Below are 144,179 nucleotides of genomic sequence, written 5' to 3' on the forward strand. Positions count from 1 at the left end.
GGAGTACAGTATATGACACACCACATTTTATACAATAAGTCTCTGCCGAGTAGATTAGTCGGAGCCGATGCAGCCAACAGGAAAGAATGTTTGGTTTGCAAGGGCCCTATCGTAATCTCTGCAGGTCTACTCAAAGGGTATTGTTGCGCCGTTCCTGTTACTCCCATTGCCGAAATCGTTTTACCCGTGGTTTTTACACCTGATGTGGAATTCAACACTGATCTGGCCGCCCCTGTATCTACAAGAAAAGGTAGTGGTACACCAGCTACATCAACCATAACCTCAGGTTCACTACCAAGGCTAGCAATCAATTTCACTGGCTGCAGACTACAGGTGTGGCCCTACCCCTATTGTGTAGTGGGACCCTCCCGCAGCGCATTGGCAGCTACAATAACTGAGGGGGTAGCTGTGATTTTTCAGAGGCCTGCCAGTCCCTCCTTGGTGGGTACCTCCTTGTTTCCCCTCTATGTGGCTCGTAATCTTTTCTATATGGTCCCTGATCCCAATTATGTGAATTGTAGTGTGGCTCGTATTCAGGTCTAGGGGGTCTGTATACGTTATGTGTACCTTTACTCCTACAATCCTGGGCAAAATGTCCTTTCTGTCTACAAATGTAACATAGTCTTGTTTGTGATGTACCATCAGGGGTCTGGGGTTTGGGCTGATGGGACTTTCCTGTCAGAGCCTGTATACTTACTGTCATCAGCTTATCTCCCTGCGACTTCCTGTACTTACTGATGTTACGATCATGCTCGATAGTGGACTTTCTCAATGCAGCCACCGAGATAACTCTCCAGTTAGGTAGAGAGGTTTGCACCCTTGTCCTTAGTGATTCCTTTAAACCGTCCATCAACACAGAAACAGCTACCTCCCTGCGGTGTGCATTCTTCTTAATATCCTCGATCCCAGTATATCTAGCTATTTCCTGCAGTGCTCGATGGAAATACTCGGATGCCATTTCACCTTCCTTTTGTCCTATGGAGAAGATTTTATTCCATTTAACAACAGTAGGGAAATACACTCCTAATTGCAGGTTGATTTGCCGTACATTCTCCTGATTGTATTCATCAGTGAGAGGTACCTCTGCATCTAACTTACAATACGTTATGAATTTCGTGATGTCAATATTTGAGGGTAAACACACCCGTAGCACTGTTCGCCAATCTATATTTGTGGGCTCGTGGGCATTACCTAACTCTTTAATGAACCTCTGGCATCCGACTAGATCTTTTCTGGGATCAGGGAATTCTGACATAATTGACCTTAACTCTGCTCGGGACCAAGGGCAATGCATGGCAATGTTCCTGATGGGAGTCACTCCCCGACTGTCAGTCTTCCCATTGGGGACTGCAATCACCCTGACAGGATTTAGTTCAACTATATCATTTTGACTTGATTCTATGATGCGGGGAGCTATTGTCTCTGCATAGTGTGTGGTACCGTACTTACCAGTGGACACAACCTCACTCACCCCTCCGCTGGGGGCATCGCTGCTACTCTTGGTGGTTGGGCTGTGCCGACCTGGGTGTCCTGTATGGCGGCTGCTAGAGAGAGTGCCGATATCGTGCTGGGCTCATCTTCCTGCTCACAATCCTGGGGAAAATTTAAGATGGGATACAACTGGCAAGGGTTAGGGTTAACACATTTATCTATGACTTTCCTATCTTTTACCGATGCACCATTGCTTGTAGCCAATTTTTCCCCATCAATATATGGTGGTGGTGGTGCACTCGCAATCACTTTCCTGCTAGATTTGGAACTTGCTGTGCGAGCCAGTTCCTTCTGCACCTTCCCCTCTTGCTGCCACAGGTTTAAACAATTTGTATGTCTGACCCTTTGTTTTCTGGATTTAATCAGACATATTTTAATCCTTATGTTCTGTAACACCTCTGATTCAAAGCTACCCACCTTTGGGAATGGGGCCCTATCTTCCGCAGTCATACGTACCCACTCATTGCAAAAAGCCTCCGTGTGTGAACTATATTTCTCACACATAATAAACCTTGCTGACCCTCTAGGCTACAATTATCCAGCCTGAACCCTGCATACCGAACGTCTCTCACTTCAGCAACTGGCTCCTATACTTGTGGGTCTTGCCTTCTCGGCCGTTCCCACAAACACCAAAATACTCAATGCAAGCAGACGGTGAAAGTTACTTGAGCGTCTTTCACTCGCTCTCGCCCATGCCGGCCAGTACAACGATACACTGTTGATAGTGGATCACAATGTACCCAACTTAGGGCTCCTATAAGACCTTTCAGCACCATAATTTCTTTTGGTGGAGGTTCTGTTGGAATATTTTCCTGAGAGAGGCAGCGAAAAATTCCTTTTTGGTATCTTTCCACTGGAATTTTTGTAGGGAGAAAAACAGAGAAATTAGATAACTATTGTTCACCCTTTCCAGTGGAAGCCCACCAGGGAGATTTCCCAACGTTATCAAAGAAAAACCCCTTGTTTACACAATCACGCCTGCGTATGCTTTCCACAGCGCATATGACACAATAGTATCACGTTATGCTGTGTAAAACACACAGGCGTGCGGTTCAATCACACAGCGTATAGATACTAGTTATCTATCCGCCCTACGATCGCTGTCACCTGGAACACTTAGTTCACCTGGAACACTTAGTTCACTTTGGGACACACAGTTTACTTTGAACACTTAGTTTACTTTGAACACCTAGTACACTTTCACGTAAGGTTGCGAACCCTACGCCACTGGGCCTCTACTAACCCAGTGTTCACCGACGGGATCCCAAATTTCGGGGTTCAACTCCACTCACTCCACTTTCACTCACTCAAATACACCTTGTTTTTCTTTTCTGTACAGAACATTTTTACTCCCTTAGGTCAGCCGCTTTACCCCAGAGGTACTTACAGTTTTTAAACTAATTTTTTTTTAAGTTAACCTGTTTTTGAAATAGGATAGTTATGTGCTATTGTATTAAATGTATACTATCCCGCCTTTAATTGAACAAATATCATGTGCTTTGTACTTAGCATCTGTATTCCTACGCAACCTTGCGTAAACACGTGACCGGCGTGCCTTTTACGCCAAGAGCGCTCTCCTGTACTTTGTCCGGACCACGTGTACAAATGTGTGTCCGCAATAAAAGAAATCACACAGTCTCTATAAATGTGAGCAATACAAACTATAATCGCCCACAAACACAACCCACACTTGTTCTGTACAACCCTTTACGACTGGGCCAGAACTGCGTTTTGTGTTTTTATAATTACTCCCTTAAATACATTTATTTCAAATTTATCTATATAGCAAACAAATGTAACCAATTTCACACAGGTTTAGAAATGACTAATAACCTATGGCAACACTATGTGGGGGGAGTATGCAAAATATTGGTACGCTTTGTTACGCTTTTGGCACCAAAAAAAGTTACACAGATTTATTAAATAGCTTTTTTCCTGTTTACCTACGGGTTCTATCAGCACCTCAGCAGACCAGACAGAGCAGACGCAATCTAACAGCACACAAATAGGGTTTTAAAATATCCAGCAACCAGAAAAAGGTTTAACATAAAGATATTTTTCCACCCTTTGCTGATAGATTAAAGTATGCTATGATCTGCTAGCCTTTGAGTGTGTGAAAAACCGGATTGAGCCCCCAATTGTAAATGTTGATTTACTTACAGGACTGAAAGCAATACTTTAAAACACACTTAATACACTTTAAAATCGAGCCGCTGTGGCCGCTCTATGCAATTCTTAACCTACGTACTTATTACTCAGTTAGCGTACAAAGTCCTGTACCGTGTACACACTTTGCGTACTAACGCCGCGACAGACGTACAAAGTACACGCAGTGCATACACACACAACGACATGCCGTGAGCACTATGCAGCTTCACGGGTGTCTGAAATACACTTTACAAATCTAGCAGAGAAAGAGCCACGACACCAATTGTATTTAAGAAGTTGGGATCTGACCCACCAACATATAATTGATAAAAGGGGTTTACAACAACGATACAATTATAATAACAGAAAAGAGGCTACAGTCAATGGTACATACGTTTGTTTGCCTGCGCTTCCCGGTCCGGTCCTCAGTCATCAAGGTAAATGATCTTCAGAGATTTTGAGAGTGACCGGGCCTGCAGCTGGCTTTTTATACATTTGTCCAAAACCTAGCACAATGGGAACTGTAATCTCTTTGTCTATTGGTCACTGGGATGGTCATTTACAGTACAGGAGAGGTCATAGGTCGTTTTGAATAGGTGGGCGATGTCTGGTCCAGGTGCACTTGCTGATGTTCTCCACTGGGTTCCCGTCGGATATCAGGAGTACAGTAAATACAGTTAATATTGATATTCTGCTCCTGCGCATAACTATTCGCAGGAGCATGCGATCTTCTGCAAACCAACACCGGAATATTGCTCTTAAAATACCCTACAGCTGGATACCAAACACCACCTTATAACCTAGTTCTGTCCCCTCCTATCCTGTAAAGGTGAATCCCTTTGTTGCTGTACCATTAAACAAGTATAAATTGCTGGTGCGATGCATGTGGGCTATGTGTACATTGTGCACTATGTGGATTAAATATGTAATGTGTTTTTATGGCTTTTCCATGCGATCACGAATACTACCGTAATTACTCATACCACACGCTAATATGCAGGACCGCGGGAGCGATCGTACGCCAATTGCGAATATGTGCACGCACGGCAGAATAAGTACGCACACGGAGGCCATCTGTGTGTAGTTTGTACGTGATGTGTGTACTGAAATATTTTCGCCTTCGACAATATGGAGTACTACTGTGTGGCATAATGTGTATAAAGGGCTCTTCTGTAGTGTAATGTAACGTCTTTAAATTGAAATTGTTTAATGAAATTAAAAAGTGAGATAATCCATTTAACTGCTTTGTATCCAATGGAAGATCAATTAACACTTTAAATGCTGTGGAGGAAAACGTTTTTGGCTTGTAAATAAAAACTATATAGCATATATAAACATCTTTCTGTGATGTGTCATATATCTTTACCATTGTCAGCTTTCATTGTATAATCCAAACCACTTCTTCCAGAACTCACCATCTGATTACTGAAGAGTTACAAACCCTAAACTCTGAATTGACGCAAATAACTCATTGTGCTGTACACTGGCTGGAAGGCGCACGTTTAGGAGTTGTGTGTATACATACACTCTATACATGCACAGTACAAACAGGTCTCTGTGTATTTAGCTAAACGCTTTTGTCTTTTTTTGCCATTTAAAAGACAATGCGGAAAACTCCATTCATATGAAAGTCCATTGTTGCAGCAGAGTGAACTTTGTATCGACCAAATTGAAGTAGAAGCAGGAAAAAGTCGCCTTTGGGAAACGGCTGGAGAATATGAACTTTGTGATGACAATAGGCCATGATCTCTCAGCACATCGTATTGAAAACCCTTTATGAAGGCAGCTTTCGCTGGCACATGATTATCATTAAGGAAGGACATTTTAATGAGCCTGTTGTTGTTTTCTGAAAGAATTTGGGCTGGGCCAAATGTGGATTAACCTGCCCATGAGAAATGACAAGAGCAGGGCAATACACAGAGCTCGGGGCAAAGAGTGACAATATAGAGGCTACTCCGCTGCTGGTAGCAGAAACATGATGCGGAGATGGTTCACTTGTACTTAAGGATTGTTTTATTCCACAGTTCAATCCCTGATTATTTCCTTGTCAAGACTGAACACTTTACACATGAAATGGCATCAATTGCTTAAAGAAGACCCAGTTCCTAGTTTACATTTTTGATGCAGTCTTTCCCTCCTCAGTATATGGATAGATAGATAGATAGATAGATAGATAGATAGATAGATAGATAGATAGATAGATAGATAGATAGATAGATAGATAGATAGATAGATGTTGCATACATACGTAATACTTTTTGTGGCATTAGTTAGAGCTGCAGTCAGCTCTGCATAGTAAAACTTTAATTAAAGCCAGGTTGTACCATGGTTATAATAAAAGAATATACACGGTATAGTCACATGAATATACTTCTGGTGAAGAGAATATTATGACACTAAAACATGCAATAAAGTGCCCAAAACATTAAACAATGTGCAGATTAATAAGATACTGTACACAATTTCAGAACACTTGTTTCACTACTGTACTTTCAGTTATGAGAGTAACTGTATTTTATGTTAAAAGTGATAGGGATGATTGTTTTCCATTCACAGTAAATACAAACAATGTGAAAGTATACGTTTTCTTGTGCTCTCATGCGCTTATATTTACTATATTAATATAACATACTGTATTCCTTACTAAAACCTGCAATCTCCACTTACCACTAGATTCTAAAGGTCATTTTTTTTATCATTTTTTCAAGCAATTTTTAGTTGATCCAAACTGATCTAAATCAATGTTGTGCCTCAGGGGCTAAAACACACATTTACAAAAATTAAAAAATCAACATCATAAATCGTCTTTTAAGGGGGGTACACACGGAGCGATAATCTAAGCAATCTGACTAGATTGCTTAGATTTTCAGCAAGATCTCTCCGTGTGTACCCCTAACAGCGATAGCGATGCGCAGCCCCGCGCATCGCTATCGCTGGTGCTAGATTGGCCAATCTAGCACGTCGCTCATTTCACCCGCTGGGTGAAATGAGCGCCCCCCCGTCTCCCCCCGCATGCTCTGCACAGATTGCACTGTGCTGAGCGCCGGGAGAGATGTGTGCTGAGCGGTTCGCTCAGAATACATCTCTCCCGCATCGGTCACCCGCATCGGCCCGTCTATATGGGCCTTTAGTAAATGTGTGTTTAGCCCCTGAACCACTGCATCGATTTAGATCAAGTTGGATCAAATTAAAATAGATAAAATCAATATAAATGCTAAAAATGGAGCTTTAGTAAATATTCCCCATAGCTTCTGGGAGCAGGTTACTTGACGTCTTTGCATTTGTTTCTTTTTATGTATTCCTTACTGAGACCTGTTTGCATCAGGTATGAATCGATTACCAATCATTTTTCCAGTGCTACAGCACCTGTACATAGTCTGCGACCAGGTCTTGTGTCGCTGTTTCACTAGCAGCAAGAAGGTTAATGTGACTGATTTGTGTAATATTCCATGGGTTTTTAGTACGAGGCTGTATGATGATTGTATATTCAGTAAGATCATTCAGCAGCCCTTTGTCTTAGCACAATACAATGACAGCTTAGAGCTGCACCCTCAATTTGCTCTGAGTGCATTACAAACACATTGCAGGATCATAAAGGACGTATTGTCAAATCTCAGGGCTTTCTGCAGAGCTTTGTCCACGTTCTATAGCCACATTATAAAATAAATATCGCTTCTTGAAATGATTGTCAAAACATGTTTAGCTTGTCATTCCCGTGAAAAGGGGGAATGTTTAGTATAAATACCTAGAGGAACCTATTGATCATTTATCCGCTATTTATTGTAAATAAAAATATCTATGACTTATAGATGTTTCATTTATCTTTGTCCTTGTACATTTTCATTTGTTCCCTTTATGCAAATTTTGGAAAATTAATTAATGGGAATAATATAGGCAGATCTGTTAACAGTAGGCATTCACAGAGTGTTGAATTGAAATATTCGTAAGTTTTGGACCCAGCTAAAATATCCAGTGGTCTACACAATAGCATAGAGCCTGGTGATCGCTGAGAGGTTCAGACTATTCTAACCTATTCTTATCTATGTGTTTTTGACAAAGTTGGCTATTTAGTATTCATTTTAGTAGGCTTATACAATTGGGCCACTGAGGTGAAGTCAAAGTTGATCTTCTCTGTGACATAAAACTTCTGTTATATCTTTGAGGAGTCTATTCATGAAGCAGTGAAAAGAGTGGAGAAGTGAGCCTTTGGAGAAGTTGCACAGGGCAACCAATCAGCTGCTTCGTACAATTGTATAGTATGCAAATTATAAATGTTACTTCAATGTTGTTTGGTTGCGATGGGCAACTTCTCCACTGGCTCAGTTATCCACAATATTCACTGCTACATGAATAGACCCCTAAAATTCTACCCATATATTTCCTGTATCCAAACCTGAAAAGATGTCTATGTTTCTGCAGTTTGTGGCTGATGCTACAGGGCCAGCAATCTCATACAGTACATGTGCATATTGGATTAGTCATACCACACAGCTATCTCGATTTCAGGAGGATAGCTCTAATTTAAGGGAACTGTCGTGGTATCCCACAGCCTTAGGTGTGTGGAAAGAACGTCCATATTGCATGCAGTACAGATTTCTCTGGAAGGGGTGAAACTAGGCTTTCTGGGGTTGATGTATTAAGCAGTGAAAAGAGTGGAGAAGTAGATCAATGGAGAAGCTGCCCATAGCAACCAATCAGTCCTGTTACATTAAGGTGCCTTCTTCATTTATCGTGTTAATCTGTAATTGATTCTGGCTTCTGGGGAGTCTTATTAATGGAGCATGCAGACTTCCCAGTTTCAAGATTGAAAGAGAAATATCGCTGCCTGTACTGCCCTGACTCACCCATTATAGCAGTGACTGCCATACAATACACAGAGTATATGAGTGACTGCTGTATAATGCAGAAAACATCACAGTGACTGCCATATAATACAGAGAACATCACAGTGACCTCTGTACAATGCAGAGAATAATAAAAACACAATAGTTACTTCAGACCAATTCCTGACATATATAATTGTGTTGTATAGCTGGATGCACTGTAAGACAGCATATCCAAGTAAATATGCTTTTGTATGCATGTGTATATTCCTTAATACATTTTGAGTGCAAAAGTATCCAATTTTACAAGAACCAAAATCTGTTCTATAATTTTACATGATTCACATCTATTTATGCACCTTTGTGCAAAAGATAACACAGAAAATACAAAACTACTGTAAAAGTAAAATAAAGCGCATTATTGGATAATTATATATACAGGTTGAGTATCCCATATCCAAATATTCCGAAATACAGAATATTCCGAAATACGGACTTTTTTGAGTGAGAGTGAAATAGTGAAACCTTTGTTTTTTGATGGCTCAATGTACACAAACTTTGTTTAATACACAAAGTTATTAAAAATATTGTATTAAATGACCTTCAGGCTATGTGTATAAGGTGTATATGAAACATAAATGAATTGTGCAAATGTAGATACACTTTGTTCAATGCACAAAGTCACAAAAATATTGGTTAAAATGACATTCAGGTTGTGTGTATAAGGTGTATATGTAATATAAATGCATTCTGTGCTTAGACTTGGGTCTTATCGCCATGAAATCTCATTATGGTATGCAATTATTCCAAAATACGGAAAAATCCGATATCCAAAATACCTCTGGTCCCAAGCATTTTGGATAAGGGATACTCAACCTGTATTTTTCTTCTTTTAATCTAATTAAGTAGCCAGGTTAACAGTTTGAGATCCGCGAGGCAGTTTATCCACAAAGATTTTATATAATATTCTCAAAAGAGACTCTATAGGGAGTGCACATGAAATAGGAACAATAAGGTCCAGATGAGAACTCTTCCCACAATAACATGATAATTGGGAAGTAGATGTATCCTGAATTATACTATGTTAAGAGTCTAATACTGAGTGCCATGAAAAAGGGGACTGAGTGACACTAATTGGAAAATGCTCTTAATTTATAGTTCCTTGTGAAGCTCTACAATAAATGATCTGTAGGTCTTTCATTCACTCAATAATTTTTTGGGGATTTGATGGCGGTTACCTGTGAGCTGCAAAATTATTAATTGTAAGCCATGTCATCTTCTGATCCCTATTATCTAGTAGTACAATAGGCAGCTGTGTCTCCCATCTAACATAAAGGTTGTGAAAAGGTCGGCATGAAACAGGAGCCAGCTCCTTAGGAAAAATCAAAGACACGTGAGGAGAAGACAAAGCGAGCATGAATTTATATCAAGCCACTTGCCATAAAAATGGGAATAGTGACTTTTATGGAGCCAGTAGTAGGTTTACCGGATCCATGAGCTATGATAACTAATGGAGGTAATTTTGTAGTGTTACATTTTTACTTTTGATTTAAGGAACACATATGGTCTTTCCAAATAGGCTTAACACCAAGACAATCAACCAGTAGATTTCCAAAATTAGGGTTGAATTTTAACCCAGCCCCTAATTTTATTAAATCCTTACCAGGAACCCCTGGGCTTGTATAGAAAATATCTTACAGCTCAGGACCAAAGACCCAAATGACCATATTATAATTTGGCACTGCAGAATCTGTACTAGGGCACCAGTACCACATCCCCACCAAAGTTGGCTATTGACAGTCACTCACTTGCTATCATTAAGTAATGATTAAGCCAAGCGCCAAATCTAGAAAACAAGCTGGAAGCCCTCTTATAATTACATAGTCAACTCCAGTGGACAGTTATACTGTGCCACATGCAATCGAATTTTCAAGACCAAGTTTGGCTTCCCTAGTCACATAAGAGCTCACACCAGAAGATAATTTCAGGGAGTCGCCATCAATGGACATGTCATGCAGGACATCATCATCATTAACTAATTAGTTGCATTGATCCATACAGGTCATATTCACCTAGTCTGTGCCTTACTACTACTATTGTTAACTTGTAATGAAAATGGAGGTTGGTTAGGCAGTGTCGGGCCATCCACCTAGTTTTGGTATGTGATACAGCCATTAGTTTTGTCCCTGTTCCTGGGTAATATTTCGAGAAAGCTTTTGTGGAACAAACATCTGCTGTGTGATGATTTTTTTTCTGACTGGATTTACAGTAGACAGAATTTGTTTCTATAGAGAACGACCGGATTAGAATAGATTTTAGTTGTCAGAATGTCTACATACAAACCATTTGAAAAGCTTGGCAGCTGATTTACACACTGCGGCTACAGTAAAGGTGCCCATACATCAGCAATTATAATTTACAGATTTTGCAGATTCTGAGGTTTTATCCCATTTCTAAAGATTCCCCAATCCATCTAACTTTGCCCATACATTACAGATTTCAGTGATCTGCAGATTTTTTCCAGCCAAAGATTGCATCTTCAAATCTTTAAAGTGCCCATACATCACTTCAATTGAATGTAATTTTCCTAAACACATGGAGAAGATTTAAATAATGGGTGGTTCTACTACTACTATTCGCCCCCTTTCTACTCTTGAACTACCACCACAACGAACCCTTCTGTTAATAGATATAAATAAGAAAAAAAAGAAAGTGTGGGGTTCAAACCCCCATTGAATAACCAGCACCGGGCTCTTTGGGCCGCCCTTGGTACAAATAAAACAGGAAATAAAATGTGAGGGGTTCCCCATATTTAATGAACCAGAATCGTGGTATTGGAGCTGGCACTGGCTCTAAAAATACAGGGGGGAAAATAAGTAGGGGTCACCCTGTATTTTTAGAACCAGCACTTGGCTCCACTAGCAGGGGTATAATGCCACAGCCAAGGGACACACTTCACAGGGTTCTCTGGCTTAAACATCCCCCCAACAAGTCAGGTCAGTCCAATAAAGGGGTCCTCCCTCTCCAGGGTTGACATTAATAATCCACTGGGACCTGTAATCCCCCTGTAATGGAAATAAAAAACTAAAGATCAAAAAACACCAAAGGTTTTAAAAGTTGTATTATACAGCATTCTTCACAGCAGCCTTTGAGCTCTTTTACATGACTGCCACCCTCCCATAGGACTTTTTTTGTCTTTATGTGGCATCATCACTCAGCGGCCGGCAGCCATGTGAGACGCGATTGGCCCACCAGGGCCATCTTGAAATTAAAAAATGCACCGGGTATGAGCTAATTACGGCTCTCACTGACATTTTTTAAATGGGCAGCACAGCCAGTCAGCAGCGTTCCTCTCCTGAATCCCGGGACAGTACCACCGTTGCCATCCATGCGATGGTGTCCTACTACCGCCGCTGCTATATGGTAAGTATAGGTGCTCGCTCAAACCCGAACCCCCATCCCACCCACCCCTCCGTAATCTGCAAGACCTGCCCACGGTGTTAGCGATACAGTCACCCTATTGGTCGATCCTCGCTATACACTTGAAAACAAAACCCCAATACTGTACATCTAGATTTTTAAACATGGTTAAAAATCTGATGTGACGATTCAGTCACTTTTTAATCGTAATCGCCAATCTAAGAAGCCCCTACATCAGAGATGATTTGGGAAAATCATCACAAAATCATCAAATTGCCCCAATCCATTCCTGGTGTATGGGGGACTTTAGTCATTTATAAATATTACAGACATTTTGTAGTCTCATGCCTCAGTGCCCAGTGAACTGATTCAACTGGCCAAATGAGTAGAAGTGTTTGAAAATATCAAATCAGCTTGAAACATGCTTGGTTCAATGGTATTATCACCAACTGACCCCTATTAAAATTTGTGTTTCAAGTTTGCAGCTCTCAATCGCTGTTCAGTGTTTGATCTTGTCTTTGGAAGTTCACAATTGCCAATCATGTTTGAGATTCAGCTTTTATTTATTTATTTATTTATTTTATTAACAGCTATTTACATAGTATTCACAAATTGCACATCATTTACAGAAAATGTTTAGCCATTCCACACGCTGGGCCTGGATCAGATTTGCACATAATTACAAATACAGATAGATCTTGCAATTTTTAGCAAACTGCACATACATTGTGACCTGTATACACAACTCAGAGCAATTCTGAGCTATTCAGAGTCAGGTGCATCCCAGATACTTACTGGGTAACAACAGGGCAGTTGCATGTAGAAGAAGAGCCCTGTGGGCATGTAGGTTTACATACTATTCAGAGGTGAGCATATGTAGAGATCCATTCAATAAGAGACAGATCTTTGGTGCAAATAATAATACTGACTGCTGCTTTCAAAAGCGGAGGGCTAGGGAAAGTGTGGTGGGATAGATGCACCCAGGGGGTAAGTTCATGCCAGGTACCCGGACATGAAATAGAAGGTGGTGCTCCCCACCCCCGTGGCTCCGGCTTGCACATGTGTCTACGTTCCAGTGACTTGCCAATGGTACATCTGGGAGAATAAAGATTTCTTATTGCAGCTAATTGTGGCGATAAGGAATCATTTGCTGGCTGCAAATGATAATAAATAGAGCACTGAGGAGGGGTTTAATCAAGCTTGGAGAGAGATAAAATTGTGAGATATAAAAGTACCAGCCAATCAGCTTCTGCCTTTTAAAGGCTGTGTTTGAAAAATGGCAGGAACGGATTGGTTGGTACTTAGAGGGTCATTCAGATCTGATCGCTGCTGTGCATTTTCGCACAGTGTGCGATCAAGTACTAAATGCGCATGTGTATTCACTGCAATGCTCACGCGTGTTGGACAATAACAACGAGCGTCACCGGCCAGCGACAGGATGGTGCGAAAATTCTATTCGCATGGACGTTCACAAGGCGGAAGCTGTTTGTGGGTGGCAGCTGACCGTTTACTGGGAGTGTTTGGAAAAACGCTGGCGTGTCAAAGCGTTTTCAGGGATGGTGTCTGATGTCAGCTCCGGCCCCGATCAGCCTGATGTGATCGTACTGGAAGAGTCCTGGGCTGCACAGAGACTGCACAAAGTGGATTTTAGCAGCTCGGCGTACACATAGCATCGCACACTTACACGGCGAATCAGAGGCGGAACTACCGGCAGTGCAGGCAGTGCACTGCACTGGGGCCCGCCTCTGTCCAGGGGCCCAAGCATGTAATGAGTCAAACTGACTCATTACATGCCGCTGTGCGCTGCGGGCAACCGCTGCCCGCAGCGCACAGCCGCCCGGCGAAGAGAGGAGAGGAGAGGAGCAGCGGTACTACAGACGGGGGAAGGAGGAGGAGGGAGGCTGAGAAGGGAGCCGCAGCAGCGCTTTGTTACTGGTGGAGGCGCTGCTGCTGCTGCCCCTCTGCTTCCCTATAGGCTGTCTTCCGAGAACAGCCTATAGGGAAGCAGAGGGGCAGCAGCAGCAGCGCCTCCACCAGTAACACAGCGCTGCTGCGGCTCCCTTCTCAGCCTCCCTCCTCCTCCTTCTCTCCAGCCCGGGAATCGTCTCTGACGCTTCACCGAGGAGCCTGAGCCAGCGGAGAGGGTAAGTATAATTCTTCTTTCTTTCTTTCTTTCTTTCTTTCTTTCTTTCTTTCTTTCTTTCTTTCTTTCTTTCTTTCTTTCTTTCCTTCTTTCCTTCTTTCTTTCCTTCTTTCCTTCTTTCTTGTGCCTGCCTGCCGCAATGTGTAAAAATGGGGGACTACCTGCCGCACTGTGTAAAAAAGGGGGACTACCTGCTGCACTGTGTAAAAAGGGGGGACTACCTGCCGCAATGTGTAAAAAGGGGGGCATACCTGCCGCAATGTGTAAAAAGGGGGGACTGCCTGCAGCAATGTGTAAAAAGGGGGGACTGCCTGCAGCAATGTGTAAAAAGGGGGGATTGCCTGCCGCAATGTGTAAAAAGGGGGGACTGCCTGCCGCAATGTGTAAAAAGGGGGAATCAGCCTGCCGCAATGTGTAAAAATGGGGGACTGCCTGCCGCTATGTGTAAAAAGGGGTAATCTGCCCGACGCAATGTGTAAAAAGGGGAATCTGCCTGCCGTAATGTGTAAAAAAGGGGGACTGCCTGACGCTATGTGTAAAACAGGGGGACTGCCTGACGCTATGTGTAAAAATGGGGAATCTGCCTGCTGCTATGTGTAAAAATGGGGAATCTGCCTGCCGTAATGTGTAAAAATGGGGACGCTGTCTGCCGTAATGTGTAACAAGGGCACGCTGTCTGCCGTAATGTGTAACAAGGGCACGCGGTCTGCCGTAATGTGTAACAAGATCACGCTGTCTGCCGTAATGTGTAAAAAGGGCACGCTGTCTGCCGCTATGTGTAACAAGGGCACGCTGTCTGCTGTAATGTGTAAAAAGGGCACGCTGTCTGCCGTAATGTGTAACAAGGGCACGCGGTCTGCCGTTATGTGTAAAAAGGGCACGCTGTCTGCTGTAATGTGTAAAAAGAGGAATCTGTTCGCTGTAAGGTGTAAAAGTGTCTCTACCTGGTGTAGTGGTGCTACTGTGCGGCGTAATTTGAATAATGGAGACTACTGTGTTGGTATTATTTTGTGGCCACACCCCTTCCCCACGAAGCCACGCCACTATGTATTTTTGCGCGCGCCTACGGCGCGCACTGCCCCTGGGGTGGACTTGGATGGGGGGGGGGGGGGCCAAAGCATTTTGTCGCACCTGGGCCCACCGCTTGCTTGTTCCGCCACTGCGGCGAATATACACTCCCCCTGGAGGTGGTGACTATCTGAACGCAAGACAGCAAAATTTGCAGCCCAGCGATCAGATCTGAATGACCCCCTTTATATTTCACAATTTATCTCTCTTCAAGCTTTGATAAATACCCCCCCTTAAAAGTTTTATTATAATAACTAGTGCATTTTCTTAAAACCAACTTCTGATTTCCTTTCTTTCCTCATATAAAACACAACAGCAGAGCTGTAGCTTATTCTACACACTTTAATCTGTTATCAGACACATTCCAGACTCTTCAGCTCAAGGGGTCTTCAAGGTGGGTTTCTAAACTTGGACAGCAGTCAACAGTGACTGCCCCAAATCCCTGTGAAATGAATGGAGATAAATATTTTCTAGTTCAGCATCCCCGTCGGTCTTTCTTTCTTGGCGTTCCTCTGACAGCTGGAGCCCACCGGCAATTGCCTCTATTGTCTCTGGGAGTTATGCCACTGGATACGACAGAATCAAAATAAAGGCAGATGTTTGTATGGATTTCCGATTGCTGTAAGCGGATGGAATTGCAACCACTCTACATGACATTCAGAGTCAGGTCTACTATGGTATATTTTTGGGAGAACTAAAAAGTCAGAAGTTATGTTAGCTGTTCACAATTTGGGTTCACCATTTATGTTAAAATTATTGTTTTCAAATATTTTATTAAACAATGAAATAATATATTTCAAAAAGAAAAAGTATTTTAAGTTTTTTTTTCATTTGATCTGTGAACTCTACTGTGAATTTGTCAGCACAATAAAAACTTATAGATACTTTTACTAGAGAAGGCCCATGTTTTGCCTTTGGTTTTGGTTCTAAATCATCATCATGTTTTGTTTTTTGCTTTGTCAAAATTACCCTCAAGTATTATGGTTTGGGTTTGGTTTTTGGTACGGTGAAAAGTTGATAATCATATCAATAAAAACAGATAAAATCTCAATAAAAATAGTTAAATCATGCAATTTTTTGCAATCCAAAGCTCAAAATTTAGTTTTAAAATCTAAATTCTGAACCATGGAAAGATCCAAACCGGGACTCGGTGTGGATCGAATCTCGTCCCAGACATCCGGACTGGGTTTTGGCTTGGTTCAGATCCACAAAATTTAGGTGGATAAGGATTTCTGGAGAACCAAACTGCACATCTGTAACATGAACGTATTTGAGTCTGTTCGCACATATGCAAACAGGTTTGACCATGGTCTCAAAGAAGGTTGAACCTGTTCCAGAGCTTGATTTATTTTAAATCGTTCAGAATTCAAGGGTTTCCGTATATTTGTTAAATCTTTGTATCAATTTGACAAACCTTTTACAGAACTATTGGCCTAATTCAGTGATTGAACACATATCCAGAGGCGGATTGGACATAGGGTTTACAGGGAAGATTCGCACCCGTGGGGCCTCTTTTGTTTGAGGACATGTGGTCCTTTTTATAGACATAATGAATAAGATGCAAAATAATTTGCATATATGAAAATTACTTTGCCTGAGATTGCAGATGATCTAGTGTATGTTCTGTCTGCCTGCTTAGCCGACATAAAGATTGAGTGAATAGTGATTGGGATACGGTTGGTGTAATAAGTAGAGATGTGCACCGGAAATTTTTCGGGTTTGTGTTTTGGTTTTGGATTCGGTTCCGCGGCCATGTTTTGGATTCGGACGCGTTTTTCTGATTACAGAAATGCTCAGATATTCCTGCGAATCCACAATCCCTTCCCAGAGGAAAAAGAAATTGAGAAACCGTTGTTTGAGAATGTTTGTTCTCTTTCCCTTACAAAGGAACAAACCACTTTCCAAGAAGACTGATGTTTTGGGGATTATGGAGACATAATGTTTTTGAATATAAATCCTAAAGCAGGTGGTGTATTAGAGCAATTGAGTGCAAGAGACCAGCCATGCAGTTTCTGAAATATTATGACAAAATGTTACTGTATTTCATAAGCACTCATTCCTAACTCTGCTAAGTACTGTTTGATATACTGTATCTGGCTTCCACGAGGTAGTTGTCCATTATTTCAGCTTCCATTGACCTTTTTGAAAGCGGTAGAAGTAATTGATTCTTTTTTTTATTATTTTATTTTCCCCTATTTTTAATTTTCTCCTGCATAGCCCAGTAAAATGTTGCAATGTTAAGTATTGACTTGTGCCTTCTGGGGGTCCACTTCTTCACCAAACCGAGCCAAATGTCATCCTAACCCTCTGTTCCACGTTCTCTATGTACACAATCTGTGTCACCCATGTCTGTCTACCCCTCCCCTTTAGATTGTAAGCTCTAACGAGCAGGGCCCTCTTCCCACATGTGCTTATCCTTTGTCTTACTTTAATAATCTTCAACTGTACCACATCCAGCAGTCTTCTACCACCTGATACTTATTCCAGTGTCATCTGCTGTTGTAACTATGTGTATTTACCCTGTGCAGCAGATATTGAGCACTGATCAGGATACTAGAAGTGACACAGAGCTGCAAGATACAGCAATGGCCTACTGTACTGTACTGTACTATATATGTATACTGCTGGTCACCAAAATGCTGCACTGTCCTACTATATACTGCTCACAATAATGCAGCACAGATATGGAATGGATACTTGCAGTGACACAGAGCTGCAAGGTACAGCAATGGCCTACTGTACACAACTATATACTGTTGGGTCACCAAAATGCTGCACTGTAATACTATATATACTGCTCACAAAAATGCAGCACAGATATGGAATGGATACTTGCAGTGACACAGAGCTGCAAGGTACAGCAATGGCCTACTGTACACAACTATATACTGCTGGGTCACCAAAATGCTGCACTGTAATACTATATATACTGCTAACAAAAATGCAGCACAGATATGGAATGGATACTTGCAGTGACACAGAGCTGCAAGATACAGCAATGGCCTACTGTACTGTACTACTATAAGTATAATTATATACTGGTGGTCCCCAGTCCCCACAATAAAGCACACTGAGCACAGATATTTGCAGCACACTGAGCACAGATATGGAGCGTTTTCAGGCAGAGAACATAGATATTTGCAGCACACTGAGCACAGATATTTGCAGCACACTAAGCACAGATTACGGAGCTTTTCAGGGACAGAACGCAGCCACGTCCTCTCCGTTCAATCTCCAAAGCACGAGTGAATATGGCGGCGACGCGCGGCTCTTTATATAGAATACGAATCTCGCGAGAATCCGACAGCGGGATATGACGTTCGGCCGCGTTCGGGTTAACCGAGCAAGGTGGGAAGATCCGAGGCTGCCTCGGAACCGTGTAAAATGGGTGAAGTTCGGGGGGGTTCGGATCTCGGAGAACCGAACCCGCTCATCTCTAGTAATAAGTAAGAAAATATATCTTTCTAAAGAATGATAGTTTCCTAAATTCTGAAGGCGTATCATATAATGTGCTCATAATATTTAATTTTATTTATTTTTAACTTCCCCCTTGATGCTGGACATGACCACTATCTGGAAAGTCTTGGGGGGAGGGTGCTACTGCCATGGCCCATGGCCCAGACCTTACACCTCTGGTGCTGCCCATGCGGGGCCACTAGTACAGATTTTACCAGGGCCACTTTTTGTTTCCAATCCGCCCCTGCACATATCTGCTGTGTCTTTGGATGCAAAGGGAAGGGGGCCCTAATTTGCACACCTTAATTAGGTAATGAGGTGCTACTCTTACCTCAGTGTGCTCATTCTACATATGCAGGCAAAGTGCAAGACTATTTAAAATCAGTGAGGGTAGGTGGGGCAGGGTGCTAAATTAGGATGAAGGTGTCTCCTACCTTCAGAAATATGTATAAATACATCAGTTACAAAGGGAAGGGGGCCCTAATTTGCACACCATAATTAGGTAATGAGGTGCTACTCTGCTTGAGACTTAATACAATGTACAGAGGGAAAAAGTAGCAGGTGCACTGTCTCACACTTGCTCCACCTGTAATAACCAGAGGCACTTAGCATATTCCTGGCCAGGGCTATGAGCTTACCCACCGCATCAAGGTAGCCTCTCATTGGGTAAGTCCCTAACACTAACTATAGGGGTTCAGGTCCGGGGGGCAGGACACCCCAGAGCCACCCAGCCAGACAACCCCAGGGCATCGCAGGAGTGATACAAATAAAGAGTTAATGAGGTAGGAGCAGCTGCTGCTGCATGTGTGAGTAATGTGAGGAGTAAAAGAAAATAATGTGAAAGTGTTACATATATATAAGACAAACTAAGTGCCATAGTGTAATGAAAGTGTTAAATTGCGATGCCCCAGGGACGTCCAGCCACGGCAGGCACAGGGAACCCCCGCACCCCGAGAATCCCCCCAATATTGACTGCCATAGTAAACCAAAATGTAGGAGTCTTACCTCAGTGTGCTCATTCTACATATGCAGGCAAAGTGCTAGACTATTTAAAATCAGTGCAGGGGTTCCCTGTGCCTGCCGTGGCTGGACGTCCCTGGGGCATCGCAATTTAACACTTTCATTACACTATGGCACTTAGTTTGTCTTATATGTAACACTTTCACATTATTTTCTTTTACTCCTCACGTTACTCACACATGCAGCAGCAGCTGCTCCTACCTCTTTAACTCTTTATTTGTATCACTCCTGCGATGCCCTGGGGTTGTCTGGCTGGGTGGCTCTGGGGTGTCCTGCCCCCCGGACCTGAACCCCTATATTTAGTGTTAGGGACTTACCCAATGAGAGGCTACCTTGATGCGGTGGGTTAGCTCATAGCCCTGGCCAGGAATATGCTAAGTGCCTCTGGTTATTACAGGTTGAGCTAGTGTGAGACAGTGCACCTGCTACTTTTTCCCTTTGTACATTGTATTAAGTCTCAAGCAGAGTAGCACCTTATTACCTAATTAAGGTGTGCAAATTAGGGCCCCCTTCCCTTTGTAACTGATATATTTATACATATTTCTGAAGGTAGGAGACACCTTCATGCTAATTTAGCACCCTGCCCCACCTACCCTCACTGATTTTAAATAGTCTAGCACTTTGCCTGCATATGTAGAATGAGCACACTGAAGTAAGACTCCTACATTTTGGTTTACTATGGCAGTCAATATTGGGGGGATTCTCTGGGGTGCGGGGCTCCCTGTGCCTGCCGTGGCTGGACGTCCCTGGGGCATCGCAATTTAACACTTTCATTACACTATGGCACTTAGTTTGTCTTATATATATGTAACACTTTCACATTATTTTCTTTTACTCCTCACATTACTCACACATGCAGCAGCAGCTGCTCCTACCTCTTTAACTCTTTATTTGTATCACTCCTGCGATGCCCTGGGGTTGTCTGGCTGGGTTGCTCTGGGGTGTCCTGCCCCCCGGACCTGAACCCCTATAGTTAGTGTTAGGGACTTACCCAATGAGAGGCTACCTTGATGCGGTGGGTAAGCTCATAGCCCTGGCCAGGAATATGCTAAGTGCCTCTGGTTATTACAGGTTGAGCTAGCGTGAGACAGTGCACCTGCTACTTTTTCCCTCTGTACAGTGTCTTTGGATGCAACAGTGATGTGTAAAAGTACTAATGATGCAGGAGGTATCTATAAAAGACACCCTCTGCCAGCATCTGTGATTTGAGTGCTGTATCCGATGGCAGGCCCTTGCTTCAGCACTCCTACAAAAATGCAGGTGACAGACTTTTTTCGGGAATGATGGCCAGCTCAGCCCACCCCTGACCCCATACATCGGTAGCATCTCAATAAGGCTGTGGCTTAGGGGGCACTGCATGTGATCACTAAGGACCCGTTCTGCCCATGCACAGTCCACCCACCATCGGAGGTTTATGCAGTATATCTGAATCAGGCCCTATATGCATCTGGTTTTTAGGGTATTATGATTTTCACAGTTTTTCATTTTTTATATTTATGTTTTTATTAACAAAACCCACAATAGCGGAGCAAGGCATTATATGCTATACTAGTGAAACATGCAAAATGTTGTTGCCAAATACACAATGGAGGCTATTCTGCTACACAGTAATAATAATTATAATAATAATAATAAGTAGCGATGTGAGGTGGACTTTCACAGAAATATGCAGCATGCACTGTGCAACTAATCATTATTTTCTGACTGCCTTGAAAGCATATTTGAACCAAGTATAGACTGTGAACATTAGAAAACTGTGGGGCTAATTTTGAGTCGAACGCAGGCAAAGTCGAGGCTTCATCTTTTGCAGGAGATTTGTTTGCATCTTTATGCTAATGCTGCTACAAAACCATATTCTGTGTACATCCATGTGACCAAATGCTAAAGACTGAGATGCCCACTATCAGCATCTATACACACTGAAATACTTCTTGGTGCATCTTTACATGCACCATCAGTCGCACCATCAAAACTTGCACCTGCCCTGCAAGCAGCTTGTGCAGCAAAAGGATCTATTGAGATCAGTAAATCAGCCCCGGAACACCACTGCAACTGGGCAGACCCAGTACTCAGTGCCAGTGGCAGGGGACATATGCAGCAGAAGACACAAGAGAAAACACTGCTCCACAAAGAGTATATATAATTTTCTGAAAAGCTGTCTCTGCAAAAGAAGCAGCTATTCAGAAGTGATAATTTTATGAGGGAGGAATGATAAATATTGAAAAAAAATATTAAATGTAAGTATGATTATCGAAAACTAAAGTTTCTTATTTCACAATTTTTCATGATGAATATCCCCCAAAATCTGTATATACAAAATCAGAAGTATGCACAGTGCAACTCAGAAGCATGTGCATGAAAAAAAAAAAACGTTGCAAGACAAACGTATAGCTGCCAGTGGCACAGGTGTTGTACAGTTACATGTTGCAGTAGCAGCGACAGCACAGTGTGCCTACAGCTTTGTCCCAGGAGCAGCATGTTAATGCTGACACTTGACACTGAAGATACAGCCACACAAACTGAATTATTAAATACTCATACACAAGGCTTTTTCCCACATTACCTCTTGAGTTGTGTTTGTCTAAAATATTTCCAGGACTGAAACACTGTATCTCTGAGAGACTCTTGTCATGAGAAAAGAGGCAAATGTACAGTTTCTTCCTGTGTGAAACAAAAACCTGGAAGTACTAATGGCAAATAAAATGTTGCTGAAACAAGCTGGGAAAAGATCAGCATAATGTAAGTCATATCCCACAGTGACCCACCTGGGAGTGAACAGCTCAGATCACAATAAACTTTTTCTATTAAAGGGACATTATACCCACATTTTTTTACAAATAGTGTGTAGAACTATTCATACCCATTAAAGTATGGATTTTTAACCACTTGCCCGGCATGGTCGCATCAGATGCGGCCATGCATGCAAGTGCTTTATCTGACCTGGTCGCACAGGATGCGACCCGTAAGATAAACTGTTAGCAGCGGCAGGGAAGGGAAACTTCCCTCCGATGCTGCTGTCAGGTCCCTCTGCCTCCCTGCACCCTCCCGCTGCATCTGCCGTGTTGTTTATCATTGCTGATCGGTCAGCATGGCATGATGCCCCACCCCCAGTTGCTGCAGACAATAGTAGCGCTTGGGAGTGTAAATTAACCTCCCCAAGCCACCCCCAGACACCCCCCTGTATACCTTGAGGCTGTCCGGGATTTAAAAAGTAAAGTTGCGATGCTCGTGATGTTACCGATGTTCCGATGGTCGTGATGTTCCTGATCAATGTTTTGATGTTTGGGGGGATTAAAAAAAAATGTAACAAAAGTTTTTGTTTTTTTTAACTAAAATCATTTTGGATAGGGTTAAATTCATGTTCTTTATCTAAATTTTTTTTTTAAAAAAACAATAATTTCGGAGCGGTTTTTGGGGAAAAAAATTGTCAGTTAAATGGCTTTTAAACAGAATGTGTGTTAACCCAACTGTGTAGAGTGACATTGTGGCCACATGGCCCCCGTGCTATAATAATATGCCGCCTTGGTTGGATGTAATATGGCTCATTCTGGCTAGTGTGACAGTTGGAGGTCACATGCAGCTACAGAGAGAGGCTGGCTCATGATGGCTAGTGTGACAGTTGGCGGCAGTTGAAGCAGCCATCTTAGGTTAGAGGATGAAGAGGGGAGTGGTGATGCAGCTCCTCCCCTGGAAAGACAAGCAGTAAGCAGCCTACGAGGAAGCAGGCTCTCCCTCTGCAATTAACATAGACCTGGCAACCTCCACAGTGGAAGGGGACAGTGAGGCATTGGTGATTGCAGGAGCAAACATCCCAGCTAAGCAAGCCCCTGTGAGAGGTCTGTAAAAACGAAATCACCCAGTGCAGCCTGCATCATAGTGACACACTACAGCCGCAGCCCCAATTAACTCCTCACTGCTAGAGCTTAGTAGACACTGAAGCTACTATATATAAAGAGGTACAGAGACGCTGGCTAAGATTTGTACATATAGTAAGGGACTTTTGCATTGCCCTTAGACTGGATGTTGCAGCCAGGAGCAGCTTAAACAAATAGCCAGGAGCAGGTTAAACAAATATGAAATAATCACAGCCGGATGAAGTTGCTTGAAATCAACACGTCACCCAGGGATATGCAGCTTATTCCTATTAACTGACCGCTGCAGCTCATTAGCTAGTGATGAAGGTGTAGCCAGATGAAGCAGCCTAAGTGCAAAGAGTTATTCATTATGAAAGTGATTGGATGTTGTTAGACAGCTTTACCAAATGGATAGAGCCCTAAATCCAACAGTGTAACCCGCAACTGACAGCTATTAGCAGACACCCTACGTTCTGAAGCTTGACAGGGTTCCGCTGGAAGGATACAAAGATGTAGGGGCGTAGCTACACCTTTAAGGGGCCCCATAGCACAATTTCCACGGGGCACCCAGCGCCCCCCTTCCCCCCTTCTTGCACTGAACAGCAGAAGTGGCTGGCACTTACCCGCCAGCAACACTGCACACCCAGAAAAGTGGCAAGTGCACGCTTGCGGGCCCCGCGATGCGAGGGGAGATTGGGACTCGTGGAACGGTCAGCTGCTGCCTGCTCTTCTGGGACGTCACATCTTTGCATCCTCCCACAGACGTCTCTCAACAGAACAGCAGCACCGCATCAAGCAGTGACCAGTGTCTCTTCCGCGACCTGGCTGCTTTGTGCTGTAGCATGACAGGGTGCAGGGGAGCTACGGGCCCTGCAGGCTTCTCGGGCCCCGTGGCAGCCGCATCCCCTGCACCTGTGGTAGCTACGCCAGTGCAAAGACGTCAAAGGTATCCAGTAGGAAAGACTAACCTGGAAGGTTATTGCCCACATGTTAAATCTGCCTCCCCTGCAGTGCAAATGGTTTTGCCCAACTGCTAACAAAATTCCTGCTGCGATCAACTTGGAATTACCCCCATGGTCTCCAGAACTGGACACACTATTCCAGATGAGGCAGTACCAATGACCTATACAGTGGCATTATTACTTATTTTTTTTCTGCTACTGATTCCTCTCCCTATGCAACCAAGCATCTGACTTGCCTTTCTCTTTGCTTTGTTGCATTGATATCATGCCTTTAACCCATGTGTACAAATGGAGGGAGTCATTCCGAGTTGATCGCACGGTAGCAGTTTTTTGCAGCCATGCGATCAGATAGTCGCCGCCTATGGGGGAGTGTATTTTAGCATAGCAAGTGTGCAATAGCTTGTGCAGGGGAGCTGTGCAAAAAGTTTTTGTGCAGTTTTTGAGTAGCTCTGAACTTACTCAGCCACTGTGACCACATCAGCCTGTCAGGTCCTGGAATTGACGTCAGACACCCGCCCTGCAAACGCCTGGACACGCCTGTGTTTTCCACGGCACTCCCAGAAAATGGTCAGTTGCCACCCAGAAACGCCTTCTTGCTGCCAATCACCTTGTGATTGCCGCTGCAATCGCCTTCTTCGTAAGGTCCCATGCTGCCCGGCGTATCCTGTCGCCGGGCAGTGACGCACCTGCGCAATGCGGTCGCGGCGCATGCGCAGTTCAGACCCAATCTCACTGCTGCAAAACAACTGCAGCGTGCGATCGGGTCGGAATGACCCCCAAATTCCGTTGCGCTGTTAATAGATATTCTTTACACTCCATGAGACACGGATAAGAAAAGGGGTGGGGCTAAGTGGGCAAAGGAAAAAGAGAAATGCTTGCCCTCCAACAAAAGGTGAGTAGCAATTGTGAACTTGAACAGTTGTGAACAGCCAGGTCTCCTGCAGTGTCACTAGTACTGTTGATGTGTTAGGATGCACTAATTTCCCCTCCCCTTAAAATACCTTCAAATTGATGTGCACACAAGAGCTACAGTAAGTGCAGAGAGCACTCACCATGGTGAGCAGGAACATACTTCACTATTTCACAGCAGTCAGGACAGTGCAGACTGTCAGGATGGTGAGATAATCCTCTGAAATTGGGACTGGAAGTTTCTTCTTTAATTTTAGTTGCTCAAATAAGTAGCTCAGCAGCTCACATGTTACTAGGCAGAAACTAGGGAACCAAAATATTCATAGTAAAATGAAATTAAAAGACGACTGTAGTGTACTAAATGACTTTCAGCTGGGTTACCAGAAATATACAATTCAGGATATGTGTATGACTTGCAAATAAATGACTTATGGCCCTCATTCCGAGTCGTTCGCTCGGTATTTTTCATCGCATCGCAGTGAAATTCCGCTTAGTACGCATGCGCAATATTCGCACTGCGACTGCGCCAAGTAATTTTACAATGGAGATAGTATTTTTACTCACGGCTTTTTCATCGCTCCGGCGATCGTAATGTGATTGACAGGAAATGGGTGTTACTGGGCGGAAACAGGCCGTTTTATGGGCGTGCGGGAAAAAACGCTACCGTTTCCGGAAAAAACGCAGGAGTGGCCGGGGAAACGGGGGAGTGTCTGGGCGAACGCTGGGTGTGTTTGTGACGTCAAACCAGGAACGACAAGCACTGAACTGATCGCAGATGCCGAGTAAGTCTGAAGCTACTCTGAAACTGCTAAGTAGTTTGTAATCGCAATATTGCGAATACATCGGTCGCAATTTTAAGAAGCTAAGATACACTCCCAGTAGGCGTAGGCTTAGCGTGAGCAACTCTGCTAAAATCGCCTTGCGACCGATCAACTCGGAATGAGGGCCCATGTTGTTGAAATAACTGCCCATAAATCGCTGTATATAGTATAAGATCAAAATAGACCACCAGATTTGGACTGGTGGAAAAAGGTTTTCAGATGTCACCACTATACACCCCCAACTGTCCCAGTTTTCATGGGACAGTCCCATTTTTTGGGACTGTCTCACATGCGGGTCACAGTGTCCCACGGTGGTGGCGGTGTGGAAGGGGGGCGGCTCCTGTCACTCTGGTCTGCCTAGCAGAGCAGTGAGGAAATATGTGGGAGGCGTGCCTTGCGGGAGCATCATCCGCGCTAAGACATGTCCCTTTTCTCGAGGCCATGCCCCCTTTTCAGACACGGGCACGGCTTCACCGCTCTGGAGTCACACTTACACCTTCCTCAATGTTGGGAGGTATGCATCACACATCTGCCAAGGTGCCAATAGGGGTGGAGCAGGTACTAATTACCAAAGCCTGGGCTTGAAGGAGGGGGCCATAACTAGGAGGGAGCACAAGGGGGGCACATATACCCAGGGTGCTGAGGGGGCGTCAAGACCATGGCCGCCATCCTAGTGTTTCTTTTGATAAAGTCTTTTGGCTCCTGGAATATTAGTTCCATCTGAAAGTCTTTTAAGAGATGAAGCGTGTTGGGGCCTCAGGGCTGCTACTGGCAGGTCTGTAATCTTGCAGTGCTACGTGATAGCAGACAGCTAAGGTGGACTTTGTCAATTATCAGTAGTGGAACTTCTGTGCATTCCCCTGTTGTCCCCACTAGAGATGAGCGGGTTCGGTTCCTCGGAATCCGAACCCGCCCGAACTTCAGGTTTTTTTTACACGGGGCCGAGCGACTCGGATCTTCCCGCCTTGCTCGGTTAACCCGAGCGCGCCCGAACGTCATCATCACGCTGTCGGATTCTCGTGAGGCTCGGATTCTATCGCGAGACTCGGATTCTATATAAGGAGCCGCGCGTTGCCGCCATTTTCACACGTGCATTGAGATTGATAGGGAGAGGACGTGGCTGGCGTCCTCTCCGTTTAGAAATAGATAGGAGAGTGAGAGTGAGACACTTCATTTACTGGAGCTTAGGAGGAGTACTCAGAGAGTGCAGAATTTTGCTGATAGTAGTTAGTTAGTTATACTAGTGACTGACCAGTGAGACCACCAGTGCAGTTTTATTATTATTTAATATAATCCGTTCTCTGCCTGAAAAAAACGATACACAGTGACTCAGTCACATACCATATCTGTGCTCAGCCCAGTGTGCTGCATCATCTATGTATAATATCTGACTGTGCTCACACAGCTTAATTGTGGGGGAGACTGGGGAGCAGTTATAGGTTATAGCAGGAGCCAGGAGTACATATTAAACAGTGCACACTTTTGCTGCCAGAGTGCCACTGCCAGTGTGACTGACCAGTGACCTGACCACACTGACCACCAGTATATTGTGATTGTCTGCCTGAAAAAGTTAAACACTCGTCGTGTGACTTGTGTGGTGTTTTTTTATTCTATAAAAAACTCATTCTGCTGACAGACAGTGTCCAGCAGGTCCGTCATTATATAATATATACCTGTCCGGCTGCAGTAGTGATATATATATATATATATTTTATATCATTATTTATCATCCAGTCTATACTAGCAGCAGACACAGTACGGTAGTTCACGGCTGTAGCTACCTCTGTGTCGGCACTCGGCAGTCCATCCATAATTGTATACCACCTACCCGTGGTTTTTTTTTTCTTTCTTCTTTATACATACTACATCTCATTATCATCCAGTCTATATTAGCAGCAGACACAGTACAGTACGGTAGTCCACGGCTGTAGCTATCTCTGTGTCGGCACTCGACAGTCCATCCATAATTGTATACCACCTACCCGTGGTTTTTTTTTTCTTTCTTCTTTATACATACTACATCTCATTATCAACCAGTCTATATTAGCAGCAGACACAGTACGGTAGTCCACGGCTGTAGCTACCTCTGTGTCGGCACTCGGCAGTCCATCCATAATTGTATACCACCTACCCGTGGTTTTTTTTTCTTTCTTCTTTAAACATACAACATCTCATTATCAACCAGTCTATATTAGCAGCAGACACAGTACGGTAGTCCACGGCTGTAGCTACCTCTGTGTCGGCACTCGGCAGTCCATCCATAATTGTATACCACCTACCCGTGGTTTTTTTTTTTCTTTCTTCTTTATACATACTACATCTCATTATCAACCAGTCTATATTAGCAGCAGACACAGTACGGTAGTTCACGACTGTAGCTACCTCTGTGTCGGCACTCGGCAGTCCATCCAAAATTGTATACCACCTACCCGTGGTTTTTTTTTTCTTTCTTCTTTATACATACTACATCTCATTATCAACCAGTCTATATTAGCAGCAGACACAGTACAGTACGGTAGTCCACGGCTGTAGCTACCTCTGTGTCGGCACTCGGCAGTCCATCCATAATTGTATACCACCTACCCGTGTTTTTTTTTTCCTTTCTTCTTTATACATACTACATCTCATTATCAACCAGTCTATATTAGCAGCAGACACAGTACAGTACGGTAGTCCACGGCTGTAGCTACCTCTGTGTCGGCACTCGGCACTCCATCCATAATTGTATACCACCTACCCGTGGTTTTTTTTTTCTTTCTTCTTTATACATACTACATCTCATTATCATCCAGTCTATATTAGCAGCAGACACAGTACAGTACGGTAGTCCACGGCTGTAGCTATCTCTGTGTCGGCACTCGGCAGTCCATCCATAATTGTATACCACCTACCCGTGTTTTTTTTTTCTTTCTTCTTTATACATACTACATCTCATTATCAACCAGTCTATATTAGCAGCAGACACAGTACAGTACGGTAGTCCACGGCTGTAGCTACCTCTGTGTCGGCACTCGGCAGTCCATCCATAATTGTATACCACCTACCCGTGGTTTTTTTTTTCTTTCTTCTTTATACATACTACATCTCATTATCAACCAGTCTATATTAGCAGCAGACACAGTACGGTAGTTCACGGCTGTAGCTACCTCTGTGTCGGCACTCGGCAGTCCATCCATAATTGTATACCACCTACCCGTGGTTTTTTTTTCTTTCTTCTTTATACATACTACATCTCATTATCAACCAGTCTATATTAGCAGCAGACACAGTACAGTACGGTAGTCCACGGCTGTAGCTACCTCTGTGTCGGCACTCGGCAGTCCATCCATAATTGTATACCACCTACCCGTGGTTTTTTTTTTCTTTCTTCTTTATACATACTACATCTCATTATCAACCAGTCTATATTAGCAGCAGACACAGTACAGTATAGTAGTCCACGGCTGTAGCTACCTCTGTGTCGGCACTCGGCAGTCCATCCATAATTGTATACCACCTACCCGTGGTTTTTTTTTCTTTCTTCTTTATACATACTACATCTCATTATCAACCTGTCTATATTAGCAGCAGACACAGTACAGTACGGTAGTCCACGGCTGTAGCTACCTCTGTGTCGGCAGTCCATCCATAATTGTATACCACCTACCCGTGGTTTTTTTTTTTCTTTCTTCTTTATACATACTACATCTCATTATCAACCAGTCTATATTAGCAGCAGACACAGTACAGTACGGTAGTCCACGGCTGTAGCTACCTCTGTGTCGGCACTCGGCAGTCCATCCATAATTGTATACCACCTACCCGTGGTTTTTTTTTTCTTTCTTCTTTATACATACTACATCTCATTATCAACCAGTCTATATTAGCAGCAGACACAGTACAGTACGGTAGTCCACGGCTGTAGCTACCTCTGTGTCGGCACTCGGCAGTCCATCCATAATTGTATACCACCTACCCGTGGTTTTTTTTCTTTCTTCTTTATACATACTACATCTCATTATCATCCAGTCTATATTAGCAGCAGACACAGTACAGTACGGTAGTCCACGGCTGTAGCTATCTCTGTGTCGGCACTCGGCAGTCCATCCATAATTGTATACCACCTACCCGTGGGTTTTTTTTTCTTTCTTCTTTATACATACTACATCTCATTATCAACCAGTCTATATTAGCAGCAGACACAGTACAGTACGGTAGTCCACGGCTGTAGCTACCTCTGTGTCGGCACTCGGCAGTCCATCCATAATTGTATACCACCTACCCGTGGTTTTTTTTTCTTTCTTCTTTATACATACTACATCTCATTATCAACCAGTCTATATTAGCAGCAGACACAGTACGGTAGTTCACGGCTGTAGCTACCTCTGTGTCGGCACTCGGCAGTCCATCCATAATTGTATACCACCTACCCGTGGTTTTTTTTTCTTTCTTCTTTATACATACTACATCTCATTATCAACCAGTCTATATTAGCAGCAGACACAGTACGGTAGTTCACGGCTGTAGCTACCTCTGTGTCGGCACTCGGCAGTCCATCCATAATTGTATACTAGTATCCATCCATCTCCATTGTTTACCTGAGGTGCCTTTTAGTTGTGCCTATTAAAATATGGAGAACAAAAATGTTGAGGTTCCAAAATTAGGGAAAGATCAAGATCCACTTCCACCTCGTGCTGAAGCTGCTGCTACTAGTCATGGCCGAGACGATGAAATGCCAGCAACGTCATCTGCCAAGGCCGATGCCCAATGTCATAGTACAGAGCATGTCAAATCCAAAACACCAAATATCAGTAAAAAAAAAGGACTCCAAAACCTAAAATAAAATTGTCGGAGGAGAAGCGTAAACTTGCCAATATGCCATTTACCACACGGAGTGGCAAGGAACGGCTGAGGCCCTGGCCTATGTTCATGGCTAGTGGTTCAGCTTCACATGAGGATGGAAGCACTCAGCCTCTCGCTAGAAAACTGAAAAGACTCAAGCTGGCAAAAGCACCGCAAAGAACTGTGCGTTCTTCGAAATCCCAAATCCACAAGGAGAGTCCAATTGTGTCGGTTGCGATGCCTGACCTTCCCAACACTGGACGTGAAGAGCATGCGCCTTCCACCATTTGCACGCCCCCTGCAAGTGCTGGAAGGAGCACCCGCAGTCCAGTTCCTGATAGTCAGATTGAAGATGTCAGTGTTGAAGTACACCAGGATGAGGAGGATATGGGTGTTGCTGGCGCTGGGGAGGAAATTGACCAGGAGGATTCTGATGGTGAGGTGGTTTGTTTAAGTCAGGCACCCGGGGAGACACCTGTTGTCCGTGGGAGGAATATGGCCACTAACATGCCTGGTGAAAATACCAAAAAAATCAGCTCTTCGGTGTGGAAGTATTTCAACAGAAATGCGGACAACAGGTGTCAAGCCGTGTGTTGCCTTTGTCAAGCTGTAATAAGTAGGGGTAAGGACGTTAACCACCTCGGAACATCCTCCCTTATACGTCACCTGCAGCGCATTCATAATAAGTCAGTGACAAGTTCAAAAACTTTGGGCGACAGCGGAAGCAGTCCACTGACCAGTAAATCCCTTCCTCTTGTAACCAAGCTCACGCAAACCACCCCACCAACTCCCTCAGTGTCAATTTCCTCCTTCCCCAGGAATGCCAATAGTCCTGCAGGCCATGTCACTGGCAATTCTGACGAGTCCTCTCCTGCCTGGGATTCCTCCGATGCATCCTTGCGTGTAACGCCTACTGCTGCTGGCGCTGCTGTTGTTGCTGCTGGGAGTCGATGGTCATCCCAGAGGGGAAGTCGTAAGCCCACTTGTACTACTTCCAGTAAGCAATTGACTGTTCAACAGTCCTTTGCGAGGAAGATGAAATATCACAGCAGTCATCCTACTGCAAAGCGGATAACTGAGGCCTTGGCATCCTGGGTGGTGAGAAACGTGGTTCCGGTATCCATCATTACTGCAGAGCCAACTAGAGACTTGTTGGAGGTACTGTGTCCCCGGTACCAAATACCATCTAGGTTCCATTTCTCTAGGCAGGCGATACCGAAAATGTACACAGACCTCAGAAAAAGAGTCACCAGTGTCCTAAAAAATGCAGCTGTACCCAATGTCCACTTAACCACGGACATGTGGACAAGTGGAGCAGGGCAGGGTCAGGACTATATGACTGTGACAGCCCACTGGGTAGATGTATGGACTCCCGCCGCAAGAACAGCAGCGGCGGCACCAGTAGCAGCATCTCGCAAACGCCAACTCTTTCCTAGGCAGGCTACGCTTTGTATCACCGGTTTCCAGAATACGCACACAGCTGAAAACCTCTTATGGCAACTGAGGAAGATCATCGCGGAATGGCTTACCCCAATTGGACTCTCCTGTGGATTTGTGGCATCGGACAACGCCAGCAATATTGTGTGTGCATTAAATATGGGCAAATTCCAGCACGTCCCATGTTTTGCACATACCTTGAATTTGGTGGTGCAGAATTTTTTAAAAAACGACAGGGGCGTGCAAGAGATGCTGTCGGTGGCCAGAAGAATTGCGGGACACTTTCGGCGTACAGGCACCACGTACAGAAGACTGGAGCACCACCAAAAACTACTGAACCTGCCCTGCCATCATCTGAAGCAAGAAGTGGTAACGAGGTGGAATTCAACCCTCTATATGCTTCAGAGGTTGGAGGAGCAGCAAAAGGCCATTCAAGCCTATACAATTGAGCACGATATAGGAGGTGGAATGCACCTGTCTCAAGCGCAGTGGAGAATGATTTCAACGTTGTGCAAGGTTCTGATGCCCTTTGAACTTGCCACACGTGAAGTCAGTTCAGACACTGCCAGCCTGAGTCAGGTCATTCCCCTCATCAGGCTTTTGCAGAAGAAGCTGGAGACATTGAAGGAGGAGCTAACACGGAGCGATTCCGCTAGGCATGTGGGACTTGTGGATGGAGCCCTTAATTCGCTTAACAAGGATTCTCGGGTGGTCAATCTGTTGAAATCAGAGCACTACATTTTGGCCACCGTGCTCGATCCTAGATTTAAAGCCTACCTTGGATCTCTCTTTCCGGCAGACACAAGTCTGCTGGGGTTGAAAGACCTGCTGGTGAGAAAATTGTCAAGTCAAGCGGAACGCGACCTGTCAACATCTCCTCCTTCACATTCTCCCGCAACTGGGGGTGCGAGGAAAAGGCTCAGAATTCCGAGCCCACCCGCTGGCGGTGATGCAGGGCAGTCTGGAGCGACTGCTGATGCTGACATCTGGTCCGGACTGAAGGACCTGACAACGATTACGGACATGTCGTCTACTGTCACTGCATATGATTCTCTCAACATTGAAAGAATGGTGGAGGATTATATGAGTGACCGCATCCAAGTAGGCACGTCACACAGTCCGTACTTATACTGGCAGGAAAAAGAGGCAATTTGGAGGCCCTTGCACAAACTGGCTTTATTCTACCTAAGTTGCCCTCCCACAAGTGTGTACTCCGAAAGAGTGTTTAGTGCCGCCGCTCACCTTGTCAGCAATCGGCGTACGAGGTTACATCCAGAAAATGTGGAGAAGATGATGTTCATTAAAATGAATTATAATCAATTCCTCCGCGGAGACATTGACCAGCAGCAATTGCCTCCACAAAGTACACAGGGAGCTGAGATGGTGGATTCCAGTGGGGACGAATTGATAATCTGTGAGGAGGGGGATGTACACGGTGATATATCGGAGGATGATGATGAGGTGGACATCTTGCCTCTGTAGAGCCAGTTTGTGCAAGGAGAGATTAATTGCTTCTTTTTTGGTGGGGGTCCAAACCAACCCGTCATATCAGTCACAGTCGTGTGGCAGACCCTGTCACTGAAATGATGGGTTGGTTAAAGTGTGCATGTCCTGTTTATACAACATAAGGGTGGGTGGGAGGGCCCAAGGACAATTCCATCTTGCACCTCTTTTTTCTTTAATTTTTCTTTGCGTCATGTGCTGTTTGGGGAGTGTTTTTTGGAAGGGCCATCCTGCGTGACACTGCAGTGCCACTCCTAGATGGGCCCGGTGTTTGTGTCGGCCACTAGGGTCGATTATCTTACTCACACAGCTACCTCATTGCACCTCTTTTTTTCTTTGCGTCATGTGCTGTTTGGGGAGTGTTTTTTGGAAGGGCCATCCTGCGTGACACTGCAGTGCCACTCCTAGATGGGCCCGGTGTTTGTGTCGGCCACTAGGGTCGCTTATCTTACTCACACAGCTACCTCATTGCGCCTCTTTTTTTCTTTGCGTCATGTGCTGTTTGGGGAGGGTTTTTTGGAAGGGACATCCTGCGTGACACTGCAGTGCCACTCCTAGATGGGCCCGGTGTTTGTGTCGGCCACTAGGGTCGCTTATCTTACTCACACAGCTACCTCATTGCGCCTCTTTTTTTCTTTGCGTCATGTGCTGTTTGGGGAGGGTTTTTTGGAAGGGCCATCCTGCGTGACACTGCAGTGCCACTCCTAGATGGGCCCGGTGTTTGGGTCGGCCACTAGGGTCGCTTATCTTACTCACACAGCTACCTCATTGCGCCTCTTTTTTTCTTTGCGTCATGTGCTGTTTGGGGAGTGTTTTTTGGAAGGGCCATCCTGCGTGACACTGCAGTGCCACTCCTAGATTGGCCCGGTGTTTGTGTCGGCCACTAGGGTCGCTTATCTTACTCACACAGCTACCTCATTGCGCCTCTTTTTTTCTTTGCGTCATGTGCTGTTTGGGGAGGATTTTTTGGAAGGGACATCCTGCGTGACACTGCAGTGCCACTCCTAGATGGGCCCGGTGTTTGTGTCGGCCACTAGGGTCGCTTATCTTACTCACACAGCTACCTCATTGCGCCTCTTTTTTCTTTGCGTCATGTGCTGTTTGGGGAGGGTTTTTTGGAAGGGACATCCTGCGTGACACTGCAGTGCCACTCCTAGATGGGCCCGGTGTTTGTGTCGGCCACTAGGGTCGCTTATCTTACTCACACAGCTACCTCATTGCGCCTCTTTTTTTCTTTGCGTCATGTGCTGTTTGGGGAGGGTTTTTTGGAAGGGACATCCTGCGTGACACTGCAGTGACACTCCTAGATGGGCCCGGTGTTTGTGTCGGCCACTAGGGTCGCTTATCTTACTCACACAGCTACCTCATTGCGCCTCTTTTTTTCTTTGCGTCATGTGCTGTTTGGGGAGGGTTTTTTGGAAGGGACATCCTGCGTGACACTGCAGTGACACTCCTAGATGGGCCCGGTGTTTGTGTCGGCCACTAGGGTCGCTTATCTTACTCACACAGCTACCTCATTGCGCCTCTTTTTTTCTTTGCGTCATGTGCTGTTTGGGGAGGGTTTTTTGGAAGGGACATCCTGCGTGACACTGCAGTGCCACTCCTAGATGGGCCCGGTGTTTGTGTCGGCCACTAGGGTCGCTTATCTTACTCACACAGCTACCTCATTGCGCCTCTTTTTTTCTTTGCGTCATGTGCTGTTTGGGGAGGGTTTTTTGGAAGGGACATCCTGCGTGACACTGCAGTGACACTCCTAGATGGGCCCGGTGTTTGTGTCGGCCACTAGGGTCGCTTATCTTACTCACACAGCTACCTCATTGCGCCTCTTTTTTTCTTTGCGTCATGTGCTGTTTGGGGAGGGTTTTTTGGAAGGGACATCCTGCGTGACACTGCAGTGACACTCCTAGATGGGCCCGGTGTTTGTGTCGGCCACTAGGGTCGCTTATCTTACTCACACAGCTACCTCATTGCGCCTCTTTTTTTCTTTGCGTCATGTGCTGTTTGGGGAGGGTTTTTTGGAAGGGACATCCTGCGTGACACTGCAGTGCCACTCCTAGATGGGCCCGGTGTTTGTGTCGGCCATTAGGGTCGCTTATCTTACTCACACAGCTACCTCATTGCGCCTCTTTTTTTCTTTGCGTCATGTGCTGTTTGGGGAGGGTTTTTTGGAAGGGACATCCTGCGTGACACTGCAGTGACACTCCTAGATGGGCCCGGTGTTTGTGTCGGCCACTAGGGTCGCTTATCTTACTCACACAGCTACCTCATTGCGCCTCTTTTTTTCTTTGCGTCATGTGCTGTTTGGGGAGGGTTTTTTGGATGGGACATCCTGCGTGACACTGCAGTGACACTCCTAGATGGGCCCGGTGTTTGTGTCGGCCACTAGGGTCGCTTATCTTACTCACACAGCTACCTCATTGCGCCTCTTTTTTTCTTTGCGTCATGTGCTGTTTGGGGAGGGTTTTTTGGAAGGGACATCCTGCGTGACACTGCAGTGCCACTCCTAGATGGGCCAGGTGTTTGTGTCGGCCACTAGGGTCGCTTAGCTTAGTCATCCAGCGACCTCGGTGCAAATTTTAGGACTAAAAATAATATTGTGAGGTGTGAGGTATTCAGAATAGACTGAAAATTAGTGGAAATGATGGTTTTTGAGGTTAATAATACTTTGGGATCAAAATGACCCCCAAATTCTATGATTTAAGCTGTTTTTTAGGTTTTTTGGAAAAAAACACCCAAATCCAAAACACACCCGAATCCGACAAAAAAAATTCGGTTAGGTTTTGCCAAAACGCGGTCGAACCCAAAACACGGCCGCGGAACCGAACCCAAAACCAAAACACAAAACCCGAAAAATTTCCGGCGCTCATCTCTAGTCCCCACTGTCAAGACCTCAGAGTGGGCCTGATTCAGAGATAGACGCTAATGGTCCACAGCGGATGTGCAAAAATATGCAAATGTCACAGCCACTGGGATTTGTACTGAGACACCCACATTCGGAGTCTTAGATTTGCTGCTTGTATACACAGTTACACAATCTGAGAAACTCTAGGGGTGGTGAGACTTTCAGATGGAACTAATATTCCAGGAGCCATTTTTACTGGCTGTGACACCCCTCATGAAACAGTCGCAATACGCCTTGGATTTTATATCCACCTTCCATTAGCTCCCACAAATTGTCACTTTCTGTCAATCAATTTGTCAATCACTCTGTGTCCTAATTCAAAGTACAGTGTTATCGCAAGATCATCAAGGCACATGTGCAGTACGACTTAGATGCATGTGCAGTAGTCAAAGCATCGTCCACTGTGAATACATTGGCATTGCGTCCACCTCTGTATCAGACCTATTTTGGTTACAATATATAGGCAAAGGCCTAGTCAGGGCATCCTCAGCCACAAAATTATTATTTCTCTGACATCCTAGTGGATGCTGGGAACTCCGTAAGGACCATGGGGGATAGCGGGCTCCGCAGGAGACTGGGCACTCTAAAAGAAAGATTAGGTACTATCTGGTGTGCACTGGCTCCTCCCTCTATGCCCCTCCTCCAGACCTCAGTTAGAATCTGTGCCCGGCTCGAGCTGGTTGCACACTAGGGGCTCTTCTGAGCTCCTAGTAAAGAAAGTATTTGTTAGGTTTTTTATTTTTAGTGAGATCTGCTGGCAACAGACTCACTGCTACGAGGGACTAAGGGGAGAAGAAGCGAACCTACCTGCTTGCAGCTAGCTTGGGCTTCTTAGGCTACTAGACACCATTAGCTCCAGAGGGAACGAACACAGGCCCAGCCTCGGTCGTCTGGTCCCGGAGCCGCGCCGCCGCCCCCCTTACAGAGCCAGAAGCAAGAAGAACGTCCTGGAAATCGGCGGCTGAAGACTTCGGTCTTCATTAAGGTAGCGCACAGCACTGCAGCTGTGCGCCATTGCTCCCTATGCACACCACATACTCCGGTCACTGATGGGTGCAGGGCGCTGGGGGGGGGGGGGGGGGGCGCCCTGGGCTGCAATTAGAGTACCTTAACTTTGGCAAACAACACATAATATAGCCTAATAAGCTATATATGTGTAAAAAATCCCCTGCCATAATACAATTATAGAAGTGGGAGAAGTCCGCCGAAAAAGGGGCGGGGCTATCTCCCTCAGCACACTGGCGCCATTTTCTCTTCACAGTGCAGCTGGAAGACAGCTCCCCAGGCTCTCCCCTGCAGTTTCCAGGCTCAAAGGGTTAAAAAGAGAGGGGGGGTCACTAAATTTATGCGCAAACTGTATATAAAAAGCAGCTATAGGGATAAATCACTTTCTATTAGTGTAAATCCCTGATTAAATAGCGCTGTGGTGTGTGCTGGTATACTCTCTCTCTGTCTCCCCAAAGGACTTTGTGGGGTCCTGTCCTCAGTCAGAGCATTCCCTGTGTGTGTGCGGTGTGTCGGTACGGCTGTGTCGACTTGTTTGATGAGGGGGCTTATGTGGAGGCGGAGCAGGTGCCGATAAATGTGATGTCACCCCCTGCGGGGCCAACACCAGAGTGGGTGGATATGTGGAAGGTATTAACCGACAGTGTCAACTCCTTACATAAAAGGCTGGATGACGTAACAGCCATGGGACAGCCGGCTTCTCAGCCCGCGCCTGCCCAGGCGTCTCAAAGGCCATCAGGGGCTCAAAAACGGCTGCTACCTCAGATGGCAGACACAGATGTCGACACGGAGTCTGACTCCAGTGTCGACGAGGTTGAGACATATACACAATCCACTAGGGGCATCTGTTGCATGATTTCGGCAATGAGAAATGTGTTACACATTTCTGACATTAACTCAAGTACCACTAAAAAGGGGTTTTATGTTTGGGGAGAAAAAGCAGCCAGTGTTTTGTTCCCCCATCAGATGAATTGAATGAAGTGTGTGAAAGGAGCCTGCTGATAGAAAGCAGGAGGAAATCCTGAAGTCTGTATATACACACTCAGGTACTATACTGAGACCTGCAATTGCCTCAGCATGGAGGTGTAGTGCTGCTGCAGCATGGTCTGATACCCTGTCAGATAATAGTGTTACCCTCGACAGGGATACTATTTTGCTAACCATAGAGCATATTAAAGACGTCGTCTTATATATGAGGGATGCACAGAGGGATATTTGCTGGCTGGCATCCAGAATTAATGCAATGTCCATTTCTGCCAGGAGGGTATTATGGACCCGGCAGTGGACAGGTGATGCTGATTCTAAAAGGCACATGGAGATTCTGCCTTATAAGGGTGAGGAATTATTTGGGGATAGTCTCTTGGACCTCGTATCCACAGCAACAGCTGGGAAGTCAAATTTTTTACCTCAGGTTCCCTCACAGCCTAAGAAAGCACCGTATTATCAGGTACAGTCCTTTCGGCCTCAGAAAAGCAAGCGGGTCAAAGGCGCTTCCTTTCTGCCAGAGGCAAGGGAAGAAGGAAAAAGGCTGCACCAGACAGCCAGTTCCCAGGATCAAAAATCTTCCCCCGCTTCCTCTAAGTCCACCGCATGACGCTGGGGCTCCACAGGCTGAGCCAGGTGCGGTGGGGGCGCGTCTCCGGAACTTCAGCGACCAGTGGGCTCGCTCACAGATGGATCCCTGGGTTCTGCAAGTAGTATCACAGGGATACAAGCTGGAGTTCGAGGCGACTCCCCCTCGCCGTTACCTCAAATCAGCCTTGCCTGCTGCCCTCAGAGAAAGGGAGGTAGTACTGGCGGCAATTCACAAGCTGTATCTTCAGCAGGTGATAATCAAGGTACCCCTCCTTCAACAGGGACGGGGTTACTATTCCACAATGTTGTGGTACCGAAACCAGACGGTTCGGTGAGACCCATTCTAAATTTAAAATCCTTGAACATTTATATAAAAAAGTTCAAGTTCAAAGTACCTCAAGGGTGTGGTACAGGACTGTCATTACCAATTCCAGACATTGCCGTCTGGCCTGTCCACGGCACCGTGGGTATTTACCAAGGTAATGGCCGAAATGATGATGCTCCTCCGAAAGAAGGGAGTCATGATTATTCCGTACTTGGACGATCTCCTTATAAAGGCGAGGTCCAAAGAGCAGTTGCTAGTCGGCGTGGCACTATCTCAGGAAGTGCTGCATCAGCACGGCTGGATTCTGAATATCCCAAAGTCGCAGCTGATTCCTGCGACGCGTCTGCTGTTCTTGGGCATGATTCTGGACACAGAACAGAAGAAGATATTTCTCCCGGAGGAGAAGGCCCAGGAATTATCATCTCTGGTCAGGGTCCTCCTGAAACCAAAGCAGGTGTTGGTGCATCACTGCACGCGAGTCCTGGGAAAGATGGTAGCTTCTTACGAAGCAAGTCCCTTCGGCAGATTCCATGCAAGGATCTTCCAGTGGGATCTGTTGGACAAGTGGTCCAGATCGTATCTCCAGATGCATCGGTTAATCACCCTGTCCCAGAAGGCCAGGGTGTCTCTGCTGTGGTGGCTGCAGAGTGCTCATCTGCTCGAAGGCCGCAGATTCGGCATACAGGACTGGGTCCTGGTGACCACGGATGCAAGTCTCCGAGGTTGGGGGGCAGTCACCCAGGGAAGAAACTTCCAAGGACAATGGTCAAGTCAGGAAACTTCCCTACACATAAATATTCTGGAACTAAGGGACATTTACAACGCCCTGAGTCAAGCAGAACCCCTGCTTCAAAACCAACCGGTTCTGATTCAGTCAGACAACATCACAGCGGTCGCCCATGTAAACCGCCAGGGCGGCACAAGAAGCAGGGTGGCAATGGCAGAAGCCACAAGGATTCTTTGATGGTGGAGAATCACGTGATAGCACTGTCAGCAGTGTTCATTCCGGGAGTGGACAACTGGGAAGCAGACTTCCTCAGCAGGCACGACCTCCACCCGGGAGAGTGGGGACTTCATCCAGAGGTCGTCCAGCTGATTGTGAACCGTTGGGAACAGCCACAGGTGGACATGATGGAGTCCCGCCTCAACAAAAAGCTAAAAAGATATTGCGCCAGGTCAAGGGACCCTCAGGCGATAGCTGTGGACGCTCTAGTGACACCGTGGGTGTACCAGTCGGTTTATGTGTTCCCTCCTCTTCCTCTCATACCCAAGGTACTGAGAATAATAAGAAGGAGAGGAGTAAGAACTATACTCATTGTTCCGGATTGGCCAAGAAGAGCTTGGTACCCAGAACTTCAAGAAATGATCTCAGAGGACCCTTGGCCTCTGCCGCTCAGACAGGACCTGCTACTGCAGGGGCCCTGTCTGTTCCAAGACTTACCGCGGCTGCGGTTGACGGCATGGCGGTTGAACACCGGATCCTAAAGGAAAAGGGCATTCCGGAGGAAGTCATTCCTACGCTGATTAAAGCTAGGAAGGATGTGACCGCAAAACATTATCACCGCATATGGCGGAAATATGTTGCTTGGTGTGAGGCCTGGAAGGCCCCAACGGAGGAATTTCAGCTGGGTCGATTTCTGCACTTCCTACAGTCAGGGGTGACTATGGGCCTCAACTTGGGTTCCATTAAGGTCCAGATTTTGGCTCTGTCGATTTTCTTCCAAAACGAACTGGCTTCACTGCCTGAAGTTCAGACTTTTGTTAAAGGAGTGCTGCATATTTAGCCCCCTTTTGTGCCTCCAGTGGCACCTTGGGATCTCAACGTGGTGTTGGATTTCCTAAAGTCGCATTGGTTGAGTCACTTAAAACCGTGGAGCAAAAATATCTCACGCGGAAAGTGGTCATGCTGTTGGCCTTGGCTTCGGCCAGGCATGTATCAGAATTGGCGGCTTTGTCATGTAAAAGCCCTTATCTGATTTTTCATATGGATAGGGCGGAATTGAGGACTCGTTCCCAATTTCTTCCTAAGGTGGTATCAGCGTTTCATTTGAACCACCCTATTGTGGTGCCTGCGGCTACTCGGGACTTGGAGGATTCCAAGTTGCTGGACGTAGTCAGGGCCCTGAAAATCTATGTTTCCAGGATGGCTAGAGTCAGGAAAACTGACTCGCTATTTATCCTGTATGCACCCAACAAGCTGGGTGCTCCTGCTTCAAAGCAGACTATTGCTCGCTGAATCTATAGCACGATTCAACTTGCACTTTCTGCGGCTGGACTGCCGCATCCTAAATCAGTAAAAGCCCATTCCACGAGGAAGGTGGGCTCTTCTTGGGCGGCTGCCCGAGGGGTCTCGGCTTTACAGCTTTGCCGAGCTGCTACTTGGTCGGGTTCAAACACATTTGCAAAATTCTACAAGTTTGATACCCTGGCTGAGGAGGACCTTGAGTTTGCTCATTCGGTGCTGCAGAGTCATCCGCACTCTCCCTACCGTTTGGGAGCTTTGGTATAATCCCCATGGTCCTTACGGAGTTCCCAGCATCCACTAGGATGTCAGAGAAAATAAGAATTTACTCACCGGTAATTCTATTTCTCGTAGTCCGTAGTGGATGATGGGCGCCCATCCCAAGTGCGGATTGTCTGCAATACTTGTATATAGTTATTGCCTAACTAAAGGGTTATTGTTATGAGCCATCTTTTCGTGAGGCTCAGTTGTTATTCATACTGTTAACTGGGTATAGTATCACGAGTTGTACGGTGTGATTGGTGTGGCTGGTATGAGTCTTACCCGGGATTCCAAATCCTTTCCTTATTGTGTCAGCTCTTCCGGGCACAGTTTCCCTAACTGAGGTCTGGAGGAGGGGCATAGAGGGAGGAGCCAGTGCACACCAGATAGTACCTAATCTTTCTTTTAGAGTGCCCAGTCTCCTGCGGAGCCCGCTATTCCCCATGGTCCTTACGGAGTTCCCAGCATCCACTACGGACTACTAGAAATAGAATTACCGGTGAGTAAATTTTTATTTTTTTGCCATATTTGACAATTGAGCTCCAAAGCTGCTGATCGGTGAAATCGGTACATTCATTAGGATCAGTGAATAGTGTCATTTGAACAGTAGCCCAAGGTTAGTTCCTCTAAAGGTTTGTGCGTAGCATAATTCAATTCAGACTAATCGCTATTTGATATATCGTTGAACTTTGCAGCTTCACTATTATTTGATTTAAACTGCCATGTTTTTGATTGCTGTCCTTTTGAACCATAGTGCATATTGGGCCTATTTCAGAGTTGATCGCAGCAGCAAATTTGTTAGCAGTTGGGCAAAACTATGTGCACTGCAGGGGGGGCAGATATAACATGTGCAGAGAGAGTTATGGGCCCTACTCACTGGCCGACCCGCCGCCGAGCTGCCCGACGGCGGATACGGCCGACGAGCGACCCGGCGGCGGGGGGGCAGTGATGGGGGGAGTGAAGTTTCTTCACTCCCCCCGTCACGCGGCTGCATTGAAGTGCAGGCAAAATAAGAATTTACTCACCGGTAATTCTATTTCTCGTAGTCCGTAGTGGATGCTGGGGACTCCGTCAGGACCATGGGGAATAGCGGCTCCGCAGGAGACAGGGCACAAAATTTAAAAGTTTGACCACTAGGTGGTGTGTACTGGCTCCTCCCCCTATGACCCTCCTCCAAGCCTCAGTTAGGATACTGTGCCCGGACGAGCGTACACAATAAGGAAGGATTTTGAATCCCGGGTAAGACTCATACCAGCCACACCAATCACACCGTACAACTTGTGATCTGAACCCAGTCAACAGTATGATAACGTAGGAGCCTCTGAAAAGATGGCTCACAACAATAAACAACCCGATTTTTTTGTAACAATAACTATGTACAAGTATTGCAGACAATCCGCACTTGGGATGGGCGCCCAGCATCCACTACGGACTACGAGAAATAGAATTACCGGTGAGTAAATTCTTATTTTCTCTGACGTCCTAGTGGATGCTGGGGACTCCGTCAGGACCATGGGGATTATACCAAAGCTCCCAAACGGGCGGGAGAGTGCGGATGACTCTGCAGCACCGAATGAGAGAACTCCAGGTCCTCCTTAGCCAGGGTATCAAATTTGTAGAATTTTACAAACGTGTACTCCCCTGACCACGTAGCTGCTCGGCAGAGTTGTAATGCCGAGACCCCTCGGGCAGCCGCCCAAGATGAGCCCACCTTCCTTGTGGAGTGGGCATTGACAGATTTAGGCTTTGGCAGGCCTGCCACAGAATGTGCCAGTTGAATTGTGCTACAAATCCAACGAGCAATCGTCTGCTTAGAAGCAGGAGCACCCAGCTTGTTGGGTGCATACAGTATAAACAGCGAGTCAGATTTTCTGACTCCAGCCGTCCTTGAAATATATATTTTCAATGCTCTGACAACGTCCAGCAACTTGGAATCCTCCAAATCGCTAGTAGCCGCAGGCACCACAATAGGCTGGTTCAGGTGAAACGCTGATACCACCTTAGGCAGAAAATGAGGACGCGTCCTCAATTCTGCCCTGTCCGAATGGAAAATCAGATATGGGCTTTTATACGATAAAGCCGCCAATTCCGACACTCTCCTGGCTGAAGCCAGGGCCAGTAGCATGGTTACTTTCCATGTAAGATATTTCAAATCTACCGATTTGAGTGGCTCAAACCAATGGGATTTGTTTGAACCTTAATGGACCCTAATTTGAGGCCCATAGATAATCCTGTTTGCAGGAAATGTAGGAATCGACCCAGTTGAAATTCCTCTGTCGGGGCCTTCCTGGCCTCACACCATGCAACATATTTTCTCCAAATGCGGTGATAATGTTGTGCAGTCACCTCCTTCCTGGCTTTGACCAGGGTAGGGATGACCTCTTCCGGAATGCCTTTTTCCCTTAGGATCCGGCGTTCAACCACCATGCCGTCAAACGCAGCCGCGGTAAGTCTTGGAATAGACACGGTCCCTGCTGAAGCAGATCCCTTCTTAGAGGTAGAGGCCACGGATCTTCCGTGAGCATCTCCTGAAGTTCCGGGTACCAAGTCCTTCTTGGCCAGTCCGGAGCCACTAGTATCGTTCTTACTCCCCTTTGCCGTATAATTCTCAGTACCTTAAGTATGAGAGGCAGAGGAGGGAACACATACACTGACTGGTACACCCATGGTGTTACCAGAGCGTCCACAGCTATTGCCTGAGGGTCTCTTGACCTGGCGCAATACCTGTCCAGTTTTTTGTTGAGGCGGGACGCCATCATGTCCACCATTGGTCTTTCCCAATGGACTACAATCATGTGGAAGACTTCTGGATGAAGTCCCCACTCTCCCGGGTGAAGATCGTGTCTGCTGAGGAAGTCTGCTTCCCAGTTGTCCACTCCCGGGATGAACACTGCTGACAGTGCTATCACATGATTTTCCGCCCAGCGAAGAATCCTTGCAGCTTCTGCCATTGCCCTCCTGCTTCTTGTGCCGCCCTGTCTGTTTACGTGGGCGACTGCCGTGATGTTGTCCGACTGGATCAACACCGGCTGACCCTGAAGCAGAGGTTTTGCCAGGCTTAGAGCATTGTAGATTGCTCTTAGTTCCAGTATATTTATGTGAAGAGACGTTTCCAGGCTTGACCACACGCCCTGGAAGTTTCTTCCTTGTGTGACCGCTCCCCAGCCTCTCAGGCTGGCATCCGTGGTCACTAGGACCCAGTTCTGTATGCCGAATCTGCGGCCCTCTAACAGATGAGCACTCTGCAACCACCATAGCAGAGAGACCCTTGTCCTTGTTGACAATTTTATCCGCTGATGCATCTGCAGATGCGATCCGGACCATTTGTCTAGCAGATCCCACTGAAAAATTTGTGCATGGAATCTGCCGAATGGAATCGCTTCGTAAGAAGCCACCATTTTTCCCAGGACTCTTGTGCATTGATGCACAGACACTGTCCCTGGTTTTAGGAGGTTCCTGACGAGTTCGGAAAACTCCCTGGCTTTCTCCTCTGGAAGAAATACCTTTTTCAGAACAGTGTCCAGAATCATCCCTAGGAACAGCAGACGTGTCGTCGGGATCAGTTGGGATTTTGGAAAATTCAGAATCCACCCGTGCTGTTGGAGCACTACTTGAGTTAGTGCTACTCCGACCTCCAGCTGTTCTCTGGATCTTGCCCTTATCAGGAGATCGTCCAAGTTAGGGATAATTAATACGCCTTCTCTTCGAAGAAGGATCATCATTTCGGCCATTACCTTGGTAAAGACCCTGGGTGCCGTGGACAATCCAAACGGCAGCGTCTGAAACTGATAATGACAGTTTTGTACCACGAACCTGAGGTACCCTTGGTGTGAAGGGCAAATTGGGACATGAAGGTAAGCATCCTTGATGTCAAAGGACAACATAAAATCCCCTTCTTCCAGATTCGCTATCACTGCTCTGAGTGACTCCATCTTGAACTTGAATTTTTGTATGTACAGGTTCAGAGATTTCAGATTTAGAATAGGTCTTACCGAGCCGTCCGGCTTCGGTACCACAAATAGCGTGGAGTAATACCCCTTTCCCTGTTGTAGAAGGGGTACCTTGATTATCACCTGCTGAGAATACAGCTTGTGAATGGCTTCCAATACCGTCGCCCTGTCTGAGGGAGACGTTGGCAAAGCAGATTTTAGGAACCGGCGAGGGGGAGACTTCTCGAATTCCAACCTGTAACCCTGAGATACTACCTGCAGGATCCAGGGGTCCACCTGCGAGTGAGCCCACTGTGCGCTGAAATTCTTGAGGCGACCCCCCACCGCCCCTGAGTCCGCTTGTAAGGTCCCAGCGTCATGCTGAGGCCTTTGCAGAAGCCGGGGAGGACTTCTGCTCCTGGGAAGGGGCTGCTTGCTGCAGTCTCTTACCCTTTCCTTTGCCTCGGGGCAAATATGAATGTCCTTTTGCTCGCTTGTTCTTATAGGAACGAAAGGACTGCGGCTGAAAAGACTGCGTCTTTTTCTGCTGGGAGGGGACTTGAGGTAAAAAGGTGGACTTCCCGGCTGTTGCCGTGGCTACCAAATCCGATAGACCGACCCCAAATAATTCCTCCCCTTTATACGGCAATACTTCCCTATGCCGTTTGGAATCCGCATCGCCTGACCACTGTCGTGTCCATAGACTTCTTCTTGGACATCGCACTTACTCTTGATGCCAGAGTGCAGATATCCCTCTGTGCATCTCGCATATAAAGGAATGCATCCTTTAATTGCTCTATAGTCAATAAAATACTGTCCCTATCCAGGGTATCAATATTTTCAGTCAGGGAATCCGACCAAGCCACCCCAGCACTGCACATCCAGGCTGAGGCGATTGCTGGTCGCAGTATAACACCAGTATGTGTGTATATACTTTTTAGAGTATTGTCCAGCCTCCTATCAGCTGGATCCTTGAGGGCGGCCGTATCAGGAGACGGTAACGCCACTTGTTTGGATAAACGTGTGAGCGCCTTGTCCACCCTAGGGGGTGTTTCCCAGCGCGCCCTAACCTCTGGCGGGAAAGGGTATAACGCCAATAACTTCTTTGAAATTAGCAGTTTTTTATCAGGGGTAACCCACGCTTCATCACACACGTCATTCAATTCCTCTGATTCAGGAAAAACTACAGGTAGTTTTTTCAGACCCCACATAATACCCCTTTTTGTGGTACTTGCAGTATCAGAGATATGCAAAGCCTCCTTCATTGCCGTGATCATATAACGTGTGGCCCTACTGGAAAATACGTTCGTTTCTTCACCGTCGACACTAGATTCGGTGTCCGTGTCTGGGTCTGTGTCGACCGACTGAGGCAAAGGGCGTTTTACAGCCCCTGACGGTGTTTGAGATGCCTGTACAGGTACTAACTGGTTTGCCGGTCGTCTCATGTCGTCAACCGACTTTTGCAGCGTGCTGACATTATCACGTAATTCCATAAACAAAGCCATCCATTCCGGTGTCGACTCCCTAGGGGGTGACATCACCATTACCGGCAATTGCTCCGCCTCCACACCAACATCGTCCTCATACATGTCGACACACACGTACCGACACACAGCAGACACACAGAGAATGCTCTGATAGAAGACAGGACCCCACTAGCCCTTTGGGGAGACAGAGGGAGAGTTTGCCAGCACACACCAAAGCGCTATAATTATATAGGAACAACCTTATATAAGTGTTGTTTCCTTATAGCTGCTTAAATATATATAATATCGCCAAAAAATGCCCCCCCTCTCTGTTTTTTACCCTGTTTCTGTAGTGCAGTGCAGGGGAGAGCCTGGGAGCCTTCCTAGCAGCGGAGCTGTGTAGGAAAATGGCGCTGTGTGCTGAGGAGATAGGCCCCGCCCCCTATTCCGGCGGGCTCTTCTCCCGGTTTTTCTGAGACCTGGCAGGGGTGAAATACATCCATATAGCCTCATGGACTATATGTGATGTATTCTTTTTAGCCAGAAAGGTATTAACATTGCTGCCCAGGGCGCCCCCCCCAGCGCCCTGCACCCTCAGTGACCGCCGGTGTGAAGTGTGCCTGAGCGCAATGGCGCACAGCTGCAGTGCTGTGCGCTACCTCATGAAGACTGAAAAGCCTTCAGCCGCCGGTTTCTGGACCTCTTCTTACTTCGGCATCTGCAAGGGGGTCGGCGGCGCGGCTCCGGTGACCCATCCAGGCTGTACCTGTGATCGTCCCTCTGGAGCTAGTGTCCAGTAGCCTAAGAAGCAAATCCATCCTGCACGCAGGTGAGTTCACTTCTTCTCCCCTAGGTCCCTCGTTGCAGTGAGCCTGTTGCCAGCAGGACTCACTGAAAATAATAAAACTATCAAAACTTTTACTCTAAGCAGCTCTTTATGAGAGCCACCTAGATTGCACCCTGCTCGGACGGGCACAAAAACCTAACTGAGGCTTGGAGGAGGGTCATAGGGGGAGGAGCCAGTACACACCACCTAGTGGTCAAACTTTTAAATTTTGTGCCCTGTCTCCTGCGGAGCCGCTATTCCCCATGGTCCTGACGGAGTCCCCAGCATCCACTAGGACGTCAGAGAAATATGGACGAGATCGTCCATATTGGCCTGCATGCACAGCCGACGGGAGACCAGCGATGAACGAGCGCGGGGACGCGCATCGTTCATCGCTGGAGTCTCCACACTGAAAGATATGAAAGAGTTCTCGTTCATTTATGAACAAGATCGTTCATATCTTTCCGAAAATCGGCCAGTGTGTAGGGCCCTTTAGATTTGGGTGGGGTGTGTTCAAACTGAAATCTAAATTGCAGTGTAAAAATAAAGCAGCCAGTTTTTACCCTGCACAGAAACAAAATAACCCACCCAAATCTAACTGCCTGGATCACATTGAATAAGGTATGGGGAAAATACTAAAGGGAAGGGGTCTGTCACTAAGCCCCCTTACATCTGTAATACCTATCCCTAACCTGCATACACCCAACTCCGGTATGTTACAGATTCAAAAAGGTGCTGGAAACTTCCCTCATAGATTCTATGCCATGTTGACCTGATAGAATCATGCTGCAGATCTCCTGTTCCACCACATCCAAAATACATACTAATGGACTGAGATCTATGGGCAAATGTACTAAGCCTTGGAAAGTGATAAAGTGGAGAGAGAGAAAGTACCAACAAATCAGCTTTTAACTGATATTTTTCAAACACAGCCTGTAACATGGCAGTTAGGAGCTAATTGGCTGGTACTTTATCTCTCTCAACTTTATCACTATCCAATGCCTAGTACATCTTCCCCCTAATGGCTGTGAAGTAAATTAGAGTACACTGAACTCATTACCATGTCATGAAACAAGCCTGAGACAGTTGGGGATGTTTATCATAACTTGGAGAGATAAAGTGAGAGAGACACAGTACTAGCTAATCAACTTCTAACTGCCATTTTACAGGCTGTGTTTGAAAAATGACAGTTGCAGACTGGCTGGTACATTACCTCACTCTTCTTTATCTCTCTCCAAGCTAATGGATAGTTTTGCTCAAAGTAGTCATTAGAAGACGGGTAGACTTTTTCTGTAAAGAGATGCACAGTCAGCAACAAAAATTGGGTAGGCCGTGGACTTTAAATGATTATCAGTTGGTATTAAGTGGCCTAATGTGTGCAAAGGGCCCATCTACAACACCATTACACCACCATGCTGAACCATTGAAATGAGGCAGGATGTTCTTATGTGACAGAAGCGGATCCCAGCGTCGTATTTTGATGGTGTGCATTCTTAGATGTTATTCTGCATACTACTGTTGTAACACATGGTTGAGTTAGTGTTACATTCCAGTCTAGCCATTCTTTTCAGACCTCTCTCAATTTTGCCCTCAGAACATGTTTACTGACTGGATGTTGTTTGTTTTGATCACCATTCTTTAGAAACTCTAGACTGTTGTGCGTGAATCTCCTAATAGATAAGCAGTTTTTGATATACTCAAGCCACTCAGTCTGGCACCACCAATCATTCTGCCATCAAGAAAACTTAGATTACAGTTTGATCTGAACATACTGGCAATATCTAAATGCTTTAATCATTGAGTTGCTGTCATATGTTTGGCTGATTATATCAGTGCTATTTTTATAGGAACATAGGTTCTGGAACTGTGATCGGGGCATAGGTGGGTAGCGCTACCAAAGGGGCGGGTCATCAATTAGTATATCAACTTTTTATTTTTTATATATACACATAATGCCCCCAGCAATGCCAAAGACATATAATGCCCTCCAGCAGTGCCAGTTACACAATGCCCTTAGTAATTCCAGATACACAATGCCCCCAGCAGTCCCAGATACACAATCCCCACAACAGTGCCAGTTACACAATGCCCCCAGTAGTGCCAGTTACACAATGCCCCCAGTAGTGTCAGAAACATAATGCCCATGGTGCACACAACCCCCGCTACTGCCGCCGATTCACATGTCTGAGGGGAGAGGAGGAGAGAGCAGCACGGGAGAGGAGGAGAGAGCAGCACGGGTCTCTCCTGCCCCTCACTGTGTCGCGTCTCTGGCAGTCATTTGAAATATGGCACCAACTTGTGAAACAATCAAGGCTCGTGTTCCGGCAACCAATCTGGAGCCACCGATGCCGATCCGCAAGTTCTGATTGGCTGATGGCTGAGCGACATTTTAAATGGCTGCCATAGATGCGGACACAGTGAGGGGCAGGAGAGATGCGTACTGCGCTCTCCTTCCCTCAGACACTGGAAACGGCGGCAGTATGCATTAAGTATCATTAAGAAGCAGGTGTTCATAATTAAAAAGGGACTACTGAATGACTATGTTTTAAATTTTATCCTATTAAAGAGGCTGGATACCCCTGGATGGATTACATTATCCAATACAGCTGGACATCAAGTGCCTTCTACCTGGCCAAAGAGGGCATCGCATTAATGTATAAAAGCACCAATGTTCACTTTTATAGAGCCATTATAAGCCATGTACACTACTCTGCTGCTGAGCATCCTGGTCAATTACATTGCATAATGCGATTAAGCTGCGAGTATCCGTCCCCTACAAGACATCATGTACACAGGAACGGGATGCGTTTAGTAGTGTTAGGGTTAGGCACTAGGGGAGATTAGGGTTAGACACATCTGTAAGGTTAGCCCTAGCTGCAACCCCCTGAGGGTTAGGGTACACCCCTTAGGGTAGGTGTCAGGATTCAAGGGAAGGGGGCATCCAGGCAAGTGTCCCCGCTGTCATTTAGATTTTTTTTTTACTTTTGTTGCAGCTGCATGCCACCACCAGTACGAGGCTGCTGCTTTCAGCCTGTCAGCTTTCCCCGTGCAGCTGCTATGTGGCCAGTAAAGATGACTACTTATACCCCTTTCACACCAAACAAATAACCCAGTATCACGTCAGCATATTGCCGGGTCGACACATTGCCGGGTCGACAAGGGTCAGCGTGCGGTCTGAATGACCATAGCAGAAATCCCTGGTCGCCTGACCCGGCAATACAACCCGGGAATAAAGGAGTTTTATTCCCGGGTTGAATACCGGATCAATGGCAGCGTAAACGGGCTCCAGGCTCAATGCGACCCGGGACCCAACAGGGAGAGGTGGCGCGGAGATTATCTCATCTCCCAGCGCCGCCTCCGCCCCCGATGCCGGCCCTGCCGCCTGCCGCTATGCAACCAGCCTGGCATATTCCCAGGTCAGGGAAGCCAGCACTAGTCTCCAATGCCGGATTACACCCAGGAAGGACCCGTTTCCAATTCCCAGGTGGCATCCGGCATTAGCGATGTGAAAGGGGAATGAGTGAATGTCTCAACATATTGACTCGAATCTTGTAGGTGTTCAAAAGATATGAGTCATGTAACTTTGATGTGTCAAGACCAGGGCCATTCCGACGCAGACGCCAGCTATGCGGCTGCGTAGAGCGCCAGATTGGCGAGGGAGCAGTTGGCAGTCAGCGACAGTGAGCCACGCTGGAGTGACAGCCAGCCACGCTGGAGGTAGCCTAGCTGCAGCTCTACCTCCTGGCTTTTTCCTGCTTTCTTGAGCCTGCTGACGGCAACTGCAGGAAAGGGGTCCCTGGAGTTCAATCACTGCTGAAAGCCTATGAGCAAGTCCTACCTCGGTGGGTACTACTGTTGTAGATAGCCTGCAAGCGGAAGCGCCAGTTGGTAGCTCTGACCCCCCGGCGAACCACCACTATTATCTGGCGCAGAGCAGTGAAAGGTGTGTGATAATATGCATATCGGAGGTATTTGCATCTACAGGAGGGGTGTATATATGCCTATGTGTGGGCGGGATGTGTGTGTACAGGAGGAGGGTGTACATAGAGTGTATGTGCATATATAGAAGGGATGTATATTGGGCAGAAGTATGTGTATATATGCATATGGGAGGTATTTGCATCTAAAGGAGGGGTATATATATATGTCTATGTGTGGGGAGGATGTGTGTGTACAGGAGGAGGGTGTACATAGGATGTATGTGTATATATAGGAGGGATGTACATTGGGCAGGAGTATGTGTAAATATGCATATGGGGAATGTGCATCTACAGGAGGGGTGTATATATGCCTATGTTTGGGGGCATGTGCATGTACAGGGGAAGGGTGCACATAGGGTGTATGTGTATACTGTATATAGGAGGTATGTATATTAGGCAGGAGTATGTGTATACATGCATATGGGGAATGTGCATCTACAATGCATCCGGAAAGTATTTACACGCTTCACTTTTTCCACATTTTGTTATGTTACAGCCTTATTCCAAAATGGAATAAATTCATTTTTTCTCTCCACATTCTACACACAATACCTCATAATGCCAACATGAAAAAAGTTTTTTGAGATTTTTGCAAATTTATTAAAAATAAAAAACTAAGAAATCACATGTACATAAGTATTCACAGCCTTTGCCATGAAGCTCAAAATTGAGCTCAGGTGCATCCTGTTTCCACTGATCATCCTTGAGATGTTCCTACAGCTTAATTGGAGTCCACCTGTGGTAAATTAAGTTGATTGGACATGATTTGGAAAGGCAAACGCCTGTCTATATAATGTCCAACACTTGACAGTGCATGTCTGAGCACAAACCAAGCATGATATCAAAGGAATTGTCTGTAGACCTCCGAGACAGAATTGTCTTGAGGCACAAATCTTGGGAAGGGTACAGAAATATATCTGCTGATTTGAAGGTCCCAATGAGCACAGTGGCCGCCATCATCTGTAAATGGAAGAAGGGAAGGGCCCTAGTCAGGGAGGTGACCAAGATCCCGATGGCCACACTTTTAGAGCTACAGCATTCCACTGTGTAGAGAGGAGAACCTTCCAGAAGGACAACCATCTCTGCAGCAATCCACCAATCAGGCTTGTATGGTAGAGTGGCAAGACGGAAGCCACTCCTTAGTAAAAAGCACATGGCAGCCTGCCTGGAGTTTGCAAAAATGCACCTGAAGGACTCTCAGACCATGAGAAACAAAATTCTCTGGTCTGATGAGACAAAGATTGAACTCTTTGGTGTGAATGCCAGGCGTCATGTTTGGAGGAAACCAGGCACTACTCATCACCAGACCAATACCATCCCTACTGTGAAGCATGGTGGTAGCAGCATAATGCTGTGGGGATGTTTTTCAGCAGCAGGAACTGGGTGACTATTTAGGATAGATTGAAAGATGAATCCAGCAATGTACAGAGACATCCTGGATGAAAAACTGCTCCAGAGCGCTCTTGACCTCAGACTGGGGCGACGGTTCATCTTTCAGCAGGACAACGACCTTAAGCACACAGCCAAGATATCAAAGGAGTGGCTTCAGGACAATTCTGTGAATGTCCTTGAGTGGCCCACCCAGAACCCATACTTGAATCTGACTGAACATCTCTGGAGAGATCTGAAAATGGCTGTGCACCGACGCTTCCCATCCAACCTGATGGAGCTTGAGAGATGCTGCAAAGAGGAATTGGCAAAACTGCCCAAATATAGGTGTGTCAAGCTTGTGGCATCATATTCAAAAAGACTTGAGGCTTTAAATGCTGCTAAAGGTACATCAACAAAGTATTGAGCAAAGGCTGTGAATACTTATGTACATGTGATTTCTTAGTTTTTTTATTTTTAATACATTTTCAAAAATAAAATAAAAAACTTTTTTCACGTTGTCATTATGGGGTATTGGCCCTCATTCCGAGTTGTTCGCTCGCTAGCTACTTTTAGCAGAAATGCAAACGCAAAGCCGCCACCCTCTGGGAGAGTATCTTAGCATAACAGAATTGCTAACGAAAGATTAGCAATTCTGCTACAGGTTGAGTATCCCTTATCCAAAATGCTTGGGACCAGAAGTATTTTGGATATCGGATTTTTCCATATTTTGGAATAATTGCATACCATCAGAGGCAGAACTCTGGGAGGCAACGGAGTCATCTGCCGCTGGGCTGCTGCTCTGTAGGGGGGCACCTCTCCTCCCATTCTGTGACACCATTGAATGAAGTTAATTGATAGCTGTCACTGTCTTTTCAGTTACCGACTTCCTCACTGGTCCTTGCACCTTACACATCACACCCTCTTTATTATACTGAATATACACATTTTACAAGTATCACACCCAGGATTAGAAACCACGACCTATTACACTTGGAAGCAGACACCTTACTGATGAAACTGTTTGCTCCTGTATAGGAAATATGAGAATTCTAACTATATGAAGCTACTTCTCTGATAATTACACGTAACTTCATATAGTTACAGTTCTCATGCTTCTTGTACAGGAGCAAATAACTCCATCAGTAAAGTGTCTGCTGCAGTGTAACAGGTCATGGGTTCTAATCCTGTGTATGACTGCTAAGAAATGTGTGATTTGAAATAAGACAATGAAATGTATGAATACAGTATATACATTTTTTTCAATACACACACACACACACACACACACACACACACACACACACACACACACACATATATAAACACACGCAAACATACATACATATATTTATCTTAATATAGGAAATAGGGGGGCACCAATATTTATCTTGCCTCCGGGCAACTGTGACGAACTTACGCCACTGCATACCATAATGAGATGTCATGGCGATGGGACCTAAGTCTGAGCACAGAATGCATTTATGTTTCATATATGCGTTATATACACTGCCTGAAGGTAATTTTAGCAAATATTTGTAATAAATTTGTGCATTAAACAAAGTATGTGTACATTCACACAATTCATTTATGTTTCATATACACCTTATACACACAGCCTGAAGGTCATTTAATACAATATTTTTAATAACTTTGTGTATTAAACAAAGTATGTGTACACTGAGCCATCAGAAAACAAAGGTTTCACTATCTCACTCTCACTCAAAAAATTCCGTATTTCGGAATATTCCGTATTTCGGAATATTTGGATATGGGATACTCAACCTGTATTAAGTATTTCCTTGCAGTTTCTGAGTAGCTCCAGACCTACTCCTAGATTGCGATCACCTCAGTCCGTTTTGTTCCTGGTTTGACGTCACAAACACGCCCAGCGTCCGGCCAGCCAATCCCCCGTTTCTCCAGCCACCCCTGCGTTTTTACCTGGCACGCCTGCGTTTTTTAGCACACTCCCTGAAAACGGCCAGTTTCTGCCCAGAAACACCCACTTCCTGTCAATCACACTACGATCAGCAGAGCGATTGAAAAGCTTTGTTCGCCCGTGAGTAAAATAGCATAGTTTTGTGTAAAATTGCTTAGCGCGTGCGCCCTGCTGTGCATACGCAATTACGCATGCGCAGAACTGCCGGATTTTAGCCTATTAGCAATTCTGCTAAAAATAGCAGCGAGCGAACAACTCGGAATGACCACCATTGTGTGTAGAATTTTGAGTGGAAAAAATGAATTGCTTCCAGTTTGGAATAAGGCTGTAACATAACAAAATGTGGAAATTGTGAAGCGCTGTGAATACTTTCCAGATGCACTGTACAGGAGGGGTGAATACATGCATATGTGCAGGGGGATGTGCATGTACAGGAGAGTGTATATTGGGGGTACTGTATGTTGTATATAGGAGTGATGTACATTGTACAGGAGGCTGTATATATTTTATGTTTATATATTTTATGTTTATTGGTTAGGGCCATGTTTATATAATGTTTATAAGTGAGTGATTGTACTGTGGCATAATGAGGGTAATTCCAAGTTGAACGCAGCAGGAATTTTGTTAGCAGTTGGGCAAAACCATTTGCACTGCAGGGGAGGCAGATTTAACATGTGCAGAGAGAGTTAGATTTGGGTGGGGTGTGTTCAATCTGCAATCTAATTTGCAGTGTAAAAATAAAGCAGCCAGTATTTACCCTGCAGAGAAACAAAATAACCCACCCAAATGTAACTCTTTCTGCACATGTTATATCTGCCTCCACTGCAGTGCATATGGTTTTGCCCAACTGCTAACAAAATTCCTGCTGCGATCAACTTGGAATTACCCCCAATGTGTATAAGTGGCAGTTGGGCAAAACCATGTGCAGTGCAGGGGAGGCAGATGTGACATGTGCAGAGAGCGTTAGATTTGGGTGTGATGTGTTCAATCTGCAATCTAAATTGCAGTGTAAAAATAAAGCAGCCAGTATTTACCCTGCACAGACACAAAATAACCCACCCAAATCTAAATCTCTCTGCACGTTATATCTGCCCCCCCCCCCCCCCCCCCCGCTGTGCACATGGTTTTGCCCAACTGCTAACAAAATTCCTGCTGCGATCAACTTGGAATTACCCCCATTACTGTGCAGTGTAATGTGAATAGCAGACACTACTGTGCGGTGTAACATGAATGATTAGTGGACACTACTGTGCAGTGTTATGTGAAATGGTACTATTCTGTGGCCACACACCCATTCCCCATGAAGCCACGCCCCTACATAGTTCACTGAGAGGCGCCACAATATGTATTCGCTTACAAAAAAAAATTGGCTCGTGCTGGCCCTGGTCAAGACGTATTCAGCAGTGACGTGCGGTGAGCTACAGTAAATGGCTCAAGAGGCACTGGCTAACCCCAGAGCTAGATTTACATGCAATATATGAGCCAAAGGGTACATCTGGGCATTATACACAGGTACAGCAGTATAAACTCCTGGAAATCTGGTGAGTTTTGATTAGAGATGTGTGGAAAGGATACACAGGTGAGTCACTGCCTCGCCTGCCATAGACTTTTTACTCCAGAGTTTGGGCTATAAAAATTATTAGAATAATGCAAAGAAGATATTTCAAACAAATTATCAGTATTTTTCATATATTTTATTCAGTCAAAACTCTGGTTTAAACATAAGTATGACAGGAAAGGCTCTGCCTCACCTGCCTCACCCCACCGCACGTCACTGGTACTCAGTGTGTGTGCACTGACTGTACTGGCGCCCCCAGCGGACAGAGACTTAGGGAGTGAAGTGCTTTTGTATTGTGTGCTGCTGAGGGGAAGGGGCCACAGTTAAGTTGCAGGGATATTCAGGAAAATGAAACAAGTACATTTACAGAGGAGAAGGTCCTAACAGAACTCTCAAAGCTGAAAGTGGACAAATCTATGGGGCCAGATGGGATACATCCAAGGATATTAAAAGAACTTAAAGAGGTGCTGGTAGCACCATTGACAGAATTATTCAACCAGTCATTAGCTACAGGAGAAATTCCAGGGGACTGGAAAAGAGCAAACGTAGTCCCACTGCACAAAAGTGGAAGCAAGGAAGAGGCAAACAACTACAGACCAGTGAGTCTTACATCAGTAGTAGGGAAATTGATGGAAACACTCTTAAAAGAAAGAGTTGTAGATTATCTCAAATCCGGCAATTTACTGGATCCCAAACAGCATGGATTCACTGAGGGGAGTTTATGTCAAACAAATCTTATTGACTTTTTTGATTGTGTGACTAAAGTGATGGATAAAGGTGGAGCCATGGATATAGCTTATCTAGACTTTAGTAAGGCTTTTGACACAGTTCCACATCGCAGATTGCTAAATAAACTTGAAAGTTTGGGATTGGATATTAGGATTATTGAATGGATAAGATCTTGGGTGAAGGATAGAAAACAGAGAGTTGTGGTAAATGGAGTGCATTCACAGGAGGGAAATGTTACCAGTGGAGTACCCCAGGGATCTGTACTTGGACCAGTGCTTTTTAATATCTTTATTGGTGACATTGCAAATGGCATTAAAGGGAAAGTATGCCTTTTTGCAGATGACACAAAGGTATGCAACAGGGTAGACACACCAGGTGGGGTAAAACAAATGATTGAGGATCTAGGTAGACTAGAGGAATGGTCAAGAGTCTGGCAATTACAGTTTAATGCCAAAAAATGCAAAATCATGCACTTGGGTCTCAAAAATCCTAAAGCTAAATACAGTATTAATGGCACTATACTGGAAACTACTGAGGAGGAAAGGGATCTAGGAGTCACTATTTCAGATGACTTAAAAGCAGGTAAGCAATGTAACAAGGCTAGTCAGATGCTTGGCTGCATTGGGAGGGGAATCAGCAGCAGAAAGAAAGAAGTAATAATGCCACTGTATAGGTCATTGGTACGGCCTCATCTAGAATACTGTATTCAGTTCTGGAGGCCATATCTTCAAAAGGATATTAATACATTAGAAACTGTACAAAGGAGGGCAACTAAAATGGTGCATGGCCTACATCACAAAACATACCCAGAAAGACTAAGAAATCTCAATATGTATAGTTTGGAGCAGAGAAGGGAAAGGGGGGACATGATAGAAACTTTCAAATATATGAAGGGTTTTAACAAAGTCCAGGAGGGAAACATTCTCCAAATGAAGAGAAGCAATAGGACACGAGGACATGCACTGAGACTGGAGGGGGGGAGGTTCAGGGGAAATTTGCGGAAAAATTATTTCACAGAAAGGGTAGTGGACAAGTGGAATAGCCTCCCATCAGAGGTGGTAGAGGCTAAGACAGTAGAGCAATTTAAACATGCATGGGATAGACATAAGGATATCCTTACAAAGAAATAAGGATCAGATAAGGTTAGTGTTAAAAAATAATATAAAAAAAATAAAAAAAAATAAGGGGCAGACTAGATGGGCCAAGTGGTTCTTATCTGCAGACAAATTCTATGTTTCTATGTTTCTATGTTTCTATGATCCTGTGACTGAGTTGAACTGGCACTGTGAACTAGAGGAAGACTGAGAGAGGCTGCCTCCACTTCAGTGTCTCAGTGACAGTTCAACAACTCAGTCACGATCCAGGCACAGTACAGTACAGTGAGTACTGTGTGCAGTGCAGGACGTGACTCGCGATCCATTCATGCACATTTGCTTTCGCAACCCGCAAGACGCACACAGCATACAATAGTCAGTCCTCGAGTCGGCCAGGCACTGTAGTCAGCGTATTACCTTAAAGAGAGCCATGTGTCAAGACGACTGTCGAGCCACTACACTGATCTGACTCATGTGACTCCACACACTTCAATTTCTTGATTTGACCATCCCTAGTGGCTGATCCCCTTTAGGAGGCATTTGGGCTGGTATACGGCAGCATGGAAATACGCACTGCGCACCTGCCTTTGAGACGTATGTCGGTATAACTTACTTCTGGCCACCTCTCTCCAGTAGAAGCCTGGGTAGGACCATGGAGCCTTTCTTTATTTCTCTAACGTCCTAAGTGGATGCTGGGGACTCCGTAAGGACCATGGGGAACAGCGGCTCCGCAGGAGACTGGGCACATCTAAAGAAAGCTTTAGGACTATCTGGTGTGCACTGGCTCCTCCCCCTATGACCCTCCTCCAAGCCTCAGTTAGATCTTTGTGCCCGAACGAGAAGGGTGCACACTAGGGGCTCTCCTGAGCTTCCTAGTGAAAGTTTTAGTTTAGGTTTTTTATTTTCAGTGAGACCTGCTGGCAACAGGCTCACTGCATCGAGGGACTAAGGGGAGAAGAAGCGAACTCACCTGCGTGCAGAGTGGATTGGGCTTCTTAGGCTACTGGACATTAGCTCCAGAGGGACGATCACAGGCCCAGCCTGGATGGGTCCCAGAGCCGCGCCGCCGGCCCCCTTACAGAGCCAGAAGGCAGAAGAGGTCCGGAAAATCGGCGGCAGAAGACGTCCTGTCTTCAACAAGGTAGCGCACAGCACTGCAGCTGTGCGCCATTGCTCTCAGCACACTTCACACTCCGGTCACTGAGGGTGCAGGGCGCTGGGGGGGGGCGCCCTGAGACGCAATAAAAAACACCTTGGATGGCAAAAAATTGCATCACATATAGCTCCTGGGCTATATGGATGCATTTAACCCCTGCCAGAATACATAGAAAAACGGGAGATAAGGCCGCCGATAAGGGGGCGGAGCCTATCTACTCAGCACACTGGCGCCATTTTCCCTCACAGCTCCGTTGGAGGGAAGCTCCCTGTCTCTCCCCTGCAGTCACTACACTACAGAAAGGGTTAAAAAAGAGAGGGGGGGCACTAATTACGCGCAGTATTAAAGATACAGCAGCTATAAGGGGAAAAACACTTATATAAGGTTATCCCTGTATATATATAGCGCTCTGGTGTGTGCTGGCAAACTCTCCCTCTGTCTCCCCAAAGGGCTAGTGGGGTCCTGTCCTCTATCAGAGCATTCCCTGTGTGTGTGCTATATGTCGGTACGTTTGTGTCGACATGTATGAGGAGAAAAATGATGTGGAGACGGAGCAGATTGCCTGTAATAGTGATGTCATCCCCTAGGGGGTCGACACCTGAGTGGATGAACTGTTGGAAGGAATTACGTGACAGTGTCAGCTCTGTATAAAAGACAGTGGTTGACATGAGACAGCCGGCTACTCAGCTTGTGCCTGTCCAGACGTCTCATAGGCCGTCAGGGGCTCTAAAGCGCCCGTTACCTCAGATGGCAGATATAGACGCCGACACGGATACTGACTCCAGTGTCGACGGTGAAGAGACAAATGTGACTTCCAGTAGGGCCACACGTTACATGATTGAGGCAATGAAAAATGTTTTACACATTTCTGATAATACGAGTACCACCAAAAAGGGGTATTATGTTCGGTGAGGAAAAACTACCTGTAGTTTTCCTGAATCTGAGAAATTAAATGAGGTGTGTGATGATGCGTGGTTTTCCCCCGATAACAACTGATAATTTCTAAAATGTTATTGGCATTATATCCTTTCCCGCCAGAGGTTAGGGTGCGTTGGGAAACACCCCCTAGGGTGGATAAAGCGCTCACACGCTTGTAAGGGCTCTACCCTCTCCTGAGATGGCCGCCCTTAAGGATCCTGCTGATAGAAAGCAGGAGGGTATCCTAAAATGTATTTACACACATACTGGTGTTATACTGCGACCAGCAATCGCCTCAGCCTGGATGTGCAGTGCTGGGTTGGCGTGGTCGGATTCCCTGACTAAAAATATTGATACCCTAGATAGGGACAGTATATTTTTGCCTATAGAGCATTTAAAAGATGCATTTCTATATATGCGTGATGCACAGCGGAATATTTGCCGACTGGCATCAAGTCTAAGTGCGTTGTCCATTTCTACCAGTAGAAGGTTATGGACACGTCAGTGGTCAGGTGATGCGTATTCCAAACGGCATTTGGAAGTATTGCCTTATTAAAGGGAGGAGTTATTTGGGGTCGGTCTTTCAGACCTGGTGGCTACGGCAACAGCTGGGAAATCCACGTTTGTACCCCAGGTCGCCTCTCAACATGAGAAGACGCCGTATTATCAGGCGCAGTCTTTTCGTGGACAAGCGGGCAAAAGGTTCCTCATTTCTGCCCCATGACAGAGGGAGAGGAAAAAGGCTGCAGAAATCAGCCAGTTCCCAGGAACAGAAACCCTCTCCCGCCTCTGCCAAGCCCTCAGTATGACGCTGGGGCTTTACAAGCAGAATCAGGCACGGTGGGGGGCCCGTCTCAATGAATTTCAGCGCGCAGTGGGCTCACTCGCAAGTAGACCCCTGGATCCTTCAGGTGATATCTCAGGGGTACAAATTAGAATTCGAGACGTCTCCCCCTCGCCGTTTCCTAAAGTCGGCTTTACCGATGTCTCCTTCTGACAGGGAGACAGTTTTGGAAGCCATTCACAAGCTGTATTCCCAGCAGGTGATAATCAAGGTACCCCTCCTGCAACAGGGAACGGGGTATTATTCCACACTGTTGTGGTACCGAAGCCGGACGGCTCGGTGAGACCGATTCTAAATCTAAAATCTTTGAACACTTACATACAGAGGTTCAAATTCAAGATTGAGTCACTCAGAGCAGTGATTGCGAACCTGGAAGAAGGGGACTACATGATGTCTCGGGACATCAAGGATGCTTACCTTCATGTCAAAATTTACCCTTCTCATCAAGGGTACCTCAGGTTTATGGTACAGAACTGTCACTATCAGTTCAGACGCTGCCGTATGGATGGTCCACGGCACCCCGGGTCTTTACCAAGGTAATGGCCGAAATGATGATATTCCTTCGAAGGAAGGGAATTTTAGTTATCCCTTACTTGGACGATTCCCTGATAAGGGTAAGATCCAGGGAACAGTTGGAGGTCGGTGTAGCACTATCTCAGGTAGTGTTGCGGCAGCACGATTGGATTCTCAATATTCCAAAATCGCAGCTGGTTCCGACGACTTGTCTTCTGTTCCTAGGGATGATCCTGGACACAGTCCAGAAAAAGGTGTTTCTCCCGGAGGAGAAAGCCAGGGAGTTATCCGAGCTAGTCAGGAACCTCCTAAAACCGAGCCAAGTCTCAGTGCATCAATGCACAAGGGTTCTGGGTAAAATGGTGGCTTCCTACGAAGCAATCCCATTCGGCAGATTCCACGCAAGAACTTTCCAGTGGGACCTGCTGGACAAATGGTCCGGGTCGCATCTTCAGATGCATCAGCGGATAACCCTGTCACCAAGGACAAGGGTGTCCCTCCTGTGGTGGTTGCAGAGTGCTCATCTTCTAGAGGGCCGCAGATTCGGCATTCAGGACTGGGTCCTGGTGACCACGGATGCCAGCCTGCGAGGCTGGGGAGCATTCACACAGGGAAGGAATATCCAGGGCTTATGGTCAAGCCTGGAGACATCACTTCACATAAATATCCTGAAGCTAAGGGCCATTTACAATGCTCTAAGCTTAGCAAGACCTCTGCTTCAAGGTCAGCCGGTGTTGATCCAGTCGGACAACATCACGGCAGTCACCCACGTAAACAGACAGGGTGGCACAAGAAGCAGGAGGGCAATGGCAGAAGCTGCAAGGATTCTTCGCTGGGCGGAAAATCATGTGATAGCACTGTCAGCAGTATTCATTCCGGGAGTGGACAACTGGGAAGCAGACTTCCTCAGCACGACCTCCACCCGGGAGAGTGGGGACTTCACCCAGAAGTCTTCCACATGATTATAAACCGTTGGGAAAAACTCGACAGGTATTGCGCCAGGTCAAGGGACCCTCAGGCAATAGCTGTAGACGCTCTGGTAACACCGTGGGTGTACCAGTCAGTGTATGTGTTCCCTCCTCTGCCTCTCATACCCAAGGTACTGAGATTGATAAGATGGAGAGGAGTAAGCACTATATTCGTGGCTCCGGATTGGCCAAGAAGGACTTGGTAACCGGAACTTCAAGAGATGCTCACGGATGATCCGTGGCCTCTACCTCTAAGAAGGGACCTGCTCCAGCAAGGACCCTGTCTGTTCCAAGACTTACCGCGGCTGCGTTTGACGGCATGGCGGTTGAACGCCGGATCCTGAAGGAAAAAAGGCATTCCGGATGAAGTCATCCCTATCCTGATCAAAGCCAGGAAGGATGTAACCGCAAAACATTATCACCGCATTTGGCGAAAATATGTTGCGTGGTGCGAGGCCAGCAAGGCCCGACGGAGGAAATTCAACTGGGTCGATTCCTACATTTCCTGCAAACAGGAGTGTCTATGGGCCTGAAATTGGGGTCCATTAAGGTTCAAATTTCGGCCCTGTCAATTTTCTTCCAAAAAGAACTAGCTTCAGTCCCTGAAGTTCAGACGTTTGTAAAAGGGGTACTGCATATACAGCCTCCTTTTGTGCCTCCAGTGGCACTTTGGGATCTCAATGTAGTTTTTGGGTTCCAAAAGTCACATTGGTTTGAACCACTTAAATCTGTGGAGTTAAAATATCTCACATGGAAAGTGGTCATGCTGTTGGCCCTGGCCTGGGCCAGGCGCGTGTCAGAATTGGCGGCTTTATCCTGTAAAAGCCCTTATCTGATTTTCCATTCGGACAGGGCGGAATTGAGGACTCGTCCTCAGTTTCTCCCTAAGGTGGTTTCAGCGTTTCACCTGAACCAACCTATTGTGGTGCCTGCGGCTACTAGGGACTTGGAGGACTCCAAGTTGCTAGACGTTGTCAGGGCCCTGAAAATATATGTTTCCAGGACGGCTGGAGTCAGGAAAACTGACTCGCTGTTTATCCTGTATGCACCCAACAAGCTGGGTGCTCATGCTTCTAAGCAGACTATTGCTCGTTGGATTTGTAGTACAATTCAGCTTGCACATTCTGTGGCAGGCCTGCCACAGCCAAAAATCTGTAAATGCCCACTCCACAAGGAAGGTGGGCTCATCTTGGGCGGCTGCCCGAGGGGTCTCGGCTTTACAACTTTGCCGAGCAGCTACTTGGTCAGGAGCAAATACGTTTGTAAAATTCTACAAAATTGATACCCTGGCTGAGGAGGACCTGGAGTTCTCTCATTTGGTGCTGCAGAGTCATCCGCACTCTCCCGCCCGTTTGGGAGCTTTGGTATAATCCCCATGGTCCTTACGGAGTCCCCAGCATCCACTTAGGACGTTAGAGAAAATAAGAATTTACTTACCGATAATTCTATTTCTCGTAGTCCGTAGTGGATGCTGGGCGCCCATCCCAAGTGCGGATTGTCTGCAATACTGGTACATAGTTATTGTTACCAAAAAATCGGGTTATTGCTGTAGTGAGCCGTCTTTTCTAGAGGCTCCTCTGTTATCATGCTGTTAACTGGATTCAGATCACAAGTTGTACGGTGTGATTGGTGTGGCTGGTATGAGTCTTACCCGGGATTCAAGATCCTTCCTTATTATGTACGCTCGTCCGGGCACAGTATCCTAACTGAGGCTTGGAGGAGGGTCATAGGGGGAGGAGCCAGTGCACACCAGATAGTCCTAAAGCTTTCTTTAGATGTGCCCAGTCTCCTGCGGAGCCGCTGTTCCCCATGGTCCTTACGGAGTCCCCAGCATCCACTACGGACTACGAGAAATAGAATTATCGGTAAGTAAATTCTTATTTTTTCTTGCCAGTGTAGGAGCTGGACAAGCTCAGTGGGCGGTCTCACGCACTCAAAATTCCGCCCTATACCATGGGAGGGAGCGACTCAGGATGTCAATGCTACAGCCTATTATCCCAGAGTTGGTGTCGACCATATGCAGAATCAGTGACACATGTCTAGTCCCTTTGCCCTCCAGTAGCCAGCCTCTAACCTCCAACCCCCCAGTATGGCCCCCTGTAGTCAGCCTCCAACCCCCCAAGAACTCCCCCCTGCACCCTACAGTATGTACGTAGCCAACCTACAAACCACCATGCTCACAGTTTGCCCTCCTATAGCCAGCCTCCAACACCCCTGCCCACCCAAACGCCCTACAGTATGTACTCCTATAAGCCAGTCTCCAACCCTGATGTTCTGTCTTTGAGATCAGGTGCAACAACATGCAACAAGCTTTTGGTTGGCCCAGTGCTCTTTCCTCATGTCCTCATCAGCACGGCAGCTGATCACAAAAAAAGTTTAACAGCTGGGTGGCACCCACAGCACAGATACACAGATTCAAAATCTGTAATTAATTCATTCATTGATTCATGTAAACCCCACCATTTACTGTATATGATTGTTTGGGTATATGTATGGGACAGGAATACCCTTCATTACATCTTGAGAAGGGTCTATGTGAGGAGTGCAATGTTTATGGATTTAATGGCTTTCATGTGAATAAACCCTGCTGCTATACTAAGAGTCTGGTGAGTGTGCACCTTACTGTCTACAATCCTATTGTCCCCAGCACCCCACCTCTTCCTCCTGTCTCCAGCAGCCCACCTCTTCCTCCTGTCCCCAGCAGCCCACCTCTTCCTCCTGTCTCCAGCAGCCCACCTCTTCCTCCTGTCCCCAGCACCTCACCTCTTCCTCCTGTCCCCAGCACCTCACATCTTCATCCTGTCCCCAGCACCTCACATCTTCCTCCTGTCCCCAGCACACCACTTCTTCCTTATTTCCTGTGAGGGGTGTGGGAAACCTCTTCCTCCTGTCCCCTCACCTCTTACTCCTGTTTACAGCAGCCCAACTCTTCCTCCTGTCCCCAGCACCTCACATCTTCCTCCTGTCCCCAGCACACCACTTCTTCCTTATTTCCTGTGAGAGGTGTGGGAAACCTCTTCCTCCTGTCCCCAGCACCTCACATCTTCCTCCTGTCCCCAGCACACCACTTCTTCCTTATTTCCTGTGAGAGGTGTCGGAAACCTCTTCCTCCTGTCCCCAGCACCTCACATCTTCCTCCTGTCCCCAGCACACCACTTCTTCCTTATTTCCTGTGAGAGGTGTGGGAAACCTCTTCCTCCTGTCCCCAGCACCTCACATCTTCCTCCTGTCCCCAGCACACCACTTCTTCCTTATTTCCTGTGAGAGGTGTCGGAAACCTCTTCCTCCTGTCCCCAGCACCTCACATCTTCCTCCTGTCCCCAGCACACCACTTCTTCCTTATTTCCTGTGAGAGGTGTGGGAAACCTCTTCCTCCTGTCCCCTCACCTCTTACTCCTGTTTACAGCAGCCCAACTCTTCCTCCTGTACCCAGCACCTCACATCTTTCTCCGGGATGCAGTCAATTTACCTACAACCAAAATCCCGACAGTCGAAATCCCGACAGCAATTGACCGACGGTCAAATTCCCGACAAGGTCAAAATCCTGACATGGACAAAATACCAACATTTAAAATACCGACAAGGTCAAAATACCGACATGTCAAAATGCCGACATGAGTTTTTCATGATTTTTTCATTGAAACCGACTTGTTCATCCTTTACCATCCCAGTGGACCTGGAGGGGGAATATAATAGTGTGCCAAGCGCAGCGAGGCACCGTGCCCGAAGCATGGCGAGCACAGCGAGCCATGCGAGGGGCCGCGGTACACTTATATGGTGTCCATGTCAACCTATGACGAAATACACACAAAAAACAATGAAAAAGCATGTCAGTATTTTGACCTGTCAGCATTTTACATGTCGGTATTTTGACCTTGTCAGTATTTTAAATGTTGGTATTTTGTCCATGTCGTGATTTTGACCTTGTTGGGAATTTGACCGTCGGTCAATTGCTGTCGGGATTTTGATTGGAGGTATTTCATACCGATACACTTTCTCCTGTCCCCAGCACCCCTCTTCTTCCTTATTTCTCTATCGTCCTAAGTGGATGCTGGGGTTCCTGAAAGGACCAAGGGGGATAGCGGCTCCGCAGGAGACAGGGCACAAAAAAGTAAAGCTTTACTAGGTCAGGTGGTGTGCACTGGCTCCTCCCCCTATGACCCTCCTCCAGACTCCAGTTAGATTTTGTGCCCGAACGAGAAGGGTGCAATCTAGGTGGCTATCCTAAAGAGCTGCTTAGAGAAAGTTTAGTTTAGGTTTTTTTCTTTACAGTGAGTCCTGCTGGCAACAGGATCACTGCAACGTGGGACTTAGGGGGAAAGTAGTAAACTCACCTGCATGCAGAGTGGATTTGCTGCTTGGCTACTGGACACCATTAGCTCCAGAGGGATCGAACACAGGCCCAGCCGTGGAGTCCGGTCCCGGAGCCGCGCCGCCGACCCCCTTGCAGATGCTGAAGCGTGAAGAGGTCCGGAAACCGGCGGCTGAAGACTCCTCAGTCTTCATAAGGTAGCGCACAGCACTGCAGCTGTGCGCCATTTTCCTCTCAGCACACTTCACTGGGCAGTCACTGAGGGTGCAGAGCGCTGGGGGGGGGCGCTCTGAGAGGCAAATATAAACCTTATACAAGGCTAAAAATACCTCACATATAGCCCATAGGGGCTATATGGAGATATTTAACCCCTGCCTGACTGGAAAAATAGCGGGAGAAGAACCCGCCGAAAAAGGGGCGGGGCCTATCTCCTCAGCACACGGCGCCATTTTCTGTCACAGCTCCGCTGGTCAGAACGGCTCCCAGGTCTCTCCCCTGCACTGCACTACAGAAACAGGGTAAAACAGAGAGGGGGGGCACATTAATGGCTATATATATATATATTAAAGCAGCTATAAGGGAGCACTTAATATAAGGATATCCCTTGTATATATAGCGCTTTGTGGTGTGTGCTGGCAGACTCTCCCTCTGTCTCCCCAAAAGGGCTAGTGGGTCCTGTCTTCATTAGAGCATTCCCTGTGAGTTTGCGGTGTGTGTCGGTACGTGGTGTCGACATGTATGAGGACGATATTGGTGTGGAGGCGGAGCAATTGCCAAATATGCAGATGTCACCCCCCAGGGGGTCGACACCAGAATGGATGCCTTTATTTGTGGAATTACGTGATGGTTTATCTTCCCTTAAACAGTCAGTTGAGGACATGAGGCGGCCGGACAATCAATTAATGCCTGTCCAGGCGCCTCAAACACCGTCAGGGGCTGTAAAACGCCCTTTGCCTCAGTCGGTCGACACAGACCCAGACACGGGCACTGATTCCAGTGACGACGGTAGAAATTCAAACGTATTTTCCAGTAGGGCCACACGTTATATGATTTTGGCAATGAAGGAGACGTTACATTTAGCTGATACTACAGATACCGTAAAACAGGGTATTATGTATGGTGTGAAAAAACTACAAACAGTTTTTCCTGAATCAGAAGAATTAAATGACGTGTGTGATGAAGCGTGGGTTGCTCCTGATAAAAAGTTGATAATTTCAAAAAAGTTATTGGCATTATACCCTTTCCCGCCAGAGGTTAGGGCGCGCTGGGAAACACCCCCTAAGGTGGACAAGGCGCTCACACGCTTATCCAAACAAGTGGCGTTACCCTCTCCTGAGACGGCCGCACTTAAGGATCCATCAGATAGAAAGATGGAAGTTATTCAAAAGAATATATACACACATGCAGGTGTTATACTACGACCAGCTATAGCAACTGCCTGGATGTGCAGTGCTGGAGTAGTTTGGTCAGAATCCCTGATTGAAAATATTGATACCCTAGATAGGGACAATGTTTTACTGTCGTTAGAACAAATAAAGGATGCATTTATCTATATGCGTGATGCACAGAGGGATATTTGCACACTGGCATCTCGGGTGAGTGCTATGTCCATTTCAGCCAGAAGAGCCTTATGGACACGACAGTGGACAGGCGATGCGGATTCAAAACGTCACATGGAGGTTTTGCCGTATAAAGGGGAGGAGTTATTTGGAGTTGGTCTATCAGACTTGGTGGCCACGGCTACTGCCGGGAAATCCACTTTTTTACCTCAAGTCACTCCCCAACAGAGAAAGGCACCGACCTTTCAACCGCAGCCTTTTCGCTCCTACAAAAATAAGAGAGCAAAGGGCTTGTCGTACCTGCCACGAGGCAGAGGAAGAGGGAAGAGACACCAACAGGCAGCTCCTTCCCAGGAACAGAAGCCCTCCCCGGCTCCTGCAAAAACCTCAGCATGACGCTGGGGCCTCTCAAGCGGACTCGGGGACAGTGGGGGGCCGTCTCAAAAATTACAGCGCGCAGTGGGCTCACTCGCAGGTAGACCCCTGGATCCTGCAGATAATATCTCAGGGGTACAGGTTGGAATTAGAGACGGATCCTCCTCATCGTTTCCTGAAGTCTGCCTTACCAACCGTCTCTTCCGAAAGGGAGAGGGTGTTGGAAGCCATTCACAAGCTGTACGCTCAGCAGGTGATAGTCAAAGTACCCCTATTACAACAAGGAAAGGGGTATTATTCCACTCTATTTGTGGTACCGAAGCCGGATGGCTCGGTAAGGCCTATTCTAAATCTGAAGTCCTTGAACCTCTACATAAAAAAGTTCAAGTTCAAGATGGAGTCACTCAGAGCAGTGATAGCGAACCTGGAAGAAGGGGACTTTATGGTATCCTTGGACATCAAGGATGCGTATCTACACGTTCCGATTTACCCCGCACACCAGGGGTACCTCAGGTTCATTGTTCAAAACTGTCACTATCAGTTTCAGACGCTGCCGTTCGGATTGTCCACGGCGCCTCGGGTCTTTACCAAGGTAATGGCCGAGATGATGATTCTTCTTCGAAGAAAAGGCGTATTAGTTATCCCATACTTGGACGATCTCCTAATAAGGGCAAGGTCCAGAGAACAGCTGGAGACAGCTTTAGCACTATCTCAAGAGGTGCTAAGACAACACGGGTGGATTCTGAATATTCCAAAATCCCATTTAATCCCGACAACTCGTCTGCTGTTCCTAGGTATGATTCTGGACACGGTTCAGAAAAAGGTTTTCCTTCCAGAGGAAAAAGCCAAGGAGTTATCCGATCTGGTCAGGAACCTCCTAAAACCAGGAAAAGTGTCAGTACATCAATGCACAAGAGTCCTGGGAAAAATGGTGGCTTCTTACGAAGCAATTCCATTCGGCAGATTCCATGCAAGAATATTCCAAAGGGATCTGTTGGACAAATGGTCAGGGTCGCATCTGCAGATGCACCTGCGAATAACCCTGTCACCAAAGACAAGGGTGTCACTTCTGTGGTGGTTGCAGAAGGCTCACCTATTAGAAGGCCGCAGATTCGGCATTCAGGATTGGATCCTGGTGACCACGGACGCCAGCCTGAGAGGCTGGGGAGCAGTCACACAAGGAAGAAACTTCCAGGGAGTATGGACGAGTCTGGAAAAGTCTCTTCACATAAACATTCTGGAACTAAGAGCAATCTACAATGCTCTAAGCCAGGCGGAACTTCTCCTGCAAGGAAAGCCGGTGTTGATTCAGTCGGACAACATCACGGCGGTCGCCCATGTAAACAGGCAGGGCGGCACAAGAAGCAGGAGTGCAATGGCAGAAGCTGCCAAGATTCTTCGCTGGGCGGAGAATCACGTGATAGCACTGTCAGCAGTGTTCATCCCGGGCGTGGACAACTGGGAAGCAGACTTCCTCAGCAGACACGATCTTCATCCGGGAGAGTGGGGTCTACATCCAGAAGTCTTCAACATGTTAATAGACCGTTGGGAAAGACCAATTGTAGACATGATGGCGTCTCGCCTCAACAAGAAACTGGACAAATATTGCGCCAGGTCAAGAGATCCACAGGCAATAGCTGTGGACGCACTGGTAACTCCTTGGGTGTACCAGTCAGTGTATGTGTTTCCTCCTCTGCCGCTCATACCAAAGGTATTGAAGATCATACGGCAAAGAAGAGTAAGAACAATACTAGTGGTTCCGGATTGGCCGAGAAGGACTTGGTATCCGGAACTTCAAGAGATGCTCACGGACGAACCGTGGCCTCTACCTCTGAGAAGGGACCTGCTACAGCAGGGTCCCTGTCTTTTTCAAGACTTACCGCGGCTGCGTTTGACGGCATGGCGGTTGAACGCCAGATCCTAAAAGGGAAAGGCATTCCAGAAGAAGTCATTCCTACCTTGATTAAGGCACGGAAGGAAGTCACCGTGAAACATTATCACCGCATTTGGCGAAAATATGTAGCGTGGTGCGAGGATCGGAGGGTTCCGACGGAGGAATTCCAACTGGGTCGTTTCCTACATTTCCTGCAATCAGGATTATCTATGGGTCTCAAATTGGGATCCATTAAGGTTCAAATTTCGGCCCTGTCAATATTCTTCCAAAAAGAATTGGCCTCTGTCCCTGAGGTCCAGACTTTTGTCAAGGGAGTACTGCATATACAGCCTCCTGTGGTGCCTCCGGTGGCACCGTGGGATCTAAATGTAGTTTTAGATTTCCTCAAATCCCATTGGTTTGAACCATTGAAAAAGGTGGATTTGAAATATCTCACATTGAAAGTGACTATGTTACTAGCCCTGGCCTCTGCCAGGAGAGTATCTGAATTGGCGGCTTTATCTTATAAAAGTCCTTATCTAATCTTCCATTCGGATAGGGCAGAACTGCGGACTCGTCCGCATTTTCTCCCTAAAGTGGTATCAGCATTTCATCTGAACCAACCTATTGTGGTGCCTGCGGCCACTAGCGACTTGGAGGACTCCAAGTTGTTGGACGTTGTCAGAGCCTTAAAAATATACATTGCAAGGACGGCTGGAGTCAGAAAATCTGACTCGCTGTTTATATTGTATGCACCCAACAAGTTGGGCGCACCTGCTTCTAAGCAGTCGATTGCTCGTTGGATTTGTAACACAATTCAACTTGCACATTCTGTGGCAGGCCTGCCACAGCCTAAAACTGTAAAAGCCCACTCCACAAGGAAGGTGGGCTCATCTTGGGCGGCTGCCCGAGGGGTCTCGGCATTACAACTCTGCCGAGCAGCTACGTGGTCGGGGGAGAACACGTTTGTAAAATTTTACAAATTTGATACCCTGGCAAAGGAGGACCTGGAGTTCTCTCATTCGGTGCTGCAGAGTCATCCGCACTCTCCCGCCCGTTTGGGAGCTTTGGTATAATCCCCATGGTCCTTTCAGGAACCCCAGCATCCACTTAGGACGATAGAGAAAATAAGAATTTACTTACCGATAATTCTATTTCTCGGAGTCCGTAGTGGATGCTGGGCGCCCATCCCAAGTGCGGATTATCTGCAATACTTGTACATAGTTATTGTTAACTAATTCGGGTTATTGTTAAGGAGCCATCTTTAAGAGGCCCTTTCTGTTGTCATACTGTTAACTGGGTTTAGATCACAAGTTGTACGGTGTGATTGGTGTGGCTGGTATGAGTCTTACCCGGGATTCAAAATGCCTCCCTTATTGTGTATGCTCGTCCGGGCACAGTACCTAACTGGAGTCTGGAGGAGGGTCATAGGGGGAGGAGCCAGTGCACACCACCTGACCTAGTAAAGCTTTACTTTTTTGTGCCCTGTCTCCTGCGGAGCCGCTATCCCCCTTGGTCCTTTCAGGAACCCCAGCATCCACTACGGACTCCGAGAAATAGAATTATCGGTAAGTAAATTCTTATTTTCCTGTGAGAGGTGCGGCAAACCTCTTCCTCCTGTCCCAAGTACCTCACCTCTTGCTCCTGTCTCCAGTAACCCACTTCTTGCTTATTTCCTGTGAGAGGTGTGGGAAACCTCTTCCTCCTGTCCCCAGCACCTCACATCTTCCTCCTGTCCCCAGCACACCACTTCTTCCTTATTTCCTGTGAGAGGTGTCGGAAACCTCTTCCTCCTGTCCCCAGCACCTCACATCTTCCTCCTGTCCCCAGCACACCACTTCTTCCTTATTTCCTGTGAGAGGTGTGGGAAACCTCTTCCTCCTGTCCCCAGCACCTCACATCTTCCTCCTGTCCCCAGCACACCACTTCTTCCTTATTTCCTGTGAGAGGTGTCGGAAACCTCTTCCTCCTGTCCCCAGCACCTCACATCTTCCTCCTGTCCCCAGCACACCACTTCTTCCTTATTTCCTGTGAGAGGTGTGGGAAACCTCTTCCTCCTGTCCCCTCACCTCTTACTCCTGTTTACAGCAGCCCAACTCTTCCTCCTGTACCCAGCACCTCACATCTTTCTCCGGGATGCAGTCAATTTACCTACAACCAAAATCCCGACAGTCGAAATCCCGACAGCAATTGACCGACGGTCAAATTCCCGACAAGGTCAAAATCCTGACATGGACAAAATACCAACATTTAAAATACCGACAAGGTCAAAATACCGACATGTCAAAATGCCGACATGAGTTTTTCATGATTTTTTCATTGAAACCGACTTGTTCATACTTTACCATCCCAGTGGACCTGGAGGGGGAATATAATAGTGTGCCAAGCGCAGCGAGGCACCGTGCCCGAAGCATGGCGAGCACAGCGAGCCATGCGAGGGGCCGCGGTACACTTATATGGTGTCCATGTCAACCTATGACGAAATACACACAAAAAACAATGAAAAAGCATGTCAGTATTTTGACCTGTCAGCATTTTACATGTCGGTATTTTGACCTTGTCAGTATTTTAAATGTTGGTATTTTGTCCATGTCGTGATTTTGACCTTGTTGGGAATTTGACCGTCGGTCAATTGCTGTCGGGATTTTGATTGGAGGTATTTCATACCGATACACTTTCTCCTGTCCCCAGCACCCCTCTTCTTCCTTATTTCCTGTGAGAGGTGCGGCAAACCTCTTCCTCCTGTCCCAAGTACCTCACCTCTTGCTCCTGTCTCCAGTAACCCACTTCTTGCTTATTTCCTGTGAGAGGTGTGTCAAACCTCTTCCTGCTTTCTCCAGTACCCCCGCACTTCCTCCTGTACCCAGCACCTCATCTCTTCCTCCTGTTCCCAGCATCCCACCTCCCCCCCTGTCCCCAGCATCTCACCTCTTCCTCCTGTACCCAGCACCTCATCTCTTCCTCCTGTTCCCAGAATCCCACCTCTCCCCCCTGTCCCCAGCATCTCACCTCTTCCTCCTGTGCTATGCACCTAACCTCTTCATCCTATGCCCAGCATCTCACCTCTTCCTCCTGTCTCCTGCATCTCACATCTTCCTCCTGTCCCCAGTACCATACCTTTTCCTCATGTCCCCAGCATCTCATATCTTCCTCCTGTCCCCAGCTCCTCACATAACACTCCTGTCCCCAGAACCTCTCCTCTTCCTCCTGTCTCCAGGATTCCACCTCTTCCTCCTTTCCCCAGCACCTTACCTTTTCCTCATGTCCCCGGCATCTCACATCTTCCTCCTGTCCCCTGCATCTCATATCTTCCTCCTGTCTCCTGCATCTCACATCTTCCTCCTGTCCCCAGTACCATACCTTTTCCTCATGTCCCCAGCATCTCATATCTTCCTCCTGTCTCCTGCATCTCACATCTTCCTCCTGTTCCCAGTACCATACCTTTTCCTCATGTCCCCAGCATCTCATATCTTCCTCTTGTCCCCAGCATACAACCTCTTCCTTATTTCCTGTGAGACGACACCCCTTGTTATGAGGCCACACCCACTTTACCAGAACTGTGCGCGCCCCCCCCCCCCCCCCTCCTCTACTATTGTTTTAAATCCGCCCCTGTTCGTATTAGATTGATGCATATGAAGGTAAAATTATATGCACCATATTTAGATGATTGTTCTGCAGGGGTAAAAAGTGGAAATCCAAGCGTGACTGATATGTGACATTGTGTAGACACCCTGTACAAGACTTTTCTTACTAGGAGTGCAGTTACTGTACATGATCATCACTGGTGACCAGGACTAGACATCCTAATTACTGGCCCCATCCATTTCCCCCAGACTCTGCACAACACATCTTCAGTGTAAATCAGGTAAATCACATTCTGGGCTTGCACTAGCAATAGGTGAACTGACCTTGTCGGCATACACGCACATGAACCGCCTATGTCACTCACACGATGCCTCCCATAAATACCCCCACTGCTGGATGCGTCAATCCTTACTACCAAACTCCATTCGTGTGCATATACCTGATACGGTGCATGTGCAGAAACAGATTTCTTTGGTGCATGCGTAGTACGCTGAAATCTACACAATCCATGCAGAAACTTACATGCAACTGAGAATCAGGTCTTTAAGGTCAAATTCCACTGCTGAAACGGTCAAAAAAATTGTGAACAAATGACTAATAAGGTGATTATTTTACTAAACATTTTGAACATATCACACATCTACAGCATGTTCTATCCTTGATTTTAATGTTGCTATATTCACAGTTCTTTTGTTATAGAACATGTACTGCATCAGTTGATTACATAATAGCTGTTTGGCTCCAACCTGTCTCTCACTCATCCTCAGATCTATCAGTGTGAATCCCATTTTCATTGTCCAGCAGCAGTAGCGTATCTAGGGGTCCAGGCGTCAGGCAAAGCGAAATACTTGCTAAGTTGTGTTGTGACCTTATAACAGGGATGGGGAACCTATGACCCTCCAGCTGCTGTTGAACTACACATCCCAGCATGTCCTGCAACAGTTTTAGCATGGCCGAATAGCAAAACTGTAGCAGGGCATGCTGATATGTGTAGTTCAACAACAGCTGGAGCGCCAAAGGTTCTTCATCCCTGCCTTATAACATCATTATGTCATCATGCATGCTGCTTTACTATGCCACAGCATCATTGAGGATTCGTGACAGAGCCTATAATCTGGACAAAAAGGCAAGGCTGAGCTAATGTGCAGAAAGCCTTCCCCAGCACCGGGTGACTCCCAGGGGTTAAACTTTGTGGATGGTTGAGCCCAGCGGAGGCTTCCACTCCCCTGAACAGTGCCCCAACTAAGAACCATTGTGGCCAACAGGTAGGAGAGCAGTCTTCACTGATAGTGAAATATGGGTGATGCACCTTAGTAGAAAGAACAGGAACTATTACATTGACATTTGTACAAATGTACAGGCTGACATATTTAAAGCGTTAGCATCCACAGACGTACTTTTTGGGGCAACTTTAAGAACCCTTTTTTTTATCTAAGGAGCAAATGTAATAAACCTCGGAGAGTATTATAGTGGAGAGAGATAAACTACCAACCAATCAGCTACTTACTGTTATACAGGTTGAGTATCCCTTATCCAAAATTCAAAATCCCACATTTTTGGGTCCCCTACTGAGATAAAGACATATATATTATATATTATGTGCATATATAGATATATTATATAGATATATAATATAATATATATGTGTCATTATCTAAGTAGGGGAACCAAAAATGTGTCATTTTGAGTGTTGGATAAGGGATACTCAACCTGTATTTCAAACACAGCCTGTAACACGGCATTAGGAGCTGAGTGGCTGGTACTTTATCTCTCTCCACTTTATCACTCTCTGAGGTTTAGTGCATCTCCCCCTTTGACACTTTTAGTTCTTTTGGAACCCTAATGTGACATCCTATACTGGAAATCTTCTATGGTTAGGACTCAAAATATTTGTATACTTTGTAACTTTATAAAAACAATGCAGTAAATAAAAATGAGTTATAATAAAGCAGTTATCCTTTGTTTTGTACTTTTCATGTACAGGTCAATGTATAAAGAAAATATAACAATACTGTATTTTGGATTACATCAGCTATTCAAAGCCAAAAAATGACTGATGATTTGTGGAAGTGACTCAGCCCTGTGAAGTTACCTTTCTTGACATTGTAGCAGTTTAAGAATAGCTGACTAATGTGACCTTGAGCCCTTATCCCTGAACACACCCGGATAACGTTGCAATGGTCAAGTGAAGTCCACTTAACCCCTAGCTGTTGCTGGACATGCCTGCAGTGGCCGCTCCAGGTCTGTGCTTATCCTACTCCAGTAACTAATGAGTTATACACAACTCTGGCGCTCACATATCACAGTGAATACGACTGTTTGCGTCCATAGTTCTTTTCATGTTTCTTTACAATAGGATAAAAATAGATGTGAACTTGTTTCACAATGCAGCTTTTTTACTGACTGTGCTGCAATATATGATAAAAGTAAGAAGATGACACAGGAGTAAACGGACAACTAATCTCAGAATGTATATGACATGCAGTGTAGAGATGAGCGCCTGAAATTTTTCGGGTTTTGTGTTTTGGTTTTGGGTTCGGTTCCGCGGCCGTGTTTTGGGTTCGAACGCGTTTTGGCAAAACCTCACCGAATTTTTTTTGTCGGATTCGGGTGTGTTTTGGATTCGGGTGTTTTTTTCAAAAAACACTAAAAAACAGCTTAAATCATAGAATTTGGGGGTCATTTTGATCCCAAAGTATTATTAACCTCAAAAACCATAATTTACACTCATTTTCAGTCTATTCTGAATACCTCACACCTCACAATATTATTTTTAGTCCTAAAATTTGCACAGAGGTCGCTGTGTGAGTAAGATAAGCGACCCTAGTGGCCGACACAAACACCGGGCCCATCTAGGAGTGGCACTGCAGTGTCACGCAGGATGTCCCTTCCAAAAAACCCTCCCCAAACAGCACATGACGCAAAGAAAAAAAGAGGCGCAATGAGGTAGCTGTGTGAGTAAGATTAGCGACCCTAGTGGCCGACACAAACACCGGGCCCATCTAGGAGTGGCACTGCAGTGTCACGCAGGATGGCCCTTCCAAAAAACCCTCCCCAAACAGCACATGACGCAAAGAAAAAAAGAGGCGCAATGAGGTAGCTGTGTGAGTAAGATTAGCGACCCTAGTGGCCGACACAAACACCGGGCCCATCTAGGAGTGGCACTGCAGTGTCACGCAGGATGTCCCTTCCAAAAAACCCTCCCCAAACAGCACATGACGCAAAGAAAAAAAGAGGCGCAATGAGGTAGCTGACTGTGTGAGTAAGATTAGCGACCCTAGTGGCCGACACAAACACCGGGCCCATTTAGGAGTGGCACTGCAGTGTCACGCAGGATGTCCCTTCCAAAAAACCCTCCCCAATCAGCACATGATGCAAAGAAAAAGAAAAGAAAAAAGAGGTGCAAGATGGAATTGTCCTTGGGCCCTCCCACCCACCCTTATGTTGTATAAACAAAACAGGACATGCACACTTTAACCAACCCATCATTTCAGTGACAGGGTCTGCCACACGACTGTGACTGATATGACGGGTTGGTTTGGACCCCCCCCCAAAAAAGAAGCAATTAATCTCTCCTTGCACAAACTGGCTCTACAGAGGCAAGATGTCCACCTCATCATCACCCTCCGATATATCACCGTGTACATCCCCCTCCTCACAGATTATCAATTCGTCCCCACTGGAATCCACCATCTCAGCTCCCTGTGTACTTTGTGGAGGCAATTGCTGCTGGTCAATGTCTCCGCGGAGGAATTGATTATAATTCATTTTAATGAACATCATCTTCTCCACATTTTCTGGATGTTACCTCGTACGCCGATTGCTGACAAGGTGAGCGGCGGCACTAAACACTCTTTCGGAGTACACACTTGTGGGAGGGCAACTTAGGTAGAATAAAGCCAGTTTGTGCAAGGGCCTCCAAATTGCCTCTTTTTCCTGCCAGTATAAGTACGGACTGTGTGACGTGCCTACTTGGATGCGGTCACTCATATAATCCTCCACCATTCTATCAATGTTGAGAGAATCATATGCAGTGACAGTAGACGACATGTCCGTAATCGTTGTCAGGTCCTTCAGTCCGGACCAGATGTCAGCATCAGCAGTCGCTCCAGACTGCCCTGCATCACCGCCAGCGGGTGGGCTCGGAATTCTGAGCCTTTTCCTCGCACCCCCAGTTGCGGGAGAATGTGAAGGAGGAGATGTTGACAGGTCGCGTTCCGCTTGACTTGACAATTTTGTCACCAGCAGGTCTTTCAACCCCAGCAGACTTGTGTCTGCCGGAAAGAGAGATCCAAGGTAGGCTTTAAATCTAGGATCGAGCACGGTGGCCAAAATGTAGTGCTCTGATTTCAACAGATTGACCACCCGTGAATCCTTGTTAAGCGAATTAAGGGCTCCATCCACAAGTCCCACATGCCTAGCGGAATCGCTCCGTGTTAGCTCCTCCTTCAATGTCTCCAGCTTCTTCTGCAAAAGCCTGATGAGGGGAATGACCTGACTCAGGCTGGCAGTGTCTGAACTGACTTCACGTGTGGCAAGTTCAAAGGGCATCAGAACCTTGCACAACGTTGAAATCATTCTCCACTGCGCTTGAGACAGGTGCATTCCACCTACTATATCGTGCTCAATTGTGTAGGCTTGAATGGCCTTTTGCTGCTCCTCCAACCTCTGAAGCATATAGAGGGTTGAATTCCACCTCGTTACCACTTCTTGCTTCAGATGATGGCAGGGCAGGTTCAGTAGTTTTTGGTGGTGCTCCAGTCTTCTGTACGTGGTGCCTGTACGCCGAAAGTGTCCCGCAATTCTTCTGGCCACCGACAGCATCTCTTGCACGCCCCTGTCGTTTTTTAAAAAATTCTGCACCACCAAATTCAAGGTATGTGCAAAACATGGGACGTGCTGGAATTTGCCCATATTTAATGCACACACAATATTGCTGGCGCTGTCCGATGCCACAAATCCACAGGAGAGTCCAATTGGGGTAAGCCATTCCGCGATGATCTTCCTCAGTTGCCGTAAGAGGTTTTCAGCTGTGTGCGTATTCTGGAAAGCGGTGATACAAAGCGTAGCCTGCCTAGGAAAGAGTTGGCGTTTGCGAGCTGCTGCTACTGGTGCCGCCGCTGCTGTTCTTGCGGCGGGAGTCCATACATCTACCCAGTGGGCTGTCACAGTCATATAGTCCTGACCCTGCCCTGCTCCACTTGTCCACATGTCCGTGGTTAAGTGGACATTGGGTACAACTGCATTTTTTAGGACACTGGTGAGTCTTTTTCTGACGTCCGTGTACATTCTCGGTATCGCCTGCCTAGAGAAGTGGAACCTAGATGGTATTTGGTAACGGGGGCACACTGCCTCAATAAATTGTCTAGTTCCCTGTGAACTAACGGCGGATACCGGACGCACGTCTAACACCAACATAGTTGTCAAGGCCTCAGTTATCCGCTTTGCAGCAGGATGACTGCTGTGATATTTCATCTTCCTCGCAAAGGACTGTTGAACAGTCAATTGCTTACTGGAAGTAGTACAAGTGGGCTTACGACTTCCCCTCTGGGATGACCATCGACTCCCAGCAGCAACAACAGCAGCGCCAGCAGCAGTAGGCGTTACACGCAAGGATGCATCGGAGGAATCCCAGGCAGGAGAGGAATCGTCAGAATTGCCAGTGACATGGCCTGCAGGACTATTGGCATTCCTGGGGAAGGAGGAAATTGACACTGAGGGAGTTGGTGGGGTGGTTTGCGTGAGCTTGGTTACAAGAGGAAGGGATTTACTGGTCAGTGGACTGCTTCCGCTGTCACCCAAAGTTTTTGAACTTGTCACTGACTTATTATGAATGCGCTGCAGGTGACGTATAAGGGAGGATGTTCCGAGGTGGTTAACGTCCTTACCCCTACTTATTACAGCTTGACAAAGGGAACACACGGCTTGACACCTGTTGTCCGCATTTCTGGTGAAATACCTCCACACCGAAGAGCTGATTTTTTTGGTATTTTCACCTGGCATGTCAACGGCCATATTCCTCCCACGGACAACAGGTGTCTCCCCGGGTGCCTGACTTAAACAAACCACCTCACCATCAGAATCCTCCTGGTCAATTTCCTCCCCAGCGCCAGCAACACCCATATCCTCCTCATCCTGGTGTACTTCAACACTGACATCTTCAATCTGACTATCAGGAACTGGACTGCGGGTGCTCCTTCCAGCACTTGCAGGGGGCGTGCAAATGGTGGAAGGCGCATGCTCTTCACGTCCAGTGTTGGGAAGGTCAGGCATCGCAACCGACACAATTGGACTCTCCTTGTGGATTTGGGATTTCGAAGAATGCACAGTTCTTTGCTGTGCTGCTTTTGCCAGCTTGAGTCTTTTCATTTTTCTAGCGAGAGGCTGAGTGCTTCCATCCTCATGTGAAGCTGAACCACTAGCCATGAACATAGGCCAGGGCCTCAGCCGTTCCTTGCCACTCCGTGTCGTAAATGGCATATTGGCAAGTTTACGCTTCTCCTCCGACAATTTTATTTTAGGTTTTGGAGTCCTTTTTTTTCTGATATTTGGTGTTTTGGATTTGACATGCTCTGTACTATGACATTGGGCATCGGCCTTGGCAGACGACGTTGCTGGCATTTCATCGTCTCGGCCATGACTAGTGGCAGCAGCTTCAGCACGAGGTGGAAGTGGATCTTGATCTTTCCCTAATTTTGGAACCTCAACATTTTTGTTCTCCATATTTTAATAGGCACAACTAAAAGGCACCTCAGGTAAACAATGGAGATGGATACTAGTATACAATTATGGACTGCCTGCCGAGTGCAGACACAGAGGTAGCCACAGCCGTGAACTACCGTACTGTACTGTGTCTGCTGCTAATATAGACTGGTTGATAAAGAGATGTCTATGTAACTATGTATGTATAAAGAAGAAAGAAAAAAAAACCACGGTTAGGTGGTATACAATTATGGACGGACTGCCTGCCGAGTGCAGACACAGAGGTAGCCACAGCCGTGAACTACCGTACTGTACTGTGTCTGCTGCTAATATAGACTGGTTGATAAAGAGATGTCTATGTAACTATGTATGTATAAAGAAGAAAGAAAAAAAAACCACGGTTAGGTGGTATACAATTATGGACGGACTGCCTGCCGAGTGCAGACACAGAGGTAGCCACAGCCGTGAACTACCGTACTGTACTGTGTCTGCTGCTAATATAGACTGGTTGATAAAGAGATGTCTATGTAACTATGTATGTATAAAGAAGAAAGAAAAAAAAACCACGGTTAGGTGGTATACAATTATGGACGGACTGCCTGCCGAGTGCAGACACAGAGGTAGCCACAGCCGTGAACTACCGTACTGTACTGTGTCTGCTGCTAATATAGACTGGTTGATAAAGAGATGTCGTAGTAGTATGTATGTATAAAGAAGAAAAAAAAACCACGGTTAGGTGGTATACAATTATGGACGGACTGCCTGCCGAGTGCAGACACAGAGGTAGCCACAGCCGTGAACTACCGTACTGTGTCTGCTGCGACTGGATGATAAATGATATAAAAAATATATATATATCACTACTGCAGCCGGACAGGTATATATTATATATTATATAATGACGGACCTGCTGGACACTGTCTGTCAGCAGAATGAGTTTTATTTTTATAGAATAAAAAAAACAACAACACACAAGTGAAGTCACACGACGAGTGTTTAACTTTTTCAGGCAATCACAATATAAGTATACTACTAACTATACTGGTGGTCAGTGTGGTCAGGTCACTGGTCAGTCACACTGGCAGTGGCACTCCTGCAGCAAAAGTGTGCACTGTTTAATTTTAATATAATATTATGTACTCCTGGCTCCTGCTATAACCTATAACTGGCACTGCAGTGCTCCCCAGTCTCCCCCACAATTATAAGCTGTGTGAGCTGAGCAGTCAGACAGATATATAATATATATAGATGATGCAGCACACTGGGCTGAGCCTGAGCAGTGCACACAGATATGGTATGTGACTGAGTCACTGTGTGTATCGCTTTTTTCAGGCAGAGAACGGATATATTAAATAAACTGCACTGTCTGGTGGTCACTCACTATATAATATTATGTACTCCTGGCTCCTGCTATAACCTATAACTGGCACTGCAGTGCTCCCCAGTCTCCCCCACAATTATAAGCTGTGTGAGCTGAGCAGTCAGACAGATATATAATATATATAGATGATGCAGCACACTGGGCTGAGCCTGAGCAGTGCACACAGATATGGTATGTGACTGAGTCACTGTGTGTATCGCTTTTTTCAGGCAGAGAACGTATATATTAAATAAACTGCACTGTCTGGTGGTCACTCACTAGTAAACTCTCTGCACTCTCTACACTTCTACAGTACTCCTCCTAGTCCTAAGCTCCAGTAAATCTCTCTCTCTTATAATCTAAATGGAGAGGACGCCAGCCACGTCCTCTCACTATCAATCTCAATGCACGTGTGAAAATGGCGGCGACGCGCGGCTCTTTATATAGAATCCGAGTCTCGCGAGAATCCGACAGCGTCATGATGACGTTCGGGCGCGCTCGGGTTAACCGAGCAAGGTGGGAGGATCCGAGTCTGCTCGGACCCGTGAAAAAAACCATGAAGTTCGGGCGGGTTCGGATTCAGAGAAACCGAACCCGCTCATCTCTAATGCAGTGTCGGACTGGGGCATGAACTGCCCACCGGGGGAATGCAGTGGTGAGGGCCCATGTTTAGGGGTGTGGCCAGCCACCATACAGGCTTGGCTAACCATTACAGAGTGCATGGTCTGGACCCCGTGATTAATATAGTAAATACTGCTAGTGCATGCATGATAATGTACCAGATTAATGACAACTGTAGAAAATACACCTATAGAGATGAGCGAGTTCGGTTCCCTGAGAACCGAACCCCCCCTGAACTTCACTACCCGAGCCCGGATCCGAGTCAGGCTCGGGTTTTCCCACCTGACTCGGAAACCAGAACCAGACAAAACGTCATCATCCCGCTGTCGGATTCTTGTGGGGTTTGGATTATATATAAGGAGCTGCGCATCACCGCCATTTTCACTCCAGCATTGGAGAGTGTAGCGAGAGGACATGTCTCCGTTCTCAGTGTCCTGCTTCAGTACAGTAGAAGTGTCTTGTGCTGCATAGTCCAGTCACAGTGGTGGTGTCCTCTGCTGCCATATGTCCAGTGCTGCTGTATAAGTCCAGTCCAATGGTGCTGTGTTGTGCTGCATCAGTTCAGTGGTGGTGTATTGTGCTGCATCAGTCCAGTCACAGTGGTGGTGTCCTCTGTTGCCATATGTCCAGTGCTGCTGTATAAGCCCAGTCCATTGCAGTGGTGCTGTGTTGTCCTGCATCAGACCAGTGGTGGTATCCCTATGCTGCAGTATATGTCCAGTGGTACTTCCATATATGTCCAGTGATACTGCAGTATATGTCGAGTGATACTGCCGTATATGTCCAGTGGTACTGCCGTATAATTCCAGTGATACTGCCGTATATGTCCAGTGGTACTGCCATATAATTCCAGTGATACTGCCGTATATGTTCAGTGGTACTGCCGTATAAATCCAGTAATACTGCCGTATATGTCCAGTGGTACTGCCGTATAAATCCAGTGGTACTGGTTTATATATCCAGTGATACTGCTGTATAATTCCAGTGATACTGGCGTATAATTCCAGTGGTACTGGCATATAAATCCAGTCCAGTGGTACTGCCGTATAAGTCCAGTGGTACTGCCGTATAATTCCAGTAATACTGCTGTATAAATCCAGTCCAGTGGTACTGCCGTATAAATCTAGTGGTACTGCTGTATAATTCCAGTAATACTGCCGTATAATTCCAGTGATACTGCCGTATAATTCCAGTGATACTGCCATATAATTCCAGTGATACTGCCATATAATTCCAGTGGTATGGCATACATGTCCAGTGATACTGCAATATAAATCCAGTCCAGTGGTACTGCCGTATAAATCCAGTGGTACTGCCGTATAAATCCAGTGGTACTGCCGCATAATTCCAGTGATACTGTTGTATAAATCCAGTGATACTGCCATATAATTCCAGTGGTACTGCCGTATAAGTCCAGTCCAGTGGTGTTGCCATATAAGTTCAGTGGTGCTGTCCTGTGCTGTGTATTATTTACTCCAAATAAAGTGGTTATTAATATTTAATCCAAATAATTTTCACAGGGTTAGCCCTGTGTGGTGTAGAGGAGGTACGCTCTCCTGTACCACATATTGTTATATAACTCCAGGAGGTTAGTTACACAAAATGTGGAGAAGATGATGTTCATCAAAATGAATTATAAATTCCTCCGGGAAGACCTTTTCCAGCAATTGCCTCCAGAAAGTACACAGGGACCTGTGATGGTGGATTCCAGTGGGGACTAATTAATACTCTGTGAGGAGGAGGATGTACACACTGAAAAGGGTGAGGAATCAAAGGATGCGGATGAGGTCAACATCTTGCCTCTTTAGATCCAGTTTGTGCAAGGAGAGATTGATTGCTTCTTTTTTGGTGGGGGCCCAAACAAACCAGTCATTTCAGCCACAGTCGTGTGGCAGGCCCTGTCGCTGAAATGATTGGTTTGTTAAAGTGGGCATGTCCTGTTTATACAACATAAGGGTGAGTGGGAGGGTCCAAGGACATTTCCATCTTACACCTCTTTTTCTTCTTTGCATCTTGTGCTGTTTGGGGAATAGTTTTTTTATAGTGCCATCCTGTCTGACACTGCCGTACAAGTCCAGGGGTACTGCCATATAAGTCCAGGGGTACTGTCGTATAAGTTCAGTCCAGTGGTGCTGTCTTGTGCTGCATCAATCCAGTGGTGGTGTCTGTGCTGCCACCATAAGTCCAGTGGTGGTGTCATGTGCTGTATATTATTTACTCCAAATAAAAGAGTTACATACATTACTTATATTATTATCTAAATAATTTTTACAGGGTTTGTCCTGTGTGGTGTAGGGGTATGCTTGCCCTGTGCTGCATATTATTATAATAGCTCCAAATAAACAGGTTATTATTATTCAAATTAATTTTACAGGCTTTGCCGTGTGTGTGTGTGTGTGTGTGTGTGTGTGTGTGTGTGTGTGTGTGTGTGTGTGTGGCTTAGGGGTACGCTCTCCTGTGCCACCAATATTGTGCATGTATTACATCTGGGTAAATTCCAGCACGTCCCATGTTGTTTGTGCCACACACACGTGTCACTTAGCTTAGTCATACAGCTACCTCATTGCACCTCTTTTTCTTCTTTGCATCATGTGCTGTTTGGGGCCTATTTTTAAATCTTCCATCCTGTCTGCCACTGCAGTGCCACTCCTAGATGGGCCAGGTGTTTGTACAGCACACTTGTGTCGCTTAGCTTAGTCATCTAGTGTGTAAGCTCCCTTACCACATGGTGCGCTGGCGCCGTGGCGTGTCATCAGTCAGGCAAAGGGAGCAGTGACGTACGTTCTGTGACAATGCAGCACTGTGTGTGCGGACAGGGACACACACATGTATAAGGAGCTCTTACTGTAGTGTAACATGTATAAGGGGCTCTTACTGTGATATAACATGTATAAGGGCTCTTTCTGTGGTGTAACATGTATAAGGGGATCTTATTATGGTGTAATTTGAAAATAACGGACACTACTGTGCAGTGTAATGTGAATTGGTATTATTCTGTGGCCCCTATATTTTTGATGCACACCTTCGGGGTCCCACTGTCCCTATTTGAAATATGGGGGTGAAGGAGGCAATAATTCTCTTTCTTGCACAGAGCACCAAAATGTTTAGTTACAGTCTCTGAATGTCACGTTTATATTATTATTAAATATTATTTAAATATATGAAATATATGAAATTATTAATAAATATCTGAAAATATAAATGAGTACTTTATATAATATATATATATATATATATATATATCATTTTTTTTTTCAATAAATATATATTTGTACTGTATATTTAAAAAAAATAATATATATATATATATATAGAGAGAGAGAGAGAGAGAGAGAGAGCTCATGTATGAATTCTCTTACATATATTTTAATATATATATATATATATATATATATATAATATTTTGGATGAGACTTGATGGTGACATACACTGTGATTGACCAGCACTTTTTTAGTGCCCTCATACCTTCCCATCCACAATTAAATAGAGACTGTGTCCTTTAACAGAGATGCGATCAGCATCCCAGCTGATGGAATCCCAGCACCACTAAGGAGACCGGGCACGGATCACGGGGGGGGGGGATATGGGGTAAGTAACTAGCGGCTGGGGGTGGTTAGCCATAGCTCCCATCTCCCGAGGGTTAGGTAGAAATACCCTCTCCATAGTTAAGATCTTCATTGGTGGGATGCCGCTGTTGGTTATGTGAACGCCGGCATCCCGACCATCAGGATTTCTTATGTATTTCCTTGAACATAGTGAGGCAAATCAAATTGTTTCTTCCATGCTCATAAGTAATGGGTGCCCAACAGAGCTACTCAATTGTAGTGTAAATAGAAGTGAGTTCCGCTGGCGCCCATTACTCATCACGCCCAAAGCACAGGGTTTAGCTGCGTAAAGTGTCTAAACGCGTCTAAACTATTGGGCATGCTGCCAAAACAGTAGTTTTGGTGCTTCAACAGCCGACTTTTGCAGATTTCTGCTCACCACCTGAAGAGGCTGCGAGCAGAAATCATACAGTCAGACGCCAATAACTTATAGACGCCCAAAAAACAACTGAATTCCCCCCAGTGACTCTCTCCATTGTTTCTCTCTCTCTCTCTCTCTCTCTCTCTCTCTCTCTCTATATATATATATATATATATATATATATATATACGTAACGAAAGAAAGATGGAGAGCGCAGATATAAATAAAAAGTTTACAATTCCATTTATTGAGAAACAATGCTCACATACATCTCAGTTTAAAATGGTGAACTCGATCCTCCATATAACGGCCAAGCCTCGGAACCGCTCCCTCCCGTACTTGCTCGTACGCTTGATTTCAGGAACCGCCGGTGCCGCTCGTTCTTTCACCGGGACTCAGGCAAAGTTCACACAGTAAATCTCTTGCTCCACAGGCCACGCCCAATGCGTTTCGTCGATAGACTTCATCAGGGGGTGTGGCTATGATCCGTCTCACCATTAATTTATACCTCATCAAACACCTGTATTTCATTATCAATTTGGCTAGTGCAATCTACATGGATTTAAAACATCAAGGCTTACATATCCATTATAACTATATCTAAACAAACTAGAATATCGTAATTTGAGAGACTCCTATACAATATGATCTCTCCAAAAAAGCTTATATATAAACACATATTCAGACAGATTAAAATTCCTCTATAATCCATACATCATTGCTTCAACAGCTACCACATATCCATAGTTTATAATACTAACCAATCATGGTACCTATTCAGAATAACTACCGCATATTAATCATTATAGTGATAGCCAGTGTTGGGACTTAGCACATCATACGTTGACACAATATAACCTAATAGATAAGAAGTAAAACCTACAAAAGATACAAGAATCATTCAAAGGACAGACCCAGAAAACAACAATCCTATAAAGGAACTCTACTTCATAGAACTATTTTCATTTAACCCTTCATGATCTAAATCCTCGCATAAGCACTCGTGTTACCCGTAGAAACTCAGCTCTCCAGTGGGGCAAAGGGATCAATGATCCAACTACAATGCCACACAGAGCGAGTTCCCCGTGCTACACCTAATGCAAAAACGGTGTAATATCGTAGTTCTCGTTTAACCCTAGTGGGCTGATTGTTTCTAATGCATGAATCCAAAAAACTTCCCTTTTACTCAGCTGTTTAAGAATATCCCCTCCTCTTTCATCTAACCTAACATGCTCCAGGGCTTTAAAACTAAATTGACTCAGATCACCTCTATTACATTTTAAAAAATGTCTTGGGACACTATGCTCTTCACATTTCTTCACTATACTCCTTGTGTGTTCTAGCATGCAAATTTGTAGCTGGCGTTTGGTCTTACCTATATAACGCGCTCCACATGCACATTCTATATATGTGGTAGAATGTGCATGTGGAGCGCGTTATATAGGTAAGACCAAACGCCAGCTAAAAATTTGCATGCTAGAACACACAAGGAGTATAGTGAAGAAATGTGAAGAGCATAGTGTCCCAAGACATTTTTTTAAAATGTAATAGAGGTGATCTGAGTAAATTTAGTTTTAAAGCCCTGGAGCATGTTAGGTTAGATGAAAGAGGAGGGGATATTCTTAAACAGCTGAGTAAAAGGGAAGTTTTTTGGATTCATGCATTAGAAATAATCAGCCCACTAGGGTTAAACGAGAACTACGATATTACACCGTTTTTGCATTAGGTGTAGCACGGGGAACTCGCTCTGTGTGGCATTGTAGTTGGATCATTGATCCCTTTGCCCCACTGGAGAGCTGAGTTTCTACGGGTAACACGAGTGCTTATGCGAGGATTTAGATCATGAGGGGGAAATGAAAATATGTCTATGAAGTAGAGTTCCTTTATAGGATTGTTGTTTTCTGGGTCTGTCCTTTGAATGATTCTTGTATCTTTTGTAGGTTTTACTTCTTATCTATTTTTTTATTTTATTTATTACTTTTCAGGTTATATTGTGTCAACGTATGATGTGCTAAGTCCCAACACTGGCTATCACTATAATGATTAATATGCGGTAGTTATTCTGAATAGGTACCATGATTGGTTAGTATTATAAACTATGGATATGTGGTAGCTATTGAAGCAATGGTGTATGGATTATATAGGAATTTTAATCTGTCTGAATATGTGTTTATATATAAGCTTTTTTGGAGAGATCATATTGTATAGGAGTCTCTCAAATTACGATATTCTAGTTTGTTTAGATATAGTTATAATGGATATGTAAGCCTTGATGTTTTAAATCCATGTAGATTGCACTAGCCAAATTGATAATTAAATACAGGTGTTTGATGAGGTATAAATTAATGGTGAGACGGATCATAGCCACACCCCCTGATGAAGTCTATCGACGAAACGCGTTGGGCGTGGCCTGTGGAGCAAGAGATTTACTGTGTGAACTTTGCCTGAGTCCCGGTGAAAGAACGAGCGGCACCGGCGGTTCCTGAAATCAAGCGTACGAGCAAGTACGGGAGGGAGCGGTTCCGAGGCTTGGCCGTTATATGGAGGATCGAGTTCACCATTTTAAACTGAGATGTATGTGAGCATTGTTTTTCAATAAATGGAATTGTAAACTTTTTATTTATATCTGCGCCCTCCATCTTTCTTTCGTTACATGTTCTTTGGAATCAGTGGCTCTGATTCCTAACGGAGGAAGCGGCAGCGTACATCAGAAGGAACGGGACTCAGGACACTAACAATGGACTGATATACTTAAAGGAAAGTTTGTCTAAATGCGCAGCTTTTTATCTATACTTATATATATATATATATATATATATATAAATGTGTATATATATATATATATATATATATTTATTTATTCTGTCTATGTTTCTTGCTATGTGTGTGTGTGTGTGTGTGTGTGTGTGTGTGTGTGTGTGTGTGTGTGTGTGTGTGTGTATATATATATACATACATTCAGAGCCGGCCTTAGGCATAGGCAAACTAGGCAATTGCCTAGGGCATTTGGTATGCTTAGGGGCACCAGCAGCTTCTGCTGATTAAAATGATATGCGGCATGCCTATATTCTGTGTGTATTCCTGGAAATCACTGTAATGTCGCATTTCGTATGCAGATACAGCCGCAGTCGCACACAGTATATAGGCATGCTGCATATCATTTTAACCAGCAGAAGCTGCTTGTGCATCCTAGCCACATAGTAATGCAAATAAGATGCATTTTTATAAACAAAAGACGCCCGACGTTAGCAAAGCTGCCATCTGATTCATGCCAGGCATCTCTTACAGAACTAGCGGCAGTGCTAGGGGGCACCAGCCAAAATCTTGCCTAGGGCATCATATTGGTTAGGGCCGGCTCTGTATACATTTTCAAACATGCATATACACACATATATACTTAAAAACAGCACTAGTCGTGCACCGATATCTGTAGCCCACACACATGCCATGCACACCTCCTGCGGTAGCACACAAAAGGCCCTTCATACATTTCAGCTCCAGGCCAATGAGGACCTTAATCTGGCAGTGCCCATAGTGATTATAACATGTCCAATAAAAAGATCTGCCGGTGTGTGTGCCCTAAGCTACCTTTCTATACATTCCATTGTAGCTTTGATAAAGTATAATAAGACATATTTCCTTACTGTTTATGTAGCTGTGTGCAGTCTCTGTCTGGGCCCCCTCCTCTCTCGCCGGCAGCACAGAGGAACCTTGAGCACTAGGATCACTAGGAGACCCTAGCACTATACCAGAGTCCAGAGCGTATGTGCATGTCTCTGGGGAAATGGCATGGCGACCATTTTCCCGGCAATTTTCCTACTGCGCATGCGCAAAATGACTGGAAAATGGCCACCATGCCATTTTATTGTTGAATTTGTAGAGCGCTGATGACGCAGGACTCTGGAGGGGTAACTCATTATAACATACAATTTTCTAGATATAAATAAATATATTATACATATGTCATACATCAGAAACTGCCCCAGTGGCGCTTTCAATCTACAGTATAAATCTATACTCCCTACCGCATGGAATCACACCCAATAGGATTCATGTTGTCAGAACCAGACCACACATTCATTTGTGAAGATACAGTAGGACTTTAACAAGAAAAAAGGGGAAATGCTGGTATTATTTAGTAAATGCACAATTATCATCTATTGATACACGGCTTACAGTATTTAGTAAATAACAGAACTATATACGAAAAGTTTGTTTTGTTCAATCTGCCTTTCAGTAGAACCCTATTCTCTCCAGCAGCTGCAGAGGATAATTATTTCAGCTTTACATGCAGGTTACCAAACAACAATGGTCTAAGAATACAATCTATATCAAAGAATATTTCTCTTCTTTCCTGAAGATACTGTCATCAACTGATGGACGCTTCAACTTTCTGATAAAAAATAGAAAAGGCTACAAAGAGAAAAATGACATTTTAACAAGGATACCCAATTACATCAAAGGCAACCTCTCTTCTTCAAAACTTAAAAGAGAAAATGTACTACCTGGCGCCTTAATCCTTATCTAAACAGATGACATACAAAGTCTTTTCTTACCCCCTAGGGCGGGGTAGAGATTCCCCATCTGAACAGAGCAAACAAGATTTCTGCAAATTTAGTGTAAAACTGATGAACGGAAATACAAAATAACCATTGTAACGCTGGTCTAGTTGGAACTAAATAAAGTACTGTATGGTGACCTGTCAGTTAATACCACTAAATATTATTTGAACTTCCTCATAGTCATTTAAATTAAAGAGTTAAAAACTGTATCATTGTTTAAAAAATATAAATACTTCAAAGCTGATCCCTGTCTTGCATCCTTTTAACAGTTGCAATCCAGTTTATTAGAGGCTAGTTTCTCTACTTCCTTGGTATGTCCCCATAGGCAAATGCAGGGGGGGATGTCCGGTTGCCCAGAAACCCCCATCCTTTTGGCCAGCAGTTCAAATTATGACAATAGCAATAGTATATACTATGATTACTAGAGTAACTGCCACATCATGCAGTGTAAGGGACAGAGCAGAGCTGCTGAACATGTCCAGTGTTAGCAGCTTCTTCTATCAAGTTTGCTATGTGTGTGGATCTGAGTCTTCAATCACCGCACTGGACTGGAGAGTAACTGGCAGGAAGAAGATACAGGAGCCTTAAAATGAGGTGGGAGAATGTGTGCTTAGAAAGTGCAGTTATGTCTCCTACTTTTTCTATTATGTTTGTGTATTTATTCATTATGGGATGTTTAATCTTTTCTTGACCATTTATTTTATTTATATTAGTTAAATATGTTTTATGTAGCCTATACTATAGACTATAGTGTTAGAAATTAATACTGTATTCCATACAGTATCCAATGTATAAAAAGAGCAATGTGTACATTAATATCCAAGGTCGGTACTAGGTTCTACCATTCCCCCAGACTCACTCACTTGCTCCAATGTTCCGCAGAGTGGGAGATTGTGGATTGCATTTGGAAACCCCCCTCTAAAAATCCTGCGTTTGCCACTGGTCCCAGAGACTTTCGAACTTTCTTGTGAAATTGACAGATCAGGGGTTGTGAAAACGCAAATATTGGCCAATTGCTTAATTGTAGCCGATTCCTTTGTGCATTGCCACGATTTGTGTCACTGCACATGAGGGTCGCATCGCCATGCCCCCCAAATGACAAAGTCATCTGCCTTTCCCCCCCTCTCTCCATAACAATCTATAGGGGTGCTTATGACCTGATCGTAGATGTGCTAAATTTAGCACATCTACGATCAGATTCTCTGACCTTGGGGAGGACGCCCAGCACAGGGCTAGTCCGCCCCGCATGTCAGCCCCCCCCCCCCCCCACCCCGCCCCACCCCACCCCAGCACAGGTGGGAAAGCATTGCACGGCAGCGATGCTTTTGCACCTGCCAAGTAGCCCTCTGCCTGTGCAGCCTAGCTGCGCTGGCAGGCGGCTACCCACCATGTACTGGGTCACAGCGGCTGTCTATGACATCACGCAGCCGCCGAGGCCCTCCACAGCAACGGTCCGGACATGCCTGTGTTGTCGGGACTGCGCCCCCCCCCAGCAGCATTCTTTCGCCATTGGTGTGCTCCTTCCCTCCCCCTGACCGCCTCTGCCTGTCAATCAGGTAGAGGCGATTGCACTAGTGAGATGCGAAACTCACTGGGCAGCCCTGATCTGTCAATTTCACAAGGAAGTTCGAAAGTCTCTGGGACCACTGGGTGCGCACTGCTCAAAGAGCTTCAGGCTGCAGTCGCTGCCGTTGCAATGATTGGGTCTGAATTAGGCCCTATATTCTCTACAACACAGATATGCTAATAGGATGAATTTAATCAGAAATCAGTTGAACTACCAGTATGTCTTTGGACTGTGTGTAGGAGTACCCAGAGTAAATCCACCAGGGTCAGACTGGCCCACAGGGGTACAGGGAAAACTCCTGATGGGCCACACTGCCTGAGCGTCCACCCCTCCCCTAGGGTTCAGGATTCAGACTAAGTACGCATTATACATATGTTACATTATGCAGAACTATGGTATATTTTCTACAGTGCATGTAAATTATCATATCATGCATTGAATATATTTATAAAGGGATCCAGACCTTACACTCTCTTATGCAGGGCCGGCGCTATCACTAGGCAGCTTTAGGCAGCTGCCTATGAGCGCCGGCCACTGGAGGGCGGCAGAACACACTGATGAGAAAATGCTGTCTCTACAAATCTGTCGCCCCCCACCTCCGTGATAGCGCCTCACATATTCACTTGAGGGCTCAGGCATGTTGCCTGCACCCTTACCACCCCCCCACCCCCAGGGCCAGGGCACTTTTATTTTCCCTTTGCAGCCACATGCTGCAGTGTGCTCATACAGAAGCTGACGCTCTGCTGAGTTTGCAGGAACAGTAAGTCACTTGGTGCACATGTGACTGTGAGAGAGGAGAGGAGAGGAGCCTTCAGACGTGAGGAGCAGCAGCCCAGCAGGTCTATCAGAAAGCCATACCATACGGGGGAGCACAGACTCGGGTACATTCTGCTGCTAATGAGGGAAACTGGTAATTTTAGTGTGTGCAGGGGAAGGGGGGGGGGGGGTTGTATATTAGTGTGTGCCAGGGCCGGTGCAAGGTTTCTTGACACTCTGGGCAACACTTTAGCCTGCTCCCCCCCCCCCCTGCATGCTTACATAGTGGTACGTGGTGGATGCCGTACATGCAGGAGTCTGCAATTGTGGGGGTGGGGGCTAGCGGGCAACATGCGGGAGTCTGCAATCGCTGAAGGGGTGGTGGTCAAAAACACGCCTGAGACTGAAATCGCAAGGTGTGTGTGTGTGTGTGTGGGGGGGGGGGGGGGGGGGGGGGGAGGAGGATGTGGGTCTATTCATGATGCAGTGTAAACAGTGGAGAAGTTGCCTATGGCAACCAATCAGTGTTGAGGTAACATTTATAAAGTGTATTCTATACAATTATATAAGCTGATTCTTCACTGACTTACTTCTCCACACTTTTCACTGCTTCATGAATAGACCCCACAGAAATGTGAAAAGAGAGAGGGTGATCGGGTGAGTGTTAGAGACGGTGGGTGACAGAAAAGTCAGTAGGTGACAGGGAGAGGGTGACAGGAGAGAGAGAGGACGGGAAAAGGGTAACAGCAGGGAGAGGCAGTGGGAGAAGGGTAGAGAGTGAAGCTAGGGACAGGCAGTGACCAGTGAGTGGAGGAAGGTGACAAGCAGAGGGTGAAAACAGAGGGTGACATTGAGAGGGTGAGAGTCACTGGGTAACAAGCGAGAGAGGTGATGGGGAAATGGTGAACAACAGGAAGAGTGTAATAGAAGAGAGGTGACGGAGTGAGGGCAATACCCCTTTTACACCGCCAGCATATAACACGGATTATTGCACTTGAAGGTGCATAACCCATGTTGCTGGCTGGTGTAAAAGGTTCGAGTTGGAATAATCCGGGTCGAGTGACCCGGTATTCCAACTCGGGTGGTTTGCAGGGTTGAACACGTGTTCAACTCGGCAAACTTTGCAGTGTACAGTGAATGTGCGGGCGGCGCTTGGAGATCATGTGATCTCCAAGTGCCACCCCCGCCGCGTCACTGGCAATATGCCGGGTTGGCGAGTGCAGTGGGAAAGGGAGCTGACGCAGGGCGCAGCCGGGTAGCACCCGTGTCAGGCTCCCGGCTGCGACCCGCGCTGTTGGTCTAAAAGCGGTATAAGAGTCAGTGAGTGATAGGGAGAGGGTCTCAGGAGAGAGGTGACGGGCGGGGAGAGGCAGTGGGTGATAGGCAGTGGGAAACTGCATTAATTAAAAAACAAAAACACATTAATATGCCACTCCCCCATACAAATTTTTAATATACCGTCCCCCCCTCCCCTGCACACATTAATATACCACCACCCCCTTCCCTGCATACATTAATATACCACCATACCACCCCCCTCCCCTGCACACATTAATATACCCCCCCCCCTGCACACATTAATATACCCCCCTGCACACACTAATATACCACCCCACCTCCCCTGCACACATTAATATACCCCCCTGCACACACTAATATACCACCCCACCTCCCCTGCACACACTAATATACCCCCCCTCCCCTGCACACATTAATATACCCCCCCTCCGCTGCACACACTAATATACCACCCCCCCTCCGCTGCACACACTAATATACCACCACCCCTCCGCTGCACACACTAATATACCACCCCCCCTCCGCTGCACACACTAATATACCACCCCCCCTCCGCTGCACACACTAATATACCCCCCTGCACACACTAATATACCACCCCCCTCCCCAGCACACACTAATATACCCCCCCTGCACACACTAATATACCACCCCTCCTCCCCTGCACACACTGTGTGCAGGGGAGGAGGGGTGGTATATTAGTGTGTGCAGGGGGGGTATATTAGTGTGTGCAGGGGGGGGGGGGGGTATATTAGTGTGTGCAGGGGGGGTATATTTAGTGTGTGCTGGGGAGGGGGGTGGTATATTAGTGTGTGCAGGGGAGGGGGTGGTATATTAGTGTGCGCAGGGGGGGTATATTAGTGTGTGCAGGGGAGGGGGTGGTATATTAGTGTGTGCAGGGGGGGTATATTAGTGTGTGCTGGGGAGGGGGGTATATTAATGTGTGCAGGGGGGGTTGTATATTAGTGTGTGCAGGGTGGGGGGGGTGGTATATTAATGTGTGCAGGTGAGGGGGGGGTATATTAATGTGTTCAGGGGAGGGGGGTGGTATATTAGTGTGTGCAGGGGGGTATAATAGTGTGTGCATGGGAGGGGGGGTGGTATATTAGTGTGTGCAGCGGAGGGGGGTATATTAGTGTGTGCAGCGGAGGGGGGTATATTAGTGTGTGCAGCGGAGGGGGGTATATTAATGTGTGCAGCGGAGGGGGGTATATTAATGTGTGCAGCGGAGGGGGGTGGTATATTAATTTGTGCAGCGGAGGGGGGTGGTATATTAGTGTGTGCAGCGGAGGGGGGTATATTAATGTGTGCAGCGGAGGGGGGTATATTAGTGTGTGCAGCGGAGGGGGGGTGGTATATTAGTGTGTGCAGCGGAGGGGGGGTGGTATATTAGTGTGTGCAGCGGAGGGGGGGTATATTAATGTGTGCAGGGGAGGGGGGTATATTAGTGTGTGCAGGGGAGGTGGGGTGGTATATTAGTGTGTGCAGGGGGGTATATTAATGTGTGCAGGGGAGGTGGGGTGGTATATTAGTGTGTGCAGGGGGGTATATTAATGTGTGCAGGGGAGGGGGGGGTATATTAATGTGTGCAGGGGAGGGGGGTGGTATGGTGGTATATTAATGTATGCAGGGGAGGGGGTGGTGGTATATTAATGTGTGCAGGGGAGGGGGGGACGGTATATTAAAAATTTGTATGGGGGAGTGGCATATTAATGTGTTTTTGTTTTTTAATTAATGCAGTTTCCCACTGCCTATCACCCACTGCCTCTCCCCGCCCGTCACCTCTCTCCTGAGACCCTCTCCCTATCACTCACTGACTCTTATACCGCTTTTAGACCAACAGCGCGGGTCGCAGCCGGGAGCCTGACACGGGTGCTACCCGGCTGCGCCCTGCGTCAGCTCCCTTTCCCACTGCACTCGCCAACCCGGCATATTGCCAGTGACGCGGCGGGGGTGGCACTTGGAGATCACATGATCTCCAAGCGCCGCCCGCACATTCACTGTACACTGCAAAGTTTGCCGAGTTGAACACGTGTTCAACCCTGCAAACCACCCGAGTTGGAATACCGGGTCACTCGACCCGGATTATTCCAACTCGAACCTTTTACACCAGCCAGCAACATGGGTTATGCACCTTCAAGTGCAATAATCCGTGTTATATGCTGGCGGTGTAAAAGGGGTATTGCCCTCACTCCGTCACCTCTCTTCTATTACACTCTTCCTGTTGTTCCCCATTTCCCCATCACCTCTCTCGCTTGTTACCCAGTGACTCTCACCCTCTCAATGTCACCCTCTGTTTTCACCCTCTGCTTGTCACCTTCCTCCACTCACTGGTCACTGCCTGTCCCTAGCTTCACTCTCTACCCTTCTCCCACTGCCTCTCCCTGCTGTTACCCTTTTCCCGTCCGCTCTCTCTCCTGTCACCCTCTCCCTGTCACCTACTGACTTTTCTGTCACCCACCGTCTCTAACACTCACCCGATCACCCTCTCTCTTTTCACATTTCTGTGGGGTCTATTCATGAAGCAGTGAAAAGTGTGGAGAAGTAAGTCAGTGAAGAATCAGCTTATATAATTGTATAGAATACACTTTATAAATGTTACCTCAACACTGATTGGTTGCCATAGGCAACTTCTCCACTGTTTACACTGCATCATGAATAGACCCACATCCTCCTCTCCCCCCCCCCCCCCCCACACACACACACACACCTTGCGATTTCAGTCTCAGGCGTGTTTTTGACCACCACCCCTTCAGCGATTGCAGACTCCCGCATGTTGCCCGCTAGCCCCCACCCCCACAATTGCAGACTCCTGCATGTACGGCATCCACCACGTACCACTATGTAAGCATGCAGGGGGGGGGGGGGGGGGAGCGCAGGCTAAAGTTTTGCCTAGGGTGTCAAGAAACCTTGCACCGGCCCTGCTCTTATGGTTACCCAGGTCTCTGTGTAGGCTGGCCACACCCTCTCTGAAGCTGGCCACACCCCTAATCTGGGCCCCTATCCCCTCCCAGTGGGCCCTTCATGCCCTAGTCCAAAACTGAAACTTACCCTAATATGGAAAGAACTAACAAACTGTGCAGATATGAACAATTATATTTAATATTACACTCCATATGCAAAATAAGGAAAATAATACTAGTCATGTGGCTGTACTAATCGACAGGAACATTTGGCATATCTTACAAATGTCTGTTCACCTTTTTTATGTCTATTTTTCATATTGTATTTCACATAAAAAAAATATTTATTCGACTGTGTCGTAGAGCAAAACAATTCTTCTAGATAAGCATAGTTAGAAATAAACATTAGATAAGCTGAAGGCTGCATAAGCCTGAGGCCATATAAGCGATCAACTTTTTGTGATTGGTTGTTAAATGACTAAGCAGTTGTTAGGCAGATCAGTTTTCCCGGTTGGTTTTTTCCTATTGGTTTAAGGGGTTGTGCATCAGGATGAAGAGGAGGGTCTTAGGTTAGTATATAGGGGGTGGCCATCTTGCTAGACTCCCTCTTGCCTTTCAGTTTATGCCCCAGGAAGGATAAGTACTATTGCTTATTTTCACTGCCTGTAAATTGTTTTTGTTTTGTTTTTTTTGAATTTCATTTGCCTTCTCTAGGGCATTATACAGTGCTGTGCCCCCTCTCTGCGTGTCATTGTATACTTTTGCAGATTCTCCCCCCTCTGCCATGCCTCGTCCAAAACGTGCAGCTCCCCCCCCCCCGGCGCCTCGTGGATGCGGGGAGCGCCTTCCTCTCCCGCTCCCCGAGCGTTGCGCCACAGAGAGGACTTCCCCCTGTTTCAGACAGGCGGCGGGGACGGGCAGTTACAGCCCGCTCCCCTGCCGCACGGAGACGGGCGGCCAGCGGCCGCTCGTCACGTGGTGCCGATGCGCGCGGCTCGGCCGGGCCGCGCGTCCCGGCGCTCGCAGCGGGACGGGCCTCTCCTCTCCCTCCTGCCTCGGGCGTCTGCAGCACTTCCCCTCCGGCGGCCGCTCTGCACGTGGCGCGGGTGCGCGCGGTCCGGCTGGGCCGCGCTCCCCGGCGTCTCCCGCGGGCGAAACGACTTCCCTCCCTCCTTCCATAAGTGCCTCCGGCCCTCCTCCTCCATCCCCGCGGTCGGCTCTCGGCGGCGTCCTGGGGGCACAAGCTGTGCCGGACGGCCGCGGCAGAGCTGCGGGGGGCGAGGGGGGGGTCAATATGCAGCTGGGGGATATGAGCCCAGGGCAGCGGGTAGCGGCTCCCGCTGTCCCCGGGACAATACAGGGCCCCATACTACCCCCCTCCAGCGGGGGGTTTAGCACACCGCACCTCAATTTAAATAATATTGGGCCGTTTGGGCCTAGTGTCGCCGGGGCGGGGGACGTGGCAGCGGCGGCCGCCACACCCGCCCCGGCGGCAGTCACATGGCAGGGTTTTCCCCCGGCCTCGGTGGCCTGCTCGGGCTCCTCCTGGGTGTCAGACGCCCCGACGCCATTAACGGCGCCCCCGCTCGTCGGTTTTCAAACCCCTCTCCACGCCCTTCCCGGTCCTTTTCAGTTTGGGTCCACACAGACATCCGTCTCGGCGGCTTATATGACGCCCGGCGGGGCGCTTTCGGTAGCAGCGCAGCAAGGCTTCGCGGGGAGCCAGTCCTTCCCCGGGGGTTTTGCGTGGCCACCGGCTCCAGCATTCCCCTTAGCCGCCAGCATGCCTTCCATGGGCTTCATGACGGTGTCCGGCACACAGTTTTCCCCGCACGGGGCCAGCGCGGGCGCCGGCGTGCAGTCCACGTGGTCGGTCGGTGGCCCCCGAGTCGCGGTGCCCTTGCCGGCCTTTGCGGGCCTGCAGTCAGGGCAAGCACCGGGCGGTGGGTATCAGGTGGCACAGAGTTGGCCCCCTCTCGCGGCGCCCCCTCAGTTCCTTCCGGCGTCATACGGATGGGCGGGGGCGGGCGGCTGCCCGCCGCATACGGCGTGGCGGCCGTCTTACCCCGCGAGTTTTGGTGCAGTGAGCTGGTCAGCCTTTACGCAGTCGATCGGGTACACCTCGGCGGGGGCCCCCTCCCTGCAGCTGCCGGGCGGCCATCCGCCACGGAACGGGGGGACGGGCTCTCCGCCTCCGCATTTGCGGACAAGTGTTAATGATGTTCTGGTTCCCCCGGTGCCGGTTGTCCCCTCTTTTTCTCCCTTGCAGGTTCCGTCTAATTCAGGGGCTACGCCCGTCACGAGGCGAAGGTCACGGACAAGCGCGACTGCGAACGTGGAGGTACGGCCATCAGCGGAGGCGGGTGCAGCGGACGACGCGGTTCCGGGTCCTTCAAACTCCGGTGAGCTAAATATTCCTTTACACGTTTCAACTTGTAGTTCCTCGTCTTCTAGCAGCGTATCATCCGGCTCTCCGCGGCGCCCGCGTAAATTAGCTAGGCTCATCGCGCGGCGAATGGCCAAGGAGGCGCACAAGGTGGCCGCTCCTGCGCAGGTGGTCCCCTCCGACCCTCCCCGTTACGGCGAGATGGTACATTGCGCCAACACGGCAGTGACAAGAGGGGTTCGTAAGCGCATGCGGGAAAAAATACGTAAGGGGAAGTATGTAGACATATTCACCCTTACAGAGGAAATGCGGCAGGGTTTTGACGCGGCCAAGAAACCGGGTGGTATTGGGGAAAATGCGTTTCGCAATTTTCACCAGTGGCTGCGTGGGTTTTTGGTGTTCATGGCTTGCTACACGGAATCGCGTCCCGCGGAGTATGCCAACTTGGTGAAATATTTGTTTTTAGTACACGATATGTACTTAAAATCCAAGGGTTCCGCGTGGCGGGATTACGACGAGAAGTTTCGCCGCAATCAGGATGGCAACCCCACCCTGCCCGCGGGTTTTAAGGATGTTGAGGTGTGGTTGGAGGTCACGCAGCAGGTCAAACCCACCCCGGACGTCACGGCCAAGAAGCCGGGGCGGTGGCTTCTCGATTGACGGGAAAAGGCAAGTGCTTTGCCTACAACGACGGCAAATGCGGCAAAGGAACGGGCTGTCGTTTACGCCACTCATGCAGGTTGTGCGGAGCCAGTCACCCGGCCAAGGAATGCACCGCGGCGACAGGCGGTAAGCCTGCCGCTTCCACCGAGGCCGGTGGAATTGGCAAGTAAGGCCTTCTCCCCGATTATAGTTCCCGAGTTGCAGCGCTGGCTTACCTTGTACCCCGATGAGTCGGCGGCATCGTTTCTCTTGCAGGGCTTTCAGCACGGTTTTCGTTTGCCAATCCCGGATTCGGTGTATGTGGTTGCACGCCAGAATTTGAGATCGGCTCGGGAATTCCCGCAGGAAGTCCGGCGGAAGGTTGACGGGGAGATTGGGCTGGGGCGCATGGCTGGGCCCTACGCCCTTTCCCCGTTGCCCTCCTTGTGCATTTCCCCAGTAGGGGTAGTGCCCAAGAAGGCCATAGGTAAGTTTCGTTTGATACAGCACTTGTCGCACCGCCGGGGCTGTCGGTCAACGACGCTATCCCGGAAGCCCAATGCAGAGTTCGATATCAGTCGTTTGACGACGCGCTGCGATTAGTGCGGGATTGTGGTCCGGGGAGTCTGTTGGCAAAATTGGACGTGGAGTCGGCCTTTCGGCTACTCCCGCTACACCCAGATTCCCTGCGGTTTCTGGGTTTCAAAATAGGGGGCGAATTCTACGTCGATCGGTGTCTCCCCATGGGTTGCTCTGTCTCCTGCGCCTACTTTGAGTGCTTTAGCACGTTTTTGCACTGGTGCGTCCAGACCGCCTCCGGGCAGATGGGGGTGGCTCACTACCTGGATGACTTTCTTTTTGTAGGCCCCGGAGACAGTTCGGTCTGTGGGGACATTCTCTCGGTGGCCAGGTCGTTATTCTGCGCTTTAGGGGTACCGGTTGCGCAGGATAAGTGCGAGGGTCCTTGCACTTGTCTTAGCTATTTAGGTATCGAGATTGACACGGTAGGGGGGTGCTGTCGCTTGCCCGAGGATAAGGTGCGGAAACTATTGGGTTTGATTACAGACTGTTTAGGAAAACGCAGGGTTCGGCTTAAACAGGTGCAGTCCTTGCTTGGTTCTCTCAATTTTGCGTGTCGGATTATCCCCGTGGGTAGGATTTTCTGTCGCAAACTTGAGCGGGCCACCGCGGGGACGGTTCGACAGAATCACTCCGTGTACCTTTCCCGCGAGATCAAGGATGATTTGCGGATTTGGGTCTCGTTCCTGGTGTCCTTCAACAGGGAAGTGTTGTGGCCCGCTCCTTGTTGTTCCAGTAAGCAGCTGCAGTTGTTCACGGATGCTTCAGGCAGTCGAGGTTTCGGCGCGTTCTTCGCTGGCGAATGGTGCGCTGCGGCCTGGCCGGCATCTTGGGTAACGCGTGGGTTTACCAAGAACCTGCTTCTGCTGGAATTGTTCCCGATCTTAGTGGCGCTTGAGTTATGGGCCGGACGGTTCGCAAATAGGGACATTTTGTTTCTTTGCGACAACTTAGGGGTAGTGCATGCAATTAATAACCAGCGTTCCTCATCTCCGCAGGCGCTGCGATTGCTAAGGCATTTAGTGTTGGTTTGTTTGCAGCGCAATATTAATTTTAGGGCTCGCCACGTACCTGGAGTTGACAATGGAATTGCGGATGCATTGTCCCGGTTCCAGTTTGACAAATTCAGGACGTTGGTTCCGGGAGCGGAGGCAGAGGGGTTACAGTGCCCACCTTCTGTCTGGCAGATGGTCGAAGCGGTCTAACGGCGTTGGCCAGGTGTGCACTGGCTCCCTCTACGCTACGAGCGTATGATGCTGCATGGCGGGATTGGTCAGCCTTTCAGAGTAGGTACGGGGTAGCAGGTGAGTCCTCGGCCGACGCCCTGTTGACCTTTGTTTGGGAGCATTACCAAAACGGTAGGTCAAAAGCGGCCATGGCTACTGCCCTTGCGGGCATCGCCTTTCACTCGCGACTCCACGGGACAACGGACCCCACGGGGTCGTTTGTCCTTTCCAGAGCGCTGAAAGGTTGGGCTAGGTTGCACCCGGCGCCTGCGGATTCACGTAGGCCTATAACGTTGCAGCTGCTAGCGGAATTGCTGCGTGTGCTACCTCGGATTGCGTCCTCGGAATTTGAGGTGGCATTGTTTAGTAGCGCGTATGCCCTGGCCTTTTTCGGGGCTTTTCGGGTGAGCGAGCTAGTGGCGAGCAGCAAGGCGTCCCGGGAATCGGGTCTGCTCTACGAGAATGTGCGCTTGCAGGAGGGCCTGTTGCTCTGTAGGATTGTGCGGTCCAAGACAGATCAAACAGGTCGGGGTCGCTGGTTGTCCTTGGAGGCTCAGGGAGGTATGGGCGTTTGCCCGCTGCGGTTGACGCAAGAGTATGTGCGGTTAAGACCTCCGGGGGGCAACCAGTTGCTGGTGCACGCGCAGTTGGACCCTCTGACAAAGTTTCAGTTCTCATCGGTGTTCAAGAAATGTTTGACGGCGTTGGGCTTGCAGGAGGCGGACTTCGGTACTCATTCCTTTCGGATTGGGGCGGCTACCCATGCGGCGGCCGCTGGTTCATCACCAGCGGCTATTCGGGAGTTGGGTCGCTGGAAGTCGGCCTCCTATAAGTCCTATGTCCGTATAGATAAGTTATAAGTGCGCCTGTTGCGCTAACCCAAAAACGTGTTTACTCGTCGGTTTTTGAACGCTTACCGTTCAGGAATCGAGGGTGTGAAGCGAATTTTTAAAATTTTTCCTCCGAGGGGGCCTAATTTCAATTGGCTGTTCTACCAAGGTCCACGGGAGGTTTTTTGAGTTTTCTCCTTCACTTGGGTTTTATTGGTTACGTTGTGTTTAAGTTACAGATTATGTGCATAATCTGACATTAGGATATTTTCTTTTACAGCTGTCAGCAATTTTGGAGACCACATATGGATGGTTGGTCATTCATATGTTTTTTGGGCGGAGAAACATCCCATGGCATCTAGGGCGACTGAGATTTTTGGGTCCCGGCAATTTAGATGGTTAGGTGTTAGGGGCATGTTATGGGGTGATTTGTTGCGCGTCCTTTTTTCTAGGGAGCGCCGCTGGGGTCGCCCCAGTTGTATTATCATTCATCTGGGTGGTAATGATCTGGGCCGAGTTAAAGGCATAGACTTGATTTTGTCTATAAAGGCGGATGTGGTGGCGATACGTTGTCACTGGCCTGGGGTATGCATTGTCTGGTCGGAAATGGTGCCCCGTTTCCATTGGCGTGGTGCGGTGCGTTTCTCGGCGCTGGAGAAAGCACGCAAAAAGGTGAACTCGACGGTGTCTCTGTTTGTCAAGGCCATAGGAGGAGTGGCAATTAAGCATCCTCTGCTGGTGCTGCGGAACAGGCAGTTCTATAGAGACGATGGGGTTCACCTTTCTCCGGAAGGAGTGCAGTTTTTTCTGGAAGATATTTTCGGTCTTTTTCGTTAGAGCTAGTTAGTTTCTGGTTGGTTAAGGTTCTGTTTGCGGATGGCGGTGGCGGTTTGGAAAACCTTGGTGGCGGGAAATCGCTGCCAACCAGCTGTCACACAGGCATAAGTGGTCATTGTGGGGCTCCCTCTTTAAATGGACGGCAGGTGTGTCCTTTTCTTGCGGTTGGACATTTAGACGTTCCCCTGCGGGAACCGAACGTTTGCCAGAGAAAGAGGGGTAAGGCCAGCACAATGCGGGTTATGCGGGAAGGAGGCGGGGTATGTGTACTCCCCTCCTTGGTTTGGTGGTTTGTCATCTAGGTGACGGGTGCTGGTGTTTGGCAGCGGTTTTCTGTTTGCCATCCTCCAAACTAAAGTTAATATATATTCAATTCAATTCTAATTCGGCCTCAATTATTAGTTTAAAGAGTTGGTCAGCGATTAATAAACATCGTCTGACCTTTAACTCCAGCTACTGTGTCCGTGTCTTTATTTCAGTGTGTGGTGTGGTTTTATTTAGTGATAAGCTAGCTTAAGTAAAAGGTTTATGTAATCACAATAAAGTTATGAGCGGCTTAAAGGGAATTTTTATAAAAGCCTGGATAGAGATAAAGCATAGAGGGATAAGGTACAAATCAGTCAGCTCCTAACTATTATTTTACAGGCTGTGTCTGAAAAATTACAGGAGCTGATTGGTTGATACTTTATCTGTCTCCACTTTCTTTCCCAAGCTTTGATGAATCTCTACCTAATTATGGGGGTAATTCCAAGTTGATCGCAGCAGGAAAATTTTTAGCATTTGGGCAAAACCATGTGCACTGCAGGGGGGGCAGATATAACATTTGCAGAGAGAGTTAGATTTGGGTGGGTTATTTTGTTTCTGTGCAGGGTAAATACTGGCTGCTTTATTTTTACACTGCAAATTAGATTGCAGATTGAACACACCACACCCAAATCTAACTCTCTCTGCACATGTTAAATCTGCCTCCCCTGCAGTGCACATGGTTTTGCCCAACTGCTAAAAAATTTCCTGCTGCGATCAACTTGGAATTACCCCCTATGTTAATAATAATAATAATAATAATAATAAAAAAAAAGAAAGAAAATATTTTATGAATTATCCTGATGCATCCCAAATATGTGAATAGTGCATTATCTCACCTTGTATTTCAGAAGTTTATCACTGCACACTGCCATACTGTATGCTTTAAAAATAGTTCTACATGACAAGCCACTGATTTGACCAATAAGATAAGCTGAAGGCTGCATAAGCCTGAGGCCATATAAGCGATCAACTTTTTGTGATTGGTTGTTTAAATGACTAAGCAGTTGCTAGGCAGATCAGTTTTCCCGGTTGGTTTTTCCTATTGGATTAGAGGGTTGTGCATCAAGATGAAGAGGAGGGTCTTAGGTTAGTATATAGGCGGTGGCCATTTTGCTAGACTTCCTCTTGCCATTCAGTTTATGGCCCAGGAAGGTTAAGTATAACATTCCTTATTCAAATTGCTATTTACTCTGTTAATTTTCATTGCCATCACTGGGCATTATATACCCCTGTTGCTCCCTCTCTGTGGCTGTGCAGTATCTTGCCAGGTGCCAGTGGCTTTTACTAGTGTCTCCCCCCCCCCTTCGGTATGCCGCGTCCCAGACGATCAGCCCCCCCCCCCCCGGCGCCTCGTGGATGCGGGGAGCGCCTTCCGCTCCCGCTCCCCGAGCATAGCACCTCAGAGAGGCCTTTCTCCTGCTGCTGACAGGCGGCGGGGGCGGGCAGTTACAGCCCGATCCCCTGCCGCACGGAGACGGGCGGCCAGCGGCCGCTCGTCACGTGGCGTCGGGACGCGCGGCTCGGCGGGGCCGCGCGCCCCGGCGCTAGCAGCGGGCCAGACCTCTCCTCATCCTCCTTCTCCCAGCGCCTCCGGTCCTCCTCCTCCGGCGGCCAGCGGCCGCTCGTCACATGGCTCCGGGACACGCGGCCCGGCCGGGCCGCGCGCCCCGGCGCTCCCCATGGGTCAGACATCTCCTCACCCTCCTCTCAGTGCCTCCTGTCCTCCTCCGCCATCCCCGCGGACGGCTCTCGGCGGCGTCCTGGGGGCACAAGCGGTGCCGGACGGCCGCGGCAGAGCTGCGGGGGGCGAGGGGGGGGGACAATCATCAACAGGGAAATATGAGCCCGGGGCAGCGGATAGTGGCTCCCGCTGTCCTCGGGACAACACAGGGCCCCAGTCTACCCCCCTCCAGTGAGGGGACTAACACACCCCAGAACGTTGCAGCTAATGTGGGGTTGTTTGGGCCTAGTGTGGCTGGGGCGGGGGACGTGGCAGCGGCTGCTGCCGCACCCGCCCCGGCGGCAGGCACATGGCAGGGTTTCCCGCCGGCCTCGGGGGCCTGCGCGAGCGGCCCCTGGTCGGCAGCCGCCCCGCCGCCATTAATGGCGCCCCCGTTTGCAGGGTTTCAAACCCCTCCCCACGCCCTTCCCGGTCCTTTTCAGTTCGGGTCCACTCAGTCGTCCATCTCGGCGGCTTATATGACGCCCGGCGTGGCGCTGTCGGTAGCAGCGCAGCAAGGCTTCGCGGGGAGCCAGTCCTTCCCCGGGGGTTTTGCTTGGCCTCCGGCACCGGCATTCCCCTTAGCCGCCAGCATGCCTTCCATGGGCTTCATGACGGTGTCCGGCACACAATTTTCCCCGCACGGGTCCGGCGCGGGCGCCGGCGTGCAGTCCACGTGGTCGGTCGGTGGCCCCCGAGTCGCGGTGCCCTTTCCGGCCTTTGCGGGCCTGCAGTCAGGGCAGTCACCGGGCGGTGGGTATCGGGTGGCACAGGGTTGGCCCCCTCTCCCGGCGCCCCCTCAGTTCCTTCCGGCGTCATCCGGATGGGCGGGGGCAAGCGCCTGCCCGCCGCATACTGCGTGGCAGCCCTCTTACCCCACGAGTTTTGGTGCAGTGAGCGGGTCGGCCTTTACGCAGTCGGTCGGGTACACCTCGGTGGGGGCCCCCTCCCTGCAGCTGCCGGGCGACCATCCGCCGCGGAGCGGCGGGGTGGGCCCTCCGCCTCCGCAATTTCAGCCACTTGGTAATGATGTCTTGGTTCCCCCTGTGCCTGTTGTCCCCTCTGTTTCTCCCTCACAGATCCCGTCCAATTCAGGGGCTACGCCCGTCAGGAGGCGAAGGTCGCGGACGACCGCGACTGCGAACGTGGAGGTGCGGCCATCAGCGGAGGCGGATGCAGCGGACGACGCGGTTCCGGGTCCTTCGAACTCCGGTGAGCTAAACATTCCTTTACACGTTTCAACTTGTAGTTCCTCATCTTCTAGCAGCGTTTCATCCGGCTCTCCGCGGCGCCCGCGTAAATTAGCTAGACTCATCGCGCGGCGAATGGCTAAGGAGGCGCATAGGGTGGCCGCTCCTGCGCAGGTGGTCCCCTCTGACCCCCCCCCCGTTATGGGGAGATGGTACATTGCGCCAACACGGCAGTTACAAGGGGGGTTCGCAAGCGCATGCGGGAAAAAATTCGTAAAGGGAAGTATGTAGACATATTCACCCTTACGGAGGAAATGCGGCAAGGTTTTGACGCAGCCAAGAAGCCGGGCGGTATGGGGGAAAGTGCGTTCCGCAATTTTCACCAGTGGCTACGGGGGTTTTTGGTGTTCACGGCTTGCTACACGGAATCTCGGCCCTCGGAGTATGCCAACTTAGTTAAATACTTGTTTCTGGTACACGATATGTACTTGAAATCCAAGGGTTCCGCCTGGCGTGATTACGACGAGAAGTTTCGTCGCAATCAGAATGGCAACCCCATCCTCCCCGCGGGTTTTAAGGATGTGGAGGTGTGGTTGGAGGTCACGCAGCAGGTCAAACCCACCCCGGATGTCACGGCCAAGAAGCCCGGGGCGGCCGGGGCGGCGGGTCCCCGATTAACGGGGAAAGGCAAGTGCTTTGCCTACAACGACGGCAAATGCGTCAAAGGAACGGGTTGTGCACTCATGTAGGTTGTGCGGAGCAAGTCACCCGGCCAAGGAATGCACCTCGGCGACAGGCAGTAAGCCTGCCGCTTCCACCGAGGCCGGTGGAATTGGCAAGTAAGGCCTTCTCCCCGATTATAGTTCCCGAGTTGCAGCGCTGGCTTACCTTGTACCCCGATGAGTCGGCGGCATCGTTTCTCTTGGAGGGCTTTTAGCACGGTTTTCGTTTGCCAATTTCGGATTCGGTGTATGTGGTTGCGCGCCAGAATTTTAGATCGGCTCGCGAATTCCCGCAGGAAGTCCGGCGGAAGGTCGAGGGGGAGATTGGGCTGGGGCGCATGGCTGGGCCCTACGCCTTTTCCCCGCTGCCCTCCTTGTGCATTTCCCCAGTAGGGGTAGTGCCCAAGAAGGCCATAGGCAAGTTTCGTTTGATACAGCACTTGTCGCACCCGCCGGGGTTGTCGGTCAACGACGCTATCCCGGAGGCCCAGTGCAGGGTGCGATATCAGTCTTTTGACGACGCGCTGCGCTTGGTGAAGGATTGTGGTCCGGGGAGTCTGTTGGCAAAACTGGACGTGGAGTCGGCCTTTCGTCTACTCCCGCTACACCCAGATTCCCTGCGGTTCCTGGGTTTCAAAATAGGGGGCGAATTCTACGTGGATCGGTGTCTCCCCATGGGTTGCTCTGTCTCCTGCGCCTACTTTGAGTGCTTTAGCACATTTTTACACTGGTGCGTCCAGACCGCCTCCGGACAACTGGGGGTGGCTCACTACCTGGATGACTTTCTCTTTGTTGGGCCCGGGGACAGTTCGGTCTGTGGGGACATTCTCTCGGTGGCCAGGTCGTTATTCTGCGCTTTAGGGGTGCCGGTTGCTCAAGATAAGTGCGAGGGCCCTTGCACTTGTCTTAGCTATTTAGGTATCGAAATTGACACGGTAGGGGGGTGCTGTCGCTTGCCCGAGGATAAGGTGCGGAAGCTATTGGGTTTGATTACAGACTGTTTAGGAAAACGCAGGGTTCGGCTTAAGCAGGTGCAGTCCTTGCTTGGTTCTCTCAATTTTGCGTGTCGGATTATCCCCATGGGTAGGATTTTCTGCCGCAAACTCGAGCGGGCCACGGCGGGGACGGTACGGCAGAATCACTCCGTGTATCTTTCCCGCGAGATCAGAGATGATTTGCGGATTTGGGTCTCTTTCCTGGTGTCCTTCAACAGGGAGGTGTTGTGGCCCGCTCCTTGTTGTTCCAGTAAGCAGCTGCAATTGTTCACGGATGCTTCAGGCAGTCGAGGGTTTGGCGCGTTCTTCGCTGGCGAATGGTGCGCTGCGGCTTGGCCGGCATCTTGGGTAACGCGCGGGTTTACCAAGAACCTTCTGTTGCTGGAATTGTTCCCGATCTTAGTGGCGCTTGAGTTATGGGCCGGACGGTTCGCAAATAGGGACATCTTGTTTCTTTGCGACAACTTGGGGGTAGTGCATGCGATTAATAATCAGCGTTCCTCCTCACCGCAGGCACTGAGACTGCTAAGGCATTTAGTGTTGGTTTGTTTGCGCCGCAATATTAATTTTAGGGCTCGCCACGTTCCTGGAGTTGACAATGGAATTGCGGATGCACTGTCCCGGTTCCAATTTGACAAGTTCAGGACGTTGGTTCCGGGAGCGGAGGCAGAGGGGTTACAATGCCCACCTTCTGTCTGGCAGATGGTCGAATCGGTTTAACGGCTTTAGCCAGGTGTGCGCTGGCTCCCTCCACGCTACGAGCGTATGATGCTGCATGGCGGGATTGGTCAGCCTTTCAGAGTAGGTACGGGGTTGCAGGTGAGTCCTCGGCCGACGCCCTGTTGACCTTTGTTTGGGAGCATTACCAAAACGGTAGGTCAAAAGCGGCCATGGCCACTGCCCTTGCGGGCATCGCCTTTCACTCGCGGCTCCACGGGACGACGGACCCCACGGGGTCGTTTGTCCTTTCCAGAGCGCTGAAAGGTTGGGCTAGGTTGCACCCGGCGCCTGCGGATTCACGTAGGCCTATAACGTTGCAGCTGCTAGCAGAATTGCTGCGCGTGCTACCTCGGATTGCGTCCTCGGAATTTGAGGTGGCATTGTTTAGTAGCGCGTATGCCCTGGCCTTTTTCGGGGCTTTTCGGGTGAGCGAGTTAGTGGCGAGCAGCAAGGCGTCCCGGGAATCGGGTCTGCTCTACGAGAATGTGCGCTTGCAGGAGGGCCTGTTGCTCTGTAGGATTGTGCGATCCAAGACAGATCAAACAGGTCGGGGTCGCTGGTTGTCCTTGGAGGCTCAGGAAGGAAGGGGCGTTTGCCCGCTGCGGTTGACGCAAGAGTATGTGCGGTTAAGACCTCCGGGGGGCAACCAGTTGCTGGTGCACGCGCAGTCGGACCCTCTGACAAAGTTTCAGTTCTCATCTGTGTTCAAGAAATGTTTGACGGCGCTGGGCTTGCAGGAGGCGGACTTCGGTACTCATTCCTTTCGGATTGGGGCGGCTACCCATGCGGCGGCCGCTGGTTCATCACCGGCGGCTATTCGGGAGTTGGGTCGCTGGAGGTCGGCCTCCTATAAGTCCTATGTCCGTATAGATAAGTTATAAGTGCGCCTGTTGCGCTAACCCAAAAACGTGTTTACTCGTCGGTTTTTGAACGCTTACCGTTCAGGAATCGAGGGTGCGAAGTGAATTTTTTAAATTTTTCCTCCGAGGGGGCCTAATTTCAATTGGCTGTTCTATCAAGGTCCACGGGAGTTTTTTTGAGTTTTCTCCTTCACTTGGGTTTAATTTGGTTACGTTGTGTTTAAGTTACAGATTATGTGCATAATCTGACGTTAGGATATTTTCTTTTACAGCTGTCATCAATTTTGGAGACCACATATGGATGGTTGGTCATTCCTATATTTTTTGGGCGGAGAAACATCCCATGGCATCTAGGGCGACTGAGATTTTTGGGTCCAGGCAATTGAGATGGTTAGGTGTTAGGGGTATGTTATGGGGTGATCTGTTGCGCGTCCTTTTTTCTCGGGAGCGCCGCTGGGGTCGCCCCAGTTGTATTATCATTCATTTGGGTGGTAATGATCTAGGCCGAGTTAAAGGCATAGACTTGATTTTGTCTATAAAGGCGGATGTGGTGGCGATCCGTTGTCACTGGCCTGGGGTATGCATTGTCTGGTCGGAAATGGTGCCCCGTTTCCATTGGCGTGGTGCGGTGCGTTTCTCGGCGCTGGAGAAAGCACGCAAAAAGGTGAATTCTACGGTGTCTCTTTTTGTCAAGGCCATAGGCGGAGTGGCAATCAAGCATCCTCTGCTGGTGCTGCGGAACAGGCAGTTCTACAGAGACGATGGGGTTCACCTTTCTCCGGAAGGAGTGCAGTTTTTTCTGGAGGATATTTTTGGTCTTTTTCGGTAGAGCTAGTTAGTTTTTTGGTTTGGTTAATGTTCTGTTTGCGGATGGCGGTGGCAGTTTGGTAAACCTTGGTGGCGGGAAATCGCTGCCAACCAGCTGTCACACAGGCATAAGTGGTCATTGTAGGGCTCCCTCTTTAGAAGGACGGCAGGTGTGTCCTTTTCTTGTGGTTGGACATTTAGACGTTCCCCTGCGGGAACCGAACGTTTGCCAGAGAGAGAGGGGTAAGGCCAGCACAATGCGGTTTATGCGGGAAGGAGGCGGGGTAGGTGTACTCCCCTCCTTGGTTTGGTGGTTTTCATCTAGGTGACTGGTGCTGGTGTTTGGCAGCGGTTTTCTGTTTTGCCATCCTCCAAACTAAGTTAAATATATATTCAAATCAATTCTAATTCGGCCTCAATTATTAGTTTAAAGAGTTGGTCAGCGATTAATAAACATCGTCTGACCTTTAACTCCAGCTACTGTGTCCGTGTCTTTATTTCAGTGTGTGGTGTGGTTTTATTTAGTGATAAGCTAGCTTAAAGAAAAGGTTTAGGTAATCACAATAAAGTTATGAGCGGCTTAGATAAGCTGAAGGCTGCATAAGCCTGAGGCCATATAAGCGATCAACTTTTTGTGATTGGTTGTTTAAATGACTAAGCAGTTGCTAGGCAGATCAGTTTTCCCGGTTGGTTTTTCCTATTGGATTAGAGGGTTGTGCATCAAGATGAAGAGGAGGGTCTTAGGTTAGTATATAGGCGGTGGCCATTTTGCTAGACTTCCTCTTGCCATTCAGTTTATGCCCGCCCGTCCTCCCAGAATGCGGCTACGTTTTTTGTTCTTGCTGTGGGCTATTGAAAGCCAGATTGGCGGGAAATCGCTGCCAACCAGCTGTCACACAGGCATAAGTGGTCATTGTGGGGCTCCCTCTTTAGAAGGACGGCAGGTGTGTCCTTTTCTTGCGGTTGGACATTTAGACGTTCCCCTGCGGGAACCGAACGTTTGCCAGAGAGAGAGGGGTAAGGCCAGCACAATGCGGTTTATGCGGGAAGGAGGCGGGGTAGGTGTACTCCCCTCCTTGGTTTGGTGGTTTTCATCTAGGTGACTGGTGCTGGTGTTTGGCAGCGGTTTTCTGTTTTGCCATCCTCCAAACTAAGTTAAATATATATTCAAATCAATTCTAATTCGGCCTCAATTATTAGTTTAAAGAGTTGGTCAGCGATTAATAAACATCGTCTGACCTTTAACTCCAGCTACTGTGTCCGTGTCTTTATTTCAGTGTGTGGTGTGGTTTTATTTAGTGATAAGCTAGCTTAAAGAAAAGGTTTAGGTAATCACAATAAAGTTATGAGCGGCTTAATGACTACCATGCTGTTGTATTTTCATAGCTGGTAACAAATATCATACTAGAGCTATATATTGTCTTTGTATCAATGCACACTATGGGCAGTATCCAATTAGCCACAGTAATTTACCTTGGCTAATTGACTCCTCCGGGGCTTTCCTATTAGTCCTGATTCAGCACTTTTCAGGGGTTCTGGTTTCATCAGCCAGGCAAAACCAAATCCCAGATAAGTAACCATTTATTCTGTGGTCACCCCACGGAATCACATATGTCTGTGGCTTTTTGCGGATACTATGCATTTCCATGCTAAAACAGGTAATTGGTTGCACAAATAAACAGGGTAGAATTGGATAGCCTGATAATGACCATCAGGTAAAAATCGTGATAAAAGCCCATTATTTTTGAACGGATGGTGTAATGGTTAGCATTACTGCCTCACAGCACTGAGGTCATGGGTTAGATTCCCACCATAGCCATAACTGTGTGGAGTTTGTATATTCTCCCTGTACTTGCGTAGATTTCCTCCGGGTACTCCGGTTTCCTCCCACAATCCAAAAATATACTGGTAGGTTAATTGGCTCCCATCAAAAATTAACCCTAGTGTGAATATGTCTGTGTGTACATGTGATAGGGAATATAGATTGTAAGCTCCACTGGGGCAGGAACTGATGTGAATGGGCAAATATCTCCTGTAAAGTGCTGCAGAATATATATGCGCTATATAAATAACTGGTAATAAATAAATAATAAATACATTTCTCTAACGTCCTAAGTGGATGCTGGGGACTCCGTAAGGACCATGGGAATAGCGGCTCCGCAGGAGACTGGGCACATCTAAAGAAAGCTTTAGGACTATCTGGTGTGCACTGGCTCCTCCCCCTATGACCCTCCTCCAAGCCTCAGTTGGATCTCTGTGCCCGAACGAGAAGGGTGCACACTAGGGGCTCTCCTGAGCTTCTTAGTGAAAGTTTTAGTTTAGGTTTTTTATTTTCAGTGAGACCTGCTGGCAACAGGCTCACTGCATCGAGGGACTAAGGGGAGAAGAAGCGAACTCACCTGCGTGCAGAGTGGATTGGGCTTCTTAGGCTACTGGACATTAGCTCCAGAGGGACGATCACAGGCCCAGCTTGGATGGGTCCCAGAGCCGCGCCGCCGGCCCCCTTACAGAGCCAGAAGGCAGAAGAGGTCCGGAAAATCGGCGGCAGAAGACGTCCTGTCTTCAACAAGGTAGCGCACAGCACTGCAGCTGTGCGCCATTGCTCTCAGCACACTTCACACTCCGGTCACTGAGGGTGCAGGGCGCTGGGGGGGGGGCGCCCTGAGACGCAATAAAAACACCTTGGATGGCAAAAAAATGCATCACATATAGCTCCTGGGCTATATGGATGCATTTAACCCCTGCCAGAATACATAGAAAACGGGAGATAAGGCCGCCGATAAGGGGGCGGAGCCTATCTCCTCAGCACACTGGCGCCATTTTCCCTCACAGCTCCGTTGGAGGGAAGCTCCCTGGCTCTCCCCTGCAGTCACTACACTACAGAAAGGGTTAAAAAAAGAGAGGGGGGCACTAATTAGGCGCAGTATTAACTATACAGCAGCTATAAGGGGAAAAACACTTATATAAGGTTATCCCTGTATATATATATAGCGCTCTGGTGTGTGCTGGCAAACTCTCCCTCTGTCTCCCCAAAGGGCTAGTGGGGTCCTGTCCTCTATCAGAGCATTCCCTGTGTGTGTGCTGTATGTCGGTACTTTTGTGTCGACATGTATGAGGAGAAAAATGATGTGGAGACGGAGCAGATTGCCTGTAATAGTGATGTCACCCCCTAGGGAGTCGACACCTGAGTGGATGAACTGTTGGAAGGAATTACGTGACAGTGTCAGCTCTGTATAAAAGACAGTGGTTGACATGAGACAGCCGGCTACTCAGCTTGTGCCTGTCCAGACGTCTCATAGGCCGTCAGGGGCTCTAAAGCGCCCGTTACCTCAGATGGCAGATATAGACGCCGACACAGATACTGACTCCAGTGTCGACGGTGAAGAGACAAATGTGACTTCCAGTAGGGCCACACGTTACATGATTGAGGCAATGAAAAATGTTTTACACATTTCTGATAATACGAGTACCACCAAAAAGGGGTATTATGTTCGGTGAGGAAAAACTACCTGTAGTTTTCCTGAATCTGAGAAATTAAATGAGGTGTGTGATGATGCGTGGGTTTCCCCCGATAACAACTGATAATTTCTAAAATGTTATTGGCATTATATCCTTTCCCGCCAGAGGTTAGGGTGCGTTGGGAAACACCCCCTAGGGTGGATAAAGCGCTCACACACTTGTAAGGGCTCTACCCTCTCCTGAGATGGCCGCCCTTAAGGATCCTGCTGATAGAAAGCAGGAGGGTATCCTAAAATGTATTTACACACATACTGGTGTTATACTGCGACCAGCAATCGCCTCAGCCTGGATGTGCAGTGCTGGGTTGGCGTGGTCGGATTCCCTGACTGAAAATATTGATACCCTAGATAGGGACAGTATATTTTTGCCTATAGAGCATTTAAAAGATGCATTTCTATATATGCGTGATGCACAGCGGAATATTTGCCGACTGGCATCAAGTCTAAGTGCGTTGTCCATTTCTACCAGTAGAGGGTTATGGACACGTCAGTGGTCAGGTGATGCGTATTCCAAACGGCATTTGGAAGTATTGCCTTATTAAGGGGAGGAGTTATTTGGGGTCGGTCTTTCAGACCTGGTGGCCACGGCAACAGCTGGGAAATCCACGTTTGTACCCCAGGTCGCCTCTCAACATGAGAAGACGCCGTATTATCAGGCGCAGTCTTTTCGTGGACATGCGGGCAAAAGGTTCCTCATTTCTGCCCCGTGACAGAGGGAGAGGAAAAAGGCTGCAGAAATCAGCCAGTTCCCAGGAACAGAAACCCTCTCCCGCCTCTGCCAAGCCCTCAGTATACGCTGGGGCTTTACAAGCAGAATCAGGCACGGTGGGGGGCCCGTCTCAATGAATTTCAGCGCGCAGTGGGCTCACTCGCAAGTAGACCCCTGGATCCTTCAGGTGATATCTCAGGGGTACAAATTAGAATTCGAGACGTCTCCCCCTCGCCGTTTCCTAAAGTCGGCTTTACCGATGTCTCCTTCTGACAGGGAGACAGTTTTGGAAGCCATTCACAAGCTGTATTCCCAGCAGGTGATAATCAAGATACCCCTCCTGCAACAGGGAACGGGGTATTATTCCACACTGTTGTGGTACCGAAGCCGGACGGCTCGGTGAGACCGATTCTAAATCTAAAATCTTTGAACACTTACATACAGAGGTTCAAATTCAAGATTGAGTCACTCAGAGCAGTGATTGCGAACCTGGAAGAAGGGGACTACATGATGTCTCGGGACATCAGGGATGCTTACCTTCATGTCAAAATTTACCCTTCTCACCAAGGGTACCTCAGGTTTATGGTACAGAACTGTCACTATCAGTTCAGACGCTGCCGTATGGATGGTCCACGGCACCCCGGGTCTTTACCAAGGTAATGGCCGAAATGATGATATTCCTTCGAAGGAAGGGAATTTTAGTTATCCCTTACTTGGACAATTCCCTGATAAGGGTAAGATCCAGGGAACAGTTGGAGGTTGGTGTAGCACTATCTCAGGTAGTGTTGCGGCAGCACGATTGGATTCTCAATATTCCAAAATCGCAGCTGGTTCCGACGACTTGTCTTCTGTTCCTAGGGATGATCCTGGACACAGTCCAGAAAAAGGTGTTTCTCCCGGAGGAGAAAGCCAGGGAGTTATCCGAGCTAGTCAGGAACCTCCTAAAACCGAGCCAAGTCTCAGTGCATCAATGCACAAGGGTTCTGGGTTAAATGGTGGCTTCCTACGAAGCAATCCCATTCGGCAGATTCCACGCAAGAACTTTCCAGTGGGACCTGCTGGACAAATGGTCCGGGTCGCATCTTCAGATGCATCAGCGGATAACCCTGTCACCAAGGACAAGGGTGTCCCTCCTGTGGTGGTTGCAGAGTGCTCATCTTCTAGAGGGCCGCAGATTCGGCATTCAGGACTGGGTCCTGGTGACCACGGATGCCAGCCTGCGAGGCTGGGGAGCATTCACACAGGGAAGGAATATCCAGGGCTTATGGTCAAGCCTGGAGACATCACTTCACAAAAATATCCTGAAGCTAAGGGACATTTACAATGCTCTAAGCTTAGCAAGACCTCTGCTTCAAGGTCAGCCGGTGTTGATCCAGTCGGACAACATCACGGCAGTCACCCACGTAAACAGACAGGGTGGCACAAGAAGCAGGAGGGCAATGGCAGAAGCAGCAAGGATTCTTCGCTGGGCGGAAAATCATGTGATAGCACTGTCGGCAGTATTCATTCCGGGAGTGGACAACTGGGAAGCAGACTTCCTCAGCACGACCTCCACCCGGGAGAGTGGGGACTTCACCCAGAAGTCTTCCACATGATTATAAACCGTTGGGAAAAACTCGACAGGTATTACCCCAGGTCCAGGGACCCTCAGGCAATAGCTGTAGACGCTCTGGTAACACCGTGGGTGTACCAGTCAGGGTATGTGTTCCCTCCTCTGCCTCTCATACCCAAGGTACTGAGATTGATAAGATGGAGAGGAGTAAGCACTATATTCGTGACTCCGGATTGGCCAAGAAGGACTTGGTAACCGGAACTTCAAGAGATGCTCACGGAGGATCCGTGGCCTCTACCTCTAAGAAGGGACCTGCTCCAGCAAGGACCCTGTCTGTTCCAAGACTTACCGAGGCTGCGTTTGACGGCATGGCGGTTGAACGCCGGATCCTGAAGGAAAAAAGGCATTCCGGATGAAGTCATCCCTATCCTGATCAAAGCCAGGAAGGATGTAACCGCAAAAACATTATCACCGCAATTGGCGAAAATATGTTGCGTGGTGCGAGGCCAGTAAGGCCCGACGGAGGAAATTCAACTGGGTCGATTCCTACATTTCCTGCAAACAGGAGTGTCTATGGGCCTGAAATTGGGGTCCATTAAGGTTCAAATTTCGGCCCTGTCAATTTTCTTCCAAAAAGAACTAGCTTCAGTCCCTGAAGTTCAGACGTTTGTAAAAGGGGTACTGCATATACAGCCTCCTTTTGTGCCTCCAGTGGCACTTTGGGATCTCACTGTAGTTTTGGGTTCCAAAAGTCACATTGGTTTGAACCACTTAAATCTGTGGAGTTAAAATATCTCACATGGAAAGTGGTCATGCTGTTGGCCCTGGCCTGGGCCAGGCGCGTGTCAGAATTGGCGGCTTTATCCTGAAAAAGCCCTTATCTGATTTTCCATTCGGACAGGGCGGAATTGAGGACTCGTCCTCAGTTTCTCCCTAAGGTGGTTTCAGCGTTTCACCTGAACCAACCTATTTGTGGTGCCTGCGGCTACTAGGGACTTGGAGGACTCCAAGTTGCTAGACGTTGTCAGGGCCCTGAAAATATATGTTTCCAGGACGGCTGGAGTCAGGAAATCTGACTCGCTGTTTATCCTGTATGCACCCAACAAGCTGGGTGCTCCTGCTTCTAAGCAGACTATTGCTCGTTGGATTTGTAGTACAATTCAGCTTGCACATTCTGTGGCAGGCCTGCCACAGCCAAAAAACTGTAAATGCCCACTCCACAAGGAAGGTGGGCTCATCTTGGGCGGCTGCCCGAGGGGTCTCGGCTTTACAACTTTGCCGAGCAGCTACTTGGTCAGGAGCAAATACGTTTGAAAAATTCTACAAAATTGATATCCTGGCTGAGGAGGACCTGGAGTTCTCTCATTTGGTGCTGCAGAGTCATCCGCACTCTCCCGCCCGTTTGGGAGCTTTGGTATAATCCCCATGGTCCTTACGGAGTCCCCAGCATCCACTTAGGACGTTAGAGAAAATAAGAATTTACTTACCGATAATTCTATTTCTCATAGTCCGTAGTGGATGCTGGGCGCCCATCCCAAGTGCGGATTGTCTGCAATACTGGTACATAGTTATTGTTACAAAAAAAAAAAAAATCGGGTTATTGCTGTAGTGAGCCATCTTTTCTAGAGGCTCCTCTGTTATCATGCTGTTAACTGGGTTCAGATCACAAGTTGTACGGTGTGATTGGTGTGGCTGGTATGAGTCTTACCCGGGATTCAAAATCCTTCCTTATTGTGTACGCTCGTCCGGGCACAGTATCCTAACTGAGGCTTGGAGGAGGGTCATAGGGGGAGGAGCCAGTGCACACCAGATAGTCCTAAAGCTTTCTTTAGATGTGCCCAGTCTCCTGCGGAGCCGCTATTCCCCATGGTCCTTACGGAGTCCCCAGCATCCACTACGGACTATGAGAAATAGAATTATCGGTAAGTAAATTCTTATTTTTTTTTTGTGTAACCAATTGCCGTGATTAATAGGATACCCCCCTACTGTATATATAATTTTATATATATATATATATATATATATATATATATATATATATATATATATAAAACCTATTCTGTGCTCCGGCACTGGGCACTGCCCCGGCAATGGGGCTGACTTGCTCCGGTGCCCTCCTCCAGGTATGAAAACCGAATGGATACAGACGAGAAAAAATGAGGCGGCACTCAGAGTCTTAAACCAACTAAAACTTGTAATGGTGCATATCAACGTTTCGGGGTCTCTCCCTTCGTCAGGATTAGTGCAATACAATACAAAGTGTGATTAAATAGAACTTACCCCCCACAAGGAACATCCCCTTCAGCGTGTGCCGCTGGCCGCGTCTTCTTCTTCTTGCCTTACTCAGTTACATGTGTATAGAATACCTGCTCTTACATGGAGTTTTAATGTAACAATTTCCATCATAATCTGTTACATTTGCCCTGTTAGAATCTGTTTTGAGTTCTGTTATGTTAAGCTTTGAAATGAGCACGTGCTGGGAGCTACACATGTAACATGATACATGTACGCCTCCCATACAAAAAATGTTAAAACCAAGTCCCACGGGGATCATTTTCTGATTACACGGAAGTATAATGAAGTTCTGCGAAAGGCATAAAGGGGGTCATTCCGAGTTTATCACTCGCTGCCGATTTTCACACTGCAGCGATTGGGTAAAGAAACGGCAAAACTGCACATTCGAATGCACCGCAATATGGAGGCATGTCGTACGGGTACAAAGAGGATCGGTGCTGGGCGATGGATTTAGCGAAGATTCCATTCGCACAGCCGAACGCAAGTGATTGACAGTAAGAGGGCGTTTATGGGTGTCAACTGACCGTTTTCTGGGAGTGTTTGGGAAAACACAGGCATGTCCAGGCGTTTGCAGGGCGGGTGTCTGATGTCAATTCTGGCATCAAAAAAGCTGAAGTGATCGCAAGGGCTGAGTAAGTCCAGAGCTACTCTGAAACTGCACAAAATGTTTTTGCAGAACTCGGCTGCACATGCGTTCACACACTTGCAAAGCAAAAAATCAACTCGGAATGACCCCCCAAGCTTCTGTGCAGTGTCCTCTACAATGGGATCCGGTCTCCAGGTCGACAGTAACTAGGTCGACCACTGTTGGTCGACAGTAACTAGGTCAACAGGGTCTCTAGGTCGATATGTTCTAGGTCGACAGGTCAAAAGGTCGACATGAGTTTTTCACAATTTTTTTCTTTTCTTGACTTTTTTCATACTTACCGATCCACGCGATTAAGAATAGTAACCTAATAGCAAGCGCAGCAGTAGCAGAGCGAGGCACCTTGCCCAAAGTTCGCTCGCCATGCGAGTGGACACAGTGCACTAATTGGGGTTCCCGGTCACTGTATGGAGAAATTGACACCAAAAGAACATTAAAAACACATGTCGACCTTTTGACCTGTCGACCTACACCTTGTCGACATAGAGACCCTGACGACCTAGTTACTTTCGACCAATAGTGGTCAACCTAGTTACTGTCGACCTTGCATACCACACCCCTTTATAACGCAGATTGTCAGGTTCAGTTCCACATTGAGTAAATATAAATACTGCATGGTATCTATGCACTATCCATTTATTCCATAAATAACACTAAATTAATCATTGAAAAAACTGCTAATACTGATATTACTATATTACTTGAAAGGAGTATGAGTTCATCAAATAAATCAGTTTTTAAGACAAAAGGCAATCTAATATTTAGTTACCAACCACTCACAATAAATGTAATGTTAGTTAAAAAATATTAACCGGCAGGTTCCTCTAACCTCTGTGTGTGCCTGTTATTATTACCCAGTCTTGTCTTATTACTGTTTTGTTCCCAATTGTATAGCACAATGAAATATGCTGCTGCCAGGGTCGGACTGGCCCACAGGGGTACCAGGGAAACCACCGGTAGGCCTCACTGCCTGAGGGCCCACTCCTTCCTCTAGGGATCAGGTTCCAGACTGTGCACTTGTATTATACATGGTAGATATGTTGCATTACACTGCACTAAACTATTGTGTTTCTCTGACGTCCTAGTGGATGCTGGGAACTCCGTAAGGACCAAGGGCTCCGCAGGAGACTGGGCACTCTAAGAAAGAATTAGGACTACTGGTGTGCACTGGCTCCTCCCTCTATGCCCCTCCTCCAGACCTCAGTTAGAATCTGTGCCCGGCTCGAGCTGGTTGCACACTAGGGGCTCTCCTGAGCTTCCTAGTAAAGAAAGTATTTATTAGGTTTTTTTATTTTCAGTGAGATCTGCTGGCAACAGACTCACTGCTACGAGGGACTTAGGGGAGAGAAGCGAACCTACCTGCTTGCAGCTAGCTTGGGCTTCTAGGCTACTGGACACCATTAGCTCCAGAGGGATCGAACACAGGCCCAGCCTCGGTCGTCCGGTCCCGGAGCCGCGCCGCCGTCCCCCTTGCAGAGCCAGAAGACGGAAGATTCCGGGAGAAAATCGGCGGCTGAAGACTCCGGTCTTCATTAAGGTAGCGCACAGCACTGCAGTTGTGCGCCATTGCTCCCCATGCACACCACATACTCCGGTCAGTGATGGGTGCAGGGCGCTGGGGGGGGGGGGGCGCCCTGGGCTGCAATTAGATTACCTTAAAATGGCAAAAAACACATAATATAGTCTAATAAACTATATATGTGTAAAAATCCCCTGCCATAATATTAATATAAAGAGCGGGAGAAGCCCGCCGAAAAAGGGGCGGGGCTATCTCCCTCAGCACACTGGCGCCATTTCCTCTTCACAGCTCCGCTGGAAGGACGCTCCCCAGGCTCTCCCCTGCAGTTTCCAGGCTCAATAGGGTACAAAAGAGAGGGGGGGCACTAAATTTAGGCGCAATACTGTGTATTATAGCTGCTATAGGGAAAATCACTTTGTGTAGTGTAAATCCCTGTTTATATAGCGCTGTGGTGTGTGCTGGCATACTCTCTCTCTGTCTCCCCAAAGGACTTGGTGGGGTCCTGTCCTCAGTCAGAGCATTCCCTGTGTGTGTGTGGTGTGTCGGTACGGCTGTGTCGACATGTTTGATGAGGAGGCTTATGTGGAGGCGGAGCAGGTGCCGATAAATGTGATGTCACCCCCTGCGGGGTCGACACCAGAGTGGATGGATATGTGGAAGGTATTAACCGACAGTGTCAACTCCTTACATAAAAGGCTGGATGACGTAACAGCCGTGGGACAGCCGGCTTCTCAGCCCGTGCCTGCCCAGGCGTCTCAAAGGCCATCAGGGGCTCAAAAATGCCCGCTACCTCAGATGGCAGACACAGATGTCGACACTGAGTCTGACTCCAGTGTCGACGACGACGAGACTAATGTACATTCCACTAGGGCTATCCGCTGCATGATTACGGCAACGAAAAATGTGTTGCACATTTCTGACATTAACCCAGGTACCACTAAAAAGGGTATTATGTTTGGGGAGAAAAAGCAACCAGTGGTTTTTCCCCCTTCAGATGAGTTAAATGAAGTGTGTGAAGAAGCGTGGCCATCCCCTGATAAAAAACTAGTGATTTCTAAAAAGTTACTAATGGCGTACCCTTTCCCGCCAGAGGACAGGGTACGTTGGTAGACATCCCCGGGGGTGGATAAAGCGCTCACACGCTTGTCAAAAAAGGTGGCACTACCGTCTCCGGATACGGCCGCCTTAAAGGAGCCTGTGGATAGAAAGCAGGAGGCTATCCTGAAGTCTGTATATACACACTCAGGTACTATACTGAGACCTGCTATTGCTTCAGCATGGATGTGCAGTGCTGCAGCAGCGTGGTCTGATTCCCTGTCTGATAATATTGATTCTCTTGACAGGGACACTATATTGCTTACCATAGAGCATATTAAAGACGTAGTCTTATACATGAGAGATGCACAGAGGGATATTTGCCGGCTGGCATCTAGAATAAATGCAATGTCCATTTCTGCCAGGAGAGTATTATGGACTCGGCAGTGGACAGGTGATGCGGATTCTAAAAGGCACATGGAGGTTTTGCCTTACAAGGGTGAGGAATTGTTTGGGGATGGTCTCTCGGACCTCGTTTCCACAGCGACAGCTGGGAAGTCGACATTTTTACCCCAGGTTCCCTCACAGCCAAAGAAAGCACCGTATTATCAGGTACAGTCCTTTCGGCCCCAGAAAGGCAAGCGGGTTAAAGGCGCGTCCTTTCTGCCCAGAGGCAGGGGTAGAGGGAAAAAGCTGCACCATACAGCCAGTTCCCAAGAACAGAAATCCTCCCCTGCTTCCACTAAATCCACCGCATGACGCTGGGGCTCCACTGGTGGAGCCAGGTGCGGTGGGGGCCCGTCTCTGGATCTTCAGCGACCGGTGGGTTCGCTCACAGGTGGGTCCCTGGGTTCTACAAGTGGCATCTCAGGGATACAAGCTGGAATTCGAGACGTCTCCCCCTCGCCGTTACCTCAAATCAGCCTTGCCAGCTACTCCCCCGGACAGGGAGGTAGTGCTGGCGGCAATTCACAAGCTGTTCCTCCAGCAGGTGATAATAAAAGTTTCCCTCCTTCAACAGGGACGGGGTTACTATTCCACAATGTTTGTGGTACCGAAACCAGACGGTTCAGTGAGACCCATTCTAAATTTAAAATCCTTGAACACTTATATAAGAAGGTTCAAGTTCAAAATGGAATCGCTCAGGGCGGTTATTGCAAGCCTGGAAGAAGGGGATTACATGGTATCACTGGACATCAAGGATGCGTACCTGCATGTCCCCATTTACCCACCTCACCAGGTGTACCTCCGTTTTGTGGTACAAGACTGCCATTACCAATTCCAGATGTTGCCGTTTGGTCTGTCCACGGCACCGAGGGTATTTACCAAGGTAATGGCCGAAATGATGATACTCCTTCGAAAGAAGGGAGTTATAATTTTCCCATACTTGGACGATCTCCTTATAAAGGCGAGGTCCAGGGAGCAGTTGTTGGTCGGAGTAGCACTATCTCAGGAAGTGCTACAACAGCACGGCTGGATTCTGAATATTCCAAAGTCGCAGCTGGTTCCTACGACGCGTCTGCTGTTCCTGGGTATGATTCTGGACACAGAACAGAAGAAGGTGTTTCTCCCGGAGGAGAAGGCCAAGGAGTTGTCATTTCTGGTCAGAGACCTCCCGAAACCAAAACAGGTGTCGGTGCATCACTGCACGCGAGTCCTGGGAAAGATGGTAGCTTCTTACGAGGCAATTCCATTCGGCAGGTTCCATGCAAGGATCTTTCAGTGGGATCTGTTAGACAAGTGGTCCGGATCGCATCTTCAGATGCATCGGCTGATCACCCTGTCCCCGAGGGCCAGGGTGTCTCTGCTGTGGTGGCTGCAGAGTGCTCATCTTCTAGAGGGCCGCAGATTCGGCATACAGGACTGGGTCCTGGTGACCACGGATGCAAGCCTCCGAGGTTGGGGGGCAGTCACGCAGGGAAGAAACTTCCAAGGACAATGGTCGAGTCAGGAGGCTTCCCTACACATAAATATTCTGGAACTAAGGGCCATTTACAATGCCCTAAGTCAGGCAAGACCCCTGCTTCAAAACCAGCCGGTGCTGATTCAGTTAGACAACATCACGGCGGTCGCCCATGTAAACCGACAGGGCGGCACAAGAAGCAGGATGGCGATGGCAGAAGCCACAAGGATTCTCTGATGGGCGGAAAATCACGTGATAGCACTGTCAGCAGTGTTCATTCCGGGAGTGGACAACTGGGAAGCAAACTTCCTCAGCAGGCACGACCTCCACCCGGGAGAGTAGGAACTTCATCCAGAAGTCTTCCAACTGATTGTAAACCGTTGGGAAAGGCCACAGGTGGACATGATGGCGTCCCGCCTAAACAAAAAGCTAAAAAGATATTGCGCCAGGTCAAGGGACCCTCAGGCGATAGCTGTGGACGCTCTAGTGACACCGTGGGTGTACCAGTCGGTTTATGTGTTCCCTCCTCTTCCTCTCATACCAAAGGTGCTGAGGATAATAAGAAAGAGAGGAGTAAGAACTATACTCATCGTTCCGGATTGGCCAAGAAGGACTTGGTACCCGGAACTACAAGAAATTATCTCAGAGGACCCTTGGCCTCTGCCTCTCAGACTGGACCTGCTACAGCAGGGGCCCTGTCTGTTCCAAGACTTACCGCGGCTGCGTTTGACGGCATGGCGGTTGAACGCCGGATCCTGATGGAAAAGGGCATTCCGGTTGAAGTCATTCCTACGCTGCTAAAGGCTAGGAAAGAGGTGACAGCAAAGCATTATCACCGCATATGGCGGAAATATGTTGCTTGGTGTGAGGCTATGAAGGCCCCCACAGAAGAATTTCAGCTGGGTCGATTTCTGCACTTCCTACAGTCAGGAGTGACTATGGGCCTAAAATTGGGATCCATTAAAGTCCAGATTTCGGCCCTGTCTATTTTCTTTCAAAAAGAACTGGCTTCACTGCCTGAAGTTCAGACGTTTGTTAAGGGAGTGCTGCATATTCAGCCCCCTTTTGTGCCCCCAGTGGCACCTTGGGATCTCAACGTGGTGTTGGATTTCCTAAAATCACATTGGTTTGAGCCACTTCAGACCGTGGAATTAAAATATCTCACGTGGAAAGTGGTCATGCTTGTGGCCTTGGCTTCGGCTAGGCGGGTGTCAGAATTGGAGGCTTTGTCCTGTAAAAGCCCCTATCTGATCTTCCATATGGACAGAGCAAAATTGAGGACGCGTCCCCAATTCCTCCCTAAGGTGGTATCAGCGTTTCATTTGAACCAACCTATTGTGGTGCCTGCGGCTACTCGGGACTTGGAGGCTTCCAAGTTCCTGGACATAGTCCGGGCCCTGAAAATCTATGTTTCCAGGACGGCTAGAGTCAGAAAGACTGACTCGCTGTTTATCCTGCATGCACCCAACAAGTTGGGTGCTCCTGCTTCTAAGCAGACTATTGCTCGCTGGATCTGCTCCACGATTCAACTTGCACATTCTGCGGCTGGACTGCCGCATCCTAAATCAGTCAAAGCCCATTCCACAAGGAAGGTGGGCTCTTCTTGGGCGGCTGCCCGAGGGGTCTCGGCTTTACAACTTTGCCGAGCAGCTACTTGGTCAGGAGCAAATACGTTTGAAAAATTCTACAAAATTGATATCCTGGCTGAGGAGGACCTGGAGTTCTCTCATTTGGTGCTGCAGAGTCATCCGCACTCTCCCGCCCGTTTGGGAGCTTTGGTATAATCCCCATGGTCCTTACGGAGTTCCCAGCATCCACTAGGACGTCAGAGAAAATAAGAATTTACTCACCGGTAATTCTATTTCTCGTTGTCCGTAGTGGATGCTGGGCGCCCATCCCAAGTGCGGATTGTCTGCAATACTTACTATATAGTTATTGCCTAACTAAAGGGTTATTGTTATGAGCCATCTGTTCGTGAGGCTCAGTTGTTATTCATACTGTTAACTGGGTATAGTATCACGAGTTGTACGGTGTGATTGGTGTGGCTGGTATGAGTCTTACCCGGGATTCCAAATCCTTTCCTTATTGTGTCAGCTCTTCCGGGCACAGTTTCCCTAACTGAGGTCTGGAGGAGGGGCATATAGGGAGGAGCCAGTGCACACCAGTAGTCCTAATTCTTTCTTAGAGTGCCCAGTCTCCTGCGGAGCCCTTGGTCCTTACGGAGTTCCCAGCATCCACTACGGACTACGAGAAATAGAATTACCGGTGAGTAAATTCTTATTATTTCAAACCTCTGTGGAGTCTGGCCACAGCCCTAAGTATGGGCCCCTATAACTGCATCCCCCCGGTGGGCCCTTCATGCCCCAGTCCGACGCTAGCTGCTGCTATACTGTATGTAAATAAATAACAAGTTATTAATTAAGTGGATTAATAAAAAGGAAAGAAGTAATAGAAATACATTTTACCAACAATAAACTTTATTAATCTAAGTTATTGATCAATTTTCTAAGTGTATTGTGTAACCACAAAAATGAATATATAATTCTCATTGGGTAAAAAATGAAATTGTATGTGTACGACAATCAATCTACGTAGAGTTCTAAACCCAGAAAAGACAACATCTCACTGCAAATTTGAAAGGTCAAATGTCATTATGCACAAAAGCTGTAGTAACAGGTATGATTATAAAATAAACAGGACATTTTGGGGGAATCAGGAAACTGAATTACAGTGCCAGGCAGCTATTACAAAGAATAATGGAAAGGTTAAATAATAAATAGGTTAGAAAAGTAGGTTTGTTCACTGTGGAAAAAATATGATTATGAGGTGACCTAATTATAATTACTATGTCTGAATATATCTCAGATCAATACAAACATATGTGTAATGAGGTTTGGCACCTAGATTTGTGCAGGTGAAGATATACTTGCAACTTGAATAAAGACATTTAGGGGCCCATTTATCCAATACCTGCTGCGATCCCTCCATTGCTGCCCGATGTATTAATTCATTCCCAATATTCACCCCCGCAGCTACCGCAATCTCCTGATTACGGAAGCCCATTGTAGCCTATGGGCTATACATCACGGGATGTAGTTCTGGCAGGGTCCTGCCGGAAATGGCCCCTGTGCACAGCAGTGATCTGACCCGGACGCCCCGCTTCATGGGCTGAAAGATACATGCTGTTAATAGGATCGCATATTGCAATGAGATCCTGGGCAGTAAGATGTCGCACAGATTGCATGCAATATTCAATCTATGATAAATGCCCCCCTTAGATTATAAGCACCAAGAGTGATCCGTACCTGTAATGACTGTACAACTATTCCATACGTAGAAGTGTTAGGGAGGCAGTTACGCGACTGGCTGTCAGGAGACCACCGGTCACAATACTGACGCCGGAATCCCGCCCCCTTACAGTCCCGAGAGTTGGCATGCAGACTAACAGGGACTATTCCCACTTGTGGGTGTCCACGACACCCATAGAGTGGGAATATAACCTGTGGTGTTGCCATAGGTAGTGATGATGAGCAATTCACTATGTGGATTTAAAAATTTAATGGATGCCTCTCTTACAAGAAATGTTATCAGAGGTCACTGAAGTGTCCTTCACTGACCTCCTCAAAGACAATTATAAGTGTTTGCTAACTACGGCATGCAAATTGCATTAATGCATGACTGACGTTTAACCTTCCTTTGTTCAAATGCCAGTTGTTACCCAGAACAGAGCAGTATGGTGGATCAAGAATGTCTAGGGGATAGGAAGTTAGAACAGAAGACCTTGATGTTGGTGCTGAGAATTATAATATATCTATTTTAGGGTGCTATTTGCTTTCATTATAAGAACTGCGGTTGTGTTACAGCAATAAATGTATATGAGTAAAATCTCATTGTTAGGACGTATGCTAATAATTTGGTCACATTAACTCACAAGTGGCATGTACACAATAGACCAGGGAGTGTGCTAAATAGAGAGACCGATTAAAAAGCCACGCTGGCCCGAAGCAGAGCATGAAACCTAAACCTTTCATTTTATTTTTTTCATTATGAATTCATGAGCTCTAATTTGTTCATTGGAAGTATAATATTACGAAAAACTAGCAATGAGCTATGACATTTTGTTTAACTTTTAATTATGTATACATTTTTACTAAGCAGCAGTGCCGTAGCTAGATATGTTGGTGCCCTGTGCCAGAAAGAGAATTGGTGCCCCCCCCATGTTTAAAATCGGGACAGCGCATGCCAAAGTAAAAAAAATATGGGTGCATGGCTTCATGTGGAATAAGAGTAGTCACAAAATAATATCAATTCATATTACATCACACAGTAGTCTCCATTATTCAAATGACTCCACACAGTAGTGCCATTTATACACATTACACCAGGTAAAGCTCCTTATACACATTACTCCAGATAGAGCCCCCATTTTACACATTATGCCAGACAGATCTCTCCTTTTACACATTACGCCAGACAGATTCCCCTTTTTACACATTACGCCAGGCAGAGCCCCCATTTTACACATTACGCAAGGCAGAGTCCCCTTTTTACACATTACACCAGAGAGAGCGCCCTTTTTACATATTACGCCAGACAGAGTCCCTTTTTTACATATTACGCCAGAGAGTCCCCTTTTTACACATTACGCCAGACAGCGCCCCCTTTTACACATTACGCCAGGCAGAGACCCCTTTTTACACATTATGCCAGACAGAGCCCCCTTTTTACACATTACACCAGACAGAGAACCCTTTTTACACATTATGCCAGACAGAGATCCCTTTTTACACATTATGCCAGACAGAGCCCCCTTTTTACACATTATGCCAGAGACCCCTTTTTAAACATTACACCAGGCAGAGACCCCTTTTTACACATTACGCCAGACAGAGCTCCCTTTTTTCACATTACGTGAGACAGAGCCCCCTCTTTACACATTACTCCAGACAGAGACCCTTTTTTACACAGTACGTCAGGCAGAGTCCCCTTTTTACACATTACGCCAGTCAGAGTCCCATTTTTACACATTATGCCAAAGTCCCCTTTTTACACATTACACCAGGTAGAGCCCCCTTTCTATACATTACGCAAGGCAGAGCCACCTTTTTACACATTATGGCAGGCAGAGCTCCTTTTACACATTACGGCAACAGAGTCCCTTTTTATACATTACGGCAGCAGAGTCCCCTTTTGACACATTACGACTGCAGAGTCCCCGTTTTTACACATTATGACAGGAGAGAAAGAGTGTGTGTTATATTTACCTTTGACCAGCCGGCGGTCCTCTCCTCTTTTCCTTCCTGCCCCACGCTGCGGCTTTTCGCAGTGCAGGGAACTAGGGAGGCCAATCCCGGGATCGGGATCGGCGGGATCCCGGGATTTGGGCCCAAAAATGCCGGGATTTGAATCCCGGGATTGGAGCATCCAATCCCGGGATTCACGGGATTATTCTGCGCATGCGCGGCGGCAGGAGGGTTGGTGTGTAAGTAATAATACTTACTCATTTAGGCGGACAGCAGCCATGAACAAGTAGAACGCGCGCAGCACTTCAAATGTAGCGCCGGCCGCCAGCCAATCAGAGCTGGCGGACCGCAGCCAATCAGGGAAGCTGCAGCGGCAGCCAATCAGGAGTGACTGCTGCGGCCGCTTCCCTGATTGGCTGCCGGTCCGCCAGCTCTGGTTGGCTGGCGGCCGGCGCTTCATTTGAAATGCCGCCGCGTTCAGTGTTTTAATGGTTGCCGCCCGTCTAATAGTAAGTACTATTACTTACACCCACCCTATCTCCCTCCGTGCAGCCTTCCTCCCTCCCTGCCGTGACCTACACCCTCTGTCCTGACTGAGTCCCGCACTGCTACCTACTACACCCTCCCTACCTCCCGCACCGCTACCTACACCCTCCCTACCTCCCGCACCGCTACCTACACACTCCCTACCTCCCGCTCCCGCTACCTACACACTCCCTCCAGCCCTGCTCCCTACAATTTTCTCTAATCCCTACTGTAATCCCGGGATCCCGGGAATTCCGGGATTGACCGTTTTTCAATCCCGAATCCCGGGATTGAAAAAACGGCCCGGGATTGGCCTCCCTACAGGGAACTGTGGGGAGGCTGGGAGAGACATCATCTCTCCTAGAACATGGCGGGAAGGGAAGGGGGAGCCAGGAGGCGAGGGGAGCTGCAGAGCTGCCTGGCTACCTATGTGAGGGTAATGCACCACAGCTCAGCTGAGCCGTTATGGCTGGCGGCCGGGCTGGTGGGTGACCAGGCCATCCTCACAATGTGGCGGAGGTGGCATGGTGGGTGTTGCCAGTGGTACTGCGTTCACAGAGCATATGCGCTGTATGCCAGGCACAAGTCAGGGCCATCTTACCAGCAGTGTAGGCCCCTGGGCACAGCAATACACTGGGGCCTCTACCCATCCTGCAGCAGTAGGGGTTGGGGTGCTATCCGTGGAAGCTTTGATGTTCTCTGGGCAGTAGGGGGTTTTCTATCTTCCACTCAGCATTTAGGACCTGGAGCAGTAATTTCTGGTAATTACTCCTTTACTGCACAGATGGTGGGAGATGGGATGAGAGGGAGAACACTAAACTATAGAAAGTGGCATTGTGCTGTATGAAGTGTCCCAGGTACATGACTTCCAAGGTGGTATGGGGTGTTTAATACGTGGGAAAGGGTGGATAGTGGAGTAGGCTTAATATTCATAATTTTCTGGTGGGAGGCAAGTTTGCTTGACTGCAGATATCTCAAGTTCCTGGAAATAGATTTTTTACCTTTTAATGGGATAAAAAAACATAGAGAGTTCCACCTTTCAGGAGGTTCTGGGGACCTGGAGATCAGAGTTCAGGAGCCAGAGCAATCCACCAACAAAAATATGAAACTGCATATTAGGCATGTGTAGCTGGAGCAGGGACCAGCTGCTGGAAGGCTGATATCTCTGGTTCTAAGCATAGTAGAGACAAGCTGACACTGTCCCCCGAAAGGGGGGTGTCCCAGATTTTGGAGTATATCCTCAGAAAAACTCTAAGTCAGACAGAACCCAAGATATCTGGCTGGGAAGAGCAATTAACAGGCTTGGATGGGGACCACTGCTTTGACATCGGATATCGCCGGTTCCCCAGGACCGATTTTAAAAAATCTAGTACCTCTGGAAAGAGGGGACCCTCAGCTATAATATATATATATATATATATATATATATAGAACAAGCGCAGGTGCGGCACTCAGGCAAAGTAGCAGCAAGAATGACAGGCGGAGGCTGTATTAATCAATCAACGTTTCAATATCCGAAAATATTGTCATCAGGATTACAACATTGAGTAAAACACATACCTTTATAGTACCCACCAAACAAGAAAACAGCGGTTCCCGGGCTGGGACTGAGCACCCGCCCCGTCGCCGCACACACACTGACGTCACCTGTGAGACGCATTCTACTACGTGCATTGCTGCCATGGCAACCCGAAAACTGAAGCAGGCTGAAAGAAACTACAATATACAAAATCAACACTTTCAAATACAGTAATGGCAGATCATACAATCATAAGAAACAACAATGACTCACTTTTTCTACTATAGATGCCGAGAACATGAAAATATAGACTAGCAGCATAAATAATTTCAGCGAAAGCTAGAGAAGGTAATACTTTCATTTAACCCACTAGGGGAGATTACATTTAACCTATAAATCCACCGTGCCTCGCATCTCAAAAGACGCACGGAACGGTCCCCCCCTCGGGCGCTTAAGGGGACAGTATCAATCATCCGGTATCTTAAACTGTACAGAGTATGATGAAACTCCACAAAATGACGAGCGACCGGTTGGTCGCTAGAACCAGAATTAATAGCAGCTCGAATGGCACTCCTGTGGTTACCCATACGCTCTTTAAACTTGCTCTCGGTTTTACCGATATAACTCAAGCCGCAAGGGCAGATAATTTGGTAGACCACAAATGATGAATTACAGGTAAAATGGTGGAGAATTTTGTAAGTTTTACCCGAATGAGGATGTTGGAACGTATCGCCAGTAAGAAGAAACTGGCAGGTAGTGCATGTACACTTAAAACAACCCGTGCGTGTCCTACCAAAAAAGGGGCGATTGTTGTTACCAAAAGAGGATATATCTGTTTTTACCAGGATATCTTTTAAATTGCGTCCTCGGGAGTAGCAAGACATTACGTCATAATTTGCCAGATTTAATTTAGCATCGCTTTGTACAATGGGCCATAGCTATTTGATTGTTTTATTGATAGTAGGGGAAGCCAAATTAAATTTATTGACCCACCCAGACTTCTTTCTTTTACTAGGACTCGATATAGCAGATGTAGTTGCATTTTTGACTAAAGAGGTTCTATCGAGAGACAAAACTTTAATTTTGCAAGCCTCCAATAAATCTTTACTATAACCACGGTCAAAAAAATTTTTTATTATTAGATTAATTTGGATTTCAGACATCTCCCTATCACTATTAATACGATGAATACGTAGCATCTGGGAGTACGGGAGGCCATTAATCAGATGTCGCGGATGGCAACTCTATGCTTTCAATAGCATGTTTCTATCCGTGGGTTTTGTGAAAAGACTAGTATGAATCTGCTGATTACTAACAGAGATACAAACATCAAGAAAATGTATCATCTCTCTGCTTGAAGTATAAGTGAATTTGATGGGGTGATCAGTATTATTATGCTCATTAATCAATTTACTTAATCTAGTGATAAAAAAAATTTGGACCGTGGTTATAGTAAAGATTTGGGCAAATCTATAGGAGACTAGGAGCAGAAGCAGATGGTATGGGCATGTCACAGTCAGGGGTGCATACCTCCCAGCTTTCTTGAGGCAGAAGGAGGGACACACTTACGGTGAAAAGGGGGCGTGGCAAACGAAAATGGGCGTGGCTTCACGGGAGCACCCACGATCGCGAGCCATGCCCCAGTTTTCGTCAGCCCCAGGGGTGGATTATGAGTCCGGGGGGCCCAGGGCACTTGAGACAGGGCCTGTCTCATTGCTGTGCCTGCTGTGGGTTTGGGGGCGTGGCCTAATCGCGCCCACGTTGCCACGTCCCCTTATGCAAATTCCGGGATTTTTTTTTTTTTTTTACTGGTATTTAGGCCCCTCAGCTAGGGGTAAATCCAGAGGGGGTGGTCGCTCCCTCCTACACACCCACACAGGCAGAAGAAAGCAGAGAGGCTGCTGCCTCCCTGCAACACCACAGACCCAATGCTGTTGCTGGCAGGACGGGGGAGCTTCAGAGCTGGGACAGAGCTACTCCAGCCGGGGGGCCCCCTAAAACTGTGGGGCCCGCAGTACGTACCCCCTGGGCCCCCCCCCTAATCCGGCTCTGCTGCCGGACCCCCCCTTAATCCGTACCCCCTGATGCCCCCTCTCCCTCTGTCTCCACTAAATACTCTATTCAACACTGGTCTGCTAAGCAGAACAGCGAGTACAGGAGCTTCCCAACTGCCCCCCCACACCACCGCGGGACACTGCGGCCCGCTGGTGGGACAGCGGGACAGACCCCCCAAAATGGGACTGTCCCGCGAAAACCGGGACAGTTGGGAGGTATGGGGGTGTCTGAGGGGGTATGCCGTACAGACAGATGGGCACTGGCTCACTGTGTGCTTGACCCCCCACATCAGCATACTCAGCAGGGGCTCTCTGGCATGGAGGAGCGTCACTTTCTGGCACACTCCACGCTTCTTAGCTGTAGTTTTGTGGGGCACCTGCCGCTGTGCAGGTTCCGTACTGCCTCTGTTATCTCCAGCCCCGGCAACCCCACCGCTAGCTGCTGCGCTGCCACCCGCAGTGAAGTGCACCCAGCTCCTTCACACACTTTAGCCGGCAAGTAGCGCTGCAGAAGTCCGCGCTGCTTGCAGGCTCCGACCCCCTCCTCCCTCCAGCCGCAGCGTCTCCTGGGGGCTAACCAGTCACTCCCAGTCTCCTCTTACCACAGTGCCCAGCAGCCGCGCAAGGTCCGCGCTGTGTGACTGAGGAGTGGGCGGAGGGATGCGGACGGGCAGAGGAAGCAGAACTCCAGCCTGAGCGAGTCAACCATGCCAAGTCTCCACCAGCAGCAGATCCCAACAGGTTGGCGTGGAACAGCAGCAGCCAGCAGCAGTGACTCCGGTAAGACACATCTGTCTGTCACTACTGTTCTGTCCCTAATACCAATCTCTCCCGTGCCCTGTGTTCTGTCATGTCCCTGTCACCCCTGGCCTTGCCCTGTCACCCTTATCCTGGCCCTGTCACCCTTATCCTGGCCCTGTTACCCCTATCCTGGCCCTGTCACCACTGGCCTTGCCCTGTCACCCCTGGCCTTGCCCTGTCACCCCTGGCCTTGCCCTGTCACCCTTATCCTGGCCCTGTCACCCCTATCCTGGCCCTGTCACCCCTGTGCTTGCCCTGTCAACCCTATCCTGGCCCTGTCACCTCTGTCCTGGTCCTGGCGCCCCTACCCTGGCCCTGTTACCCCTATCCTGTCCCTGTCATTTCTGTCCTGGCCCACCCCTCCACCCGCAGCATCTACAGACACCCTCCCCCATCCGCAGTCCCCTCCGCACCCGCTACATTCTGTACATCGTGCCCTGCAGGTGCTGTTCACGCCATCGCAAGGGGCTGCGCCTCCTTCACCATCGCACGCCCTTTCATTGTGCAATATTTAACCACTAACAAAGGAATGCAGGTAATACTCCATATCAGAGGTTCTCAAACTTGGTCCTCAGGACCCCACACAGTGCATGTTTTGCAGGTAACCCAGCAGGTGCACAGGTGTATTAATTACTCACTGACACATTTTAAAAGGTCCACAGGTGGAGCTAATTATTTCACTTGCGATTCTGTGAGGAGACCTGCAAAACATGCTCTGTGTGGGCCCCTGAGGACCGAGTTTGAGAACCTCTGCTCCATATAATACAAATATTGAACCCCAGATAGGCATGCAAGGGTTAAGGGGGCGTAGCCCCTTGCGACAGTGTGAAGAGCGCCCGTAGGGCGCGATAAAGCAACTAGTATATATATATACATATATATATATATATATATATATATACACTCCTGGGGCCATTGGGCAAGTGCCTACTGAGCCCTTATGAAAAGGTGGCCCTGGCACTACTGGCACACCTCTAGTTAAGGCCCTGCTAAGCAGGAAAGCTTGCAGGGGCTTCCTTCTTGCTTTCAACACTGCAAATTCTTCAGTAAGGTCCTCATAATCAGATGACTTATTAAAACAGATTCAATGTTAAGCAACAATAAAGAACTATGAGGTGTTTCTCCCATGGTCACTCATACACAAGAATTATGGGGTGATTCTGAGTCAGATGCATCTGAAAATAGTGTGTACACATGCACTGTACAATACAATGCATCTGCATACCTCCCAACTTCTGAACATTGGAAATCGGGACCTGGTGTGCCAAAGGCCGAAAAGGGGGTGAGACTTCTTAAGGAGTGGCAAGACTTTGAATGAGGGATGGGGCCTAGTCACATGACTCCCATTTTTGTAATTTTGGGGGCGTGCCCAGTGCTCCCTCTGCAGTTGGGCAGCCCCCAGCTCACCTCCCCACACTGTTAGGTGCGGTGCATATAGGCACGACATCTAGTCAGTGATCACTGGCTGCTTTGCAGAACAGCAGCGGTGATCACAGGCTCTCCTAACCTGCCCCCTAAACCATGGGACACTGTGGCACGCGTGCGGGACGGTATCTGAATAGTGAGACTATCCCGCTGGAATCGGGACATTTGGGAGGTATGCATCTGAGTAGTATGCAGTGGCAAATGAGTCAGATCTAGTGTGAACAGAGAATAACTTCAAGTAGGTGTTTCTGAGCAGCAACAAGGTGACAGGTATTAAGATGTTTAAGAAGCTGTGCCTAATGGGAGTGTCATGGTAGTGCTGTAGGCATGCAACACAACTTTCATGCCTGATGAAGATGTTCAGATGTAGTTGAAATGCTTATTTCAGGCAGATCTCTTGTGGTGCAACTCCAGATACTAATACTGATAATGATGTACAAAAAACAGTGAGTGGTGCAACCCAGATGCATGAAATCAAACTAATATGCACGTAGATGGACAAATTGCTTAATTAGCATATCTTGGCCTGGTTGATGCTGCAATAGATGCATATTTGGATGCGACTACGTCAGACTCAGAATCATACCCTTAATGTTCTTCAACATTGATAATGAGCATTCAGCAAAAGTTTGTCAGTGATGGCCACAAAAAATTGTAGTGCAGTGATAGGATTGGGAAAGTTGACTGAAATTTATGTTGCTGCAGAAAGTTTCTCATTGTAAGAGCTGTGTTCTTAGTGAGGGCCAGCTTGAGGGCCGGTCAAGTGGAGTGACCACCCATGGGCGCTTCCACATAGAGGGCACAGTGCCACTTCTGGGACCGATGACTGACAGCATTCTCCAGTACAGTGTCTGTAGTGCCAAATAAACATACATCTGGCCCAGGCAGCTCTGGGTTTATCTGCTGGGTATCTCAGCTGGGTGAGAAGTGTCATGGGGGGGGGGGGGGGGGGAGACATGACGCTCCAAACTTTCTCACACAGGGTGCCTGTAGAACTGGAGCTAGCCCTATCCTTACCCTTTTCTAAAGTATAGCAAAATGAATGCGCATATTAGAGAAAAACAGATACAGAGCCATTTCATGTGTAGTCTGCACTTCATCAAGGTGCTCATGAAGGGTACTAGCAGAGCGTGTTTGAGAAGCATCATTCCTCCTTTCATTTCAAAAGATCAAGTATGGAAACAAATGTTTCAGTGTTTAGCTTTTCTCTCCCACGTAGCAACATTTTACCCTCTGTGTTTTCATCTGCTTGTAGTTTACGTTTCCCCAACCTTTTATATCTGCATTCAATGTCCTAATACGTCATCTGCTTTTTCTTCATAGTGGTCAAACATAATATGAAGGGATTTGGCAAAATGAATGAATGATTCACGCAGTCCATCAACTGTTTAGATGCCAAAATCTACACTCTGAAGTTTTGGTGACATTTGTAAAAAAAACTTTCCAGGAAGTCACTCCAAATGATGACCATAACAGTAGAGATGAGCGGGTTCGGTTCCTCGGAATCCGAACCCGCCCGAACTTCATGTTTTTTTTCACGGGTCCGAGCGACTCGGATCTTCCCGCCTTGCTCGGTTAACCCGAGCGCGCCCGAACGTCATCATGACGCTGTCGGATTCTCGCGAGGCTCGGATTCTATCGCGAGACTCGGATTCTATATAAGGAGCCGCGCGTCGCCGCCATTTTCACACGTGCATTGAGATTGATAGGGAGAGGACGTGGCTGGCGTCCTCTCCATTTAGATTAGAAGAGAGAGAGTGAGATTGATTTGAGACAGAGACACTTGATTTACTGGAGCTTAGGAGTACTGTAGAGAGTGCAGAGTTTAGTAGTGACTGACCACAGTGACCACCAGACAGTGCAGTTTTATTTAATATAATCCGTTCTCTGCCTGAAAAAAACGATACACAGTGACTCAGTCACATACCATATCTGTGTGCACTGCTCAGCCCAGTGTGCTGCATCATCTATGTATATATCTGACTGTGCTCACACAGCTTATAATTGTGGGGGAGACTGGGGAGCAGTGCCAGTTATAGGTTATAGCAGGAGCCAGGAGTACATATTATTAAAATTAAACAGTGCACACTTTTGCTGCAGGAGTGCCACTGCCAGTGTGACTGACCAGTGACCTGACCACACTGACCACCAGTATAGTTAGTAGTATACTATATTGTGATTGCCTGAAAAAGTTAAACACTCGTCGTGTGACTTGTGTGGTGTTTTTTTTTTTATTCTATAAAAAACTCATTCTGCTGACAGACAGTGTCCAGCAGGTCCGTCATTATATAATATATACCTGTCCGGCTGCAGTAGTGATATATATATATTTTTTATATCATTATTTATCATCCAGTCGCAGCAGACACAGTACGGTAGTTCACGGCAGTAGCTACCTCTGTGTCGGCACTCGGCAGTCCATCCATAATTGTATACCACCTACCCGTGGTTTTTTTTTCTTTCTTCTTTATACATACATACTACATCTCATTATCAACCAGTCTATATTAGCAGCAGACACAGTACAGTAGTCCACGGCTGTAGCTACCTCTGTGTCGGCACTCGGCAGTCCGTCCATAATTGTATACCACCTACCCGTGGTTTTTTTTTCTTTCTTCTTTATACATACATACTACATCTCTTTATCAACCAGTCTATATTAGCAGCAGACACAGTACAGTAGTCCACGGCTGTAGCTACCTCTGTGTCGGCACTCGGCAGTCCATCCATAATTGTATGCCACCTACCCGTGGTTTTTTTTTCTTTCTTCTTTATACATACATACTACATCTCATTATCAACCAGTCTATATTAGCAGCAGACACAGTACAGTACGGTAGTCCACGGCTGTAGCTACCTCTGTGTCGGCACTCGGCAGTCCGTCCATAATTGTATACCACCTACCCGTGGTTTTTTTTTCTTTCTTCTTTATACATACATACTACATCTCTTTATTAACCAGTCTATATTAGCAGCAGACACAGTACAGTAGTCCACGGCTGTAGCTACCTCTGTGTCGGCACTCGGCAGTCCATCCATAATTGTATACTAGTATCCATCCATCTCCATTGTTTACCTGAGGTGCCTTTTAGTTGTGCCTATTAAAATATGGAGAACAAAAATGTTGAGGTTCCAAAATTAGGGAAAGATCAAGATCCACTTCCACCTCGTGCTGAAGCTGCTGCCACTAGTCATGGCCGAGACGATGAAATGCCAGCAACGTCGTCTGCCAAGGCCGATGCCCAATGTCATAGTACAGAGCATGTCAAATCCAAAACACCAAATATCAGTAAAAAAAGGACTCCAAAACCTAAAATAAAATTGTCGGAGGAGAAGCGTAAACTTGCCAATATGCCATTTACCACACGGAGTGGCAAGGAACGGCTGAGGCCCTGGCCTATGTTCATGGCTAGTGGTTCAGCTTCACATGAGGATGGAAGCACTCAGCCTCTCGCTAGAAAAATGAAAAGACTCAAGCTGGCAAAAGCAGTAGCACCGCAAAGAACTGTGCGTTCTTCGAAATCCCAAATCCACAAGGAGAGTCCGACTCCAATTGTGTCGGTTGCGATGCCTGACCTTCCCAACACTGGACGTGAAGAGCATGCGCCTTCCACCATTTGCACGCCCCCTGCAAGTGATGGGAGGAGCACCCGCAGTCCAGTTCCTGATAGTCAGATTGAAGATGTCAGTGTTGAAGTACACCAGGATGAGGAGGATATGGGTGTTGCTGGCGCTGGGGAGGAAATTGACCAGGAGGATTCTGATGGTGAGGTGGTTTGTTTAAGTCAGGCACCCGGGGAGACACCTGTTGTCCGTGGGAGGAATATGGCCGTTGACATGCCTGGTGAAAATACCAAAAAAATCAGCTCTTCGGTGTGGAAGTATTTCACCAGAAATGCGGACAACAGGTGTCAAGCCGTGTGTTCCCTTTGTCAAGCTGTAATAAGTAGGGGTAAGGACGTTAACCACCTCGGAACATCCTCCCTTATACGTCACCTGCAGCGCATTCATAATAAGTCAGTGACAAGTTCAAAAACTTGGGCCGACAGCGGAAGCAGTCCACTGACCAGTAAATCCCTTCCTCTTGTAACCAAGCTCACGCAAACCACCCCACCAACTCCCTCAGTGTCAATTTCCTCCTTCCCCAGGAATGCCAATAGTCCTGCAGGCCATGTCACTGGCAATTCTGATGATTCCTCTCCTGCCTGGGATTCCTCCGATGCATCCTTGCGTGTAACGCCTACTGCTGCTGGCGCTGCTGTTGTTGCTGCTGGGAGTCGATGGTCATCCCAGAGGGGAAGTCGTAAGACCACTTGTACTACTTCCACCAAGCAATTGACTGTCCAACAGTCCTTTGCGAGGAAGATGAAATATCACAGCAGTCATCCTACTGCAAAGCGGATAACTGAGGCCTTGACATCCTGGGTGGTGAGAAACGTGGTTCCGGTATCCATCATTACTGCAGAGCCAACTAGAGACTTGTTGGAGGTACTGTGTCCCCGGTACCAAATACCATCTAGGTTCCATTTCTCTAGGCAGGCGATACCGAAAATGTACACAGACCTCAGAAAAAGAGTCACCAGTGTCCTAAAAAATGCAGCTGTACCCAATGTCCACTTAACCACGGACATGTGGACAAGTGGAGCAGGGCAGGGTCAGGACTATATGACTGTGACAGCCCACTGGGTAGATGTATGGACTCCCGCCGCAACAACAGCAGCGGCGGCACCAGTAGCAGCATCTCGCAAACGCCAACTCTTTCCTAGGCAGGCTACGCTTTGTATCACCGGTTTCCAGAATACGCACACAGCTGAAAACCTCTTACGGCAACTGAGGAAGATCATCGCGGAATGGCTTACCCCAATTGGACTCTCCTGTGGATTTGTGGCATCGGACAACGCCAGCAATATTGTGTGTGCATTAAATCTGGGCAAATTCCAGCACGTCCCATGTTTTGCACATACCTTGAATTTGGTGGTGCAGAATTTTTTAAAAAACGACAGGGGCGTGCAAGAGATGCTGTCGGTGGCCAGAAGAATTGCGGGACACTTTCGGCGTACAGGCACCACGTACAGAAAACTGGAGCACCACCAAAAACTACTGAACCTGCCCTGCCATCATCTGAAGCAAGAAGTGGTAACGAGGTGGAATTCAACCCTCTATATGCTTCAGAGGTTGGAGGAGCAGCAAAAGGCCATTCAAGCCTATACAATTGAGCACGATATAGGAGGTGGAATGCACCTGTCTCAAGCGCAGTGGAGAATGATTTCAACGTTGTGCAAGGTTCTGATGCCCTTTGAACTTGCCACACGTGAAGTCAGTTCAGACACTGCCAGCCTGAGTCAGGTCATTCCCCTCATCAGGCTTTTGCAGAAGAAGCTGGAGACATTGAAGGAGGAGCTAACACGGAGCGATTCCGCTAGGCATGTGGGACTTGTGGATGGAGCCCTTAATTCGCTTAACAAGGATTCACGGGTGGTCAATCTGTTGAAATCAGAGCACTACATTTTGGCCACCGTGCTCGATCCTAGATTTAAAGCCTACCTTGGATCTCTCTTTCCGGCAGACACAAGTCTGCTGGGGTTGAAAGACCTGCTGGTGAGAAAATTGTCAAGTCAAGCGGAACGCGACCTGTCAACAACATCTCCTCCTTCACATTCTCCCGCAACTGGGGGTGCGAGGAAAAGGCTCAGAATTCCGAGCCCACCCGCTGGCGGTGATGCAGGGCAGTCTGGAGCGACTGCTGATGCTGACATCTGGTCCGGACTGAAGGACCTGACAACGATTACGGACATGTCGTCTACTGTCACTGCATATGATTCTCTCACCATTGAAAGAATGGTGGAGGATTATATGAGTGACCGCATCCAAGTAGGCACGTCAGACAGTCCGTACTTATACTGGCAGGAAAAAGAGGCAATTTGGAGGCCCTTGCACAAACTGGCTTTATTCTACCTAAGTTGCCCTCCCACAAGTGTGTACTCCGAAAGAGTGTTTAGTGCCGCCGCTCACCTTGTCAGCAATCGGCGTACGAGGTTACATCCAGAAAATGTGGAGAAGATGATGTTCATTAAAATGAATTATAATCAATTCCTCCGTGGAGACATTCACCAGCAGCAATTGCCTCCACAAAGTACACAGGGTGCTGAGATGGTGGATTCCAGTGGGGACGAATTGATAATCTGTGAGGAGGGGGATGTACACGGTGATATATCGGAGGATGATGATGAGGTGGACATCTTGCCTCTGTAGAGCCAGTTTGTGCAAGGAGAGATTAATTGCTTCTTTTTTGGGGGGGGTCCAAACCAACCCGTCATATCAGTCACAGTCGTGTGGCAGACCCTGTCACTGAAATGATGGGTTGGTTAAAGTGTGCATGTCCTGTTTATACAACATAAGGGTGGGTGGGAGGGCCCAAGGACAATTCCATCTTGCATCTCTTTTTTCTTTTCTTTTTCTTTGCGTCATGTGCTGTTTGGGGAGGGTTTTTTGGAAGGGCCATCCTGCGTGACACTGCAGTGCCACTCCTAGATGGGCCCGGTGTTTGTGTCGGCCACTAGGGTCGCTTATCTTACTCACACAGTCAGCTACCTCATTGCGCCTCTTTTTTTCTTTGCGTCATGTGCTGTTTGGGGAGGGTTTTTTGGAAGGGACATCCTGCGTGACACTGCAGTGCCACTCCTAGATGGGCCCGGTGTTT

The 144,179-nt window shown here is 47.5% G+C and overlaps 1 long non-coding RNA gene across 1 annotated transcript; it reads left to right on the plus strand.

The window, feature by feature from the left end:
• Positions 1-23,150: 23,150 nt before the first annotated feature.
• LOC134943555 (uncharacterized) lies at positions 23,151-92,634 on the plus strand. The gene is made up of 2 exons (XR_010181606.1): positions 23,151-23,405; positions 92,189-92,634. It is a non-coding gene; the product is annotated as an uncharacterized LOC134943555 (long non-coding RNA).
• Positions 92,635-144,179: the final 51,545 nt, after the last annotated feature.

Source organism: Pseudophryne corroboree, chromosome 7 (assembly GCF_028390025.1).
Source record: "Pseudophryne corroboree isolate aPseCor3 chromosome 7, aPseCor3.hap2, whole genome shotgun sequence".
Classification (NCBI taxonomy): domain Eukaryota; kingdom Metazoa; phylum Chordata; class Amphibia; order Anura; family Myobatrachidae; genus Pseudophryne; species Pseudophryne corroboree.